A 144,179-nucleotide genomic window follows, 5' to 3' on the forward strand; every position below is an offset into this window, starting at 1 on the left:
AACAATTTTTGAAACCCACTACTGACCAGGTTACTAACTTATCAACTGCAGTGATTCACTTAGCAACTGTGGCAAGAAAATGGGGCAAAACTCACTCACCTCATCTTAACAACATAAATTTTGGGCTCAATTGTTTGTTGTCGAGGACCATCGGTAGTTGCCGGGTTGACTTTTTTGACCTCACCCAACTCAGCCCACTTACCTCACGGGGCTGATGATGTTCTGGGGAAAATAAAAACGAGGACGCTCTGTGTATGTTGCCTTAAGCTCCCAAGGGAAGATGGATACAGGTGATCCTCAACAATTGAGTCCCAAATTTATGTCGTTGAGACATTTGTTAAGTGAGTTTGCTCCATTTTACGACTTTCCTTGCCACATTTGTTAAGTGAACCACTGCAGTTCTTAAATTAGCAACACCGTTGCTAAGCGAATCTAGTCTCCCCATTTGACTTTTGCTTGTCAGAAGGTTGCAAAAGGGGATTGTATAAATCCGGGACACCACAACAGTCATAAATATGAGTCAGCTCAGGGGTGGGTTTCAACCGGTTCGCGGCGCTCCCTGCGAACCGGTTGGTCGGCGAACCCGGAAGTAAGTAACTTCCGGGAACGGCGAAGGGCCCACCCGCCCACCCTCCTTACCGGTCTTTGAAGGCTTCTGAGCTTCCACGCAGGCGCATGGCACATACAGCGCCTGCGCGATTCTCCGCGAGCAGCTGGATGGCACATACAGCGCCTGCGCGAGTCTCCACGAGCAGCTGGAGCATCGCGCAGGCGCTAAGACGCATGCGTGAACTGCGCGCGTGCAAGAGGACGCCGCTGGACGCTGCTTAGCAACCCACCCCTGAGTCAGCTGCTAATCAGGTGAATTTGAATTTTGATCAGGTGACCAACTCTGCCTGGGATAGGAATCACTCAGCACCCTTTTGATGACTATTGCTTTTGCAAAATTAAAAACAAAATTGCCCAGGTACCATTTTTCAAATAGAAACTATATAGAGCACAGTTTTTGCTATCTGGTCATGGTTATAGTTTATACTCTCATAAGGTCTATGGAGCAACGGTCGTAAGTGTGAAAAATGGTCCTCCATCATTCCCTCCCCCCCCCCAACCCGTGCCCTTGTAACTTTGAACAGGTCACGAAAAATGAACTGTTGGAAGCGGAGATCTACACGTGTTTAACTTGAGCCCCCTAACCCAGTGTTTCTCAACCTTGGCCACTTGAAGATGTCTGGACTTCAACTCCCAGAATTCCCCAGCCAGCATTCGCTGGCTGGGGAATTCTGGGAGTTGAAGTCCAGACATCTTCAAGTGGCCAAGGTTGAGAAACATTGCTCTAGAAGATGCTATATTTGAAAGATTCAACTGGCATTCGCTGGCTGGGGAATTCTGGGAGTTGAAGTCCAGACATCTTCCAAGTGGCCAAGGTTGAGAAACACTGCTCTAGAAGATGCTATATTTGAAAGATTCAACTGGCATTCGCTGGCTGGGGAATTCTGGGAGTTGAAGTCCAGACATCTTCCAAGTGGCCAAGGTTGAGAAACACTGCTCTAGAAGATGCTATATTTGAAAGATTCAACTGGCATTCGCTGGCTGGGGAATTCTGGGAGTTGAAGTCCAGACATCTTCCAAGTGGCCAAGGTTGAGAAACACTGCTCTAGAAGATGCTATATTTGAAAGATTCAACTGGCATTCGCTGGCTGGGGAATTCTGGGAGTTGAAGTCCAGACATCTTCAAGTGGCCAAGGTTGAGAAACACTGCTCTAGAAGATGCTATATTTGAAAGATTCAACTGGCATTCGCTGGCTGGGGAATTCTGGGAGTTGAAGTCCAGACATCTTCCAAGTGGCCAAGGTTGAGAAACACTGCTCTAGAAGATGCTATATTTGAAAGATTCAACTGGCATTCGCTGGCTGGGGAATTCTGGGAGTTGAAGTCCAGACATCTTCCAAGTGGCCAAGGTTGAGAAACACTGCTCTAGAAGATGCTATATTTGAAAGATTCAACTGGCATTCGCTGGCTGGGGAATTCTGGGAGTTGAAGTCCAGACATCTTCAAGTGGCCAAGGTTGAGAAACACTGCTCTAGAAGATGCTATATTTGAAAGATTCAACTGGCATTCGCTGGCTGGGGAATTCTGGGAGTTGAAGTCCAGACATCTTCCAAGTGGCCAAGGTTGAGAAACACTGCTCTAGAAGATGCTATATTTGAAAGATTCAACTGGCATTCGCTGGCTGGGGAATTCTGGGAGTTGAAGTCCAGACATCTTCCAAGTGGCCAAGGTTGAGAAACACTGCTCTAGAAGATGCTATATTTGAAAGATTCAACTGGCATTCGCTGGCTGGGGAATTCTGGGAGTTGAAGTCCAGACATCTTCAAGTTGCCAAGGTTGAGAAACACTGCTCTAGAAGATGCTATATTTGAAAGATTCAACTGGCATTCACTGGCTGGGGAATTCTGGGAGTTGAAGTCCAGACATCTTCCAAGTGGCCAAGGTTGAGAAACACTGCTCTAGAAGATGCTATATTTGAAAGATTCAACTGGCATTCGCTGGCTGGGGAATTCTGGGAGTTGAAGTCCAGACATCTTCAAGTTGCCAAGGTTGAGAAACACTGCTCTAGAAGATGCTATATTTGAAAGATTCAACTGGCATTCGCTGGCTGGGGAATTCTGGGAGTTGAAGTCCAGACATCTTCAAGTTGCCAAGGTTGAGAAACACTGCTCTAGAAGATGCTATATTTGAAAGATTCAACTGGCATTCGCTGGCTGGGGAATTCTGGGAGTTGAAGTCCAGACATCTTCAAGTGGCCAAGGTTGAGAAACACTGCGCCTAACCAATCAACCAAGACACGGAAATAGATCGATTTATTTCGCGCGCACAACCCCCCCCCCCGCCCCTCCGAATTCCCTTCACGCGAAGCCGCCCGGCGGGTAAAGCGACGTTTTCTCTTTAAAAACGACAAAAAAAAAGGAGGGGGGAGGAGGAGGAGGAGGTAAAGGGAAGGTCACGTGGCCACCGGTATGCGCGCGCCGGAACCCGTCCGGCCGGGAGCAGAACCAACAAGCTCGGCGGCGGCGGCGGCGGCGGCGGGTGTCGCGCGCGTCTCGGCGGCTCTTCCCGGAATAGCCGCCCTTTAAGAGGGGTTGGATCGCGCCCGGTTTCGTCGGCGTGGGTGGGGGAGAGTCCGGTCGGGTTTGGCTGCCGCTTCTCCGGCAGGGCTTCCCTGAGCGCGGCGGTTGCTCTCTTGCCTTGCCTTTGCTTCCTTGCCTGCCTGCCTTTCCATTGGCTGCCCCGCCATGGAGCTTTTCCAAGCCAAGGATCACTACATCTTGCAACAGGAGAACCGGGCGCTGTGGTGTAGCCGCGCCGACGGCAGCCTCCAGCTCCGACCCGGTGAGTTCGTGGGCAGACGGGTGGCCCGGATCGAGCCACCCCGCTGGGCGAAAGGAGCCGGGAGCAAGAACTCTTTAGCGGGAGGTAAACCTGGCGTCGGCGGGGTTTTGCCGGCTCCGAGGAAGGGAAGAGAGGTCGGGGTGGCTACGGGGTAGCTGGGAGGAGGAGGAAGGGCACCTACTGAGAGGCAGAAGGGAGAGGCGGCTCTCGGAGTGCCGACAGGGCAGGTGGGCGGTTTATCCACTGGGCGAGGGAGTTGCAGGTTGACTCACCTGGAGATACAAATAAACAGAGTTGGGAGGGACCTTGTAGGTCATCTAGTCCACCCCCCCCAGAAGGTGTCCCCTGTTACTGGGAGGGGGAAAGTGCAACACCTGCAAATAGAGGAGGGGACAAGTCCTCTCCGCTTCCCTTGAAGTGGAGAAATGAGCACATACGGGAATAGCAATAGCAACAGCAGTTAGGCTTATATACCGCTTCATAGGGCTTTCAGCCCTCTCTAAGCGGTTTACAGAGTCAGCATATTGCCCCCAACAATCCGGGTCCTCATTTTACCCACCTCGGAAGGATGGAAGGCTGAGTCAACCCTGAGCGGGTGAGATTTGAACAGCCGAACTGCCAAACTAGCAATCAGCTGAAGTAGCCTGCAGTACTGCACTCTAACCACTGCGCCACCTTGGCTCAGGATGTTGGGACCTCGGGATGTTGGGACCTGAGGGAAGAGGGGGGGGTGGTCTTTAAATTCCTGAAGTCCAGGTAGTCCTTGACTTACGGTCACAACTGAGCCCAAAATTTATGTTGCTGAGTGAGACCTTTGTTAGGTGAGTCCCCATTTTATGACCTTTGTTGCCACATTTGTTAAACGAATTGATCCCGTTGTTGAATTAGTAACGGTTTATTAAGTGAATCTGGGTTTCTCCATTGACTTGGCTTGTCAGAAGGTCGCAGAAGGTGATCACATGACCCCAGGGAAACTGCAACGGTCATAACTATGAGTCAGTTGTCAAGCATCCAGATGTAATTCACATGATCGTGGAGGATGTTGCAATGGTCATAAGTGTAAAAAATGGTCGTAAGTTACTTTTTCCAGTGCCGTTGTAACTTTGAACGGTCACTAAATGAACTTTTGTAAGTCGAGAGCTACCTGTACTTGGAGTAAACCAGTAAAGGGCCTTGGGATACATTGGATCTTAGGGTAGCTGTGGTGGTTTTATCTTTCCCTAATACCTTCTCTCAGGATGGTAACATTTGTCTCATCATAGCCTTCCTTTTTCTACTATTGGCTGTGGATTTCCTGTGCCAATATCTCTGGGCTTGTTGCATTTGACAATTAGAGAGTTAAAAGCATGGGGGTTCTGGGGTTTTCTGTGGATATATCCAACGACCGGTTTGAAATATTGGTATATGGCCTTTTTTGCTTCTTCCTATTTTAATGTTTGAATTGTAACAGGTTATTTGGGCATAAATCCTGTCTTTTCTCAACATTGGCCTCATGGGCGAACCACGGGAGGGAATAAAGTTGAGACCTGGTTTAATGGATGTAATGTTACATCAAATGGTCAGTTTGTCTTACCAATAATCAGTTGGATATATGCTTAAGAGATTTTGTTTGCCATTTGGAAAAGAGATCTGGGAGTGGGAGCTAGGCTTGTAGCAGTGATAACGTGCTATCCACCTGTCCTTGGGATGATAGCACTGCTGTACCATCATGGAATTAGTTCCCATTGCTAAATTGCTAATTCTGCAATCTTCCTTTTATTGCCATATGGTAGCGTGCTGCTTGTATAACTATAGTGTGTCACTGTAAGCAATGTACCCGTAAGTAAAATCCTCTTTTTCTTGATGGGAATCCATCTATCAGTCAGAGTGATGTGAAAGTGAGTTTTGAAAGATGGCTGATCCACGTCTTCTTCCTATGTGGGTCAAAGCAGGAGTGAAACCTGGGGGGGAGGCCCAGTAAAACAGAAGAACCAGTTCCCTCAAAACCCAGCAGCTCTCTCCTATGATGATCAGCTCTGCTGCTTTACTTAGAGCTGCCCAGAGTTTTGTAGGGCTGGGTTTTTTGAAAGAGTAATCGCTTTTCATTTGCTTCCCAACTTCCCCCACTGCTGATCAGCTGTTGGCAAGGCTGGTGGGTGAGGGACCCTGCTGGATTTTTAAATAGTTGTCTCTCTCTCTTTATCATACATCTTTCCTGTATAATTATATATGGAGATGACCTTGGGAGGCAGAGCCTAGGGAATGGTTAGATAAGAGACAGCATCGTCTATAGATGTATAATGGGCAGGGTGAGAGACTCAGAAGAGACCCTAATTTCTTTGGTTGTAAAGGAGACTGGGAGAATTGCATAATAAAGTAGAATTAGCTCATCTGATCATGTTTTCGTTGTGGTCTACTGGTAACCTGACATCAGTTGTGGTTGATCAGCTGTGGTTTTCACCTCCCCCACTCCCATTGGGGAATTACCCTATAAAGTGGGAGAGGGTCCCTACTGCACTTTCCCCATCGTTTCGGTCAGCTCTTTTGCAGGCTTCTTTACACAACAGATTTAGTGCTCATACATTGGTAAGCTGACACAGCCAGATGAGTTAACCTACTTACAGTCATACAGGGAATAAAATTATTAAGCGTTGGTGAAGAGTATGAAGTTCTAAAAATATGTCCATTTAGGAGAGTTATGGTGATTTTAGTATATTAATAGCAAGATCCTTTATAGAAAAAGAGGTAGGTATACTCCTGGAAAATGATGTAGCCACATCCTTTATTATTCTACTTTAGAGATGAAGTTGCTTAGAGAAGGTTGTTAAAGAAATTGGGGTACTTGACACATAGTAAAATGGCAAGATAAAGTCTTCAGCTAAGCCTTGAATGGATTATTTCATTTTTCATGTATTTTTTAAAAGGTTCTCCTCATACAAGTATGCAGTTGTGTTTTTTTAACCTTTTATCTCTGTTATAATTCAGATAAGTGAGATTTACCAGTCTCATAATTTGAAGAAGTGCCAATAACGGATTGCTGATATGTCTTACAAAGAGCTCTTGATGGTAGCTTTGCTGCTCTTTTTCTGACATTGTTCTAAACTGGTTTCTGAACATTTTAGGAAGAATCATAGCTATATTGTCTGTGACAGGAGATTTGACTAAGCACTGAATTCCTGCTGATTGAGCAGAGTCATTGAAACGTATTGAAATGACAATATGCTTGTTTTTTTAAAAAATTATCCTTGTCTGAAGATAGTTTTTGCTTCAAAGACAATCTGTTCACATTTTCTATTTTTGAGTTTAGAGTTTGTGCTGATGAAATGGTTGGTTAGCTAAAATGGTTGGTTTGTTTATTTGTGGCATTATGTAGCAAAGTTTGCTATTCTGGCTTTTTCAAACTGTGTAAGCAGTTTAACAACAATGGCCAAATTTGCCAGTTACATACAAGTAGTCCTAGGTTTTCAGCAGCATCCCCATGGTCGCGTAATCAAAATTTGGATGCTTGTCAACCGGTTCATATTTATGACAGTTGCAGTGTCCTGGGATCAGCTTTTGTGCCCTTCTGACAAGCAAAGTCAATGGTGAAGCCAGATTCACTTAATCATGTTAATAATTTAACAACTGCAACGATTTATTTGACAATTGTGGCAAGAAAGGTCGTAAAATGGGGCAAAACTCACTTAAAATTGTGTCAGCAACATAAATTTTGGGCTCACTTGTGGTCGTAAGTCAAGATTTACCTGTAATTTATCCACAACAATTTTAATTGGATGTATTTGGGGGGTCTATATTTTTTCTTCCCCCCCCCCCAATATGGCACAACAGGTTTGTGTAATTAAATTTGTGATTAAATAAAGAATCCCTGATACTGTAGATACTCAAACATTACTTGGCAATCAGTTATTACAAAAAATATTTCTTGAAGGTAAATATTGGAAAATCACTGTCAAATTAATGCATTTGCTAGAATTTTAAACATACTTTGAAGATTGAATTTTGAAATTCTGTAAATAAGAACTAATGCTAATGTATTTTGAAGAAAATACATTAGCATTAGGAAGGTTCTTTGGCATTCTCTGATGCCTGGAAGGATTTTCCTTGATACTATACTGATTTTGGAGATACTTAAAAAGCAGCACAACTTTCTGATGTATTATTTCCAGTATTTTCAATAGCACATCTAGGTTTTCTCTTGAATTTCAAATTGCATAGGGATCCTCTTTCCCCTTGGTTTCATTTTGGAATCCCTTGGATTGTCATTTGTTTGAAATTGTGGAAAGCTATTCACTTTGAAACAGATAATTTGTGCAATTATTTGCTTTTTGTTTTTCTGCTTTCAAGTCAGTCTCGACTACTGACAACTATATGGACAAATCAATATATGGACACTTTTTTCAGCAACCTTTTCAGAAGTAGTAACTGACCTTAAATTCTCCTAGGCTTAGTGCCTAGCCCTAGGTCATAGTCTTCGTCCAGTTAGCTTAGTTTCTAGGCAAGACTAGAACTTATAGTCTTACAGTTTCTAGCTCTATGTCTTTAACCTTAACTCCAAAGTAGCTTTTAATTTGCTAGTGGTTGAAATTAAATCAGATTCCATTTCCCACTACTTCTTCCTACTTTTAGAATGCCTCTCTTTGACTATTGACCAAATGTGACCCATAATTTGAAAAAAAATGTGTATTCCTGCTATAGGGTATCATGCTATGGCCAATTTATTTTACATTCATGAAGTGAAACATTTAAAACTAGATGATTTTGAGTTCTCTTGCTGTGATTCCCATTTATCACATACAACTGTAATTACTCTGTTCTTTATCAATCACTTCTTTGCCAAATATATAAGAATATATCCAATCAACAATTGATTAATTTTTGTGTTACATGTAGTTTGGTCTGAAACATATTGAAATTTGTACCTTGTTCTTCCAATGTCTATTCTTCACTTGGGTGCTGAAAAATGTAAAGAAATAAAATGCGGAAATACAAACCAGAAAAATAAAATGCAATAAAAACTGCTGCTGTACAGTTAAAATAGTTTGATGTAAACTATATTTGCGGTTAAACAAATGTTTCTTTGAATAAGATGTTTATTAACACAATACAGAACTCTTAATTAATTTCCTGTATTGTTTTAGGTTCTTCATTTTTGTTGTGGGAAGATGTTTCTGCATTTTTCTGCTTCCACTTCCCCAATACTCATATATTGAAGTTTAACTTTAATAATATTGTATAAGGGTTTGATTTAATAATACAGTAGAGCTAGATTACTGTAATTTCAGATAGTGAAGTGGACAAGGAGTCTGGTACCAGTTTATGAATGCTTCTGTATCATTGAATTATGAAACATGATAGATCTCTTTTGGTTTTACCTTAAAATAAGCTATGGTAGTTTGTTTGAACTGTGTATGGTAAAAGCTGTAAAGAAAGAAAGTACAGTGCTCTGTAACTGTGTAAGGTTACCTTTGTAATTAAGGTCTGTGTTAAGTGAATTGTTTAAATGAATTTTCAGAGCTATTTTTGTGCATTTACTTTTGTTGAAGATTCTTTTTCTGGGTTGAACAATCACACTTCTTTTATAATGCAGTTTACTTCTGGGCTTTGAATTAAGAAAAAAAATCTTTGTTAATCTTAGTCAACTTTAGACATATGTGTCAAAAGAGAAACTTGTAAAAATTTCTAATAAGGAATCTTAAAATCTGAACTTAGAGGGAATCCATTTTTATGATTTTCATTTCAAAGTAGTGAATATTAGGTTGCCCATTTTCCTCTTCCTAAAAAATTTCTTGTCTCTGTTGTATCTCCCCATGGGTTTTGTGGCCCTGCTTCAACAGAATTAAAGATCAGCAAGGAACTCAACAGAATCTTTCATCCTGTCCTCATTAGTATAATGATAAAATTTGTGTTTGATGCTACAACTGTTTGATGGCTTTATAATTGGCTGAATGACCTCAACTACAGCTGCAGTTATAAATTGCTCTGCATTAGCTGAATAAAATTGAATAGGGTGCTAAGGGTCCTTTCTTTGTTGTTCCACATTTATATTTAAGTCATTTATATGCCTTCTGACTCCCAGCAATAGACGATTTACAAATAGTTTTAAATATTTTTTTAAAAAATAAGTACAAAAATACAAGATTGCAAAGAAAATTAACCTGGATGGGAACAAGGGAAAGGATGAAAGGAAGCATAAATTATCCTTGCCAGATAGCTGGGTGAAGAGCTTTGTCTTCAAAATATCACAGGGTGGGGGACGTTTGAATCTCGAGGCGAACCTCCTTCCATAAGGCAGGTGCTGCTGCAGAGAATGTATCTTCCTGGGTCGCAAAACATGGTATTGTTTTAATTGTTGGAACCCAGAATGTGCCAGCCCTGCTGGATTGAATTTGCCAAGCAGATATATGGGAGATTGGTGGCCCCTCAAGTAACCATGTTCTCTGCCATGTTAGGCTTTAGAGGTAATGACCGGCTCCTTGAATTCACACAGAAGCAAAGTAGCAAGCAAATCAGGTGTGGCACGTAAACCATTAAAGGGAAAGGGAAGATTGGACACTGGTTAATAGATATTGAAGACTGTTGGATCTAATGGTGGCTCTTGAGAAATATTCCACCACCTCTTTTAAGACTGGTGCATTGCCCTCCTCTGTCAGAGAGGCTGCTATTATGACCCAGAAAGCAGCTGGATCCAGTGAACAGATGACAGTATGTGGAGCCATGTCTGTTTCCTCAGGAGTTACCATCATAAACCTATCCCAGATCACATCACCAGACTGTAGTTCAGGCGCTGTGGTCTGACACAATCAGAGTTCAAGGCAGAGTGAAACTGAGTGACTTCATCTTATAGCCAGCCACAATAATCTAAAAAAATAAAATAATGCCTCAGATGTTCTGGACAGAGCCCTCCTTACCCGGCAGGCCTGGGGTTGATGAGTTCCCCTCCCCTCTCGACTTGTATGGCTGTATGACTCTTGTGTATTTTAATTATGTGTATTGTGTTTGTATCCCCTTTTCCCCTTTCGAGTTGTTCGCCGCCCTGAGTCCCTCCCGGAGAAGGGCGGCATACAAATAAACTAAATCTAATCTAATCTAATCTAATCTAATCTACCCAGTAGGTTATAGGAAACAGTTCTGCTGGATGGTTATTAGCAGATGCAATAAGAGTGAAGAAACACTGACATTTTGCCACTCTCATTGCGATGAGGTGATGCCTGATATGGCTCTTTACATGTGGCTGGTCAAAATTCACTTTGAGTTTTCCTCCAATTGCAGATTTCTTCCTCCTGGCATCTCTTCTAGCACTTCATTTTCCAGAGCTGTTAATAAAGTAGTTGTACTTGAATTGGCATACAGGAAGAGGCCAAATCCAAGGCCTCACCCACCCATCTATTGCAGGCAGCGACTTTATCAGATCCTACAATGTAATGCGCTCTACATGGGGCTGCCCTTGAAGAGTGTTCGAAGACTTCAGTTAGTCCAGAACGCAGCCGCGCGAGCGATTGCGGGTGCACCCAGGTACACCCACGTCACACCTATCCTCCGTGAGCTGCAGTGGCTACCCATTAGTCTCTGAATCGGCTTCAAGGTGCTGGTCGCTACCTATAAAGCCCTACATGGCATCGGACCTGGGTACCTGAGATTACCTCCCATAGACCCATCAGATCTCACAGGTTAGGTCTCCTCCGGATTCCATCCGCCAGCCAATGTTGGCTGGCGACTCCCCGGGGAAGAGCCTTCTCTGATGCAGCTCCAGCCCTCTGGAATGATCTCCCTGTCGAGATCCGGACCCTTACGACCCTCCCGGCTTTCCGCAAAGCCACCCAGTCCTGGCTGCTCCAGCAGGCCGGGGGGCGGGGGCTGTGAAACATCCAGCCCCGCGGAAATTGTGAATGTTGCGGTTTTGTTTTTAAAGTGTTGTCTTTGTCTAGTCTTCCCCCTTCCCTTGTCTATTGTGAGCCGCCCAGAGTCCTTCGGGAGTGGGCGGCATACAAGACAAATAAATACAAATACAAATACAACAACTAAGGGATTGGACTAGGTGATTTCTGATCATATTTTCCAGCTGTAAGATTTTATGATCTCTCTGGTTGTGAGGCACTGTAAGAAAATGTTTTCTTTTTAGTTTGTAACATTTTTATTTTTTACTGTTTTCTAAAAAATATTTTGGTTTGGTTTTGGTTTTTGGTTTTTGGTTTTATTGAAATTTGTAGGCCGCCCTTTTCCCTGAGGGGACTCAGGGCGGCTCACAGAAAACCAAGGGAGGGGGAATACGACATTAAGACGACAACATATAATAAAATCAACACCATACATTCAATATTCGGGCGGGGTAACGGTCCTTATCCCCAGGCCTGACGGGCGAGCCAGTTCTTCAAGGCTATGCGGAAGGCTTGGACGGTGGAGAGGGTACGAATCTCCACGGGGAGCTCGTTCCAAAGGGTCGGGGCGACTGCTGAAAAGGCCCTCCTCCTTGTAGTTGCCAGCCGACACTGGCTGGCCGATGGAATGCGGAGGAGGCCCAGTCTATGCGATCTTATAGGTCGTAGGGAGGTAATCGGCAGAAGGCGGTCTCTCAAGTATCCAGATCCACTGCCATGTAGGGCTTTATGGGTGAGTAGAAGCACCTTGAAGCGCATCCGGAGATCGACAGGTAGCCAGCGCAGCTCGCGGAGGATAGGTGTTATGCGGGTGAACCGGGGTGCACCCGCGATCACTCGCGCGGCCGCGTTCTGCACTAACTGAAGTCGCCGGATGCTCCTCAAGGGCAGCCCCATGTAGAGCACATTGCAGTATTCCAGCCTAGAGATCACAAGGGCCCGAGTGACTGTTGTGAGTGCCTCCCGGTTCAGGTAGGGTCGCAACTGGCGCACCAGGCGTACCTGGGCGAATGCCCCCCTGGTCACAGCCGCTAAATGGTGGTCGAGTGACAGCTGTGGATCCAGGAGGACTCCCAGATTGCGAACCCTCTCTGAGGGGTGTAGAATTTGACCCCCCAGCCTGAGTGTTGGAATGTTGGCCAAATCTTTGGGAGGGAAACACAACAGCCACTCGGTCTTTTCTGGGTTGAGCACAAGCTTGTTAATCCTCATCCAGTCCATAACGGCCTCAAGACCCCGGCCCATCACGTCAACCGCTTCATTGATTTGGCACGGGGCGGACAGATACAATTGAGTATCGTCCGCATATTGATGGTATCTAATCCCGTGCCTGCGGATGATCTCTCCCAGCGGTTTCATGTAGATGTTGAATAGCAGGGGGGATAAGACCGAACCCTGCGGCACCCCATAGTTTAGGGGCCTTGGGGACGATCTCTGCCCTCCCACTAACACCGACTGCGACCTGTCCGAGAGGTAGGAGGAGAACCACCGTAGCACGGTGCCTCCCACTCCCACCTCCCGCAGTCGTCGCAGAAGGATACCATGGTCGATGGTATCGAAAGCCGCTGAGAGGTCAAGGAGGACCAGGATGGAGGGATGTCCTTCATCTCTGGCTCTCCAAAGATCATCCATCAATGCGACCAACGCGGTTTCTGTGCTGTAACCGGGTCTGAAGCCAGACTGGAAGGGGTCTAGATAGTTTGCTTCCTCCAAGGACCGTTGGAGCTGAAAGGCCACCACCTTCTCAACAACCTTCCCCAAAAAGGGGAGGTTGGAGACTGGGCGATAGCTGTTAAGAACAGCTGGATCCAAGGATGGTTTCTTCAGGAGGGGTCTCACCACCGCCTCTTTCAATGAGGCGGGGAAGTTCCCCTCCCGAAGGGAGGCGGTTACAACCGCCTGGATCCAGCCTCGTGTCACCTCACTGCAGTTAGCAACCAGCCATGAGGGACACGGATCCAGAACACAGGTGGAGGAACTTACAGCTCTCATGGCCTTGTCCACATCCCCGGGGATAACGTCCTGAAACTCAACCCAGAGCTGTTCTACTTGGTCCCCCTGTGCCTCGGCTGGAACTGCGGGTGTGGAGTCCAAGTCCGACCGAAACCGAGCAATTTTGTCCGCTAAGAATTGGGCATATTCTTCCGCTCTGCCCTGCAGGGGTTCCCCCGTCTCCCTTTTGTTTAATAGGGAGCGGGTTATCCTGAACAGGGCGGCTGGACGGGACTCAGCGGATGCAACCAGGGAGGCTATGTGTGATCTTTTAGCTGCCCTAAGAGCCCTAGTATATTCCCTGGTGCAGGTGGTTACCATTGCTCGGTTCGATTCGGACTTATCGGACCTCCAACGGTGCTCTAGGCATCTCCTCCGGCGCTTCATTTCCCGGAGCTCCTCGGTGAACCAAGGAGGCCTCCGGGATCCGCCGCCTCGGAGGAGCCGCAGTGGCGCAATCCGGTCGAGGGCCTCTGACGCTGCCGAGTGCCACGCAGCAGCCAGAGTCTCCACCGGACTGTGGGCGAAAGTGTCAGGAATAACCCCAAGCTCTGTCTGGAACCTTGATGGCTCCATAAGACGCCTGGGGCGGAACCACCTGGTCGGCTCCTCCTCCCTACAGTGGGGGTTTGGCCTCCGGAAGTCGAGCCTCAGCAGGCAATGGTCTGACCACGACAGGGGTATGATGTCACTCCCCCTCAGACCAAGATCATAAATCCACTGCTCCGAGAGAAATACAAGGTCAAGCATGTGTCCCGCTGTATGGGTTGGGCCTCGAATTACTTGGGTCAAGCCCATGGCTGTCATGGAAGCCATGAACTCCCTCGTCCCATCAGAGTTTTCACCGAGCGATGGCAAATTAAAGTCCCCCAGGACCATCAGCCTAGGGAACTCAATCGCCAGCTCGGCTACCGACTCGAGGAGCGAGGGGAGGGCTGCTGCAACGCTGTTGGGAGGCAGGTACGTTAGCAGCAAACCCACTTGACCCTTGAGGTCCAACTTTAGCAGCAAAGACTCACACCCGACAATCTCCGGAGCAGGGACCCTGCGAGGAACTAACGACTCCCGGATAACAGCGGCCACACCCCCACCCCTTCCCTGGGCTCTCGGCTGATGCAGCACCTGAAATCCCTCTGGGCACAGCTCTACAAGGGGGACTCCTCCCTCTGGGCCCAGCCAGGTTTCAGTAATACATGCCAGGTCTGCCCTCTCGTCTATAATTAAGTCCCGGACGAGAGGAGCTTTGTGAACAACAGACCTGGCATTTAGCGACAACAGCCTGAGACCAGGGTCCTGACTACTCCCGCCATCTGGTCTTGGAGTGGGACTCCCAGGGCCGGAAGGAGGGATCTCTGTAATGTAGCGAACCCTCCTTCCCCGGTAATGGCCTGCCCTGAAGTCCCCGCCATATCTGCCCCTCCCTGTTACGACCGCAATACCCCGGCCCTCTCCCGTGTCTCTGGTCCCCCCAACCACCCCTCCAGCCCCCGCAACTCCCGGCAGGTCCTCCGAATCACACATACTCATACACTCCCCCAAACAGTCCCCACGTAATCGTTAAAAACACAAAAATATACAACAATATAATCATAAAAAGTGGGACATTCATTCATCTCATACATACCTCATGCATAGCCCATACAAAGAGAGAAAAGAAGAAGATAGAAAAGAAAGAATAGAAGTTAAAATTGTCTTGTCTTACGTACCACATTCATGATACTGACATACTAACTTTCACATATGAGCTTTGAGAAATCTGGGAGAACTAGCAAAGTGCTAACACATGCTCCTATTTTTTAAAAGTAAGAAAAGGAAAATGTAGAGAGTTATATACCAGTCTGACAATGCTGTTTGGGAAGATTCTTAAGTAAATCATAAGATGGTTGATTAAAAGCACCTTGAAAACATTCTGTTAATTACTAGAAGTCAGCATGGATAGGAAAATAATAATTATTGACTTTTTTTTTTGCTTTCTGATAAGGCAATTTCCTTGGTTAGCTATGAGAATAATAGACATAGTTGATTTTAAAGCATTTGATAATGTGCATCATATGTTTTGATTAGAAAGCTAGTTAAATATGGACTGTGTGATATGAGAATTAATAGAATATATAATTGAGATGAAAATTATGCTCAAAGAAAATTTCCTTTAAATTGGAGTAAATATTGAGATGCCACAGGGTTTAGCTTGCTATCCCCAATCTTTAATATTTTTATTAATATGTTATAATGTGTTTTCAAGTTTCACAAAACTTTGGATGGAAAACAAATCCAAAATACTTTTGAGAAGTTAGAGAAATGGTATAAACAACAGAATAAAAATAACAGAGGCAACCAAAGTTCTTTATTTAGGAAATTATGCATAAGAAAGGGCTTGGAAATATTTGGTTCATTTAATACTGCCTGTGAAAAAAATGGGAATATTAATTGATTACAAACTGAATAAGTGTCAACAGGATGATGTGGCTATAAAATAATCAAGTGGAGTTTTTGGCTTTATCAACAGGAGCACTGTTTCCAAACAGCTCAATTTTATTCCAGTTTGGACAGACCTCCTCATGAGCAATTGTGTTCAGTCGTGGGGATGATACTTGAAACATTTAGAGAACTTGAAACAAGTTCAGAAAAAGACAAGGAAAGATCAGGGGATTAGTAATTAAGTCCTATAGAATGATACGGAAGAATGTTTAGCTTTGAAACAAAGGAACGAAGGAAAGATAGCACTCTTCAGGTATCTGAATAACATGGAAAAATGGATTTAAGTTATGAGAAAGCAGTGAATGTAGGTAAAAGAAGCTTGACAGTAATTACTTGGAGAGGTAGTTGGCTCCCTGTCACTGGAGGGGTTCAAGAAGAGGTTAGAGAGTTTTATAGACACCTGTCTGTGATGTTGAATTTATGCAGTGGGCAAGGTGTTAGATTTGTTGGCATCATTCATCTCTATAATTCAATAATTCTCAAGAGCTGCTTGTGTAAGCTGATAATAACTATTGATTTTATTTAGATTCTCTGTGTTAGAAGTGTTGCTTTTCTTGTTTTCCCCCCTGGTGTTTCCTTTTCCCAATAAAATGCACTTTTATTTCTAGAATTTGGGAATCAATGGTTTTAAAGAATATTTAATTAAAACTAAAAGTATATTGATAAAAATTAGGGGAAACTTTGCCAATTGAGTATTGTTTCCTTACGTATTTAGTTCCCTGAAGCCACCTGAAGAAGGAATTCAGAACTCAGAATCACCCACTTATATGTTTTCTGCTAGCAATATTAAACATGTTAGGTGGTAAGAATAGGCAATACAAACATTGGCAGAGCTTTTATACACATTCTAAAACTTGTTGGTTTTCCAGGTATCTTATTTTGTTTAATATTATGTAGAAATGGCTGAGTTCCATTTTCTTTATTTTGAAGAAGGTGGCCCAGCCAGGAAACAGTGCTATGTACATTTCTTCATAACAGAATTAGGAAAGAATGAATATATTGTCTTACGAAATTGGACTTTCCAAGGAGTTAATCCTACTTTGATTAAGAACCACTATCCTGTTGGTAAAGGGACATGGCAGGTTTTGAATTGGTCTTCCTAATGTCTTGGCTGGGGGAAAAAAATGAAACTTAATTTTAGTCAGGGCATTAGATCAAGAAATATATGTTTTCTTAAAAGGAATTGTTCTTAACTAGATGGAGTAGTATGTACCTAGTATGTTTACACTATCATCTTGCATAGTAGAAACCCAATTTTTCCAGATAAATAATAAAACAAGAAATGTGTACTTGAATTATATGGATAAAATAGTTTATATTTACGTGTCTAACTAACCTCCTCTTCCTCTGCAGCTACTGATCTTCTTTTGGCTTGGAATCCAATTTGTCTGGGTTTGATCGAAGGAATTATTGGCAAAATTCAGCTTCATACAGGTATGGACAATAAAATATTTCTACAGTCTACAGCCTACAGAAATAGTTAAAATAATACTGTTATGCCTATTGGGTTAGGAAACTCCACTCTAAAATTACCTATGACTGACAAAATATATCTGATCTTTGCCAATGCTTCTATCAATATAATGTGTCACTTTTCTGTTGAATTAATAAAGAATTGGAAAGGAAATGGCTGTTCAAAACTATGTTATAGTTCTTGATGAATTGTGTTTTTGTGATTTATCAAATGACATTAGGAAAGAAAAATATACACATATGAATGAAAATATATACACGTTCACAAATGTATTATGGAAGTTTGAAAAGGTTTAAGTTCAGTCATTAGTAATTTATGTATAATATATTAGTAATATGTGGCTGTAAAATATTAATGAGAATTCTTGTCACTGTAAATTTGGTTGGAATTATAAATAAATGCTGAATTGAAAATTCTGGAAGAAACATAGAAATTTCACCAATATTATATGAAAAAGCAGCTTTTTGAAGAGCCAATTACCGTATTAATTGATCTCTACAAAGCATTTAAAAAAGATGCCTTACAAAACATGTTGTTATGAATATAGTACTTTTTTTCAGAGCTTTGAAGGGTGTTCCTGGCTTTCTTCTCTGTGTTTATATACACATTCTTTGCTATTTAATCATATCAGAAGTGCCTGGGTATGCACATACATGCAGAGGTGCTTTGGGGACAACTTTTGAAACTCTGGTATGATACTCCAAAGGATAACAATTGCTTTTATGCTCTGAAGAAAGGTGCTTCATTTATGCTAGCATGCTTTGTGTATCACTTTTTCCCAAATGATTTGCACAATCCAAGTTACTACAAATTATTAAAGATTTACTTCTCTTAAGTGGTTTCATGTGCTTTATGTTACTGTAAAAGCTAGACAAGTTGTCTATGGTAGTAGCCCCATACCTTTTGTGCACCAGGAACCGGTTCCATGGAACAAGGTTTTTGTGTTGAACGGAGGGGTTGTGGTTTCGCATGCGGCCTGCATTTCGTGGATGGGGCTTCACTTGTTTGTACGACCTGGTTTCTGGCATTCTGCATTCCGGACCAGGACCAATCTATGGACTGAGGGATGGGGACCCCTGGTCTGAGAAGATTCTCAATCATGAAAGTCATGGTTGTCCCAAAGTTGGGACAAAAGGCAACTGAAAAGAAAGTCAGGTGAAAAATGGTCCCAAAACATTCTGAAAAATGCCCACAAAACAGGCTGTTCTTTGGACTGTTTTCCAGGCCCAAATCAGCCCCAAAATGGCCTGAAAACAGCCAAAAAAACCCAGCTTCTCTTCCCAGCAGCTTTCCCAGTCTAGCTTGGTGCATTCTCTGTCTCTCTCTGTCTCTGTCTCTCTCTCTCCCTCTCCCTCTCTCTCACACTCACACACACACACTCTCCCCCCCCCCCGGATTTCCTCCCCAACCCTGCCTGTCCCACCCACAAAAGTGACGTAGAGTTGCCCATGCCCACTCAGTGACATGACTCCCAAGCCATGCCCACTCAGCAGATAACCGGTTGTTAAAAATTTGGAACCACTGGACATACTGCTGAAAAATAGAATAGTATTGTGTGCACACCTTAAATATTTCATAAGTGTGGTCAGCCTGTTTTAGATTCTCTTGGCTTGTCCCATGACTTTATTTACCTTATTTTAAAATAATACTTAGGCAAGCAATATCTCTTGTGAATTGTTTGTGATGATTACTACAGATCGGTTAATACAATTACCTTATTTTTCAGAGTATAAGACAGAGAGTATAAAAATGAGGGTGAAAATCTGGGTGCGTCTTATACACCGAATACAGCACTTTTGGCCTACCAAACCCCGTCCCATGCATCCCTTTTTTTTTGCAAAAATTGATGCACAGAGAGTTTGGGAAGCCTGCAAATTGCTCCTGGGGGCCAGGGAGGGCAAACCCTTTTTTTTAAAAAAAAAAAATCTCTTCAAAAACCTGGTGCATCTTATAGTCTGAAAAATACGGTATTTCTCACAAACCAAATAGAAGCATAAAATTCAAGCTAATTTCAAATTAAAAAATAGTCTACACATTTTACTTTCATTTGTCTGGCTTGTTCCAGTATTTTGAAAGAAAGCTAGGTATGAGAAACTACCATATGCTGTATTTGTCATAATATGCTACTTAAAGATGCAGCAAACTAGATTTTATTCTAGAACTTGAAACCTATACATAGATTTTATAGTTTGCATTTTATGTCCATAAAGTACTGATTACTAATATTGATGCTATGAGGAAATAAGTTTCAATGAAACCTGAATGTTGGTGTCTCAGTAGCATTTTACAAAGGTATATACTTGGGAACAAGCTTTCATTGATAATTGGTTTCAGTCCCTCCTTTATCCTGTTAGAAAGCTATAAGGAAAGTAAGTATAGTGGATTGTACCTAGAGAATCAATACATGAATTTAAGTACTCCCCCCTTTTTTGGAAGTGTTTGTGTGAGGCAACCCGCCCCCCTTTCGCAATCTAGTCCAATGTTTCTACTGTATCCTGCAAAAATCTAATGGGATGGTAAACTATTTCTTAGAGATAATAGAGCCTGTTTCAGAAAATGCAACAGGGAGCTACTGTGGACTGTTTTTGTAAGTCTATTTTGCAGATATAGCTCAGTTCTCTGTGGCCTTAAACTGAGCAAGCTGTACTTTGTGAATGTTTCCTCTGACAGTTATGGGTGGAAAATCTATCCCATTGCTGTTTCTTCATCCTCTTTCTGAAAAAAAGCTAAGAGGATAGTGTTACTTCATTTAGAATTTTAGAAAAGCAAAGAATTGATGCTACTATTTTTCCGTTCTCATTCATAAGAAATTAAAGGAAGAAGGGAAACTTTATTTTTAGATATGTTTATTGTAGCAAAGAAGTTGGTTGATTAAGGGTCAGTCAGAATCCCCAGGAATTCCTGCCAATGGAAAAGTAGGACTGTAGTTGAGGGATAACATTGGGTATTTTGCAAAGGAAGAATGGTGTTACACTATTTTATAGGGAAGTAAATGAGAATTCTATGGGATAGTCCAAAATATTCCTTGATATTTTAAGGATTTATTACGAAAATGTAATTTAGAGTTTGAAGCTCATTCTAGCAGCAGAAATGGAATTTTGTAGTTGTTGTGTGTATATGGTTTAAAATAGTTCCTCAGAAATTCAGTTTTATTAATTTTTGCATATTTATGGGTTTAATTATTTTGCTGTAAAAACAAGTAATGTATTCAACTGAGAGACTGTTTTTCAAATAATTTACCTTCAAAATCAAACAAAAATTAAATACCTCACAAGTACAATAACATAGTCACATATTTTTGAATATATGAAGTTTTGAATATTTTAAATATAGTAAATTTATTTATAATGAATAAATAATAGCCTGGGTACTATCGTATTCTAAATCTGTTTGAACAAATTACTTCTGAAAATATATTCATATCCCTGTTTTTCCCTTCCTCTCTACAGGCAGATTAATAGAAGGGACTGCATTGTGATTGGATACAAAGAGTATTTAGTTGGAACATTAGAGATAAAAAGGGTTTTCATTTTTTTTTTGGCAGCAAAATTGTTTTCTAGATGCTGCAGATAAAATACAAAAACCAATTGTCAACACCGTCATTGAACCGTGTATATAAACAATTGCAGCATTAGTAACAGCTTGCTTCATCTTGCCTGGTATGGGGTTTGCTCCTGTTGTTGAAAGATGGGCATGTATTCTGGCTATTAGTCAAAATAAGAGAAATATCCACTGTGTTTTGAGGTGGGTGGAGCCGTAAATTTGCTTGTTTCTTCCTGGCTGTAAATACTGCTTTCTCCCAGACCCAGCATCATCCATGATTATGAGGAATACTTTCATTTACATTTGAATGATTGTAACAAGGTCTAAAACAGAAGAAACAGGAGACATGTTTGAAGATCATCTCATGAATGGTTCCATTGTTCTTTTAAGATCTTCAGATACTTAAGGGAAAGCCTGAACGAAGTGGTCAACTCAACTCAACGCGAGACAACAGATAGATTAGTAGACTTGTTTTAATGTAACTTGTGCCACTCAAGTTGGATCTTTCTTTTATTTGTGCAATGACCTATTTTTTTTTAAAAAAATCTTGCTTATGCTTTATAATATATTTTTAATCAGATAAGCATACTTGCCCAATAGAAAATTAGATATTTTTTTTACCCTCAAGAGAAAAAAAAACTTAATTTAACATGGTCTTCTCAAAATAGGCAAGTAAATAATAAAAAAGACAGAAAATCCTTTGAAATACCTATGTATTCAATCTGGTATGAAAACTTGGAGATCTTACCCTTCCAATTAATCTCTGCATGTATGGCCATGAGGCTGTACACACCCACATACACCCACACCTGGCCTGAAACTCTAGAAGAAAATAGGGCCACAACAACAGCAAAATGAAATGGATATTTATTCATCAAAATATATATATATATATATATATATATATATATATATATATATATATATATATATATATATATATATATATATATATATATATATATATATATATATATATATATATATATATATATATATATATATATAAATAAAAATGGCTGTATGTGTGTGTTCCAGCATAACTCAGGAACGCCTCGAGCAATTTTAACCAAACATGGTACTCAGGAACGCCTCGAGCAATTTTAACCAAACATGATGTCTTACCCTGTGGAGAAAAAAATATTGTGTAAGACACCCCTAACACTCTCCGGGGTATGTGTTTTGTTAAGATACAGCCTGTTGTTCCATTCTACTGTACAGCGCAGTGGAGTTGCCATGGTAATGGCTTCATAGTACTCCGTAATGGGGAAAATCCAAGATTAGAAATAACATTTGGTCTGGACATTTTCCCCTATAAATAAATACCTGGGCAAGTTGCCTATAAACATGAAATGATAAAAATAATTGATCTTTCTTCCTCTCGCCAAATAAAACAATCATTCTCTTTTCTCACACACAAACCACTGTCATAAAGGAAAACATGTATAGAAACACCTCATCTTTTCTTCAAGTGAAATTAGTTATGAAACAACATTACGTAAGTGGAAGTCTGTTTGCATGATTGCATTTTCTTCACCTCACAGGAACTGCAAAGAATATTCTTCTCCCAATCCTAACAACGATTTTGAGAACATATAGGCTGGTTGATAGATTGTGATGTCATAAAGCATTTGAAAAGACATAAACACCTGGGGAATTATTCCTTTTGTGGATGGAAGAGTTCTTTTCATCCGTGAAAGACCCTGAGATTAAGTTGCTTCCTTTTGAAAGATGTGATGGAACTATTTGTACCAATTCCCTCTTCAGCCCCATGCCATTTTCCAATTTGTTGTTGTTGTTTTTTGAAACAGCTTGTCACAGGCTATAAGAAGCTTAAAGGGCAAGGGGGCAAAGGGGAATTACTTTTCCTGAAGATTTTTTTTTCTTTTGCTGTTAGAGCATCTCTTAAGTGGAGTTGTACAGTTGTAACTATGGATATACGCTATTTGAGATTTTTAAGTCTTATTTAGTTCAGCAATGAAACAAACAGATGCATTAGTTCTCCTTCAGCTACAAAAATAAAGTCACTATTGATGCCGACCAATGGAAACTAATATTAGCATAAACATTATCCTTTAGGTACAGTGTATTTGGTTCCACCACAAAATCGCGGAGGACAAAATTGCGCTCGACGAAAGCGCGCATTTGACGTCATCACAGCGCGACGAAAACATCGCGCTGTGATCGAAAAATGTAAAAATAAAGCTAAAACCTTACCCTAACCCTCCCAAACCTAACCCTAAACCTAACTCTAAACCTAACCCTTAACCTAACCCTAAATCTAACCCTAAACCTAACCGTTAACGTAATGCTAAACCTAACGCTAACCCTTAACCTAACGCTAACGCTCTAACCCTAACCCTAACCCTTAACCTAATCCTAACCCTAACCCTAAACCTAACCCTTACCTTTATGTGAATCGGCTTGGTTTAATTTTAATTTTATTTCAATTTTTAATTTTTTTCGTCGCGCTGTGATGACGTCACATGCGCGCTTTCGTCGAGCGCGATTTTGTCCTCCGCGCTTTTGACGGGTCACGGTGTATTTTACTGTTCTGTAAATGAAGTTGTAATTACACGAATTACCTATTCCGATTCTGGTTTTGGGTTTTATTACAATGATAGCACGCTATTGTATCATTCCCTTTGAAAGTATTTGTAAAAAAGTAAGCTGGAAGCATTAAATTTGAATCTTCAGAACATGTTTAATGCGTGCATTCTCATTAAATGTTATATAGTCTTCATAAGGACTGAAAAACATTCTGCAAAAATCATCAAAATATAGATTTTTGTTATTGTGTCTCTGATTTAGTGGGATATTCAAGGTAAGTAACAGTGTTTAAGATGCAGACCATAAACTAAAACATAACTGGAATCAGCAATAACAGCTTGTGGCAAAAGGACTATAGATAATGTTAGTCAGATGTGGCTCTCCTGAGAGTGTATGCTGCAGGCCTAGAGATTTTGCAGTAACTCTGATTTTGCATTTCAATAAAAAATCCCCCTACTTGGTAAATACATTACTATTTATTGGATTTAAATCCCATTTGTTTTGGGGGCTCAAATCAGTGCTACTCATTTTATCATAGCCTGGGTTAAGAATGATTGGGCCAAAGCTTCCCAAAAAGTAACAATGCCCCATATGATTCATAGTCTAACATATTAACTTGATTAATAAGTTATTTAATAGCATTGTAAACCAGATTATATATGCCGTGCAGTGGTGGGTTTCAAAAATTGTTCGAACCTACTCTGTGGGTGTGGCCTCCTTTGTGGGAGTGGCTTGCCACCCATGTGACCGGATGGGAGTGGCTTGCTGCCCATGTGATTGGATATGAAATTATGAATTAGTACTTAGGTCGGTCCAAGTAGCTATTCAGAAACTGTGGCATTGAAGCATGCAGGTCTTAAAGCTGTCAAGTTACAAGATCCTTGCACCCCTAACCCTTTAGAAAAAAAAAAACTAGGGGTCTTCAAACCTGACTTCATCTCCCAGAATTCCTCCTCCAGTCATGTTGGCTCAGAAACTCTGGCATTGAAGCATGCAAGTCAGTGGTGGGTTTCAAAAAATTTTGGAACCTCTTCTGTAGGTGTGGCCTGCTTTCCGGGTCCACTGGTGGAACCTCTTCTAACCGGTTTGGTAGATTTGACGAACCGGTTCTACCGAATAGGTGCGAACTGGTAGGAACCCACCTCTGATGCCGTGTTAGCATGGTTAGGCAAGTGGCAGGGCACAGGAAGAATAATTAGGATGAACTTAAATTAAAACTGAAAAATTTAAACTGTAAAAATGTATTTTTTTTATTTTAACCACCATGTTCATTATTAGAAAAATACCAAAAATCCTCTCTGTCTTGGGAAGGGACAGATGATGGTTTGTTCTAGTGGAAGAAAAATAATATCCCCCCCCCCCCCAGTTTTTCCAGCCCTGGGGTTCTGTAACCCTAATTCCATATTGAGAAGAGGCTTTTCCACTTAAGTGTTAGACTGTAATTTTGTCAGCCTGATGGAGAGAATATATACATTTAAAGGTTGCTATTCACCCGGTAAAAATTATAATTAAAATTTTCTTTCCAAACAAATAGATTTGTATTTCTTACAGATTTGCCTTGGTGGCTGCTTTTAATTCGCCAAAAAGTAGTAGTTGGCAAGCTTCCAGGAGATCATGATGTATGTAAAATCACAAAAATTGTTGCAATACCACTTTCTGAAGCAGAACCTCAGGATCTGGACTTGGAGGTAAGAGGGAATCCCAGCAATTCATAAAATGAATGCTCTAACCAATTTAACATGATTGGAATGATATTTAAGTGGAAATGAAACTTACATGATCAAATCAGGCAGCCATGCTGAATAACAATTTTTAGGTAAACATTTATTATGTGATCATTAACATCAAGGTTGATTTCCATCCTTCTGAGGTCGGTAAAATGAGGACCCAGCTTGTTGGGGGCAATAGGCTGTTTTGTAAACCACTTAGAAAGGGCTGTAAAGTCCAGTGAAGTGGTATATAAGTCTAAGTGCTATTGCTATTATTTGACCCAAAGGATAGCTGAACAGTAAATGGATGTAAACATTTCTTATCAAACATTTGGAACCATCTTTCCATCTCTCAAATGCTGTCTTTTACCGTACAGTTTATTTACTCCATTTATATCTTGTTGCTTCTCTACAGTCATTTGCATTGTATCAGATATCTTTTTAATGAGATGTCTCTGCTGTGATTAGATATACAAATGACAATTAGTTTTGCCAAAAATCTTACTACAACTGACTTGTTAATTAAATCTTTGACAGTGGCCTTTCTCAAGGTTAGACCTTAGATGGGGTAGAAAAAGCTTTTCAAAATGTAGAACTTTCTAATTTTTAGCAGATACTAGATAATTCTTCAGTGATAGGTAGAATGAATTCTATACAACTTTTCCAGGTTTTTTAGCTGTTTATTTTCCTTGTTTTATTGTAAGTATACAGAATATGAAGGGTAGTAGTATATGTTCAATAAATAAATATATTAAAAATGTATTTGATATCATGTTAGCTTTTATTTAATGTTCTTAAAAGAATATTAATCAGTGAATTCATGTTTTATATAACTAAATTCATTAAGCGTCTTCTTAACAAAATGTATTGCTTTACAGCCCTGTAAAAAACATCATTTTGGAATATACAAAACAGAAAAAATTACACAGTCTCCAGATGATTCTAAATTTCTGCTGAGAACCTTCACTCAGATAAAAACAAATGTTTCCTCTTCTAATAAAAAGAAGGTGAGAATTATTTTTAGATTTTAAAGAATTTTGGATGGTAGACACTTTAAACACTGCTCACCTATTTATTTAATTTTGTACTTTTCCTCCAAAGAGTTGATTAACAAAGTCACAAATGTTTAAACATATTTCTAATTCACTTGTTTTGGTTAAACTTCTTGATTAAATTTCCCCTTTCACCTTGTCTTCCACTGTTTGTTCTGCTGCCTTTTTTTCCTGTTATAGTTCTGAACTTTGCTAAAATTCCCACAAGCATAATCAAGAGCACAGATCAATTGTTTATTTCCTATTTTCATTCTGCTTAGATACAGTCGACCAAACTTTACTACTTGAAGCCCTTTAGGCCTTTATATGATTTGACTGGTTCCATATTCCCATTTGTCAGATTCAGTACTAATAGTCCCTTTACTTTGTTCTTTCTCTCTTCTTGGGCCCCCAAATATATGTATTTACTGTTCTCACTTGGAATTTTGTGGGCACTGTCTTTCAGTATTTTATGTGAGTTTGAAACTCTGCTCTATTCCTGATAATTTCTAACTGGACAATTGTATAAGCTCTAATTATATATTTCAGATTACTACTTGGCTATGTTATCACCATTTCAACCAATATGTTCTATACTCCTTCTAATCTCTCTTCTAAAGTTCTTCTCCAAATATGCCCCTGTCTGCCTGCATCTGTTTTCCCCATGAAAGAATCCCTAGGAACACTTTAAACAATTTATTGTTCTTATCAGTTACAAAGCCTTGGATTCATTTGCCTTTTTGTTTCCTACATTCAGTTTGTGATTGACTCCACTATGTTACTGTTGAACTTTGCAACAATGTTTAGTTTCTCTCCCCCCCCCCCCCAACCGCCCTCTCCGTTCATAGTCAAATCTCAGAAATTTCAGCTTTCTATTTGATTTTCTACAGTTATATTTTTGTCTTCTTGTGTCTGGCTACAATTGTATGCTGATATTCATATGGTCATTCATGCTGATATCAACAGTAATCTCAGTATTGTTTTCCCCCCCCTCTGTTTTAAGATACAGATTAAATTTATTATCCTTAATTGCTAATAGGTTATTATCCCATGAATTTCCAGCTTTGCAACTGAATCATGCTTTTCTCATAAATGGCTATATTTTGTCTTTTTAAAATAGCTGTATTTGCTGTCATGCCCTGTATTTGCTGTCAGAATGCCCTGGTGATTGTCTGTTTTTTTTTTTAACTTAAAGGAGGTCAGTCCACATGAAAAAGAAATTAAAAATATAATTCCCTCCTGATTGTGTTTAGGAACTGAAATATAGTGCAGTACAGAATATGATAACATTTACTACTTTATGTTTCAAATGAAATTAGTCTGATTCTGCACTACCAACTAGTGTTTCATACATTAAACCTCCTTATTCTGAAAAAATATATATATAGAATTTCAGGATACTAGTTTCTAGATGATGAACAGCAAGGGCAATAAAGGACATCCTACAATTATCTGGAGCCTCTTGTGCAATAAAAGATGTTGATCCTTTGCTGCTGATGTGGAACCAAAAGCAATATTGAAAATGCAGTGAGGGAAAGGGTGAAAATCAAATACTAAAACTATTACTGCATAGTAGATTATTAGTAACATCAATTCCCATTCAACATATTCCCTACTAAAGCATATAACAAAAACAAAATGTCTGAGTACTAGAGAGAGAAAAAATACAACTCGTGATACAAATGCTTCGATATGCACATCAGTAAATATTAAATATGGTACCACATTAATAACCATGGTCTATAGAGCATATAAGAATGTAGACTAATATGTTATTTTGAAACACACATGGGTTTAAATCAAAGTTGCAATGCCTCCATTATTGTAATTCCTCCATAAATACATTTTTCAACAGAAATTTATACGCTGTAGTTGCTTTGAATTGTTTCCATTAATGCTGATTCAGAAAATGTTTAATGCAATATTAGCATACATCTTACATTTATGTGGGACTTCCCTTGAAATGCATTCAGCAGCTTGAAATGGTACAAAGTACGGCAGCACAATTAGTCTTTGTGGCCCAAGGAGTGACCCAAGTTACACCACTGTTTTGCGAGCTGCCAGTTTGCTTCCGGGTGCAAAGATATTGGTTATGATCTTCAAAACTCTACATAGGATAGATCCAGATTACTTGATGAACCATTTTGCCCTTCTAAGACAAGCCCATTGGTCAAGGAACTCCAACTGATGGGATCCAGGAGAATGGGATCTCTGCTGTAGCCTTCTGGAACATTCTGCCCTCCGGGATGAGGTTTGCCCTCACCCTCCTATTTTTCCTCAAGGTCCTGAAGACCTGATCCCACCTCTCCCCTGCACTTCTTGTTCTCCCCTGCTCATCTTTTTAATTTCATATTAATGTACTTCCATTATTTACCGTTTTATTCCTTTGCTATTGTTGTTTACATTTTTAATTACCCCCCCCCCCATTTTGTTGCATCCAGAAAAGTCCCATGGCAAGATGGAAATTAAACAAATAAGTAAATAATTAAATACCAACCTCACGAGTGGACTTAATGGATCATGTCTTCATTTATGAAGTCTATCAATTATTAATTGCTGTATTTTGAAGCAAATAGATTTTGTGGTTCAGGAGACGAAATTATATTTACAATTGACAACTTTTGAAGTGCTTTATTTATGAATGGCCATTTGCAGTAAGCATCTAGAAAGATTGTCTTTTGAAGTTGTGTATACAGGATTTAAAGCTTATGAGCAGTACTTTTAAAAAAATAGGAGATGTGATGCCCTCTTTCTTTCATCAAATAAAAATAGTACCTTTTACATTTTTTTTATTTAGGACATTGTTGGAATATGTTTGAGTAACATTACGTAATATATAGAACTAGTACAATCCTACCCTGTTTCCCTGAAAATAATCCCTCCCCGGATGATAAGCCCTCCCCAAAAGACCCTGTCTTTATTTTCGGGAAACACGGTATCTAATGAAGATTCTGTGCAGTCTTTCCTCCTGTGGCTCTAGATGTTTCTTCATACTATTCTTGGTCATAAATTTTGTAGGTAACTTTACTTGAAGTGCTATTTCTCAGCCTTGTAGAATATAATAAATAGCAGCATATTTTATATTGGAAACGTATCTGCGAAGTTGCAATTCTCACTGTATTTGTTTGAAAAGATATAATCTATGAAGGGTTTATAATTCTTTTATTTAAACAATAAATGGTTGATGGTACATTATGGAAAATCATGTTTAGGTTACTGACAGGTATCTAACTCACTGTACTGAAACAGAACATTCTGCCCTTTTTTAGGTTAAAGAAAGTAAAGAGAAAGAAAGACTGGAGAGGCGTCTATTGGAAGAACTGTTCAAAATGTTTATGGATGCTGATTCTTTTTATTATAGTGTGACCTATGACTTAACAAACTGTGTACAAAGGCAAAGTGCATGTGAGAAGACTAACTTGCCTCTCTGGAAAAAGGTAATAATAGGTCTCTTGAAAGATTAGCCATAGATACATATGGGCATATATTTAAAGGAAAGAAACAGGGTTTCCTTATCTTTCTCAAATGAAGTTCTTTTTCCTGGATTGTTTTGATCAATATAAATCAGTGGTTCCCAAAGTGGGCGGTACCGCCCCCTGGGGGGCGGTGGGATGACTTAGGGGGGGCACAAAAAGGGCGAGGAAAAAAAGATTGTGTATTGTGTTGGCTGCAGAGGGCGTTGCCCCTAGGTTGGTAGCTTCCCCTTAGCTAATTCTCAGATGGACAGGAGAAACTTGCCAAGCAGAAGATTGACTTTTTAAAGCCCATCGGCGTGGGCAGGATGAAATTACCCAAACAAACCTGGAAATAGCTGTGGATTTCCCTTTAAGCAACGTCACCACCCTCCCCTCCAATCACCGCCTTCCTCCCAGGAGAGGGGCATGCACTGCTTCAATTGCCCACACCCCCCCCAACACCGCCGGCGTCTTAACTGACCGGCTTGGCTTGTGAAAAGGGTTTTTTTTTAAACGGTCGTTGGGCGGAGAGATCGTGCACGGTGTTAGGGGGAAAAAGACCCCCACCAATCAAATTCTAGTTGAGCTTGCGAGAGAGCTCTTTGCCACTGGTTTAAAAAAACGTCACATATTTCGTGCCATCCTTTTCCTTTGCATGGAGACGCTGCTGGGTAAAAGTAACTGGGGGGAGAGGGTGATGAGCGGAAGTGCGGTCGCTCCCTTTTGGTGATGTGGATTTTGGTTAGGGAGGTTTGGATTACCAGCAGGAGGGAGCTCGCATTGCAATCTTCCGTTTCTAGCCTTGAAATATGGGTGTTGTTAAACTCACGGGAGCTCCCAAACTTGGCAACTTTAAGACTTGTGGACTTCAACTCCCACAATTATCCAGCCAGCATAGCTGGGAGTTGAAGTCCATAGCTGTCTGGAGAATTCTGGGAGTTGAAGTCCACAGGTCTTAAAGTTGCCAAATTTGAAGACCTCTGGTATAGCTTCTGCTTGAGCAGGGGGCTGGACCAGAAGACCTCCAACGTCCCTTCCAGCTCATTTATTCTAATCTAAAGCTTATAAAAGCTCCACTCAATGCTGGTTGCGGGTGGATTTTCTTTTAAGATGTGTTTAGTTTTTGAAATATCCCCATTCCCATCCTCTCTCCTTGTGGAATTACTGGTTTTGAATAGTTGGTTAGGCGAGCAGAAGTTTAGCCATTGAAACCATGTAAGCATTTAAAGGCAGAATGTCTGTGTCGTGCAAAATAATTGGCAATCTGAAGGAGATAAGATTATATTGTATGCTTTTGTATGTGTGGATATGTGCACACATAATTTTTGCAGCAGGGTTAACAATGACCAGAGCACCTCTTGGTTAGCATAGCCAATAAGAAACTTGGCTAATAATATTAAGGCAAGTATGAGCAATTATCTGTCCATGGTTGCTTAAAAAAAATGACACAAGGGTTTCTTGCCATTTTTGGATGGGGACTGGATGAAAATAGTAATACAAATCTTAAAATTGAGATTTTTTTAAAAAAAAGGAAAAATACATTGTACTTCAGTTTTGCTTAGATGTGTGATGTAAGTCAACCGTTTTTGATATTTAGACCACCAAATCTTAAAGACTCTGCAGATGGTTTGGAAGAGGTTAGTAGCAAAGCTAGTGTTGATACTGTTGAAATTAATAAAACTGAAAATTACAATGATGTTATTGCAGGGATGTGACTATCCAGCTAAAGTTGTTTCTCTGACATTCTAAAACTTAGATGTCTGAGTGATATCAGGATCTTCTTTTGATGGAAATTCCAGATTGGGTGATAAATCCATTTTCAGATACTGAGGAAGATGGGGTAGTGGAGGAACAACTCATAGAGCTGCAAAATGACATTGAGCTGAAGCCAAAGTTTAAGAAATCGTACCAAGAGTTCTGGTTACAGAAAGAAATTTCTGATCGCTATCCTGCACTATTGACAGTGGTTAAAAAGCTCCTTGTTGCATTTCCAACATCATATTTGGTGGAACGTGGCTTCAGTGTGGTCAGCCAACTTCTCTCCAAGCAAAGAAATCGACTCCAGATTACTGAACGTGGTGATTTAAGACTCCTGTTAAGTGACTTAAAACCAGACATTGGAAAACTGGTATCACTTCATCAAACCCATCCGTCACATTAAGAATTTACTGAACAGTGAAGTAGTTACTAAATTTTACTGAGTTTACTAAGTTACTAGTTACTAAGGTTCTTGATAAATGACTATCAGACTTTGAAAACATGGTATCACTGGATCATGGTCAACAGTTTTGTTGAATTAACATTAACTAAAAAGTTTTTTAAATTGGATTTTGAATAAATGTGCAATTAATTGTTACAGTTTTGAGTTTTACTATTACTGTCTTTCTTCCGTCATGCAAACCGCCCAGTCACATGACCCCCCCAGCCACGCCCACAGAACCAGTAGTAAAAAAAATTGAATTCCACCACTGGGTGGGGGGCACTGAGGATCAGTTTGTAGCATCAAGGGGGCGGTGGACTGAAAAAGTTTGGGAACCACTGATATAAATTGTTCTGTAGTCTTCAAGATTTCACACTTTTCTGTAATATTTGTATACAAAAGGTTTATTTTTATGTGTTTCAGGTTGATGATAGATTCTTTTGGAATAAGCACATGATTGAAGATCTGATAAACCTTGGAGTAAGTAATATTCCATATACTTATGGTTCCTTGAATTAATCAGATAATGCTCTTTTCTTGATACCATTTAGTCTAAAGAGCTCATTAATGTTTCATGTAATTTATCCTAATTTTGTGTGACATGAAAATTTAGGTTTCTAATAGAGTTTCTATTTAAGTAACAAGTGGAATTGTTACTGACTTAAAATGACTTTTCCATCTGTAATATCATACATTCCTCCATGATTCCAGCTTTCTCAGATATGTGATTTCTGATGGTCCCTGCTAGCTTCCCCACAAGGAAACTCAATGGGCAGGCTGGCAGGAAGTGGGAAGTTACTTTTGCTCCCATTGATTTTTTGCCCGCCCATGTTCATTGTTTTTTCTGTTTAAGTGAGGAAATACCTTTGAAACAATGACTCAATGGAACACAGGTTGTCTAGTGAATTACATAGGCCAAGGCCTGAGCAAAAAAGAAAATATTACAATAAAGCATAAAGTAGAGAAATTGTATAGTGTCTTAAGATGGGGATACACATACGGCAATGAAGAAAAGCTTTGGGAATATCTTCCAGATATATAAGCCGTAGAAATAAAGAATCTAACAATCACATATCAATCATGAAACACAATATATTTTTGTAAGAATTTTTTAAATTTTAAAAAATGTGAAAAGAGTATATTTTTTTCTTGGGTTTGTATTTGTATTTGTATTTATTAATGCTTATAGGCCGCCCTTTTCCCTGAGGGGACTCAGGGCGGCTTACATAAAATAAGGGGGGGGGGGTATACAGACAATAGACACAACAATACATAGAAGTAAAATAGTAAGCAACATTCATTCATCATTCGGGTGGGGACAGTTATCTTTGTCCCCAGGCCTGATGGGCTAGCCAGGTCTTAAGGGCTGTGCGGAAGGTCTGGACGGTGGTGAGGGTAAGAATCTTCACGGGGAGATCGTTCCAAAGGGTTGGAGCTACTACTGAAAAGGCTCTCCTCCGTGTAGTTGCCAGTCGGCACTGACTGGCAGATGGAATTCGGAGGAGGCCTAATCTATGTGATATAATTGGTCGCAGGGAGGTAATTGGCAGGAGGCAGTCTCTCAAGTACGCAGACCCACTACCATGAAGGGCTTTATGAGTGATAAGTAGCACCTTGAAGCGCACCTTCAAGGTTTGTCACCTTTCAACAAGTTATGCTACCTAGATTGGCAATAAGCATGTCATGAGTTTCTTGAAAGAGCTTTCCTAGCAGATAAATAATGAAGCTTGAACACACTGGCAGATATTCACCCCATTCAGATGGATTTATCTGCTGCTGGAAAAGTATTTCTTAGTTGCCTTTTGATCTAGATCAGTGTTTCTCAACCGTGGCGACTTTAAGTCCCGTGGACTTCAACTCCCAGAATCACCCAGCCAGCAGAGCTGGCTGGGGGATTCTGAGAGTTGAAGTCCACAGGACTTAAAGTCGCCAAGGTTGAGAAACACTGATCTAGATAACACTACAAAGGTGGCCTGCAACTAAGTATTTTAAAGCAAACTAAAAAAATCATCATTCAACTCAAGCTGGAAAAAGTAGATTAAAAAAACAAAGTTGATAACACTTTAAAATGACTTTGGGTAGAAATGTGCAGAACAAAAATATTTCTACAGTCCTTCTAAAATATAATTCATAAAACTATATGCAGCATGTTTTAAGTGACTCGGTTCTAGCTAACCTGTACTAGCAAAATCCTTTTGTAAAATAACAGTTTATGTGGTATCAAATGTGACTGTTGGGTGGAACAAAAGCAACAAGAGTGTCTTTACTCTCTTTCCTTGAAAGATAATCTGTTGAAAAGTATTTAGTTTCATTCTGTCTCTCTGTTGCCATCATTTGTTGTACAACCTTGGTTGGAAAAGGGATATTGAAGACTCATTATTAATCATCTAAGTTTTTCCTCTAAGTTTCTTTTAGAGGAAGATAAACTTCCAAATAACTCCTATTTATGACCCTGTAATCCTTTATAAACATTCATAATTCCCACTAAGCAGTTACTTGGTGTTTTCCATCTAATAGTCAGGTTCCGAAGGGTTAATGAAACAGCCAAACACAGAAACGGTTTGTAAATGCAGTTTGTATTCTTCCTTCGGCACGAGCTGACCAACAAAGCACTAAGGCAATGAATAAATTGTCAGAGGTGCCACCCTGTGCTTCCCACCACTTTTTATAACTACATTGATAATTAAGATAAGCTGCACCCTGTCCGTGCGCACACCCATCAACTTGTGACCCAGAGTGAAACCACCCGGGAATTAATCATGGATTCTTAGCAGGAGTTTCTTCAGCTTGTTTAGGTGGGACGGTGAGTCTTGGCAGCTGGCCCAGTCTTCTCCCCTCAGTGGCAGCTCCAGGCCTCTGAGCTGTCCGGAGCTGACACTAATTTTATTAGCTCATCTTGGTAAGGTTCAAATAGTCAGTAGTCCAAGTGTCCCTGAATTTATTTTGAATTGTCTATTGAATTTGTTTTCTTAATTTTTAATTGTTACTTTTAAGTTTAGCTATGTAGTAAAATTACTATTATTGTGTGCTAGAACTTCCTAATATATTAAATATAGTAATAAATGAAACTGTCCAGAGTCGCTGCAACAATAAGATTACATATAAATTAAATAAATAAATTAAATAACAGAGCAAAAAAAATGGCTTAGCTATTTTATTGTAATCTATAGTCAGATATTTATTAAACAAATTTAAAATTTAGAATAAGAACTTTGTATATTACTGTTGCAGCTATTTCCATTTACTTAAACTTTGGGTTCTATAAATTTCATGTACATATGTTTTAATATCCTGCAGCAACCTGAAGTGGACTTTTGGATTATCCCCATCATCCAGGGATTCGTGCAAATTGAAGAACTTGTAGTGAATTACAATGAAACAGCAGATGAGGAGAAAAGCAGCCCTGAAACGCCATCTCAGGAGCCTGTTTGCGTAGATTACATTCATCCAAGTTTCCTTGTGGCGCTTATCTCACGGAGAAGCCGTCACAGAGCGGGTAAGTTTACTCGGTATAGCCTAGAGCAGTGTTTCTCAACCTTGGCAGCTTGAAGATGTCCGGACTTCAACTCCCAGAATTCCCCAGCCAGCATTTGCTGGCTGGGGAATTCTGGGAGTTGAAGTCCGGACATCTTCAAGTTGCCAAGGTTGAGAAACACTGCTCTAGAGACCAAAAAGTTTTAGTGATCATTTTTTATGGAAACAAGTACTTAAATCCTATTTGCATTTCTATACAGAAATTAAAAGTCTCACTTAAGGCCATAAGAAGCACTTGAAAAATTAGACAAGACTTGACTTCTTTCAGACAATATCCCCTCCATTCAGAGAGCAGGACTTGTTTCCTTTCTTTGTGGGATGTGGGTAGAATGAAGGGGATGTCCATGCTAAGGATATTATATGCTTGCCTGTGTTGTAATGAATTTCACCAGTTAATTATGCAGTGTATGCATTGAAGTCATATGGAAACTGTTTGAATCTCATGATTGAGAGACCGCCTGCTGCCAATTACCTCCCACAGACCCATTAGATCTCACAGGGTTGGCCTCCTCCGGGTGCCATCTACCAGCCAATGCCACCTGGCTACTACCCGGGGGAGGGCCTTCTCTGTGGCAGCTCTGGCCCTCTGGAATGAACTCCCCGCAGGGATTCGGACCCTCACCTCTCTCCAGGCCTTCTGAAAAGCCAGCAGCTTTGCCGGCAGGCCTGGGGGTGATGAGTTCCCTCCCCTCTCGACATGTATGGCTGTGCGACTGTTGTCTACTTTTATTATTTGTATTTTGTCTTTTATGTTCCCCTTTTTCCCCCCCACAAATTGTTCGCCGCCCTGAGTCCTCCCGGAGAAGGGCGGCATACAAATAATAAAATACAAATACAAATACAAATGATCATATTGGGTGTGGAGTTCCTTGAGCTGTATCATCTCATAAATGCTAATATTTTTGAGAGACTTTGACGAGGAATTTTATGAAAGACTTTTGGAAATGCAATATTAAGTAGCTAGAGTGCTAAATGAACAAATGTTATATGAGAAATTAACATGCGTGTTCAATCTTTTTTCTGAAATTCTTTGCTTTTCTCCCTAGGGATGCGTTACAAACGAAGAGGAGTGGATAAAAATGGGAATGTAGCAAATTATGTAGAGACGGAACAGTTGATCCATGTTCATAATCACACTCTATCTTTTGTTCAGACAAGAGGCTCTGTGCCTGTTTTCTGGAGTCAGGTTGGTTATAGATACAACCCACGGCCACGTCTTGATAAGTGTAAGTATTTATATATAATACAGTTACAATATTATTCAATCCTTTTTCAAATTAATGTGGTAACTTTTATCTTTGACAACTTTTCTGTTTACTGTATTTTTCGGAGTATAAGATGCTCCGAAGTATAAGACGCACCTAGCTTTTGGGGAAGAAAACAAGGGACAAATATCTGCCTATTGCCTCCTAGCAATTTGCCTCCTTGCAACAAACAGCAAACAGTACATGCAATATACACTGTTTCTATGCTTGTACAGATGCTGTTAAAATTGATGTGCTTTCTGGAAGTATAAGTTATTCTCTGCTATTTAAAAGAAGATACAATAGTACTGCGCCTCTTCAGATCAAGCATTTATTTTAAAAAGCTTCATTTTGTTAAACTCTCTAGAACAATAATAAAGCAGTATTTAAAAAATAAAGTCTAATAATTTGAACGTTCTATAGGCATTCATAGTTATTGACTTACCTCCTTGCAGCAAACAGCCTGATTAGCACAAGAAAAAAAATCTGCCTCCCAGCAATTTTCCTAGTGGGGCAAGTAGCAGGTTTCACTTTCCGTTTCTCCCGATCATCAGCTGTTTCAGGCTGCAGGATTGCTATAGCCTATTGCAGCCTCTGCAAGCCCCCCCCCCTTTGCTGTAAGGAGGTAAATTGCTGGGAGGCAGACGCCAAAGGGTTGGGGCCGATGGGTGGGGCTACATTCATTGTATAAGACACACCCAAGTTTTCACTCTCTTTTAGGGGGAAAAGGTGCGTCTTATACTCCGAAAAATACGGTATGTCTCCCTAATATATTTAGGATGTCATTGTCATCTTCATGGTTATTTTTATATCAATGTAGTACATGTTAAATAAATATTTTCTTGGTTTTTTTAATTAAAAAAGCCAACGGTATTTGATAGAAATACTATAACCTGAATTTGAATTTAGTTGAATGTTTTACAAATATTTAACTTTATTTTCTCTAGCAAATTCTTAGAATGACATGGTATTCCAAGTAAATGTGCATCTTATGTATGTTTATATGTGTATCCATAGGTGTACATATATGTAGGTTTCGTGTTTTTCTAGAGAAGTAACAACTACTTAACATAGTCATATCTTCTGGTGGTTTTCTTTCCTTTCTGACAGGATATGAATAGGGTTAAAAGGCATTATTTTGGTACTACATTGTCTTCACCCACTTTTGCCAGAAAATCCCTATTGAGCAATTTACTGGATATAACCTGTCCCTTCCTCATTCCTCAAACAAGCAGCAGTTAAAACGGAAAGGAAAAGAAAGAAAACTGGTAGTTCCTTAAGCGCTGATTTTCAGAAAACCTTACCTCTGCTCATTCTGACTTTCAGACTCTGCTGTTATCCTCTTTTCCAATACCCATCTTCTGTCCCCAAACCTTTGCAACTTTGCAACTTTAATAAGATTTGTATGCCGCCCACTCCCTAGGGACTCTTGAGTGGCTGCCCAGCATGCTATATCCATTTCTTCAATCTGATTCAACAGCCAGTTTGGTATAGTAGTAAAGGCAACAGTCTAGAAAGAGGGGAATTTTTTGAGCAGCCCAAAGTTACCAATGAGCTCACATGACTTAGGGTGGACTTGTGTTTCTCCATTCCTAGTATAAAGATACAGCTGGGATTACTGGTTACTCAGTTAATCTGAACTACAAGAAGACCTACGCTTGTTGTCTTGATTTTATTTGACATGCTATTCTTGATATGTTATAAAGAGTCACCTTAAATAGGCTATTAGTGTGAGTTCATGCAGTATATCTTAATACAGTTAAATCTGAAATTGAAATTTGATGGTTGCCTGAAAATATTGGGACACAGCAGCAGCCATGAGGTGACCACGCTCGCCGCCCCCTGCACCTCAAAAATAATAAGACCTCCCCAAAAATAAGGCCGTTTTTTGGGGGGAGGGGGTTAAAAGAAAATTTTCGGGAAAACACAGTATTGCATTATCATCCTCTTTTCCATAAATTACAACTTTTAGAATAATTACTAAATTCTTGCATGAAGGCCATTTGAAGATCTTATTTATTTGTTTTAATCTCAAGTAACTTTTGGTGGATAGAAATACAGTCAACCCCCCACAAAAATAAATTGATAATTGGCAGCCAAAATAAAAACAACAATAACAAAATCAATTATAAGTAGACATATAGTACAAATATTTCAATAAAATTAATATAATTCCAAGACTGGGAACCCAGCCATTTCTTCAGGGCCTTGTGAAAGGCCAACAGGTTTTAACAAATGTTAAAATATATAAGTCCTTGCTGAGATTAATTTTTTAAAAATGTTCTTGTGTATTACAAAGATGAAATTGCAGATTTGTCTTAGAGGATTAGATGTAGTGATTTAATAAATCTGATTTTTGCTAACCAACTGGTGGTGAAGATGGATTTTATCCATCTTTACCATCAGTTGGAGGAGCCAACGTCGCTACGAGATGGACGTGCGATCTCAATGCTCTGAGATCACTGCCGAAACTTTTATCACTGGGTGGTCCAATCCCGCAGAAATGGCGAACAGGAAGAATACATCCTGCTGATCTCAGGGACACCGTAAACTCCCTGATCGACCCAGGAGAAGTTCTTCTAGCTGGCGATAAAAGCACAGCCCCTAGGCTGATGAAGTTGGGACGGCTCTGAACGGAAGGAAACAGAAACAGAAAGTGTTTACAGCTGGTGAGGAATTTTTACCGTTTTAAAAGAGACTGCCTACAAAAACTTAAAATGAAATTAAATCTGAGAACAGAAGAAATAAGCGGCGGAATTAAGCTTTGAATGGTTTGGTCAGTGTGTTATCTTGCTCTTAAATGCTATTTTTATGGATGGAATTTATGCAAGCCTTTTAAAACGAATGGATTAAGTTTTCTTCTTGTATCTTTTTTTAATTATTATTTTTGCAACCTATGGACTAAAATTCCCCTTCCTTATTACTCTGTGTGTTTTCCCTCTTTTTCTCCTCTATTTTACTCAAGAATTTTATTTTTATTTTTTTTACTTGGAATATAAAAAAAGAAAAGAAAAGAAGAAAACAAAGAGAATTCTAACAATAGAGGGAAAGTTAGTGCTGCTGCTTGGAGGCTGGAGTCTTGTGTATTGGGAACAAAGCACTTTTACTTTCCTCACTGAACAGTCTGGCTTGTTAATTCAAAGTCTCACAGTTTGTTTATAGAGAGTGATAAGAACCAAAGGAAGAATTGTTTACACAGGTGTCCTTTTGAACTATATCTCTAACCAGAGAAAGTGAAAAGAAGATTTTACTGTGAATTTATGTTTAATCTTGTAAAAATCCTTCAAGCCAGAGCAGCAGTAGTTGTCAGCTGGAAATTATGACACAACTTCAACAGCAGAAAGAAGCTTTAGGTTTGCAAAAGATAATGTTTGAAATTCAGAAATTATTAAACACATTTGAGAGGATGGAGAAGAAGTTGGAAAACCTAGGGCATCTAACAGTAAAATTTGATGAAGAAGTTGGAGATGTTTATCAAGTGGAAAAAGTGGAAGTTAGAGTCCTAAAAACCGAAGAGAAAAATGATCACAAAGAAATCAAATCCGCTGATATCTATGGTGACTGGTTTGTGTCTGGGAATGGAAAAAGTGGAATACGGAAAGAGGAATTAAATAGAGGGGCACTCTATCCCAGATGGCAAGATACAGAAGAAGAAAAAACAAAAGAATTTATGGATTTAAAGAGAGAAATTTTATTAGCAACATCTTTGATAACACCACTGATAAAAATAAGCTGATCAAGGAAACAGAAGAAGGGCATCGAAATTACATGAAAGACTCAATTGGAGACACAACTATCGTCCTGTCTCCAACCTCCCCTTTATTGGGAAGGTTGTTGAGAAGGTGGTGGCCTTCCAGCTTCAACGGGCCTTGGAGGAAGCTAGCTATCTTGACCCCTTCCAGTCCGGCTTCAGACCTGGTTACAGCACAGAAACCGCTTTGGTCGCATTGACCGATGATCTCTGGAGGGCCAGAGATGGAGGCCATCCGTCCATCCTGGTTCTCCTTGACCTCTCAGCGGCGTTCGATACCATCGACCATGGTATCCTTCTGCGACGACTGCGGGAGGTGGGGGTGGGAGGCACTGTTTTGCAGTGGTTCTCCTCTTACCTCTCGGACAGGTCGCAGTCGGTGTTGGTCGGGGGGCAGAGATCGTCCCTGAGACCCCTAACATATGGGGTGCCGCAGGGTTCGGTCTTATCCCCCCTACTATTTAACATATACATGAAACCGCTGGGCGAGATCATTCGGAGGCACGGGATAAAATACCACCAATACGCGGACGATACACAATTGTATCTGTCCGCCCCGTGCCAACTCAATGAAGCGGTGGACGTGATGAGCCAGGGCCTTGAGGCCGTTAAGAGCTGGATGAGCGCTAACAAACTGGTACTCAACCCGGACAAGACCGAGTGGCTGTTGTGCTTCCCTCCCAATAATTTGGCTGACATTCCAACACTCAGGCTGGGGGGTCAAATTTTATACCCCTCAGACAGGGTCCGTAACTTAGGAGTCCTCCTGGATTCACAGCTGACTTTCGACCATCAGCTGTCGGCTGTGACCAGGGGGGCATTTGCCCAGGTTCGCCTGGTCCGACAGTTGCGGCCCTACCTGAACCGGGAGGCTCTCGCAACAGTCACTCGAGCCCTTGTGATCTCTAGGCTGGAATACTGCAATGGGCTCTACATGGGGTTGCCCTTGAAGAGCATCCGGAGACTGCAGTTAGTCCAGAATGCAGCCGCGCGAGTGATAGTGGGCGCACCGCGGTTCGCCCACATTACACCCATCCTCCGCAAGCTGCACTGGCTACCTGTCGGTCTCCGGGTGCGCTTCAGGGTACTGATGACCACCTTTAAAGCACTCCATGGTAGTGGATCTGGATACTTGAGAGACCGCCTTCTGCCGATTACCTCCCTCCGACCGATTAGATCACACAGGCTGGGCCTCCTCCGGATTCCATCCGCCAGTCAATGTCGACTGGCGACTACACGGAGGAGAGCCTTTTCTGTTGCAGCTCCGACCCTGTGGAACGACCTCCCCGTCGAGATTCGTACCCTCACCACCATCCAGACCTTCCGCACAGCCCTCAAGACCTGGCTCTCCCAGCAGGCCTGGGGATAGGTTCCAATTTACCCGCCCGAGTGTTGACTGTTGAATGCATGTTGTGGTTTTACCATTTTATTTTTGGTCACTTATTGTTTGTCCCTTGTTGCTGCACACCCTTCCTTTATGATGTAAGCCGCCCTGAGTCCCCTCAGGGAGAAGGGCGGCCTATAAGTCTTAATAAAATGACTCAAAAAAAAAAAATGACTCAATAAGCAATGGGTTGCAAAGAGGAGTCCATGCAAATTTGATTAAGGAGATGATTAGATGACTGATACCACAAATGGCAGAAGACGTGAGATTGTTTTGCTACTGGAAAGATACAGGTAGATAGATGAAAGTGTATAATTTAAAACTAGTTAAATTTAGTGAAATTTAGTGACAATAGATATGGTTAAATAAACAACTGATAATGATAATGTATACATATGTATTGATATGACAAGTAGTATTTGTATATGAATATTGAATGGTACCTATGAAAGGAAGATTAGAAATTATTTGGTTATATATAAAGGTTACTACAAAAGAACTAAGTTGAATTTAGCTACGTTTTGATTTTTTTGGGGGGGGAAATGCTATGATAATGGATAGAGTTAAATGAAGGAGGGATAATGATAACAATGTATATATATATGTATAGGTACAACATAAGGAAATTGGATGTAAATTGTAAACAGTGATTTGGAAAGGAGGATTAGAAATTTTTGTTACTAAATAATATTGATGTTTAGTCAGAATAGGCCATAAGGATATAGTGTTATTGGAGGATATTAGAAATAACAAATGAAATGCCAGTATGTGGTCAGGTTTTAAATCTTGGTACATTTTATGATGAAGGATGTTTAAACAATTATAGCGAAATGAAAATGGAGGTATGATGATGGTAATATGTATAAAAATATCTGATTTAAAATACTTGAGTTAATATGAATTTTGTGACGACAGTGGAAGAGACGCACGAAAGCTTTTTGTAACCAACTGATACACTTTCTACAGCATGTAAAGAAGGAGGATTCTTTGTGTTGTGTTTGTTTTGAAAATTTAAAATAAAAAAACTTTTAATAAAAAAAAAGATGGATTTTATCGAGTGTTTGAAAGGGACCAACGTAATAATGGAAGACCTTTCATGGTTCTCCAATGATGGCAGGACATTCTTTCTGGTCTCTGAAGAAAAAGACGTTTCTCCAAATATTTTCTATCTCTAACATTAATGGTATATAATCAAACACAGCCCCATCAGTGTCATTTTTGGGGTGTAAGATTGAGGGAGCAAACATTTGGAAATTTTGCTTTGGGGAGATAGGTGAAGTTAAGTGCCAAAATGGCTGCTTTAGGTTCTTCAAATGTTTAAGGCAATTCTTTCACTCCTTAAACTCTGAAACTGCTTTCCCAAATATGTCCTAGTCCTGTCCAGTTTTTAAATTGTGGTTGTTGATATACCTGTGCCATGAAAACCTCTTGAAAGGATGATATTTGTGGGACAGTATTGTAGTGGGTCAGAGGACCACATCAACTTGCCAGTCTCCTGGGCTGCTGCTGAGGTCTCTTTCTGCTACTAATTTTTTTAAAAGAAAAATTGCTTTACTATAATGTAGTTATTTTGCTGAATTTTGGCAGTATGTGAGTGTTGTAAAGTGATTTGGCAGTTGTAATTGATGTATTCAACTGGCATGCTGCCTCATAGTCTCCTAAAAACTTATACACACAGACCAACATTAAAAAAAAAACTGCAGTTAAAAATGTGTAGCTACAAAAAGATTTTCCATTATTTATTTGTGACATACATTTCTTAATAATTATTTCTAAATATTATTGCACTGAATTCTAGAATCTATAATAATTCTTTAAAATACCTTAATTACATCTCTAATTCAGTCCAGTGATATGCTGTTCCAATCTAATATTGCTGCTTTTCATGGAAACATCTCAAAGGAGCAATCAACCAATATACCTTTCTTTTGTAGGTGAGAAGGAAACCGTTACTTACTTCTGTGCACATTTTGAAGAACAATTAAACATTTATAAAAAACAGGTAGGCTTCACCATCTTATAAGATCTAATGGAAACTCCTGGTGATTTTGCAATTTTATACAGTACAGGTAGTCCTCAGCTTACAATTGTTCATTTAACAATGGTTCAAAGTTCCAGTTGTCTCAAAAAAGTGACTTACAACCTGTCTTTCAAGTTACAAATGTCGCACCACCTCGATGCTTACTTGATCATAATTTAGGTGCTTGGCAACTAGCTAGCATTTATGAAAGCTGCAGAGTCTTCCAATCTCATGATTGTGATTTGCGGCTTTCTGAGTTGGCTTCCAATAAGCACAGTCAGTTCGGGAAGATGAAGTCACTTAATGCCAGTGTGATTAGGGTAATGATAGCACTGATTTCCTTAACAACCTCAGTAAAATTGGTCATGGTTTTGGGGAGGCAGGGAATATTGCGGGTCCCATTTCCGAGCGGGATACACCTGGTGGGACCCAGAAGAAGAGCCTTCTCCATGCTGGCTCCCTCTCTCTGGAACATAATTAACCCAGAGATTAGAACGTCTCGCACTCTAATACTCTTCCGGAAGGCACCGAAGGCCTGGTTCTGCCAGCGGGCCTGGGGAACCCAGAGCGGGATGGAGCCCATTAATTAAATGGCTCGTGATCTGCTATTGCCGGGGCAGGGGGTGAGGGGTGATTTTATTATATTATACTATATTAATTAATTTGATTCTTTTTATTAGTTTTATTGTTTTAAATGTGGGTTTATATTCTGTAAGCCTCGTTGAGTCGCCATGGGCGAATAGGCAGCAATATAAATTCAGTAAATAAATAATAAATAAGTAATCAAATAAACATATAAATAATAACTCGCTTAATGACCATATCACTTAAGTCAGTGTTTCCCAACCTTGGCAACTTGAAGATGTCCGGACTTCAACTCCCAGAATTCCCCAGCCAGCATTCGCTGGCTGGGGAATTCTGGGAGTTGAAGTCCGGACATCTTCAAGTTGCCAAGGTTGGGAAACACTGACTTAAGTAACCAAAATTTCAGTCCCAAATGAGGTCATAAGTCATGGACTACCTATACTGTGCTTTAGTATTTTGGAAAAAGAGAAAAGATTTTGGCAATATCCAGTACTTTGTGAATTATAAAAAATTGCTTACCAAGTAATTCTGGGTTGTCTCTAATGGTGGTTTTGTGTTAGTGGAAAGCATTTTGACTTATATTTGGTGAGGCAGCTGGGAGTTGCTGAATATTCCCATATCTCCTGCATTTCTGTCCTATCACTAGTTATAGGAGTTTTCTGGGGCAAACATTTCTAGAAACTGAAGAGGCAAAAGCTTAATTTCTCATGTTACATAAACAAAAATGTATCCCTTTAAGGCAGTGTTTCTCAACTCTTGTCACTTTAAGATGGATGGACTTCAACTCCCAGAATTCCTCAGTCAGGGTGCATGGGTTCACCCATCTTAAAGCTGCCAAAATTGAGAAACACTAGTTTAGAGTGAAGCATTTAGTGAACATGACTGTCCATTTAGTGCATTTCTTCTGACTGAGATAAAATGTGAGATTAAATATGATTTTTAAAAAATTGGTGAAGCTTTTAATATTCATTGATTGAATGCTTCTTAGCAGTCATTTAGAAAACAAGCCCTTAAAAATTAAAATAAGAACAGCTTCTCCTGTACTTCCAAGTGGAATTAAGACATGCACATTCATATTTTAAAACATGTTTTTATATTTTCCTATCTTTAAACAGATTATCATTAACCTAGTGGACCAGGCTGGACGAGAAAAAATTATTGGCGATGCTTACCTTAAGCAAGTTTTATTGTATAATAATCCAAGCCTCACATATGTTTCATTTGATTTCCATGAACATTGGTAAGACTAGGAAACAAACGTAACCTAACAAATATTGGAATGTTCAGGCTATTGCTATAGTTGATATTATATGATACATGATAGAAGTTCTTCATAGCTAAGATATGGGGGTTTCCCACGAGAGTTTTCCTGGGTGAAAGGCTTTTGTAAACTTCTTTTTTTTTTTAAAAAAAATGTTCCTTAATAAACAATGTATTTTCTTATGTGTGTGCATATATGTATATATTAAAATTAGGGTGCAGCGGTCCATCGTTATTTGGTAGATTGTCAAAAAAGGGAAAAAAACATGGGGATTTTTTTTTTCAGATTCTGTGTAATAAGCAGAATATTCTTTTAGTACAATAAAAAATTACAGCAAACTGTGTCTTCTTTCTACTTTTTAGCCGTGGAATGAAGTTTGAAAACGTTCAGACCCTTACGGATGCCATTTCTGACATAATCACCGATGTAAAGTGGTGCTGGTAGGTATCCTTTGTGGCTTGGATCAGGAATGAGGGGAAGGCTTGGCAAGTACAAGGCAAGATGCATCTCTGAAACAATTTTCATTCAGAGCTTTCTGTTTTAAGATTTAAGATTTAGTTTATTTGTATGCCGCCCTTCTCCGGGAGGGACTCAGGGCGGCGAACAACTCAAAAGGGGAAAGTGGATACAAACACAATACATGTAATTAAAATACACAAGAGTCATACAGCCATACAAGTCGAGAGGGGAGGGCAACTCATCAACCCCAGGCCTGCCGGCACAGCCAGGTTTTGACGGCTTTCCAGAAGGCCTGGAGAGAGGTGAGGGTCCGAATCTCCGCGGGGAGTTCATTCCAAAGGGCCGGAGTTTTCCATGTAGATGAGAGATTCTGCAAACACAGATTTGTTGGGACTTGATATGATTAACACTATGAGTAACAGACTGTATGTAAGGACCAAAAGCTGTTTTATATTATACAATAAGAATATAAATATATGCTGTGGTACCTACTCATTGTTGATTGGTTCTGGGAGATATGATGAAAACCAAAAACAATGAGTACCAAAAAAATTTATCCCGTAAGAAATAATATGAGTCACAAAGTAGCTGACATCGACAAGTTCCGACTTGTGCATTGAGTGCCAAACAGAATGACAAAATGTGTTGAATACCAAACTCAATGAGTTTCCAAGCAGTTAAGTACCTGTGTGTGTGTGTATGTGCGTCCGTGTGTGTGCATGTAGAGAATAGCCATTTAAATAAAAGTTTTTCAATTATTTTATGTCGCTTTTTTGGAAGGGTGGACCAAGCTGGTGTAATTTGTAAACAGGAAGGAATTTTCCGTGTCAACTGTATGGATTGTCTGGATCGAACCAATGTTGTTCAAGCAGCAATTGCTCGCGCCGTTATGGAACAGCAGGTACAACAATGTAAACTATAGTGATTGCCCTTAAAGAAAACACTTAGTATGGGGATTTGGGAAAGTCTGCTTATCTTTAAATTGCTTCCGAATAATTCTTATAGAAGAGCTGAACTTACTGAAGAAAAATAGCTATAGTAGTGCTGGAATTTTTTTTTCTAGAAGTTGTATAGATAATGCTAAAATTCAAAATTTAAATGTACCTTTACACTGACGCTTTTCAATAAATGAATTAAAAGTCCCTTTTTTGATTTTAGCCTGGTCATGCAAATTAAGTACAAAGTCCCCTATTAAAGAGGAAAACGAAATAAGGAACTTGCAATGAATACACATTTTCAGTAACAGGATCTCATTATTTCTAGAAAATAGTATAGTAAGGATCGTTTGAGTTTGTTTGAGTTTGTTTGTTTATTATTTATAGGCCGCCCTTTTCCCTGAGGGGACTCAGGGCGGCTTACAATTTGTGGGGAGGGGAATACAAGACAAGACATGAGACAGTACATAAGTAAAAATAGAACAGAACATTCATTCATCATTCGGGTGGGGACGGATTAGAATCTTTATCCCCAGGCCTGACGGGATAGCCAGGTCTTGAGGGCTGTGCGGAAGGTCTGGACGGTGGTGAGGGTGCGAATCTCCACGGGGAGATCGTTCCAAAGGGTCGGAGCTACTACTGAAAAGGCTCTCCTCCGCGTAGTTGCCAGTCGACACTGACTGGCAGATGGAACTCGGAGGAGGCCTAATCTGTGTGATCTAATAGGTCGTAGGGAGGTAATTGGCAGGAGGCGGTCTCTCAAGTACTCAGATCCACTACCATGGAGGGCTTTATGGGTGGTAAGTAGCACCTTGAAGCGCACCCGGAGATCAACAGGTTTGGAAGATTTCATCTAAAAATTGTTATAAGAGCACAGAAAGCTTTCCTCCATTTGGTGCCCTCTGTATATATTAAACTATAACTTTTATCACGTAAAGCGAATTGTTACCTGATATATTTGGATGTAATTGGATAAGAGAAGACTGGTTGGAAGTTTTCATTTTATTTTTCATTTTATAGTTTTCAATTAAAAAATGACCATTAATAATACATACTTTTAAATTTCAGCTAAAAAAATTAGGAGTGATGCCCCCAGAACAAGCATTGCCAGTGAAATGCAATAGAATTTATCAGATCATATGGGCTAACAACGGTGATGCCATAAGCAGACAATATGCTGGAACAGCAGCTTTAAAGGTAAATATTTTTCTTTTGATAAAAAGAAAAGGAAAGAACATTCTTCATGAATAAGCATGTATCTTATATTTTGAATGTACAATGTTTTATAAATATATGGATAAAAGACTCAGCCCTGTCTGTGCTATATGGCACATTAGACAAATTGTTTTGCACAATTTCAGTTCAGCGTTTATAATTTTTGTTACTTTCTTTTGCAAAAGGTTTTTTTTCATTTTATTGCATAAAAGCAAAATGAGTCATATACCAAAGTCAATAGGAATATAGAAGGGCTGTGTTTATACATTACACAAAAGCAGAAATTATGATTTATTAATTCCATTGGCTTGGAATACTAAACCAAAATAAAACAAACCTTAAAACAATATGATTTAGCATTCTATGTGAATCTAGCAAAGATGTATTCATTTTTATATTGAATGTGCTTATTTACCAGACTTACTCTTTTTTCCTTGTTTGCATAAAATATTGAACATGTAATATGTTCTGATGACTATACATGCAAACAAATCATAGTTGTTCATTCTAGTGTTTACATTTGCAATCTCTTGTTCTTAAATTGGCTTGCTTAAATATGTTGTGTGAATATAGCCACTGTGCATTTATGTATTATATTGATTATTTGGAGAATTTATGGGCTGGTGGTGCTGTTTTCAGGGTAAATAGGGATATATTTGGGTTTGAAGAACTTTAACACATTCCTTTCCAGCACTAATTTTTGTTAACAAGGCAACCCAATTTGAGGAATGTTTTGAAGGCCCAAAAGTGAAGCTGCAGAGCTATTCAATATTGAAAGAAGAACTTTTTCTAAATGATATCTAAATTGCACATTGAATATTCAGAGATACATTTTATATAATAGGGTGACTTCACAAGGACTGGTGAAAGGAAGCTGGCAGGAGTTATGAAAGATGGTGTTAACTCTGCAAATAGATACTACTTAAACCGCTTCAGAGATGCTTATAGACAAGCAGTCATAGGTAAGACAGTTGCCTCCATTTTACACTAAATAGATAAAGTATTGTGTTATTCATGAATGAACAAAGCACTGGGTATATTCCTCATCATTCCTAATTGGCTCTTCATGACTAATTACCTCCCAAAGACCTGTCAGATCTCACAGGGTCGGCCTCCTCCGGGTTCCGTCCACCAGCCAATGCCATCTGGCTACTACCCGGGGGAGGGCCTTCTCTGTAGCAGCTCCGGCCCTTTGGAATGAACTCCCCGCGGAGATCCAGACCCTAACCTCTCTCCAGGCCTTCTGGAAAGCCGTCAAAACCTGGCTGGGCCAACAGGCCTGGGGTTGATGAGTTCCCCTCCCCTCTCGACTGGTATGGCTGTGTGATTTTCGTGCATTTTAATTATGTGTACTGTTGTTTATGTTCCCTTTCCCCTTTGAGTTGTTCGCCGCCCTGAGTCCCTCCTGGAGAAGGGCAGCATACAAATAAACCTAAACTAAACTAAACTAAACAAATCTTTTTTTCTTCATTTCACTTCCTTGTAATCCGTGATGTTGATATGCATGTATATACATGTATCATGTTATTTAAATATAGTTTTGATTGGTTCATTGTTAGCTGATTCTTCTTGAAATATTAAAACAAATCCCTTCTAATATTAGCATATTTATTTTTAAGTTGCATTGATATTATTTTTTCCAAATATGGCTGAAAGGAAGATATAACTATGCCCCAGATTTTCTCCAGCTATGTCCAAGTTCTGATTTGGAGGTTAGAAAAGCACGACAAATGGTAAGGAAGGAGCCTATCTTCCTCCATCAACAATTAAGCACTATTTTTATTATATTGAATATTTAGAAACTGAATTTTCATGGTGCAACTGTTTTCTGTGCCTTGCTCTCATTTAATCATGTATGCACTCTCTGTTTGTCTAGATTTAATGCAGGGTATTCCTGTGACAGAAGATCTCTATTCCATATTCACCAAAGAAAAAGAGCATGAAGCCTTGCACAAGGGAAATTTGAGGACTCACCAGGAATTGATTAGCCAATTATTGCAGAGTTACATGAAATTGCTTTTACCAGACGATGAAAAATTTCATGGTGGTTGGGCACTGATTGACTGCGACCCCAGGTATGCAGAGTCTAAAATATTTAATTATAAAATTCTACGTTTTTCCACAATTTGTCCCTAAGACAAATTGTGAGAATAAAACATATGAATTGTAATAATTCTCTTTTTTGCAATTTATTATGAATTCCAAGGGAGTAGAGTAAGAAAGGTGATAATATGTATACTGTTGACGAACAAAAACAGCAGATTAATGTAAGAATTTATATAAAATCAAAATCTTACCATTTTCAGCGTTAGGCAGATAGAATTTTTTATAATTATTTTTTCAGAATGGTTGGTACTTTTATGTAACTGTATCATATACAATACTGATTTCACTCATAGAAATTTTAGTAATAGCCATTACAAATTTTGAAATGTCAAGTGGATTCAAAATAGGATAATCAAAGTTTTTGACCTTTAAAGAACTTTAAAATTTGGGATCTTTATACTGATGGTCTGTTTATGCTGATGTACTGCTGAGATTTATTTATTCTCCAGTGCGCTGCTTAGAGAATCCAAAGGAATGGGTTAATTTTGGTCTGGTTGCCTAGAGACTGAATTGAAAAAACTTGGCCACGCCTCTCTTTTTCACTCGGCTTATCAGTTTTTTCAATTCAGTCTGCCTAAAGAGACGTATCCACATTTTCTCCTGTACCTTTAAGAAGGTTTTCCTTTGGATTCTTCTTAGCAGTCTCAGGTATTAAATTTCTTTATTTATTTAGATTAATCTGTAATTTGCTTGCTTGGCGGGCATGCTGGTTAGCCCGGTCTGCCGGCAAGAATCACTGGCGAGGTTTTTCCCCTCCAGGGGAGGGCGTATGTGCTCGGATGCTTCTGCCTGATCATTCAGGCTAGTCCGTTCTCGATTGCTGCCTGGTTCCGAGGGCCGTGAGTTTGGTGTGCCATTCTCGAGCCCTTCTGTCTGCTCTTGGAGGCTTGGTGCACCATCCTCCCATCACTGCTGCCTTTACCGCTTCGGACTTGCAGAGCCACCATTTTGGTCTGGATTTCAAATTGCGCGCGTGGGGGCTGTGCCTGAAAATACGGATCGTTGATTGGCTGTATTTGATTGGCTGGCCATTGTTCCTCAGCGCCAATTAGGTTCCTGAGCAGAGTCGGCCATTTTAAAGTGCCGAGAGCCACATTGCGAGCCGGCTTCCAAAGAGAACAAGATAAAAATAAAATGCTTCCCTCTGTTCAGAGATGGGCGGACTGCAGAGCTCAACCATACTCCCGCCGGCAGCCCTTTTGGGGGGACTCGGGGTTCACTGGACCCCAATATCAGAGATCCTATTACCAGGGATCAGATAGACACCAGGACAGGTCCGGATTTCAGGACGGGCAGGCAACAGCAGCAGCCCCAGCAGCATCAGCAGTCCCAGACCAGACATGGAGGCCGAGGCTCCGGCTACTGACCCTTCCGTCGGTACCACTGACTCCCAGGTTGGTATTCCCATTGGTGGTTGACTCACTCACTTTGTCGACCAATGGGATCAGTCAACCTCGGACGCTTGGGTTCTCCAGACCATACGGATCAGCCTCACTCTAGACTTTCTGTCCACCACCCCCCCAAGACGGTTTGTTCATTGCTCCATTCCAAGGTGTTGGGTCATGAGGGCTCTCATGAACACCGAAATCCATCACCTTCTGAATATTTGCACCATCGAACTGGTCCCTTCAGGTCAAGAGCGGACGGGATTTTACTCTATTCTGTTCTTAACACCCAAGAACTCCGGGGGGTGGTGGTGGAGAGCAATCCTGGATCTCAAGAGGCTGAACGTATACCTGGCATACAAGCGTTTCAAAATGCAGTCATTGTAAACCATCTTGGGCTGCATTCACCAGGAAGATTACATAACATCGGTAGAGGCATACCTTCATGTGCCTCTTCGTCACTCACACTGGAAGTTTCTATGATTCACTTATGCAGGACGCCATTTCCAATACTGGGCCCTGCCATTTGGCCTCTTGTCGGTCCCAAGGACATTCACAAAGCTGCTTCCCATCAGACTTCAAGGCTATCTTGACGATATCTTGATACAGTCATCATCTCCAAGGCAGGCCCACCAAGACCTTCGAGCGACAATTCGGTCACTGCAGCTTCACGGATTTATGGTAAATATGGACAAAAGCCAATTACTACCAGCCACATCACTGTTACATCTAGGGGCTGTAATAGACACTGTTCAATGTCAGGTGTCTCTGTCTCACGACCGTTACTCCAGCATCCGGACCCTGGAAAACCAGGTTCTGACCCAGAGATCAGTGCATCTTTCCGTTCTTTACACACTACTCAGGAAACTGATCTCTTGCATAGGGATCATTCCCTGGGCCAGACTTCACGCACAGCAGCTCCAGTGATTCCTCCTACTCCACCAAAGAAGACACAAGGGAGTTCTAGATATCATGGTGCGGCTGTCTTCCAAGGTGATCTGCTCTCTCTACTGGTGAACCACCTCAGCCTTGCTGAAAAGTTGTCTCTTCAGAGAGCCAGATTGGGTCACAATTACGACCGATGCCAGCTTGTACAGTTGGGGAGCTCACACCCACTCCTGCGTAGCCCAGATACGTTGGAGTCCCCAGGACTTAACAAACGACATCAATTGGCTAGAACTTTGGGCTGACCACCTGGCCCTTCAGGAGTTCAGAGACCTAGTGGTGGAGTCACACATGTTGATCCTCACGGATGTGGCCGCCAAAGCACACATCCACCACCAGGGAGGCACGCACTCCAAGACACTGATGTTGGAGGCACAGGCACACTGTTTGTGGGTGGAGTCTCACCTTTCCATCAGGGTGGACCACATCTCCGGCTCCACGAACGTGCAAGCGGATTGGCTGAGTCGGACGACTGGACCAGGCAGAGTGGCATCTCCATCCGGACCTCTTCCACGACCTGTCCTGCAGGTTTGGGCCCCCGATAGTAGACCTGTTTACATCTCCAGCCAATGCACATCTACCTCGGTTCTTCAGCAGAGCCAAGGTGGCGCAATGGTTAAATGCAGCACTGCAGGCTACTGCTAGATCAGCAGGTCAGCGGTTCAAATCTCACCGGCTCAGGGTTGACTCAGCCTTCCATCCTTCCGAGGTGGGTAAAATGAGGACCCAGATTGTTGGGGGCAATATGCTGACTCTCTGTAAACCGCTTAGAGAGGCCTGAAAGGCCTATGAAGCGGTATATAAGTCTACTGCTATTGCTATTCAGCAGGTTTCAGACACCCGGGGCAGAGGGGGTTGACGCTCTCTGCTGCCTCTGGCCCCGGGGACTGTTGTATGCGTTCCCGCCTCTACCACTCATCCTGAGGGTGATTCGCAAGATTCTGCCGGAGTAAGTGGAGGTGTTGCTAGTCGCCCCTCCACTGGCCCCGCAGGTCCTGGTTCGCCGACCTAACCAGCCTGTCCATCGCCCCTCCTTGGAGGATCCTGGACAATAGGATAATCCTCACCCAAGGGGCCCTTCTCCATCCAGACCCTCAGTGGCTCTAGTTGGCCTTTTGGCCATTGAGGGGAATAAGCTGAGATGTGACAATTTTTCCACACATGTCATCCGTACCATCCAAATGGCTAGATGTCCATCTACTACGCGAGTGTACAACATGACCTGGTCAGCTTTCTGCAGGTGCCGTCCCCTGGGAATCACCCCAAGATTGGCTTCCCTTCCTCAAGTCCTGGAATTCATTCAGGACGGCCTGGATAGGGGACTGGCCCCTAACACCTTATGAAGACAGATAGCGGCTCTTTCCACGGTTCTTCATGGTGGTATGGGCCGCTCCCTGGCATACCATCCCAGGGTTCGTGCCTTTCTGAGGGGAGCTGCCAACCTATGACCTACAACGGTCCATCAATTTCCGTCGTGGGAGCTGCCCATCATGTTAGAAGCCTTGACATTAGCTCCCTTTGAGCCCATCCGTTCTATCAGTCTTCGGTTACTGACCTTGAAGGTGGCCTTTCTCGTGGCCATAACTTCGGCTCAGCGGGTATCGGATTTGGGGTCCCTGTCAGTCCGCAGCGACCTCTGCATTTTCCACCCCAATAGAGTGATCATCCATCTGGACTCGTCCTTCCTCCCGAAGATCAACTCCTGGTTTCATAGGGCCCAGGAGTTGGTGTTACCTGACCTTTGTCCTCATCCAGCGCATCCCGTGAGCAGAAATGGCACCACCTCGACATGTGTCAAGCTCTTCAATGTTACATCAAGCACACAGCATCCTTTCAACGATCAGAGGCCCTTTTGCCTTCCTTCCCGGTTCTATGGGACAAAGTCTCATCCACCACTATTGGAAGATATCGCCAAGGTGTATGAGGCGCATGGCTGGCCATCGGCCCGGAACGTCATAGCCCACTCAACGCACAGTGCAGCCACGACCATGGCCTGGGCAATGCAAACCTCTGTCGAGATTTGTAGGGCAGCAACATGGTCATCTCTGTCGTCCTTCATTAAATATTACAAGTTGGATGTCTATGCTTCAGCCAAGGCGGCCTTTGGCTGTTGGGTACTGCAGGCAGTTCACCCAGACTCTGGCTCCCTGGACCAGTTATCTACCCGCCCTTAGGTCAGTATGCTTAGGCATATCCCATTCCTTTGGATTTTCTAATAAGCGCACTGGAGAAAGACCGTTGTACTTACCTGAACGGTCGTTCTCAGTGCGCTGCGTGAAAATCCAACCCCGCCCATTCACATTTCGGCCCAGGGTCGCAGGTGGCAAGTGAGTATCGCAGTTAGCAGGACATCTAATGTGTCATCTCTTGAAACGCCCATGTCTTCCATTGAAAAAACTGATGAGCCGAGTGAAAAAGAGAGGCATGGCCAAGTTTATTCAATTCAGTCTCTAGGCAACCAGACCGAAATTAACCCATTCCTTTGGATTCTCACGCAGCACATCGAGAACGACCGTTCAGGTAGGTACAATGGTCTTTTGTTGCTTATTCTGGTTGCTTAGCATAAAATATTCAAAGGATTTATTCTTTGTAGAGGGGATACTCAATATCTTTAGACTTAGTAAAAAGGTATTAGGGAAAGTATATTTTACATAACACAATTATAGAATATTCTTGCTAGAAAGTTTTTCTTGTGTTTACTTTATGGTGCTAGAGAAAGTACTTTTCCCTTCATATTTTCTAAGCTTCAGGTTTTAGTCTGTTTTTTATTCTGCTGTTAGTGGTTTCTAAGCAGTACTTTAATCACTTTGTTTTTCATTGTATGATTTAGCATCCATGAATGTTTGTTTCAAGGAAGGAAATAAAATCATTATAATGTTGCAGCCCTTCTAACTCTTTACATGAGACTGTGCTATATCATGATTGCAACTCCTTGGGTTTAGCTGATGCTAGAATAACAATAATTTGTATTGCATGTTAATGAAGGATAATATAATTCAGGACATTTACTCTCTAGAGGACATCAATATTAGGAAAGTAGTTCTTCAGCAGTTAAAGGTGAAGTTGAACTGTGGGAGGTGAATCCAGTGGGATGAATGTGCTTAGAACGGGAATCTTAGAATGTGGGGCAGGAGGTGAAGCTTCCTTCTGCTTGGCTCAGGAATCAGGAACTGGGTTTATGATTTATTAATAAATGTTTCCATCCTAACAACAAAATAGAAAAAATCTTCAAGAAGTGTTTTATGAGATTTATGCTTCAACATTTTTGTTACTACTGTCCTTTTATTTTTAGCCTTATTGATGCTACTCATAGAGATGTGGATGTTCTTCTTCTACTTTCTAACTCTGCATACTACGTAGCCTAGTAAGTAATAATTTTTTATTTCACATTGTAGACAAAGTTGTCAGAACTGCATTATCCAGGGTTTGTCTATCAGTGAAGATTTAATTCTCGGCACTTTTTCCCCCTTTATAGCTATGATGATGAAATAGATAAAGTCAATCAGTATCAAAGGCTGAGCCTTGAAAATTTGGAGAAGATAGAAATAGGTATGTATTTTGCTTTCTATATCCCTATTTCTTGCCAGGGCAATTGTAGCATATCGGCAATTGGGGAAAAAAACAATTTGAAAAAAACTTTTGTATAATTATTGTAATCCTTTATCATGAAACAAATGAACACATATTTTGTTTCCAATTTGAGAAAACAAACTCATGAATAGTGGCTCTGAAATTAGCCAAACTGTTCTGAGCAGGTTGCAATTAGCTGAAGTGAATCCAGCAACATCTTAATTGTTCCAGGTTGTGGCCTAGGTAAATTCTGGAGGATCTTACCAGGTGACTAAGCAAAGCTGCTGCATTTTTCTCTCAGCTCCCCTTCCGTGTCGTCTGTGAACTAATTTGTCCACTGTTGTCCCAGTGCCTTCTCTTCCCCCTTTCCCTTTAGTTGATGCTTTGGTCTTGGAACTCAATTCCTTATGAGCAACATAAGCCAACTGCCTGCCTTTTCATGGGGAAGGGATGGGAGGTGAAATATACTAATTCATAATTCGTAATTAATTAATTCGTAATTTAATGAGCTTATATGCCACCCAATGCTGGAGGACTCCGGGCAGCTTACAAATACGAAATAAAATAAAAGTAACAAATAGGGGAGAGAAACAAAAACAGTTTAAAAAAAAAACCACAACATACATTCGGCTTAGCTGGGGGTTGGATCCGATTTATAGAACTGCTGGAACACCCAGGTTTTGGTGGCTTTTTGGAAGGCCGCGAGAGTGGGAAGGGTCCGGATCTCTGCGGGCAGATCGTTCCACAGAGCCGGAGCAGCTACAGAAAAGACTCTTCCCCCGAGTGGTCGCCAGCCGGCATTGTCCGGTCGACGGCACCCGGAGGAATACTGCTCTTAAGGATGGCAGAGGCTAAAGGAAGCCGAGTAAGGAGCAAACGGGGGAAAAAAAAACAGGGGAGAGGTGTATTGGGTTTAATAAAACGGTGGCTGTGGCATGGAACAGCCATATAGCATGTAACAACTGTTCTAGATATTTCTTTTCTTTACCTATTTCGCTACTGCCAGTGGCTGTTTCCATGCATGTAATGCTATGGAGGAATCCCTGTGTTTAAAATTTTAAAGCAATTCTCTAGAAAAGGTGGTGAGCTTTTATGAAAATGTTTTCTTGATATTCTGCCTTTTGCCAGGGAACTCAAAGTACAAAAAAAATTCTTGCTCCTCTTAATTTGAGAGATTGACTAATTGGTGAGCTTCATTGCTAAACCAGATATAAACCAAATTTTCCTGAGCCTCAATGTTCACTTATTACCACTCACTGGTATAAGGAAGAAAAACACAACAAAATCCATGGGATTAAATCTTTTAATAGTGTATAACTGAAGCTATAGAACAGAATCACAGCATACAGTTCAGAGATAAGTGGAACCCAGTAGTACTTCATCCCAGTTGAACTAGGAAAGTCCTTGTTCCTGGTGGATATAACGAAGTGTGTTGTTTAAAAAGTAGACTCGGCATTCCTGAATTGTTAACTGCTTTTTTAAAATAAGGTCCTGAACCAACATTCTTCGGAAAACCCAAGTTCTCATGCATGAGGCTTCATCATAAATACAAAGATACAAGTGGGTACTTTCATACGCTTAGAACTGTGGTGCGCAGCCCTGAAGAGGATGGAAAAGGTAAGTATCTACTTTTTTTTTGAACGAATAGAATCAACTTAGATGTTTCTGAGCAATTACAATTTAGCTATGAAAATGAAATGGGGCATTTAAATAGTTGAATGAGAGAATAACTTGCTTGAAAATAAACTATATTTTAAATTAATTAGCCAATTTAATTACTGAATTACTGACACCAGAACTGTGTCCACTCCTGATTTTTGAGCAGAGAGGTTTCTGAAAGGGCAGCATACACATTTAAGAGAAGTTGCATCCTTTCAATTATACTTCACTTTCAATTATACTTTCACTACCATGCATTTTGAAGTATATCTCGGACAATAGATGTACCACTCCAATGAGTACTACAACATGTGTCTAGTACAAATCTTGATTTTTTATTTTATGTCAAGGATAAAAATGAATCTTTGCAATTAAAAAAAGCTTAATTCTTTTGCTTTATGCTTAAGTACCTATCTTTCTTAATAAGAGTCATTTGATGTAAAATGAAGATGAACCTTTTATGTTTAGTACGTAGTACATAGTGCATACATTATTTTTGGAAGGCAAATCTCGTGACCCGACAAATGCGCGAACGCCAAAAGCGCACCGACAAAACCGCGGCGCTAAAACCGCAATGTCATCAACGCGCCGACAACAGCGCGCTGACAGAAGCGCAATTTAAGTTAAGGTAAGGTTTAGGTTTACAGCGCGCTTCTGTTGGCGCGCTTCAGCGCTCATTCGTCGGCGCGCTTTAGAACTTGCGGTTTTGTCACCGCGGTTTAGTCAGGCGCGCTTTTGTCGTTTGCGCATTTGTGGGTGAACCGGCAAATCTATCCAAATAAACTGTCATAGCATGTAGTGAAAAATATGATCTTTTCAGGAATTCTTGATTCTTTGTATTTCAGACACTCTTCAGTGCATTGCAGAAATGCTGCGAATCACCAAGCAGGCCATGGGATTAGATGTCCCCATTATTGAGAAAAAACTGGAGAGGTGAACTTTAATTTTTTCATGTTCATAAATTCCCTGACATCTAATTCACTTTAAGCTACAACTCTTGTAGTATGCATTACAGATAGTCCTCAACTTACAGCTACAATCAAGGCCAGAATTTCAACGGCTAAGCAGGGCAGTTGTTAATGCGCCTGATTTTACTACCTTTTTTGACACATTGGTTGAGCAAATTACTGCAGTTGTTAAGTGAACCACATGATTGTTAAACAAATCCAGCTTTCTTCTTTAACTTCACTTGTCAGAAGCCGGCTGGGGAAGTTGTATTGTAAATATTGTAATACAATATTGTATTATAAATAGACGCCAGTTGCCAAGGACCTGAATTTTCACATGATTGTGGGGCTGCTGCGATGGTTGTAAATGTGAGGACTGGTTGTAAGTCACTTTTTTCAGTGTTATTGTAACTTCTAATGGTTGCTAAAGGAATAGTTGTGAGTTGAGGACTACCTATACACCAGCCATCTTTTAGTATTAATGCATCATTACTTACCTGCTTTTATGTAAATAAAATAAAATAAATTTGGGTCCTTTGCTTTTGGGGTTGAGTAGCACTGAGTGTTACTTAACTGGATACTGAAACACTTACAAGAAAACATTCCAAGTTCAGAGGGGGCTAAGGACTCCAAAAAGTTCTTAAATATTTATATTACCTGAAGATTCTGTCTTGCAATACTGAGGATGCTGAGTGCCTCGGTACTAATAAACCCCAATAAAAAAAGGAATTATATATCCAAGATGCACCAATCAGGCCCTTTAAGCCAATCAGAATGCTCTATTGATATTTTTTTTGGGGCAGAGAAAATATGACTGTACCTTGGAATGCTTAAAGGTCACATGCATCAAATGAGTAAGGTGTATTTAAAAGAAAATGGTAACCCTAACTCTAATCAATTCAAACATTTAATATAACTTGTGTAATAAATTGTCTGTGAAGCCCGATTTTTGGTACACTCTGTGTAATAAAAGAAGGGATCAAAAGCAGCTGTTTTTATTGTACAAGTAACAAAGGAACTTAATGGTTTTTTCATTTTTTTCAGGAAGAGCAGCAAACCACATGAGGAGATCATTGGGATCAGATCCCAGAACAGAGGTTCTTTGGCCCTGGGGAAGAATTACTTAATGAACAAGTTTTCATCTCTTAATCAAAAAGTGAAACAAACCAAATCCAACGTGAATATCAGCAATCTTAGAAAACTGGGAAACTTTACAAAGCCTGAAATGAAAGTCAATTTCTTAAAGCCCAATCTGAAAGTCAATCTTTGGAAATCCGACAGTAGTCTTGAAACCATGGAAAATGCCATGACTGATACTAATGCCAACATAGAATCGGACATTGAGATTTCGTCTGATAACGACTCGTTCCATTCAGATGATTTCCTGACAAATTCCAGATCTGACGACGACCAGCAATTCATGGACTCTTTAGAGAGCGGGCAGATAGATTATGTCTTACCTAGTTGTGGTATCATTGCATCTGCTCCTCGGTTAAGTAGTCGGTCCCAATCTGTGAGCAGCACCGATATCAATATTAGCATCCCTGTTCCTTCAGACATCCACGCTGCACAATCTGGACACCGAATGAACAAGGAACGTGAAGGCAAAACTTTTCAAGAAGCTCTTTCTGCTGAAGATACAACACTAGATACCACTAAACAGATTGATGTTTACTGTCACAGATTTGTCCAGGATGCTAAAATCAAGATGAACAACAGTGTTTCAGAATATGAGAGAAGTCCTCAAGAACTCCCAGAAGTGGCGCATAATACTAGCAATAATGCTCCAAGGGCAGCTGATTGTTTGGGAACTAATAAGGCTCCTTCTAGACCATCTAAACTGGATGTATCGTTTTCCGAGACAGGACCACAGTATTTAGTGGTTGAACAGATGAATTTATTTAAGTCTCCTAAAAGCCCAGGCTCCTCATCCATTGTTCTTGAAGCTGAGCCAGGGTTTCCTGCGACTCCTTCACCGGCAGAGAATAATGGTAGCAGGGCCGTCTCTCCCTTTGCGAAGATACGCAATTCAATGGCACAGGTAGCTAACATTACACAAGCTGGCTTAACCCAAGGAATCAACTTTGCTGTGGCTAAAGTCCAGAAGAGCCCAGCTGAACCAGAAACTATTAATGAAAGTCAGCAAAATGAATTGAAAGAAATGTTTACCCAGTGTCAAACACGAATAATTCAGATTTAGAGCTCAAGATTCCATTGTATATACTGTTGGAAGAAATATTGTGTAACATAAAATTCTAGGGAAGAAGGGCAAACTGAGTATTGTTATTAAGAATACCAGTAACAATGTTTACAGAAACCGATGAGAAAAATTAGTTAGGTTTTGAACAGGTTTCAGAACTGTTTTGTAGCAAGTGAGCGACAGTAAATTATACTAAAGAAGTAACTTGCACAGCAATTGTTGATGTGCATGCTGTTTGTTTAGGTGATCGGATACACAATTATATCTTTTGGGGCAAGTTTTTTATAAGTCTTCAGATTTGTGTAGAATATTTATATTAAGGATCTGGTACTAAACACCTGTTACCTTATTAATCTTGCACTGTACCAGTGAATATTTTACTCATAGATGGCATTCTATTTATTTTTTCTTCAGATTTTTTTTATTTAATTTTTTAAACATTTGTGTTCCTTGAACAGGTTTCATTCCTAAGGAAATGGTCACTGCGGAGGGAGTATTTAAAAAAATATATGCCTAGGCATTTATTCTACCTTTCCTTCACCAGTTCCTTGCTTCTTTCTACCTCTGTTGGTTTAGTAGTTATGGTGTCTGAAAGTATGTTTGTTAAAGCTTTCAGGGCAACTGCTGAAAGGGCTTTTCTAGCTGAAAATAATAATAATCCTCTTTTAAAAATAAAATCAATATGTCTGGTAACCATAATGCATTATTTTACAAGACACTAGTTGCATATTCTTAAAGTGTAGTCTTTTGTGGAATAAAGCAAAATTCTTAAGCTTGATATCAAATTCTGATTAAAAATATATCCATATGAGGAGATATTACCTAAACATATCCAAGGGATCATCTTCAGTAATAACTGACAACATATTCCTCCATAATACTTTACCTTATTCTCCTGTCTAAAATGTGGTCAGTGCAATGTGTTTCAGAAGTTACTGTAGCTAATCTTAATCTTAACATCAGTTTTAGCAGAGAAATGAATGTTTAAATACTAGCTCATTTTTTAGAAGCATTCTGTTGCCCAAGAGTCTTGTGATAGATGAACAATAGAATGTAGCAGCAGAAACAACACTGAATGCAATCTTGTTCCTTCATCCTTATTATCCTTATTCTGGAAGTTGGGTTTCTGTTAGTACACGTGTACTATAGCTAGGTTGCATGTAGTATTCTGAACAGCTAATGAGTCAATTATAATATGTCTGAATGTGTCTACTATATCAGAAGTGATAACTTACTTAAGCTGTCTTTTGTGTGATACTTTTGTACTGTTTGTATTTTGTTATTTATTTATTAATACTTTGTGTGTGTTCTTTTGAGAGTATCTATACATTTAAGTATATTTAGAATAAAACTATTGTTTTAATGTGGGAAACAAGAGCTATTTTAATAAAAAAATAAAATACTATGCATTTTGGCGTATATGGTTCAAGATACTAAGGATCTTTGTCAATTCATTTAGATGACTAAAACTGCTTCTATGCTTGTTTTTCCCCCCTTAAGACATCTTTACTATATTCTTTGGATAACAACGTAATTACTAAAAAATAATCCGAGGATGCTGTTTTGATTATGTCAGAGGAGTAACTGCACAGATCTCTCTGGGGCCATGAGAAATAGGATCTTAATGTACTTGGTAACAGATTGAAGGAATGTCTAAATAATTACCATGAACACTTTCTATCGCTTTTCTTCAAGGTAGAAGGAATTGGAAATATCAGACTGCTAGCTGATCAGTCATAAAAGCTGATATAAGTCATATTTAAAATTTTGCTTCTCGGGTAACATTAGACTGTTATTTTTTACAGAAAACAGTTTACTCTTTTTTTCCCTGCTTAATGTTCCTGAGTTACATATTCTGAAAATACCGTTTGATCAAATTCATCTTTATGAGGATTCAAAGTAACGGGATACACATTTCTTCAAAATCTTACTTTATAGTGTCTTTCCTTGCTGTATGTTATTTGTGCTTATTCTAAAGTTCAGAAAGTACAACCTATGAATATTCATTAAATGCTACTCAATATATATATTCCCTTGCTGGGAATCGAACCTATGGCTAGCTGATGAGAGCTAAATAGCTTGAAATAGATCTATACTAGTCTCCCTTTATTTATTTATCAGCACAAATACAACAAAATGTAACAAAAAGGCAACAGTAAAAATATTGGGTTTCTGTCGTGATGGTCTCTTGTGATGAGCCGAAGGACAGAGAATGGAAGTAGTGATCTTCCTCCCATATTTGGCCATACCGGGGGTTGTAAAAATCTAATATAAATAAAACAATTCAAAATAACCACTGAAACAAGTTGAGGAACTTAGGTTATCCTGGCACATTAAAGAGTTAACTAGCAATGCTAACATCAGTAGGTATGACACATAAAGAATAATCTCCATTTTGATGGCTTAAATAAAGATGTCAAAGATATAGATAACTCTATACTGATTTACCTTTTTACATTCTGAGTAAATAGTAAATTTATGACTATTTAGGATATATTCACACAGCTAAACTTGGTGAAAAGTAATCGTTTATGGAACCAATTGTAAGTGGAGGGCTACTTTCAACAAATTATACTTTTTATTATGCCTTTCAGACCAATCCCATTAAAATCTGGTGTGTTCTAATGCCATAAAGTGTTTATATGTTACTGATTCTTAATAAAAGTGTGACATCATTTTTATAGTAACTCTTTAATATCAAACAGATTTTCCATAGTTGCTAATTTGGTTACAAAACGAGCACCAAAATTTATCAGTGTTAATCTGCTGAACACCATAAATCTGGTTCATTTGAGAAAAGAGCCATAACTTTGATATAAATTATCTACAAAACCCGGTATAAACATATGCTCTGTTCATATCAGCTCTACAAATGTTAGGCATGTTTACAGTCTTATAAACATGGTACTGTTGTCCTAAAGTTCATTTCCATTTACAGATTTTTGTGGCTGTAATCTGGCTTTACGTAGTGCCTCCAATTGTTTTGCTCTTAGCCACCTCTCTCTTGATAGTGTTGTCTGCCCAGCACTGAGAGAAAGGAACCTGTGGACAAGAAACAGAGATAAACCTCTTTATAAACTTTATAAAGTACTAAAACTGATTCTTGTAACCTTTCACTGGGGCAAAACGGTGCACCATTGGACCAAACCTTTTGAACCAAGGTACTTCTAATGAGTTAATGTACTGAATGCATTCAAAATTTAGGAGCTAGATTCTTGTGGAATTGAAATTTGGCAAAATTTATAAAAGGCTTCTTGGGCTATTGGTTGACTATGCTGTGTAGTTCAACATGAGCTATTTTCAAGGCAGATACATCTCTGAATGTATTTCATCTTTTCTGCTGAAGACAGTCTATTAGAAGGTCTGTGATATGGAGGAATCTGGTAAGGAAGTATCACTGAAATGATGACCAATAACGACCGTGTGTGTGGTGCAAACGAAATCAAAATGAGCCAAATATAGAAAGCTTATACATAAGGTGTCAAACTTACAGCCTTTGGGCCAGATTTGTCACGTGCTGGCCATGCTCACCCCTGTTTTAATGAAGGGGGAAAAAGTTGTGTGATACATGATGTGGCAATGTGTCGTGGGGAGTTTAACACACCTGATAGAAATAATGAAACCTGTGTACAGAGAAAGTTATACCCTGAAGCTCATTTAAGAATTCCCCTCAAGTCCAGCTCAGCTGTTGGTGATTACAGAAACACTGCTCTGCCCTTGTCTTGGCAGCAGCAGCAAGGGGCTTGTTTATTTCTGGAATTGGGTCATGATTTCCTGCCTAGCCAACACCCTGGAATTCCCTGGCAATTCCTTCCAAGTACTAACCAGGCCTGAAAATGTTTTAGCTAAAATAACATTTGATAGATGCTGCCGTTGGTTGAGAAAAAAAAACTCCTTTGGGCTTTGCAAATAACTCATTTTGCGGAATCAAATACATAATGGAGCCCTGAAAACAGAGATCTCAACCACAGCATCTAAAAGATTGCAACACGGATTGTTACAGGGATATATGGTAAGTATAAAATAACGGAACAAAAAATAATATAGCCATTCCTTGTTTAGTGGCTACCATGTTTAGCAATAGTTTGCAAATGTGACAAAGTTCATTTTCTTGCTAATAGACACATTTAGACCAATGTTTTTTGCACCCCACAAAAGCCTTCAAGGTGAAACTCATTAAAGTCTTAATGAGTTTCAGGCAGCCCTGCAAGCAGATGGGAAGAGTTCTAATCTAATCAAGGTCACAGAGCTGAGCTTGTTAACTTGCAGTTAGCACTTTTTAGGGAAGTGCTCTGTTGCAGAGAAAAAAGAGCTCATTTAAGCAATTGTTCCACCCTTCCAAAGGGGCAAAAAACAAAAACAAACAGGTATAGAACACTCGTGAGACCTTTATCTAAACGAGACAGCAGATCTTATTGAAAGGGAAAGGAAGAAGAAAAGACTTGCTCTTAAAATCGCTGATTTCCAGGAAAACAACTGGAGGAGGTGGAAAAGAATGTGGATTCTGTTTTTTTACTCTTCCTGTGACATGGAAGAAAAATTCATGGTCTTAGCTACAAAAGCCTGCTGGGTAATTTTGGGGCAGTTACTCACTCTCAGTCCAACCTACCTCACATGATTGTAGGAAGAGCAAAGTGTGTTGGATATGTTCGTCATCTTGAGTTAACAACAGAGTTGAGATACAATGAAAGGAAAAAAATGCACCCAAACCTTGCAGTCTTTTCTATGCAATCATTCTATGCATAAGGTATCTCTTACTTAAAGAATATTAAAGCACTGTTGGAGGAGGATTATTCTCCTGCTGTTCTAGCCTGTTTTATTTTCGTGATTCCTGGGATGCATTTTCATTAGCCAGACATAGCTTAGTTTCTGAATTTGGGATGATGCTCCCACATGCAAGACCTGACTGATCCAGACAACAACTGGGACAAATCCTATTACTATTTTCCCACTATTTCATCCACACTTTGCTTGTACGGCTGCAGCCATTTTCTATGTGGGCCCCATAGCTTGGTTCATAAGTCCTGACTTCTTATGTATTATTATGCATTTTCTTTCTTTCACGGAAAACCAAAGCCTGAGCTGACATCAGCATCGACACATGTTCTTGTTTTTGTTTGCTTTAGTAAGTGATAACTTCAGTAAACTACTTAACATTTGTGCCCTCACCTTGCTACCAGTAGAGTTCTGTGAAGATCGTCTGCTGTTATACTCTCAGGATCGTTTTTACGCATTTCTACAAAATCATCTTCTACTGCCTGTTGAAGAGATTGATTAAAGCTTTATCATTTAACTTAAGATTTACCTCCCAAAGTCCAGAAGAAGATTGAACTATAATTTTCTCCCTTCAAATGCTAATTTTTAGCCAGTGCTTTTGCATGTGATAGTGCTATGTTAAAAGAAATTTTCTACCATATGAACATACACTCTTCAGGCATAAAATATTTTCACATCCTACATTTCCATTAAGAGAGGTAAAGTTTACTAATTTATATAGTGCCAATAGCAATAGCAATAGCAGTTAGACTTATATACCGCTTCATAGGGCTTTCAGCCCTCTCTAAGCGGTTTACAGAGTCAGCGTATTGCCCCCAACAACAATCCGGGTCCAAGATCCAGCTGTGATTTTACAATGGCCAGGGAAAAGAACCATACAATAAATTTTCATTACAATGCAAGATTATACAAGAAAGCTTCCTTGATAACTATTAAAATGCTGAATTTAGTACCAGGTTTTTAAAAAAAATTTCATTGCCAATGACAAGAACTAGTTTTTTTCAGATAGCGTGCCTTTATTTTCTATCCCAAACTGGGACTTTTTAAACCTTTCAACATTTCAAATTGGCACTTTTTAAATATTCCAATGGAAGAAAGCTTCTAATGTTTTCAATGTTCCACCCTACAGGTAGTACTAGAAATTCAAAACAAGCCTCTTCCTCCTAGAAGTTTCATTTTAGGTGAGAAAGGGGGTTGAGTGCTTCCTCAGCATACCTCCTAATACTAATAGAATTTTGTCCCAATCTGAACACTTAATGATAAATGATGATTTCTATACCTTTGTGACTTCATCCGATATGCTATAATCCAGCAGTCTCAACAAGCTTAGATAGATGCGGAACTTGTTGAGGATTGATGGCAGCACAGCTGTGAGAAGGCTGTGCATGTGCTCCTCCATATTAGGGGGAAGGAGCTCTGGCTGTAAATGGACTTGGCAATCTGACTGTGGGGAAAAAGTTTAAATCATTAGTTTACATTTCAATTATTAATACAAAGAAAGTTATCAATCTTCACTCTGACTAAACCCCCAAACCATTAAGCGGTTTTTAAAAATATTGGCTCTAAAAGCATCTACATGCTATATATATAGAGTTCTGTCTGACAAATTAGATAACAAGAATTAGTTGAAAAGTCTTTTTAATCCAATTGGTTTAGTTATCTATAAATGCAATAGTACCCTAATAATTGCGGATTTTAAAAATATCATCCAAAATCATACACTTAAAAGGTTTAATTGATCTATATGTATGAATGTTGTTTACAGACACTATTTTTGTTTCTTCCAAGGTTTATAATGCCAAATTTTTCACAGAAAAGCAATCAACTGTGTTGTACATCCATGATTCATACTGGATACTGTACAACACAGTTAATTATCTTTGTATTCTTTCCTTCTTCTTTACAAAGAAAGAAGGTCATGGAAGCTTTGCTATACCGGTAGGAGTGATCTGCCCTCTGAAGTGATAAGGACATTAATGTTGCATGGAAATTCCATCTGATGGTAACTGAAGTCATAATCCACCTTCTGCCAAGTTATCAAGTGGCCCAGTGCTTTCACATTGTGCACACCTACAAAATAATGAAAAAAGAAAAAAAATGACGATTTATTATCAAAGATTCAGATATAAAATAAAATATAGTATTTTAATTTTTATTCTTTAAGAATTCTGTCCTATGAATTAATACGTAAAGCTAGTTCCTAGGTAAAATTCCTTTAGGAGTTAAGAAGTTGAGCAAATGATCATTGGAATTTGGGAGAAATTCTGCAAAAATATATTTTCTTGCACAATCAATTATGTAAATCTAATATAAATCAAAGAGGAAATTATAAATTATCACAATGCAATACCCTTCATATGTTTTAGAAGTTAAAAAGAGCTTCCCTCCCCCTAAAAAGTAAACCTCATTGTTAGTCCCAGGATAGCTGTTCTGAAAGGGAAACAGCTACCTGGGTTAACTGTAATTTAAAGAATACAGTATCTTTGCAACAACCTTAGTAAATTGATGTTTGATTTTCTTAACTAGCTTCCAGAGTAATTTGATTTCTAAGTGACCAATATACAGTCATTCCTCTAACCAGGCTAGATAAGTGATGGCGAACCTTTTTCTTACGATGTGCCAAAATTGCATGTGTGCGTGCTATTGTGTGCACATGCCCACTCAATCCTCCCCGCCTACACGACCCCCCCTCTGCATACACGCACGACCCCTCTGTGCATATGGACCCCTCCCCAGGATCCGGAGGCTTTTCTGAAGCCTGGGGAAGATGAAAATGGCTTCCCCAGGCCCTCCGGAAGGACGGAAAATCAGCTGGCCAGCGCACACATGCGCACTGGAGTTGACAGATGGCGTACCACCAAATATGGCTCCATGTGCCTTAGGTTCGCCATCACGGGGCTAGGTGGTTTGCATCCACCAGAAATCCTGTTTTACTTACTTCCTTTCCCACCATGATATGTCAGGAATCATGGATTGCTGAGAAACTGATATTAAATGGATTTTGCTCATTTTTAATTGAGATAGAAGCAGGTGTAAAACATGGAAGAGTGGAAGGAGGCCTGGGGGGGTTCTATCAATACTACACTCTATGTGCCATATCAATAGCTTTTGCTCTAGCTTTATCTCACCATTACGTGGGTCACACACAAGAGTCTATACATTCCAGCTGCTGACGGACACTTCTACAACATATATTGCTAGTTTCTGCGCTAGTTTCTACCACAGTTGGACTCTGATAGATTTAATTAGCTATATATTAGCTTTTATACCACCCTGCATTTATTTAAAGTACTTACGTATCTACCTTGGCAATTTTTGTTTTTATATCTTTTACTTTTTAAAAATGGCTTGTATCCCATTCACTTTTATGCTGTTCTAGTTAGATCACAAGAACATCATGAATTGTTACACTATTATTTTCTAAGATTTAGTATTTTTATCTATCAAGGATAGTAAAATCAAACCAAAACATTAATCACGGCTTGTAATGCATCAGAAATAACGTTAGTTTTTCTTAAAATAAATTCTTCCCTTAGTATCTATACTAGATAGTTGTATTTTAGAGAAAAGTCACATGATGTACATAACTGTTCACACTTGGAATTCCTTACTTGCTAATGGCTGAACATTAGATTTTAAAATACACATATGTCCCTTTAGAAATCATTTTTCTTATTCTTTTATTATTCTAAAAATAAGAAATAAGAAAAGAATATACCATTCAGTGTACTTTTTGGTACACCGAATTTAACAAATTAATTGTTTCAAGAACATGTCTGGATGCTTGCCAAAATGTAATAATTAATAAGCTAGGGAAAGCATGCCAAAACTAGTTTCTGGCATTTTTTCTATTATCTTTAGTGTAGTATAGCCGAAGATAGCGAAATTTCTATGCAGTCAGGTGGATATGACTAGGAATTAGAGCTTAGAATGGAACAATTGCCAATATTCCTAGCAGCTACCCAATTATCTCTTCACAGAGCTGTAATAGGGATTTTTTCTTCTGGAATATTTTTCTCTGCCATGATGTAATATAGTCCATTTTTGAATTTTTGTCAATTTTCTTTCCTACATCACGTTCTATCTTGCTCTGCCCTATTTTCATAGATCCTGTTGAATGACAGAGAAAGATATACAGTGTTACAAGACTACTTACATAACTTCTGTCCAACAGTCCATTGGAATGGAAATATAAAAAAATAAGTAAAAAACCTATTTAAATATAGAACTTTTAATTCCTATGAACATGAATAGGGATTAGAATGTCCTGACTGATGCGTGGCTCATGCTACGATCACCACTCAGTTGGATAATTCCCGTGCACATTTCATGGTTTTAGGATGTTGGATTTTCTCTTATATTAATTGTTTATGATGATTTCTATGTAATCAAAATTTTATTTATTTGTGAATTATAAATATGGTGAACCATCAGAATTAAGACATAGGTGGAAAAGCAGAAAAACAGCCTAAGGAAGATTTAGGTCCATTGATAGCAGAAGACAACTGGGAAGCAGCATGACAGATGTAACATCCTTCAACAATAGATGGATGAAAATCCCACTTTTTTTAAAAATAAAAAGGAGTAACTTCTGGTGAGGCAATTGAACTAAATGCAGTTAAAAAGAGGGACAGGATTTATATGGCTATACTACTATTCCTGTGAAGAAGGTAATCCAAATCAAAAATTGTATAGTTTCTGCCTGTCTCTGGTTGTTAAAATAACTGGATTTCAGAAGATGAATTTGAGAGCCGAGGTGGCGCAGTGGTTAGGGTGCAGTACTGCAGGCCACTTCAGCTGACTGTTATCTGCAATTCAGCGGTTCTAATCTCACCAGGCTCAAGGTTAACTCAGCCTTCCATCCTTCCGAGGTGGGTGAAATGAGGACCCAGACTGTGGGGGCGATATGCTGACTCTGTAAACCGCTTAGAGAGGGCTGAAAGCCCTATGAAGCGGTATATAAGTCTAACTGCTATTGCTATTGCTATGTTAAATCTGCAAAGTTGAAGGAAGTTTTATCTGCATTTTAAATTGGGATTATCTTATTTCCAGTTAGATTAATTTCTTTTCCCCAAACTCACACAATACATGTTACAGTAACTAAGCAAACATACTAAACCTCCTTTTGATCTTATTTCTTGCTTTACTTAGCTGCTTGCATTTACAATTTTAACATTTATAACGGATGATCTCAGGTGACAAGATGGGCATGTATATGCTTATATAATGTAAAATAAAAGAATCAGAGAGGCAACTCTATTTTTGCTTCAACCATGTTTTTTTTAAACATTTATTCATGCAAGATATTTGAACAGAAACTGTATCCATGAATACTAACCTTTTGTGTCAAGCTGTCCTTGCTCTAGCAGGGTTTCATCTATGACAAGAGAGGTACTGTTGGCCAACTGTAATATTCCACTGACTAAGCGGTTAGCTGTGTAGTCCTTGTGTGGGTTAAATTTTAAGCTGTTCATATTCTCTATAGTCATCTCTAGGCGATACGACTGCCAAAAAAAATCACTATAATGAATTGTCGTATGGAACATGTACTTAATAACTGACGTAAAAGATTAACGATTTAATAAAAATCAAGGAATCATGTAATTGCAGAAATTCTGGCTAAAGACACCCAATTCTTCCAGAGTAAAAGAAATACACTCTTTCTTTCATAAGTCAGTAAATATTTTTTTAAAAATCAGAGGTGTAATAAAATTTATGCAAATTGGTTTTAAAAGACAGAATCTTAAAAATATTCCCTTATCTTTGAAAGCATCAAACTTACATAACATTGCTTGAAAAAATGCATTATGTACATATGCAGAAATGTTTAATTACACTTTATTTTTTTCTTTTGTCATTATAACTAAGCATACTGTCAGGCATAAGCAAGGGCAGAAACCATATTGTTAAAATTATGGCACCTGCATTTCCTTGAGCCATAGAGGAATTAAGAGATAAACTGTCTTATTGGGTACAGATCCATCATTCTGTATATGTCATAAAAGCAGTCATGCATTGGTGACATACAGGACAGCAATTGGGAACAGAATTTCCATCAGACTGCACTACACGGTGATGGCAATCCCTACAGTCTTGGTTACCACTCGAATTAATCCCAAGCAGCTTTCTGTTGGCTTCCCTTATGTCAGTGGGGAAGTCGGCAGGAAGGTGAAAGCACCAGGAGCTTCCCAGGCAGGACAGCAGGTAATAAGTGACTGCTGCCAGATGGGGAAGGGCATGAGGAGCCAGATGGGGAAGGGAAAGAGAGGCAAGGCATGGTGTGCAACAGTGTAGTGAGAGTTGGGAGGGTGTCAGAAAGGTGTGATGAGGATGCAAGAGATGGAACAGTGAAGCTTGGGGAGGATACACGAGCAGTAAAGGAAGCTTGGGAGGATATGCGGGGATGTGTGAGTCATTGGTGCAGTGCCAGCACTGGGAGAGGATATGTACGTGGGGAAGACTCACCCCAGAAACTTGAGACCCTGCTGTCTTCCCAATAACTTTCTGGGGAAGCTGACAGGAAAGGTCACAAAAGGCGATTGTGTGATTGTGGGGTACTGCAACCACTTTTAACTGTGACACAGTTGCTAGCACCCAAATCACAATCATCTGAGGGCAAGGGCACTAGGATGGGCAGAACAAACGGTTGTAAGTTGTGGACTATCAACCCTATAGAGGATTATCAGTATACAAAGAACTCACTCTGTCTGTCTGTCTGTCTGTCTCTCACACACACACTTCTCAATTGTCCATTTAAGTACTCAATCTGAAGCACAGTAAATTGATTAAGCAATTTTACACATTGCATTAAAACATAAACTGTGATTTACAAATGGCTATGTTCATAGTATTAAAATCCACGTTCATTACAATTTAATGTGGCAGGTGAACCCAGATACTGACATGAAGGAGCAGTTAAGGTAAACAGCTTATAAATGTAATTCTTACTGCAGGAACAAGCTGCTGAATAATACGGTATACATGCTCTGTGAAGACACTGTTTCTTGGACAGCCACTTAAATTCAGGGTGAATTTTCCTAGAGGAAGGACATCTCTTCTTGCATAGCTAGATAACACAAAGGACAGAAATATAGGCTATGAGCAAAAACTTCTATTGGTGATCTTTGTAAACAATTTTATGTTAGGAATGTTTTGGCTAAAGAGCAATATTGACTTTGAAAGCATATATATTGTGAAATTAGAAGAACAATTATGAACAAGACCCATTAGATCCCACAGATTAGGCCTCCTCCGAATTCCATCTGCCGGCCAATGCCAGCTTGTCGACCACCCGGAGGAGAGCCTTCTCTGTGGCTGCTCCGGCCCTTTAGAATGATCTCCCCGTGGAGATTCGGACCCTCGCCACCCTTCAGGCTTTCCGTAAAGCCGTTAAGACCTGGCTGTTCCAGCAGGCCTGGGGCTGTTGAGTTCCACCCCTACTCGAATTGGTTGTGCTTGTTGTGACTTTTTAAATTGTTTTGTATTGTTGTTTTGTTTCTGTTTTACTCTTTGTATTTGTATCCCCTTCCCCCTTGATTGTCAGCCGCCCTGAGTCCCTTCGGGAATAGGGCGGCATACAAGTCGAATAAACCACTAAACCAACCACTAAACCACAAGCACCAGCAAGGATATAGAATAGAATATTTTTTTCCTTCCTCTCCTCCTCCCTTTTAATTTAGGAAAGACTAGGAATAGGAAACTGAACATAAAGGAAAGCTACCTAGAAGGAGTTAAACATTTTTATATTAACAATTGTTACTTTACTCCTTCTAGACAGCTTTTTTTTTTAACTGTCAGCCTAGTGACTTAAGTTTAGCAATTATATGGTAAGAGAAATTCAAACTGTTAAAGATCATCAAGGAAGCTTCCTAAATAAATATGCAAGCAATTGAGATTACAAGGACAAATTATTTTACTTTATTTTCAGGATAAAAATTAGAACAATTTTAGGTTGCAGAATATTACTGTATTTTTGTCTTAATTAAATACCTTCTGCCTTTTACCTCCTGTCCCACAGGAATAGATACATTAAACAGGTGAATTGGTTACTTACACTGTGGAAATGAGGTGTAATATAACGTATTCAGCAGCCAAGCTGTCTCCCAAAAAGGCATGACTGAGGAAGCCAAGAAGCTCTGCTCTAACTGGTGATAGTTCAGACATAAAACTAGAGACAACTAAAACAGACAGCATAGGCAAGAATCAGAAATAACACATGCATTTTTCTATACAGGTAGCCTTCAACTTATAGCCATTTGTTTAATAATTGTTCAAAGTTACAGCAGCACTGAAAAGAGTGTCTTATGATTAGTTTCCACACTTGCAGAATCCCCATGGTCACATGATCAAAATTCAGGTGCTTGGCAACTGGCGTGTATTTATGACAGTTGCACTGCCCTGGGGGCATGTGATCGTCATTTGTACCCTTTTCAGCTGGAATTCAACAAAGTCACAAGATTCACCTAACCACCATGACTCACTTAACAACGGCAGTGATTCATTCAACAAATGTGGCAAAATAGGTCATAAAATGGGACACAACTCACTTAACAGCTGTCTTGCTTAGCAACAGAAATTTGAGGCTCCATTGTGGTTGTAGGTCTACCTGTACTGTGCAGGTAGTCCTCAATTTATGACTGGTCGCTTAATTACCATTCCAAGTAACAATGGACCTCCCCAAAACTACTTACAATCTATTTTGTTGGTTGCCCCCTCTGCAATCATGAGATCACATTTGTATGGCACTTGACAATTGGTTCACCTTTATGGCCATTTGTTGTATTTGGCAACACATGACTGTGATTTACAATGGTTTGTTTTGTTGGTTTCTGTGGTTTACTTCTGGTGTCCCAACAAAAAATGCCCACTGAGGAAAATGCATTTGCTTAACAATTTTTGTAAAAAAACGGTCGTAACTTTGCATGAGGTCACAAAATGCCTCAACTTATAAATGCAATGATTTATGATGTAATTGAGCTCCATTATGGTCATAAGTTGAGGATTACCTGTACACTTAATTATCATTTGCAGAAGAAAGTTAATGATATACAATTCTGCATCAACCATACATATATTTTAACTTTTTTAGCTAAGCGTCGTATTGACAACAGATTTTAATGCTGTATTTAAAAATGACAAGTGACAAACAAAATAATTTAAATAGCTAAGGAATGTACCCCACACTAGTTATTGACTATGCTATTAATTCATTAAATTTTGTCTTTAAATCAAAGGAACTCTTTATTTCCTTTAACTGAGGAAATTCTTTTTTTAGTGGACTAAGGGCCTGGACAATTTCTGAAGGAATGTAGACGATGCAGAATATGATGGGGTATAACTCTAATAAAGTTTGATTTGATTTTATGGTGTGGAGGAAATGTAACTTGCTTGCATGATTAACTTAAATCTCAGATATTTTATTTTATTCATAGTATCATGATTGTTTTGGCAATTTATTATCTTAAAAAAGAATTGTTTCCCTAAAATATGAGAGTTCTGGAAGTAGTACTTTATTGTAGCTTCAAATGCTACCTAATTTTAGGGGTCAGTATAGCTGTCAATTTGAAAGAAGCCAATTTTGTTAAAGATTAGCTCAATATTTCTATCAAATAAGAAAAGCTAATCAGCAGCAAGACTGAAAATTTCTGAAAATTGGCTTGAAGTCACACCAACTCTGTTAGTAGACAGTTAAAAAGTGGAAGCCATATTTAATCTATGATAGGTGCATATAATTTACTTTTTTATCTCTTCTCTTTAAAAAATATTATTAGAGCAATTGTTAAAATATTCAGAATTTTTCCATAAATCACTTTATAGATAACCTGGGCTTCAAAAGTAGAAATAATTTTACAAGCTAAAATGGAACACTATTGTTGTCACATACATGTAGTCTACAGGATTTTCAGAAATATATTTGTATATACAGTACACAGAGATGTATTTGGCAAGAGCATTACTACTATGAGGAAAGGAAGGGTGGTGCCTTATATTGAACAATTTCCTGTGCTCTTTAGGATCACTATCAAGCAAGCTGGACACTTTTTGATTATTACATGGATGGGTATCAAACTTGCCATGCCACATTGCCGTCTCGTGACGTATTATGATGATTTTTCCCTTCGAGAAGCATAGTACATAACTCAAAGGGGAAGCAAAATGGCTTATACAACGTTTACAAATGTCCTTTATGCTTTAAATGTTAATGACGTAGGAACAAACTGACATGTTTGTGTACAAAGAAGTAGAAACAATAAAATCCAATTCAGGCGTCTGATAGTAACAAGGTAATCTTCCGTAAATAGTTGAAATACTTACAGCTCTTGCTTTCTTCTTCATTAAGGCAAGCAGGCAACAATGGATTTATGTGCTGAAGTTTCTGTGCCAGAATTACATGGATTCTGGGAACTAATGATGCTGGAGGACTATGAACTCTCTGTTCTTCCACAGTATCCATACAATCCATAGACTCCACTGGAGAGGAGGAATTCTCCCTAAAACATAAAAATAGATGTATTTAGGCACATTTCATTTCAAAATTACATGCAACATTCTTTCCTGCCAGAGAAAAAGGTATTTTATCGAAACACGAAATGTCAGCAGATAGTCCTCAACTTACAACCACAATTCAGCCCAAAATTTCTTGTTGTGAAACATTTGTTAAGTGAGTTTTGCCCCATTTTATGATTTTTCTTGCCATAGTTGTTAACTGAATCACTGTAGTTTATAAGTTAGTAACATGGTTAAATGAATCTTGCCTCCCTGTTGATTTTGCTTGTCAAAAGTTTGCAAAAAATGATCACATGACCTTGGGACACAGCAATGATCATAAGTATGAACAAGTTGCCAAGCATCTGAATTTTGATCACATAATCATGAGGATAAGGTTGTAAGTGTAAAAAAACGGTAATAAGTCACTTATGTGCCGTTGTAACTTTGATTGGTTACTAAATGAACTATTGTAAATTAAGAACTATCTGTATCATAAATAGAATAAATTAAGTTATTGAATTTATTTCATACTTTTGCAACATCAAAGTAACATCCTCAGTTATATCTTTTAAAAATGCTCCTGAATATAAAGAACTGACATCACCTTTTTATTTTTTACAGGGGTGCAATGAACTATGTATTATTTAGAATTGGGACAAATTCAGATGTCTAAAATTTAGTTATAAATTCAAAACTGTAAACTAGCAATTTGTGGGTTAGGACTAATCTTCCAAAAATTTTTGCAATTATTGTTCAGCTTTTCTGAAACACAGACGAAGAAGAAAATTCAATGTTGCTGCTAATTTTTTATAGAAACTTTACAAATTACCTATTATTTGTGGACCAAACATATGTATCTCTTCAGTCACACTGATGGCAAACTTGCATTTTATCATCACTAAAATGTTACCTTTCTTCATTGTTCAGCATGTTCAGGACCGGATCGACAGACAAAATCCCATACACTTCAAGAATATCATTGACTTTGAAACTGTCCCCATTTTCATATATCTGCCACAAACAGAACATGTTAAGAGGATAAATTGCAGTAAAACCATATGAAGTAGTATAAAAGCAATAGCTACTTGAACATATTAATAAATTATGGCTTGGTATTATGGGAGAATGTTTGCATCATAACTGTCCTTCGTAACTTTTTGCTTCAATTAAAAAATTGTAGTTGTACAGAATTACAGTGTTCTAAATTCTAACAATATACAGTCAGGCTATATTTACATGAAGCAGTGTGATATATAAACACAGGTAGTCCTCGACTTATGACTACAATTGAGCCCAGAATTTCCATAGCTGTGTGAAAGAGTTAAGTGAATTTAGCCCCACTTTACAACCTTTCTTGCCACAGTAGCTATTCAGTTAGTAACACGGTTGTTAGATGAATCTAGCTTCCCTTGACTTAGCTTGTCAAAATATCACAAAAGGTGATCACATGACATCAGGATACTGCAATTGTCATAAATATGAATCAGATGCTGCAATGGTTGTAAGTGTGAAAAATGATCATAAGTCACTTTCCCCTCCCCAGTGTCATTGTAACTTTGAATGGTCACTAAATGAACTGTTGTAAATCGAAGACTACCTATATATGGTACACGGCCTTGATTTATGTACCAGTTCTAAATGTAAATTACAACAACTCTCCACACTTCTAACACGTGCAAAAGTGATCCTGTTCCAGACACTGCTTAAGATATTATTACCTTCACAAGACATGCCGGGCCCTTTTCCCCTGGGAGTGGAAAATTCAGATCTAGTGGAGACGAACAGTTTAAGGAAATCATCTGATGCCTTGCAGAAGCTTCTGTTTCTAATCGCTTTGGCTCTCCACTCCCCTGGATATCGAGCACATTTCCTAGAATTAAAACATCAACAACAACAGTTTCCACTACCTTAAAACTCACCGTTTGAGATTAATATTTATTGCTGCTTTTTGGAAAAAAAAATTACATCATGCTGAGTCACAAGTGCATGTTGCAAACACTGGAGCTTAGATTCTCTTCAGAACAGCAATTCCCCAAAAGTATTTTAATTTACAAAAGGAGTACTAAGTCCTAGATGAAACCAAGGAAAGGAGTACTCTCTTCAGAATACTATGAAGGGTAGGAAAAGAAATGGAAATGTGTAGAAACAAAACAAGGGGAAAGTTGTTATTTTATTTGTTTTGTACACTTTTTTTCTCCCTGACCTTAACATCTGTATTAGTTGACTGGAATAAGGTGCTTATTTGTGGACTCTCTATATATGGTGGCGCAGTGGTTAGGGTGCAGTACTGCAGGCCACTTCAGCTGACTGTTATCTGCAGTTCAGCGGTTCAAATCTCACCGGCTCAAGGTTGACTCAGCCTTCCATCCTTCCGAGGTGGGTGAAATGAGGACCCAGACTGTGGGGGCAATTTGCTGACTCAATTTGCTAAAAATCTGTAAACCGCTTAGAGGGGGCTGAAAGCCCTTTGAAGCGGTATATAAGTCTAATAAATAAATAAATAAATAAATAAATAAATAAATGGTGTTTTAAAAACTATGTTAGAAGTACAAAAATATAGATGACTCTGCAAATGGCCCACCTCTGATTTAACCCAGCACATATTTTTTTCAATAACTGAGCCAAATAAAGAGAATCATGAGGTTCATAACCCCCTTCATTATTTTTCTGCCGCATCTGGCATTCAGTTATATATTGTCCTATTTATTTTCATGGCTAACAATTAAATGTATCATCTCTCCATGAGTTTGCTCTTGCTCTTTCTATAAATCAGAAACATCCTTGATTTTCAAGAATATAGTATTTGCAAATACTGGTCTGTAAATAATATATCTGTAGCTACAAACTGACCCATGGATAACACATCAGACCAGTGGTACATTCAGAAACTTGCTCTCTTTGCAACTATACCTGAACTCATCTAATTATTTCAAAAACCAGATAATGGTATATAAAATCATATTCTAAATCTATTCTGAGTCTATTCTAAGTCAACAAGAATTCACTTCAATTAAATCACTTCAATACAAATGGATACACCATAACAGTAATTCTGAAAAATAAGTAACTTTCAGGAGAAAGACAACATTATCTCAGCTGATACCAATGTGCTGTTCTCTTTGTTTCGATGGATGCAACTCCATGTCTTCATCATCCTCATAACTTCTCTTATGGCGACTTGGTGTGTATGATGTTGATGGACAAACTCGAGCTTGACTTGCACTATTATAAGCGTATGTTTTAAGTTAAGGACAGAATCAATCTGATGGCATGAATAAACTTATCTGGAAATGTAATTAAGCATTTATTTTAAAATTAAGGCAATGCTATCGTTTCCAAAGATGAAGAAAAAGATAATAGCATTTTGTAAGTTTAACATAAGTACATCATATAACATTTCATTGTTGTTGTTAGTTGTGAAGTCGTGTCTGACCCACCACAACCCCATGGACAAAGTTCCCCCAGGCCTTTCTGTCCTAATATTTCATATTCTTATAGAAGTTCCTTTATTAATTGCCAAGGATTCAGAAAATCTTGATTCTATTATTATAGTTAAGAAAAGCTCTTTAAAAAGTTATTTTTATTAATGCTTCTTCAAATAGACGTTTTGTTCAGCATCTTTAGCTTTTGTTGGTGGAGTCATAAGATAAATTCTGAAGTTCAAACTCTGATCTATCTATATCTACAAAGATCAGAGTTCTGCAAGCAATGATTTTCCCTGTAATACTTTGCGGAAGCAAACACTGGACTTTGAAGAAACAGGATAGAAAGAGTACTCTGCTTGCTGTATACCATATGGTATGCAGCAATTATATATAGTAAGTATACCATATATAACCAAGTTATCTACAGTGTGGACAGCCCTGTTAGATGTCAAGGTCCTCTTCGAACATGATGGATGAACATCATTATCAAGATAACCAAGGAATAAACGAATGGATAATAGAACAAATCAATCTAGAATTTTCAATGGAGATGACACTAATGCTCAAATTATATTTTGGATATATGATGCAAAGACTTAGCTGCCCTAAGACTTCTTATGCTGGTAAATCTGGAGAAGAGTCTAATCAGAAGCAAGGTGGGTGGATTTAATTACAGCAGCAATAGTTGCATCACTGGATAGAGGAAGTCCATCTCAGTGGTCATTAAGAGTTGACACAACTTGATGGCATAGAATCAAGCAATCAATCAATACTTTTCTATCAAATGTTAAATAGCTTGCATTATCAGTATTACCACTACTATTTCAGTATTTAGTATACCAGTCCACAATATAATAAGCTACAAAGGATATTTCTTTCGCCCACGCTGATTCTCCTGGCACTGGAACACAGTAAAAAGTCTGTCTATCTGCAGTTACAATTTGTTTAGGATTTAAATCTATTTCTTGATGAGGCTAGAAGAAGAGATATTACACATCACTAGCATACTATAAAAAGAAACAAAATATTGTAAAGTTGTTATAAAAAACAAATACTTTTATTTTTTTTTAAAGGGAAGTAATCTTAAAATAAATTTATAGTTAGTGTGCTAGAAAGTAATATTTATCCTAAGGAATTGTAAGGGATGAACTCTAATCTCTGTGGATCAAAAGTTCTAATAACAACTTTTTTGACATATCTAAAATAAAGAAATGCTGGTTCTGGTTTTTTATATTAATAATACCACAGTGCTAGTTTTAACTATATCATTTGAAGCATGACATTTCCTTGTCAGCAATATAGTATTCAAGTAGAAGCGCTAGTGAAATGTATGGAGCCAAATTTAAATTATATCCATGTCTACACAACACATATTAATGTATGCTATTGATCAATCCATTTTCTAAGTGTTTTAATGTCATCAATGTAGCACCAAATATCTGTATGTAAGTGACATAAGCATTTAAATTAGCAGGTGTGACCCCAAAACAAGCCTTATAAGAAAAGAGATCCCAGAACACTCCTAGCAACAGAAGTAGAATGTATGTTTGGAAAGTAGAGGAACAGAATATCCCACAAAAAGGGTAATGATTAGCATAAAGATCTCCTGCACGGGAATATCATACACTGTAAAAATCTATTTTTTTAACTACAACCTCTATGCTTCCCTCTGTTTTAGACTTACAGTATTTTCCAATCTCAAGTTTTTGAAGTAATGTCAAGTGTTAAAATGACAATGCTAAAAATACACATTCATATAGCATTCTGTGTTTGTCTTAGTGTAAATCTACTCCAAGTATCTGATAAGGGTGAGTTTTTCTTCCCCTTATAAAATATTAGAATGTGTGAAGGACTAAAACCCACTGATACTGGCATTACTGCCTTCTACATTCAAAATAGAGACACAGATTCTGCAGAGATATATTTAAGGAGGGCTAGTTTTTGTCACTGATTCCATACACTAAATAAGGATACATCAGTGCAAATGAATGCTCAATTATATCTTTATTTTTTAAAAAGCACAGGAGAAGGGTATGAGAGGTACATTATACTCTATTCTAGTCTATCCTTTATTAAAAAACTAATATTTATGCTGTGTGATTATTTCAAAAACTTGTGTTCATCTCCATTTCTTGATTGTACAAGTTGCTTATAGTATTACTTTCAGAAGCTTTAAAATCAACACATTTAACACAAGTATAACAAAAAAAATTCAATGTACCACCATTTGGGCTTGCAAGGAAACAAATTCATCCCCAAATGCCTTTTTGACAAGCCATGTTTTTTAAGTTCTCCAAAAAGGTATCTACAGAATCAGTGAAAAATAAAATAGGGAAAAAAGATAAATATTATACTAACTTAAATGTGTTGCCATAATTTCAGTAGCTGGACTTACCCCACATTCTGCTACATCTCTGTATTTTCCAAAATGCATAACCTGTTAAAAAACATAAAATTACTATTGTATTTTATACAACCTCTTACCATGTTCTTTTTGGGGAGATTTGTGGAGATTTTGTAAATATTTACTGTTACTTCTTCACCATTATCTTTTCTATGAACATAGTGGTTCTATTCTCTGCTAAGCTCAATATATTCTTTTTTTAATGTTTCATTCGGAAAAAGCCAAGGGTTAATTTATAATATTTTATTTGTTCCAGGCAAAGCATCTGTTCCATTCCAATATATGTATACATGAGCAGAATTGCTAAGGAACTATTATCGGATGTGGATTGTTGATATTTCACTTCAGAATACACATAGAAAAACCTTAATATTTCCTTTATTTCATGTGATACTCTTACAAAAGAGGCATTGGCGGTTCTTACAAAAGTTCTATGTCACATGGAATAAAAAGGAAATGATGGACCTAGCAAAGATGGATAACCTTGTAGTGGGTAAGATCACACTTAACTCAGGAAGGAAGACAAGCTCACAAAGTGGGTAAGGCCAAAGCACAAATGGTAGTCCTGGAAGGTGGCGCAGTGGTTAGGGTGCAGTACTGCAGCCATTTCAGCTAACTGCTAGTTCTGCAGCTCGGCGGTTCAAATCTCACTGGCTCAGGGTTGACTCAGCCTTCCATCCTTCCGAGGTGGATAAAATGAGGACCCAGACTGTGGGGGAAATATGCTGACTCTGTAAACCGCTTAGAGAGGGCTGAAAGCCCTATGAAGCAGTATATAAGTCTATAACTGCTATTGCTATTGTTTTGATAAAAGTTTGATGATTTGGTTTTGATGTTATTCCTATTTAATACTGCAGGTTTTTTTTTTAATCACTTTAAGCAACAATTTATGAAAAACTGCTCTAAATTTTCAACAATCATAGCAAGAGGAACAAGGACCACAAAAGGAACAACATGGCTGGGTATGAATATAGGTAATCAGAACTATAGTAAAGAAACTAACTTACACGTGATTTAGTAACTGTATCAACAGTTTCATAAACATTCATATAAAATTCAGGATCAAACATATCTTGAACCATACAGCGAAATTTTATTAAGCTATTTGGCTTCAGATAATGTAAAGGAACATCATTCAATGATGGTACCTGTAAAACAAAATTCAATAATTATCAGCTTCATGAGGCAAGCAGAATTTTATGCCTTCATTTTCAATTATTATTAATCTAATTATAATTTAATTTAGGTAAGTTTGAAGATCTAATACCTACACAGAAAGACTGATAGAATTTACATTGATTTTATCAGAAAAAATTCTTAGTAATCACTGAACTAAACATGATTTAATTTGGTTATGCATATTTGAGATTTAGTCAATTAACTAAATGAACTCTATAGATATGGATCTATAAAATGTTTAACAAAAAAAATAAAAAATGGACCAATCAGTAAAACTCTATTTTTCAAACAACTGGTCAGTTACTGAAATAAAATGACTGACTAAATGTATAAACATGTCATACAATTTCTAATGAGCCAGAATTCAATTTTATGAACGTGTAGGTTTAATTTGTTCATCTCTTGGGATCAGAACTGAATTACTAAAAATGTATTGTAAATATTTGTGTATTTCTTGCATTTTTGGTATTGCATCTTTTTCCTTATTCAAACAAAAATATTATTTTATTATAAAATGACAATGTATTCTACAATAAAATATGTATTATCTTTGGGTTATGGAAATTATAGAAAAAACCCTAATGAAATTATCATACTATCACATATTCTTGAATGTGCAGAAAATTTACTCAGAATCCAAAATTTAAAGACTATACATTTAAAGATTTTATATCCAGTTCCAATAGCAATATCCTGTTTTATTTCTGTAATACTTAATTAGAAACTCAATTTATTTTATAATCCCTTTTAGCTCTACAGTATGCTTAAAGTTATTCAATGCCATCCTATCCAAGTTGCCTAAAGATTTTGAAATCCATCCTTAAATAATTTAAAATTTGATAAGTACGTATAGCCTTACCCAGTTAGTTGCATTATTTTCTTTTAATTTCTCTTTGAAGTACTCTGTTACTTTTCTTTCCCATTCAGGATTTAGACTATTCTGAGCTAAACAAGACAAAAAAAAAATCAAATCACATTATTTTAGTTTGTAAAAAGCATAGGCTGTAAATGTAAAATGTAGTATAGTACATTTACATTTTTACTTTGCTAATACAGTATTTATTATTCAGTAATTAATCAACAAATAGCATTTTAGGTTTTAAATACACACACACGCACATTATGGTAATTAAGTTTATCGAACCTCAAAGAAACAACAGTAATTTAGAATTGGAAGTCAAAACCAAATCTCTGACAGACGCTTGCTGGAATGGTTTGCTTTTAACAGTAGCATCCAAATCTAGTTCTGGGTTCCAATAGCCAATCATAGTTGTCAGACAGTTCAAAGGTCAGGAGTGCACAGACAGGAGCTGGATAACAGACAGGTGCTTGCAAGGAGGGATCATGGGTCAGGGCGCTCCTTAAATCAAACCGCAGTCAGCTGTAACTAATTAAGAGATTTACTCCCTTGCTTGGCAAGGAGCCTCAAAGAACCTCTCTGTTCTGTTCCCTTTTCTATTCGCCTATGCCAGGGGTTGGGTGGCCTTTTCATCTCTAGTTGCTTTCGTTGTCCATGTAATCCTTGTTTTTTGATCAGCCTCATGTGATACTTAGCTTGGGGACTCCTGAGGCTGACATTCCACAGGTTCAGCTGAAACAGTTTCTTCAGAATCAGATTCAGATCCTGAACCTGGGCTCTAACAGTGAGGAACTTTTCCTTAAAGCATTAAAGCAGACATATTTTTAGAAGCCTAAAAGTGGAGCCAAAGACTGCAGCAGAATGAAAAGCTTGTGAATAGACTTTTCATAATCCTCCAGATAAGAAGACGACTGGAGCTTGCCCACAAGTGCTCTATACAATTTCTCCTTACATGACAATGGTTTGTGGCAGGTTCTGGGAGATGATGGAATAGCCATTTTTCTCAAATCATCAAAGACTAAAAGAGTTATTTAATGCTTAGTGAAAGAGATTTGAAGTAGAGTTTAAGGACACAGGTTTTATTTTAAAATAAAATTTATTAAAAGATGTTATAAAGGTGTAATGTTATTGGAGGATTTTCTGAAATAACTAACGAACACCATTATGTGGCTGTGTCTTTAAGTATGAATGATTTGAGGTAAAAGCATGTTCAAATAATTGTAATCAAATGAGAATTGTGGTACATTGATAGTAAGATATTCAAAGATTTTTGATTTAAAGTGTATAATCTAATATGAACTATAAATAATGACTGTGGAAGAAATGCATGAAAGTCACCTATAACCAATCGACATGCTTTCTACAAGATGTAATGAAGGATGACTCTTTCTTTGTGTGTTTTTGTTCAATTAAAATAAAAAAAAATTCAAAAAAAAGTATCAAGCAGCTGAGTTTACTGGTCAGCAAATCAATCTATTTCATTTATTGCTTAATAAAATAAAAATCCTTAACAGTACATGGCTATTAGCATGTAAATTATTATCCATTATTAATATCTAGTATGTATACAGAAATTCTATTTCACATATTTTTTATGAAATGTGATTTTTAAAATCACAATTCTCCAACTTATTGGGCACAGAAGACACCATTTTCCTGTATAAACTGCTGCTGGGTATTATTAATCCACCTTTTTTGTTATAATATTGATAGGGCTACTTAATTATTCCACTACTACATTTTTAATCACAGCTCAGCCACATAATATTTCAGATATACTATTGTGACCACAAATAATAATATAAAAAGCTACCGTAACTTTATTAGCTCATGGGGGAAAAAAAACTAAATTACATAATTGGGAAGTAGCTTTATTAGAATTACTCAAAGGGACAAATTTATCGCTCTACGTTACTCAGATTCTTCTGCAAACGGTAATGTTATATATTACAATAGCAAATGACATGGCAACCAAGCTTAAAACACATTTACTCCCAATCTTAGTGATTTTTTTCTAGTATTTTATCCTTAGAATTACAATTGAGTTGAGAGAAGGTAATAAGCGCCCAAGAGTCACTTGCAAAAGTTATTATGAACCTGATTCCTAGTCAATCTCATTCCAATATTTTCTTTTCCAATATCTAAATGTTTTATATTATACACACAATTTAATTACATTCCCTTTAAAGTAATGTAAGATTACAATTCTTACAATGGAATTTATTTCTTATATGGACAGTCAAATTCCTTGAAAAGAAAAGTGAATTCATTTCCCATTGATCCCATCTAGATTTCTCAGTATTTATTGGGCGTATTATGGGCCTATTAAACATTCCCATTCCCCAAGTTTTTCCTTGTGAGGTAGATTACATTGAGAGTGGCCCACTGCACCCAGTAAGTTTCTATGGTTGAAAGTAGACTTCCTAATTCAACATCTTTACCTTCAATGTTCACTTACATTGATTACACTGTCTCTTCCATGTCACGAAGTATCACTTCTTCTGTCCAATAATTGATCTTTGTTGTAGCAATTTTCAAGGGGCTGGTTTTCAATTAAAGAATATCATCTGGTGGGACTCAGGCGAAACACCTACTCTAACAATTCCTGTTCTTTGGAATGAGTTCCACCAGAGATTCATATGGTTCCCACCCCTCTGTTGTTTAGGAAATTCCTAAACATTGGATGAGTACCCAGATTGCTGGTGTGTGTGTGTGTGTATGGGGAGAGATGCAGTAGCAGTTAGACTTATATACCGCTTCATAGGGCTTTCAGCCCTCTCTAAGTGGTTTACAGAGTCAGCATATCGCCCCCACAGTCTGGGTCCTCATTTCACCCACCTCGGAAGGATGGAAGGCTGAGTCAACCTTGAGCCGGTGAGATTAGAACCGCTGACCTGCAGATAGCAGTCAGCTGAAGTGGCCTGCAGTACTGCACCCTAACCACTGCGCCACCTCGGCTCTTATAGATGCTGACTCTATAAACCACAGAGAGGGACTGTAAAGCACTATGAAGTGGTATATAAGTCTAAGTACTATTGCTATTGTTCTAATTAGCTTCTAAGACAGAGTGATTGTGTCCCTATTTTGTTTCCTGGTTTGATTTATTCTGGTTTGTTATGGCATTTTGCACTTCCTGCTAGCTGCATTTTGCCAAATGTTGGTTTTTCAGTTATATGAGCTAAGCACAGTCTCTTGGGAGCCTGCCAATTAATTAATATTTTGCTTGTAAGGTTAATAAAAACAATTAAGACAATTATTCAGATGCGCTCGGAGATTTTAGGATTCACTTTGGGTCACATTTAACCGAGAATTGGTTCAATTGCAAAATAATTGTGTTAAAAATGACATAGCAAACCGTTTTGCTAAAAAAACAAAATAGGCAAAAACACAACAATGTTAAACCCGGAACATTCGGGTTTAGAAAGCCGCTCATAAGATACCCACACACCAATTAGATCAGCGTTTCTCAATCTTGGCAACTTGAAGATGTCCAGACTTCAACTCCCAGAATTCCCCAGCCAGCATTTGCTGGCTGGGGAATTCTGGGAGTTGAAGTCCGGACATCTTCAAGTTGCCAAGATTGAGAAACACTGAATTAGATACAAGAGCAATTGATAGCCACCGAAAAGAGAAGCCAGAAGATTCCAGTTCAGCTTTGACAAGCAGAAGCCTAATAATACCATGCCGTGTTCTTTTTAATTACAGCAGTAAACTAGTAATTAAGGCACTCAAAGACGCCAGGCCTCACATTGAATAGGAAAAAGCCCCCTTCAGTGTCTTTAAGAAGCGTTATTCTCCCTCTCTGCGCCCCCCTCATCGTCCCTTTCCGAGAAGCCGAAAGAAACATCACAGCGCACATGCTCAGGAACACTCTTCTTCTTCTTCCCACGAGGCTTCCAACTTTCGGCGTGCAGAACTGGCCCTTCCCGCAGCCAACTTTGCCTCACACACACACACACAACCCCGAGGCTCCGCTCGGCCCAGCGGGGGGGGGGGGGGGTCCTGACTTTGCCAGGCCAAACTCGGTTTATTAGCTTTGTCGCCGGCGGTCAGTCCCGCTAATTCCTACACTTCACCCCCCCACACTCTCCAACCCGTTCCGCAAGGAGGTGCCGCCGTTTCTCCCCTTCCCGGTCGTCGCCGGTGCCAGAGCCGTTCTCAGCAATGCCGCCGTCTTCTCTTCCCTCTCGTGCTTTTTTCTTTTCTTTTTTTGGGACTCGGCCGGCTTCCCCTCTGCGTCGTACCCGGGTATTACCTCAGGCCGCTTCCCCCGCCGCCTTATGACCTGCCTTATAACAGCTTCCTCACAGGGCTCCCGTGCCTTGCCATCCCCTCGCACCCCCCTCCCTAAGCCCGGTCTCACCGAAAATGCCTTGCACGATACTGAGGGGGCAGTTCAGCCAGTCCGCCACACACGGCATCTTTTCGGCTCTTCGACGCGTTTAAAAGGCCTCCCTTCAGAGGAGCCGCTTTCCCCCCCCGAGATGGTCGGATAGCGCTTAAGATAGCAGGCGGGTCGGGCGTTCCAGGCTGGCCTGAAAGAGGCGCAAGCCAGGCCGGGGCGGACTTCCAAGCCTCACTTCACCGCTGCTCTAAGCGCGGGCTCGGGTTGGCGGGAGAAGAGGGAAGAGAGCGGCGCCGGCGCCATCTTAGGGCCGGGCGGAAGGGGCGGGGCTTCGTTCCGGGGAGGGGCTCCAGAGAGTCGGGAGACGTGGAAGTCCCCTCCGTCATGGCTGCCCCCAAAACCTCCTCGGCCGCGGGCGGCATCTCTTCGACGAGCGCCGGCACTAACTTGCTCTTCTCCTCCTCGGCCACCGAGTTCAATTTCACCGTCCCTTTCATCCCCGTCAGCCAAGCCCCTCCTGTAGCCGGTACGGGACCTGGGCTCCTTCCCACAGGTAATGGTTGGGGGGGGGGGGGAGAGAAGAGACACACGGGAGTCGGAATCCCCGCTTGGAATCCATTTTCACTCCCCCCCCCCCAACCGCTTCGTTTTGATGGGCGACTCTGAGGCATTTATTAGGGAGGAAAATAATCCCCGCCTGCTTTAAAACTCTTCCATTTTACAGATCGGGGGGGTGGTCTTGTAACCTCCAGGACCTGCGAGGGACGGGGGGGGGATGAATGGAGGGGTTTGAGAAGGTGGGCTATTCCAGGGATGTGACATTTATTTATTTGTAACGGGAAAGGGATGTATTGTTGGCGTTGGCCTGCATTTCTTTATATCGGGGTTTGCAATTGAGTTACTTCACTGGGGAGATTCCCGAATTTCCTGGCTTGCTGCCCCCAAATCCCCTTTACAGTCTTTTTGACAGTTTAGGGGGCAGCATTCCATGCCCCTGAAGGCTTTTTAGTGCACAAAAAGTGTGTGCTTTCACAGCCTTAGTTCTGCAATCTTATTACTGACGATGCAGGGAAAGTTCTTCCCACCAAGAGACTTGCACAGTCAGTGGGTATTATTTCCTGGCTCATGTGACCTGTTGCATTTCTTTTTCTTGCAATTAAGCTTCCCAAAGTTTGGGAGATATTTATTTGGAGATATTTATTTGGAGATAACTACAGGTAGTCCTCGATTAACAACAGTTTACCTAGTGACTGTTCAAAGTTACAATGGCACTTGAAAAAAGTGACTTATGACCATTTTTTATTACTTACGACGGTTGCAGCATCCAAAGGGTCACGTGATTTACATTCGGATGCTTGGCAACTGACTCACGTTTAGCAATAGCAATAGCTGTTAGACTTATATACCACTTTATAGGGCTTTCAGCCCTCTCTAAGCGGTTTACAGAGTCAGCATATTGCCCCCAACAACAATCCGGGTCCTCATTTTACCCACCTCGGAAGGATGGAAGCTGAGTCAACCTTGAGCCGCTGAGATTAGAACCGCTGAACTGCAGATAACAGTCAGCTGAAGTGGCCTGCAGTACTGCACCCTAACCACTGCGCCATCCCGCTCTACATTTATGATGGTTGCGGTATCCTGGAGTCGTGTGATCCACCTTTTACAATCTTCCGACAGGCAAAGTCCACGGGGAAACCAGATTCACTTAACAATGGTGTTAACTAATTTAACAAATGAAGCAATTCACTTCACAAATGTGGCAAAAAAAGTTGTAAAATGAGGCAAAGCTCATTTAACAAATTTCTCACGGTACCACAAATTTTGAGTTCAGTTGTGGTCATAAGTTGAGGACTACCTGTTGTAATGTGGAAAAACATAATGTTGGTGTCTTTCTCGGTTAGAAGCATAGCAGACAAGATTTGGAGGGATCAATTTATTAGGATGTTGATTGGAGACAGGTGTAAGGCATCAGCTGATAGTAGTGAAAATCAGTGACATAAGATGGGAGAGAGGAAAATGTGTCATTCAAAAGAGGCTTTGTAGCATTAACCTAACTCAGTGGTCTCCAACCTTGGCAACTTTAAGACCTGTGGACTTCAACTCCCAGAGTTCTGTGATCTCTGTGAGTTGAAGTCCACAAGTCTTAAAGTTGCCAAGGTTGGAGACCACTGACCTAACTGACACATTCGTATTTCTCCTATATTCCCCAAATTTATTTATTTGGTCACATACTTGACTCTAGGCAGTGTGTACAAAGTTAAAAAACACAAAAATGATGCAACAAACTAACCAAAAGAATCATAGCAAAAATTATAAAAAGTTAAAACATTAAAAATAATTTGCAGAAGGGTACAGCCAATTTCCCTGGTAATAAAACCCCTTGTATGCTCCATACCCATGCTACTGGGTCCCAGGCCAGATGGCAAAGACATGTTTTTAGATCTTTCTGGAAGGTCAGCAAAATCAGTTTGAGCTTTGCTGACTGTTTATATGCCGTAACTTAGTTCTCATTCTGGCATTGAAGAACAGCCTCAAAAATTAGGCAGAGTTAAGGAAAGAAATGGTCCTGTCACTAGGAGAAAATGAGCAGAGCCACAGTAAAAATGGTGGTGTTAATTTTATCAAATGCAGAACAGATTAATCAATAAACTGATTAGATAATATTCTTACCCAAACTAAGCTCTAAAATAGGATTCATACTATCAAAAACTAACTTTCTCAATCTCTTCCAAATCTGAAAGATTCTGCCCCCATCCATGTCTATATTGTACACAGTTTATTTGCATTTTGTCCCATTTTTGAGAAATAATGATCCCCCATTCCTTTGTTAAATGTGGTGTATAGCCATCAAAGGAAAGTTCTCCTTCTAGATTAATTGATGGTGTCTTGATAGTTTAAAAATCTGGCTGATATATTAGCATTAATATTCCAAGTTGGCTACTGTATTGAGTGAACATCCTTATTGGAATAATGAAAGCTTGCCAAAAGAAGAAATTACTATCTTATTGAGGTAATACAAATACTGCAGCTGAACAGCAAGACTTGAAAATGGTAGAGATGTTTGTGGCTGAAATGCAATAAACTATAGCACTGTTGATTTTTAGTTGATGTTATGGAGGAGATGCCATTCTTTCATATTTTTTGTTGATCCTTACTATATTCTTTAATGCAGATGATAACACAGATGTTGGTGAAGAAGACAGCTTCCTAGGCCAGACATCAACAAATGTGAACCCCCCATCTACATTCAGTTATTTCTCTCAAATTCCTAGCAGTAGTGATCCCTTTGGAAGCATTGGACAACCACCTTTAGGAGTGGCAACCTCAACCCAAGCTGGAACATTTGTTTTCTCTAAACCTCCAGTTTCTTTCCCTCTTCTTCCTTCATCACAAGATGGGCCAAATGTATTTTCAGCCTCCACTCCAAAATCACAATCTTTTAATACTCCGTCTACTTCAGTGCAAGGAATTGGAACTTATCAAACACCTCAGCAAAGTGGTCCTCCACCAGCTGTCTTTTCAACACCACCTCAGGGAGCATCACAACAAGGTTATAACCCCTATCGTCATACTAACTTAAGTAGTAGAGCCAATCCTTATATCACTCCCCCACAGCTTCAACAGACACAAGCACCTGCCCAGAGTCTGCAGCCTTCACCTTTGGTACCACCTATGCAGAAGTATCCAACTCCTGCAGGACCAATCCCACCGGTAGGAAGATTATCTTTCAGTATATTGCAATTCCTATAAAAAAGTTAAGGACTCAATATTGTAGTTTGTTGCTCCTCTTAACAATTATAGTTTCACTCTCTCACATCTTCCAGAAGCTCAATAACAATAATTTATGATTGGCTGAATATGGTTTGTAACTTGATTTAACTGAGAAAGGAGAATCTAGACATATATGAACAAAAGCATTTGATACGAATGTTGCCCTTAAAATAAAGTTATATGCATTTGCTATCTTAACCCTTGATTATTATTTTGCATGAAAACAAAAATGAAATGTTTTTGATTTTAGGAATTTTTGACACTGTTTAATTATATCAAGTAAAGAGTTAATACTTGCTTAGTTTATTGGTCATATCTGAATGTAAAATATTTGCAAAATTATGAAACTGATTAATTCTTGTTTTTAATTCGATAACTTTTGAAAGTTACATTGAATAGAGTTTTGATTAGGATTCAATTGTGAAACCTAATGTCTTCCACCTAGATCAAATTTGAAAATAACTGGCAATCAGATATACAAAATTAAGACACAATTCCCTTATTGCTTTTTCTTGCTATGCTAATTCAAAATCTATAAGACTAATGTATACCTGTAATTCAGAAAGGAATTAATTGTACATAATGAAGACCTGTATCAATATATCAAGTAAAACTTTGAAATATTAATGAAACTTTCCCCGCTTCTCTCTTTTTCATTCCAGTCAGTCCTATCACCTCAGACATCAATGTTAGCAGGCCCACTTGTGAAGGCACCACCAGTCTTATTACAAAACCAGTATGAACCAGTTCAGCCACATTGGTTTTACTGCAAGGAAGTGGAAAACAAAGAACTATGGATGCCTTTCAGTGATCTAGATTCTACAACTCTAGACAAGGTTTATAATTCTGGTAAGACTTAAGGATGTTCTTTGTTAATAATTTATACTTTTGGACATGAAGAGAACAGACAAGCATATTATATAATATGCAGATCATTTTTACAATGACATATTGTTTGCATATATTTAAAAGCTTTTTTCCCAGTGAAAATATGAGACCTGGTAGATTCTTGTTTGGAGGCAATGTTTCCTCAGAAACACTAGGTGCTGTTTTCTTTTCCTGATATTTTCTGAGAATTGTCCTGGAAATGATCAAACTGAGCATTTCTTACAGATGCTATAGCTCAAAGAGTGATCAGTAATTATATACATTTTTTACCTGTCATAGTACAGTATTTGATTTATATAAAACATTTAATGATATTGATGACAGTTATTCGTGTAGTCAAGATTAAATGGCCAATTCTATCAGAGAGATTTTTGTTCACTCTGGGCTTCCTTTAAGCAAGTTTACTACGGAAGGTTCCATGTATTTGAGTAATGAAGAGCAATTCTGTCAAAATTCTTCAGAGAAAACTCTAGACATTTCAAAATAACAAGATTGAATATCTCATTACTCAAAGAGTGTGTCCCCCTAGTTTTCAGATTATTTCTCCTGTTTCTTGTTTTTCTCTATTGGATCTACTGAACTTTTCTATTCTATCCATACTGGTGTATTTTGTATATTGTCTGATTCTGACATCTCCAATGTGCAAAGTGGAACAACTTTTGAAAGAGATAAGCATTAAATCTAGAACACTTTCCATCTTGCCCTCATTTTCCAATAGAAGCTTTCGTTTAGGAAAAAAATATCACTGTTCAGCGTAAAACTTGAAGCTTTCTCATTTCCAGTATTCACAGGTTAGATGAGAAATGGAGAAAGTAATAATTTTCTTGTTAATATTTAGTGCAACCTGATCCAGAGAGTGTGGTCTTGAGTACTGATGGAGGACGTTATGATGTTTATCTATATGACCGTGTGAGAAAAGCTGTATATTGGGAAGAACAACAATCTGAAGTAAGACGATGTACTTGGTTTTATAAGGGAGATAAGGACAGCAGATTTATTCCTTATACGGAGGATTTCAGTGAAAAACTAGAGGTGAGTATTTTTAAAAAGGAAGGCAACAATGTTAGCTGTAGATTTTTTAAAAAAATCACAAATTCAAAAGTAAAATTTCTTTTGAATAATAAAATAATAATGTGCTACCACATCCATATCATTATCATCAGTTCCTTTTGCGTGTAGCGCATAGGACAGCAAGCTTTTCCCAATGAATCTATTTTAAAAATCATTTTATTATTTTATGGCCTTTCAGTTATAGAAATGTTGCTGTAATATTAATTTTAAACCAAAATTTTAGTGTAAAGTAAAAATGTTGAAAATTAGGTTATTTTTTTAAAAATACAAAATTATACTGAATAAATTATATGTGGAAAATATGTATATATGTTATTTATTCTTACTAGATGATTTCATTTTACTGCTAATATGTTTTGAAACTAGAGCCTGTGCCACAGGTGGCATGCGGAGCCATTTGTTAGGAGACATGAGGCGCTGCCCTGTCAGCTGGCTAGCACACATACGCACACTGGCCAGCACACATACGCGCATTGGCCAGCTGACTTCGGCCTTCTTTTGAGGCCATTTTTCGCCCTCCGGAGGCTTCCAGAACGCGAAAAACCAGCCCTACGGGCAAACCGGAATGAACTTCCAGTTTGGCCATAGGGCTATTTTTCACCCTCCGGGCCTTCAGGAGGCTTCCCTTAAAAAGAGCGTCGGGGAGGGGCTGTTTTCACCCTCCAGTGGCTCCTAGAAAGTCTCTGGAGCCTGGGGAGAGCGAAAAAATCACACCAAAAGTGGAGTGGTGGTATTGCTGGTCAGTTGCGCATGGGGGGATGTAGCACGTATAGGATTATGGTTATAGCACGCCTGGGCACAACCCCCCCCCCCGCACTCCCCCCACTTTTGGCATGGGAGCCAAAAAAGGTTCGCCATCACTGAACTAGAGCATTCTATGCTGCATTAGCAGAAAATAGAATTTCATATTGTTGGTATCTGACTTTCATTGTGGCTTCAAATCTTGGGGGCAAGTGCCATTTAGAACATGCTAGGCATGAAACACTATGGGAAAAACATCTTTGTCTTCCTAGTTTTAATTATATTTAAATAGTGGCTGCCTTTAGAAATTTGATTAATTGGTAAGAAATGCATAGTCTTTATCCATAAGTTGTGGGAACAATTTAATATAATATTACAAATGAAATTAAATTGCATTCTTGTCATATTGTCTTTTGATGTGGTTTCTTGATATTCAAGTTGTATCATTTATGTTTGTTGTAGGCAGAGTATAAGAAAGCTGTTACCACAAATCAATGGCATCGGCGATTGGAATTTCCAGGTGGAGAAACTTTCGTTATGCATAATCCTAAGGTAATGAGAATGTTGCTTAATTAGATACTCTGGAGACCACCAGTAATGTACTGGTATTATCACTTTGGAGGATGATCATAATTGGATATAGAAGCAGGAGCCTGTTTGGGCAAAAGGGGAAGGTTCAAATGTATTCAGGTGGTTTGGGGTAGTTTTAAGGGTAGATTATGAAGATTTAAGGAAGAGAATTGGAATGGTTTGACTGCCAGGGGCCTCCTATTACAATTTCCATTCTTAAAACCCTGAAAAGTACTAACATTGGAAAAAAATATCCAACACCCAATTGGTTTAAAGTGGTTGGAAAGCATGCTGCTAAAATTCCACTAGTTTTTAATAATTTGGGGATATGGGAGGATGGTCCTATTTGGCGCCTAAAATGATACCATTTTGCTTTTAAAAGAGCAGTTAATCATATCTGACTATCAATCACCCTACTTTAAGGAATTGCTGATCCATCTTAGAGCCCACCTCATCTACATTTTCTGGTGAAATACATGGGAAAATCCCAAAGGGAAGTAAATTGACTCAGGGTTATGGTTAGGTCTCCATGAATTCGGTCAGCAAAATGATATTGCTAACAGATTTATAGTGCTTTGATATCCTAAGGAAGGTGCTGATCTTTGCAGTCCATCTTATCTGTATAGGTTTCCTGGTAAAATAAATGGGAAAACCCCATTGGTGAGTAAATACATTTAGGGTTAGAGTTAGGTCTACACGAATTTGGACAGCAAAAGGGACATCTTCAATGGATTTGTAGTTCGTTGGTATGCTTAGGGTTGTGTTAACTTTTCAGGCCAGCATTATCTACCTCAGTGTTTCTCAACCTTGGCCACTTGAAGATGTCCGGACTTCAACTCCCAGAATTCCCCAGCCAGCATTCGCTGGCTGGGGAATTCTGGGAGTTGAAGTCCAGACATCTTCAAGTGGCCAAGGTTGAGAAACACTGATCTACCTTTCCCGGTAAAATACATGGGGAAATCCCTTTGAGAGGCCAAATATTCCTAGGGTTAGGGTTAAGTGTCCATGATTTGAATATCAAAATGGACATCTCCAATGGATTTGAAGTGCATTGGTATGCTTAGGAGGGTGCTGAATTCTGAAATCGGTGTTATCAACATTTCCTGGGAAAATACCATCGGGGGGGGGGATCCACTTGGGATTAGGTCTCCATGAATGTGGGCAGGGTTCTCCGTGAATTTGGACATTGCCAATAAATTTGTAGTGCGTCAGTATGATTAGTATGGCACTTTTGAGGCAGCATTATCTACTTTCCTTGTAAAATATATGGAAATATCCTGTTGAGGGACCAATCCACTTAGGATTACGTTGCCACGGATTCAGGCAGCAAAATGGACATCACCAATGAATTTGCAGCATGTCCAACACAATATTATATTAGGAGGCATGTTGGATGTTTCTTTCCAACAGTGAAGTTTAACTATTTGAATAGTGTGCTGTCATAAGTCATTATTTCAGGTGTTGAGAATCTTTTAAATCAATTTGGAAATTGAAATAAATATAAACATAATTTTTGTCTAGTATATGCTAAACAGTCTTATGCCATTTTTTTCTTCAAAAAAATCTGTAGTACCTATGAACTTAATCCACCTAAGCTATAGCGTACATTTATTGCATAATATCGCAGTATGTTAAATTGGGTATAAATGTGATACACTGATTTTATCTCAGGTTATAGTTCAGTTCCAGCCTTCTTCAATACCAGATGAATGGGGCACCACACAAGATGATCAGACCAGACCAAGAGTAGTTAAACGTGGAATTGATGATGATCATGAGGATATTCCAGATGGTAAGTTGTATAGGATTTCATACACAATGTTCCCTTAAAAATCTCTTGTTTTCTCCTCACATGCCGGCATGATACATATGTTTTGGCTGAAGAATATATTGGCTCCCAGCAAGCTTCTGAATATTGACTGTATAGATGCAGGTAATGAGTAAGGCTGCTTTCCAGAATAGATATAAACACTTGTCCTCTGAATATCTGGTATTTACCTTGAGATGTCTGAGAGGCTATTTCCTCATTTTGAGATCACAATGGATGACTTAAAATGCCTTCAAAGTTGAATAGAAAATCATTGCAAATATAGAGAAATATTTAAATTGGAAAATATGTCTTGTAGTATTTATGAATGTAACAGATGGCATTTATTTTTTATTTTTATAGGTGAGATGTCTCAAATTGATCATTTGGTATTTATGGTCCATGGAATTGGCCCAGTCTGCGATCTGCGCTTCAGAAGCATTGTTGAATGTGGTAAGATTATTTGAGTATGGATACAGGAATGCATATGAAGCATATTTCTTTGTTCCTTTTTTCAGCTAGTACCTTACTATGTAGTGGTTCTTAGACCTTTATTTAGAGTTGTTTGTAAAATCACTTAGTCTAATACACTAAAGCAGTGTTTCTCAACCTTGTCAACTTGTCTTCAAGTTGACAAGGTTGGAAAACACTGCACTAAAGCATTTAGGCTGGTCTTTAAATTGGATTTCAAATTGCAACAATTCTTGCATCAGAAATATAAACATACAAATTAAATGTGGTTAAGAAGATAAGGGAATGAATAAACTGCTCTAAAGGTATAATCCTCTTAAAAGATATTCAAATAAATGATATATTAGTTTTAAAAGCTATTAGTGAAAGAAAACAGAATTATAAACTATAATATTTAGAAGTCAAGCTTTCCCATCAGGAGAGATGAAATGGTAAATTGCTTCTATGCTTTATCCAAATCAACTGCATTCATATTTTCTAATGGCTTAGAAGGTAAACACTCTAGAACTTGCTGGGATTTTAAAAATCAAAATAAGTGGAGTATATACAAAATTTTAGCTATACTTTTTACAAGTCCACCTGCAGAGTTTGGTCTATAAAATATTTATTTTCAGAAATTGGAAATTCTGTTAGCGTCACTATGTACACAATTACTATAAACTTCTACAGTTAATATTAATTGTATGAAACCATTATTATTTTTCTCCCTTTTTAAAAAGTTGATGACTTTCGGACAGTATCCCTGAAATTGCTGCAAACACATTTTAAGAAATCAATAGAAGAACATAAAGTGAGTAGAGTTGAATTCCTGCCAGTTCATTGGCACAATGCTTTGCATGGAGATGCAACAGGGGTGGATAGGTAGGTCTACTGTACTCATATATTTTAAGAAAGTAGAATTGTTCTTTGATCATTGATTACTCTCTCAAAGTTGATCAAGTGTATAATTTTGGTGACTTTTTAGTTTAGAATTACTAAGTGTTGTTACATATAAACAAGCATTATATACCAATAATGTATATCATACTAACTTTTTCATTAGTTAAGTGATTTTTTCCTAGCTTTTTATTCCGTTTTTCATAATTGTATTTTATTGTACTATAACTGATTTGTCTGAAATAGTTGAAAGTTACACCATAGTTTTGAAGTTAGTCTGATCCAACCATGTTTAAGGCTGATCACACTTTAGAGCTTGTATGAGGATGGGGAAAATAGGAAATAGATTTAATAACTCTTGTTCTTGCCATATTAAATATTTGCTAATTGTAATATTTGAATACAACCAGTGTCATTCCTTGAATATTTGAGCCAGTCATTCTAGGATAATAGAACTAAATGAATGTTGGACTAGTTAAGCATTTTTAAATAATTCATCTGAGATCATGGAAATGCAAATTGTGATATGACAAAGTGATATATACTGTGGCATACTTCATATCACTATGTTTAACCTAACTTGCAGGCTCTTTAATAATCTATTTATGATGTATGAAGGGAACAGATTTGTCTCTGTCTGGTACATTGATTAAATTCATTCATTCATTAATTCATTCTCCACTTTTATTATTTTTATACATGACTGAAGATGAAATAATACTCCTTTGTCCTATTTCCCTCATAATAACCCTGTGAAGGTAGGTAGTAGGTAGGTAGAAAGAGAGAGAGAGAGAGAGAGAGAGAGAGAGAGAGAGACAGAGACAGACAGACAGACTGACTGACTGACTGACTGGCTCAAAGTCACCCTGCTTGCTTTCTCATCTAAAGCAGGACTAGAATTCACAGTATTTCAGTTTCTAGCTTGGAGTCTTATCAACTAGACCAGTGTTTCTCAACCTTGGCAACTTGAAGATGTCCGGACTTCAACTCCTAGAATTCCCCAGCCAGGGAATGATGGCTGGGGAATTCTGGGAGTTGAAGTCCGGACATCTTCAAGTTGCTAAGGTTGAGAAACACTGCGCTAAACCAAACTAGGGCATCACATATTGCATTCATAGTTTGCCTAACTATGGGTTATTGAATACATAACTACTAATTAGGTTTCGCACAAAGTGAAACTTCAGTTTATTGAACCTTGATACAACATAACCAAATTTGTGACAATTTAAATGATGATATCATCAAAGTTAATCTCTACGGTGGTGTAACTTTCAACGGAGGATCATGACTAACAGACTTCTTTTTCCTAAATGGTCTGTTTAATTGGGGCAAGACTGTTAAAATTGAGTAAGGAAGCTACAAGGAAGATAATATAGTGACCACGATTGCTTTATAGACTTGAAAAATGATTTGTGAAAATTTGGCAATTTTTTACTCTCAAATTTCTTAATTTTAGCAAAGTTTATTTGAAATAACTTTTTAATAACCTGTGTAATTGTGTTTTTCAAGGAATATTAAAAAAATAACATTGCCAAGTATTGGACGCCTCCGCCACTTCACCAATGAGACTCTACTTGATATCCTGTTTTACAATAGCCCCACTTACTGCCAAACAGTTGTGGAGAAAGTAACAGTAGAGATGAACCATCTTTATGCACTATTTATGAGCAGAAACCCTGACTTTAAAGGAGGAATCTCTGTTGCTGGCCACAGTTTAGGTAATGCAATGTTTGAATATAATTATTAGTTCAATATACGTTTAGTGGGAAACATACCTAAGGTAATTACTGTTTAAACTCAGTCTGTTTAGATATCTCAAACTCCTATTTCTAACAATAGAGTTTGTATCTCCTAGGAGCCTTGGTTCTATTTGACATACTGTCCAATCAGAAGGATTGGACGTCTGCAGTTAATTCTGCTCCTGTTGCTTCCAACGGTGCTGTGAAAGATGTGACAGATGACCAGCAGGTATTTGTATTACCAAACAATTTTCCTTAATATTTGTTTGATTCCTAGAAAAAACTTTAAATGATCACTGCAGTATTCAGAACATTAGAAATATGTAACCTAATCAAATTACGCAGTACTGCTGTCATAATTTACTGAATGTCTTCTTCCAAGTACCGAATTTTTCGGAGTATAAGATGTGCCGGAGTATAAGACGCACCAAGATTTGGAAGAGGTAAATTAAAAAAAAAGTTTTTGCACTCTACAGGCCTCCCAAACCCTCTGCATTCTTCATTTTTTGTGAGAAACGGGGCATGCAGAATGTTTGAGAGGCCTGCAAAGTGCTCCTGGGGGTTGGGGGTTGGGCAAAAACGAGCAAAAAACCGACCTGTTTTTTGCCAAAAAAGGGGCATGCATAGCCTTTAGGAAGCTTGTAAAGTGCTCCGGGGGGGGAGGGGGATGAGCAAAAAAGGCTTGTTTTTCACAAAAACAGGTCTGTTTTTTGCCAAACAAAAGGGCATGCATAGTTTTTAGGAGGCTTGTAGAGTGCTCCTGGGAGCTGCCACCCCCCCAAAAAAACGAGCAAAAAAATGCCCATTTGTCCCTCATTTTTGTCCTCTCACATCCCCCAGGAGCACTTTGCAGGCCTCCCAAGCCCTCTGCACGTCCATTATGTAAGGGAGTGGGGTTTCGGGAGGCCAACAATGCTGTAGTCAGTGGATAAGACGCATCTAGATTTTCACTCTCTTTTTTGGGGAGAAAAGGTGCGTCTTATACTCCGAAAAATACAGTATATGTAATTTATTTTAACAAATAGGATCGCTTTCTCTCATAAATGATCAGTTCATAAGGATGGTTACACTGCATTAATCAAAGAAAAACATTTTATATATTCAACATGCATATAGTGTATTCTAATTAACCAGGTTTCTAAAAGGTCCTCTGTATTTTTCTTTAGCATATTAGCTTGTTGAAAAGAATTCAGTCATAAATAGTTGTCTATTGCAGAATATATTTTTTCTATATGAGTTTTTACAATCCTTTAATGCCTTTGAGAGTTAACTCTAATTAGTACTTAATCCCAGTGTTTTTTAGATACAAATTAGATGTTCTGCAATCTAGGTTGGGCTTCTCTTTGTGACATGGTGGATTGAAGTGAGCAGCAAACATACATATACTCACTCTATGAGATTTATTTTTTAGCTATCCACATTCATTAGTAAATGATTTATTTTGACTTTCCTTTGGTTTTAAATTTTATAACCTAATGCAGATTTTCCCCCCCTTTTCAAGGGATCATTGAATTCTAATTCTGCTGGTGGCCTACTGTCTCATTTAAATGATGAAAATGGGGATCATGAGGATGAGGATGATACTGCAACCTTGCAAAGAACTTTGGAAGTGCTTAGTTTGTCAGAATATATCAGTACTTTTGAAAAGGAGAAGATTGACATGGAATCTCTGGTATAGTAAAAATTAAAATAATATCATGGCTTGTTTGAATTCAAAACAACATTCCCATTTTATGCACATCCTGAAGTATCTATTGAGCCAGGAATTACTGTTATCCAGAGAAATTTATACCGTGTTTCCCCGAAAATAAGATAGGGTCTTATTTCCTTTTTGCACACAAAATATGGATTGGGCCTTATTATGAGGGGAGGGTTTAATGTTTTGGGGTTGCCGGATGGCTGCTTTCTTGCGAGCATGCTCCCAAAGAGCCGGGCACAGCCTCATGGGTGAATGACTGTGTTGCGTTGTCACAGCAGTGCAACACAGCAGCCATGAAGCAACCACACTCATGAGCAGCCACCTGACAAACCCCCTTTCCAGCCGGGCATAGCGCCATTCATTGACCTATGGGGTATCGCCAAGCCGTGTGAGTGCCTGTTTGCTGCCCGGCTCCCGCGGCTTGGCGCCTTCGAAATGCCAGTGAATGACACACTGCATGGCTGGGGGGTTGCACAAGCCAGGGGACCTCCTCTGCAGCTTCCAAATCGAGTCTTCCGGCAGTGGCCACTCTGGGCATATGCTCTATGGTTGTGGGCCAGCTTCTGGCAGAGTGTACAACCATAGAGCGTACACCCAGAGCAGCCACTGCCAGAAGACTCGGTTTTGGAAGCTGTTGAAAAAGCCATACAGTGGCGGAAGCAGCAGAGGTCTGTGGAGGGAGCTGGGCCAGGGCATCGTGAGGCTGGGAGGAGTGCAAGCGAGAGCGGAACAGCCGCTCGCGCAATCCCCCTCTTCAGCTGGGCACAGAGCCGCTCACCAACCTAGCGGTATCCTGAAGGCGTTAAGCAACGCAATCACCTTTGCCTCCGCCCTGGTTCCCGCGGCTTGACACCTTTGGGATACTGCTAGGTTGGTGAGGGGTGCTCTACCTGGCCAGAGGTGGGAAGTTATCCAGGGGGCTTATTTGCGGGGGAGGGCTTATATTTTTGCCCACCAGAAAAATGTGGCATGGCCTTATTATCAGGACATGTAATTTTGGGGAAACACTGTAAGCATACAGTAATATAAAGTTAGTGAACATGAGATCATTAGTACCCCACTTCCTCTTGATCATTCAATGCCTGAAATATTTGCACCCTCTAAAATAATTTTAGGGTAGCATAGAAATAATAAATCCTTGAGAAGAATAACTATTATTTTAGTATTTGCACAGAATTTGTCTTATGTTAATTAATGACAAATTAGCATAAGTATTTTCAGTTCAATAGCCAGTTCTAGTGAATAAAAAAAGACAAGAGAAGAAACACTTATACAAAATATAGAAGTATACAAATTTCTCAGTGGGCATCATCACGCTTCAGAGTATGCGTTATTAATAGGAAGCAGCTGCATATTTTTTTACTTTTACAATTTCATGTGGTTTTTTTGGGGGGTGGGGGGAGTTTGGCTTCCTGTGAAAAAGGATTTCATATTGGCCCAAAGCACTAATGAAAGCAGGATCCTCATATTTAGCATTTAACCATCAGTACTCCATGAGAGCAACATATGGCATCATATGTATGTTGCCAAATGTCATTTTGCTGGAGTTGGCATTGGTGTTGACCTAGTGAAGGCGTTAAGGTCTTTGACTGAAGGACAAGCCAAGGTATGAAGTTGAACTGATCCCAGGAGACTATACAGGACCCAGATTGTTGGGGGCAATATGCTGACTCTGTAAACCGCTTAGAGAGGGCTGAAAGCCCTATGAAGCGGTATATAAGTCTAACTGCTATTGCTATTGCTATATGCTTGAATTAGAAAACTTGGAGTACATTCTTTGGCGTATAAAGGAGTTATTGGAACAAGTATTGTTTAGGTCAACCGAATCTGTAGCATTTACCTTTGGTGAGAGTTGAGCAGGAAGTAGGAGAGATCCTTTAAATATACTTGTTGAAGTTTCATGATCAGCAGCCCGGGATTTGAGAAAAAGTTGAACTGCAATTGGCATGAGATGTTTACTGGTACATTAGGGGCCAGTATCCTGGCAAGTTGAAACTGAGAAATGAATTGCCTATGCCTTTGACACTGCCACTTCTGGAGTTAAATTATCCAAATTAAACTTTTGAGATTGGAAAGAGCTTGTTTCAAATCATTGTCTTTTCAAAATAATAACCTGATCTTTCAGAGTTGAGAGGATGTAGAAAAATAAAAGCTTAGTTTCTGGAGATAAATTAAAATGCATTAAAAACTAAAATTAAAACACAAAACAACAGTGCTGCAGCTACGTTGCTATTACCGTGGTAAGCTGAATGGGTATGATTTATTGGTCATGATAACCTATTTTACTTAGGATTTCTCTGTGATGACATTTGGGGAATAATGGATTAGGTTTATAGTATTGGTTTTTAACATGTATTTTGATCTATTTTTATAAGCTCTGGCTCCTACTGCTTTCAATCTACAAAGCAAGGATAAATGTGGGGAAATAGCTGTTCTTTCAATTACACAGACTTGGTTATACTGGAGTATCTTGACTTACCCCCCAGGATTCATGGTAATTGTCACCAATGTATATGTGAGTCCTCGATTAACAACTACAGTGTCCAACATTTCTGTTATTAAGTGAGACATGTGTTAAGTATGTTTTGCCTCATTTTGCAACCTTTCTTGACATAGTTGTTAAGTGAATCACTGCAGTTAAGTTAGTAACGTGGTTGTTAAGTGGCTTTGACATTGACTCTGAAGGATGCAAAAGGAGATCACATGACCCCAGGCCACTGCAACCATCATAAATACAAGACAATTGCCAAGCATTTGAATTTTGATCATGTGACCAAGGGGATGCTATAACAGTCATAGGCATGAAAAACAGTCATAAGCTGTTGTAATTTCGAATGGTGACTAAATGAACTGTTGTAAATCAAGGACTATCTGTAGTACTAAAATGTTTATACTTCTTTTTTGTAACTAACCAGCTATAGGGAAATATATTTGTATTTGCATTTTTTAATGGAAAAATACCAAATTTGATTTCCTTCATTTTATTTTGAAAGTTGCTGTGTACAATTGATGACCTGAAGGAAATGGGAATACCTCTTGGGCCTCGGAAGAAGATAGCAAACTTTGTAAAAGACAGAGCAGCCAAACAGGTGGGAAGCAATCTCACTGAGTCTCCCTTTGTCTCTTTGGATATTAACATTGCACCACAGAAATGTGATGAAATATAAAATAAGCAGGGTGATAACATATTTTATATATGTGGAAGAAACACCTTTTGTCAAAGTATTGTGAACAAATATTTAACATTCAGCTCCTAGTTAGAATTTTGTATTTGAAACCCTGAGAGCCAGTTTGGGGTAAGGGTTAAGTGGAAAGCTGTGAAAAACCAAGAAAACTTCCGGGATTTAAACCCTTAAAGTTTTAGAGAGAATGACAGTGGGGAAAAAAGAGAAACTTATTTACCTTCATCTTTGTAGTTGTCTTATTTTTATCTTTGGATTATAAATAATCCATCAGAAAAGCTGCAAAGCAAAATGAGGCAAGGAGAGGCTCATTAGATCAACTGATAGAAAAAGAAATTAGCCAGAAATATTATAGAAAACATTTGAATAAATGGAAAAAGATTAAGATTCTACAGGGCATCTTAGGAGAGAAATTGTGAATTTTTAATGTGAAAATTTTATCAAGTAAAGCAGAAATAATAAACAGTTGAAAAAGGACATAGACAATTTGGTTTTCCTGGAATTGAAAGAAAAAAATTTAAAAAGAATTCTGTCTGATATTTTGAGCTTTTCCAGAGGATCCTGAAGAAAAGATAATTGAACCTCTAACAAAATTTGTGTGTGTATGTGTGCGCGCGTGCCCAAATACAAATGCACATATTTATTAAAGAGTCATTCTTTGATTCTTCAGTTTTTAAAAATCTTTGTTTCAATAGGAACAAAAAAAGGCATTACTAGAGAAAAAGGCTGCAATGGAAGAAGTTGCTCAGAAAGATAAGTTGTCTTCAGCTACTGCATCTTCAGAACCTGGCATTCCTCAGGAGGCATCCAAACGAAAACGCCCATTTGGAACATCTGTTTCATCTGCACACATAGACTATGAATTTTTTGAAATGGGAACAGGCCAGGTACAAGATATATATATACATATATATATATGTAAATGAATACATTTTGTTTGCAACTGATACAATTGTCTCCTTTTGGAACATAGTTTTTTCTGCTTAGCCTATGCATTTACAGATAAGGGATTGTGTATTAGAGAATAAAATGAAAACATAAAATATTCCTGGAGTACAGATGATATAATGTGCACATGGTTTGTTATGAACCTACTCATAGAGCATCAGTTTCACATAAAACTCTTAACAGTGAAAGGCATTTTGCAATTTGCTGTTTCCAAAATCAACTTTGTTATGTCCAGTCTGGGGATACATGTAATAGGCTGAAAGTGAAGTAGCTGACATACAAACAGAATTATTCCTTTTCTTTTTAAAAATAAAATACTTTCTGTCTTGTAGGTGTCCGTGGTATACAACACGCTTGATTTTGAACCAAATATTTTCTTTGCTTTGGGTTCTCCAATTGGTGTATTTCTCACTGTAAGAGGAGTGGAAAAAATTGATGAAAGCTACAGGCTGCCAACCTGCAAGGGATTTTTTAATATATATCATCCGGTTAGTGAGAAGAACAGGTTTTCAATTACATTTCGTGAAAGTAATTGTATCTTACATATCTATATTCTAAGTTTAACTTTTTTGGAAACTAAGAAAATGTATTTGTGTAGCATTAATTTCTGATACATTTTTATCGTATTTTATATTTTCAAAAGATTGCATTGTTTATTTAGAGTTAGAGAGAAAATTGAATATTTGAAATCCTAAGTTATTATGCAAATCAGAGGAACTTTACACTTTTACATGGGTAGTTGTAACTAAACAAATATAACCATTTGTTTAGTTACTATTCAGAATTACAGTGGTACTGAAGAAAATTACTTATGACTGTTTCTTATGACTACAACCTTTATAGTATCCCCATAGTCACTTGATAAAAACTTGTGTGCTTGGCAACTGATATGTATTTATGATGGTTGCAGTGTCCCAGGGTCATGTGACCGGCATTTGCGACCTTCCTTCCATCTTCCAGCAAGGGAAAATCAATGGCGGAAACTAAATTTACTGAACAGCCATTTGTATCATTTAACAGTGACAGTGATTTGCTTAACCATCACCGCAAAAAAGGTTGTAGAACTGGATGTGACTTATTTAACAGCCAATTTGCTTAACAACAGAAATTCAGATCCCAATTGTGGTCACAAGTCAACCCGATGTTTCATTGTTTGTTTATCAATATACTAATTATATATGACCTCATGCATGATAATGTATTTGCAGATAAATATAGAAATATAGAAATAAATAGCATGTGAGCAAATAGAAATAGAAAAGCTTTGTTAAGGATAATACCTGACTTTAGATACATGTTTTCCCAAAAATAAGACCTCCCTGGATAATAAGCCTAATTGGGCTTTTGAGCGCATACGTCAAAATAAGCCCGCCCTGAAAATAAGCACTTATTTCGGGGGTGGGGTGGGGGTGTCAAAAGAAAATAAGACCCTGTCTTGTTTTCGGGGAAACACGTATTTCATCTGCAACTTTTTTCATGTACTTTTTTCCCAACTATGATTCTGTGTTGGACCTTTGGCTGCTATTGGGAAGTCAGTCCAATATTTTTGTGTGAATCTAGCTGTGCAGTTCTGTGTTTAGACTTGAAATCTTATGTGTTTTTTTATTATTTAGCTTGATCCAGTGGCATACAGGCTAGAACCTATGATTATTTCTGATTTTGATGTGAAACCAGTCCTCATTCCACACCACAAAGGCAGAAAAAGACTCCACCTTGGTAAATAAAGCGAATTGAAATATTTTCTAATATCTGACTTGAAGATACACCTAGTATGTACGTTATAAAGCATAAACAGAAGAAGCTTGCAAAGAGAGAAAGCAGCAACATACCAACATATAAAGTATTCAGTATCAATCGATTGCACATTGTATGACAAAAATATTTTATAAAGCTTTCCCTCCAAACTGCTGTTTTCTCCACATTGGTAATTTTGGAATGATTAATGATAAGGAATGATACTATTTTTAAAAGTGGCTGCCATTTAGTCTGTGTCTTTAACCTGACATCACAATGTGTGTAGGCAGGAAAAGGGTTGTTGAAGTAGAGAATGAACAAGTAAATTAAAAAGGCAGAATTAAAGTGGTCATATAAATAGTTTATTGCAACAGTAGTAAAATACACATCTTTCTATGCAGCATTAGTAGGTGCCTAATAAGCATAAAATGAAATAGGCTCAGTTGAAATACAATGATGATTAACAATTTGTAAATCTTTTTGAACTAAACTGTGATCTACTCTCTATACAAGTCTTAAAACTAAAGAAAAGTAATTAAACAATGAATCAAAAACTTTATAGTTTTTCATTAATTAGAGAAAACGATCCATATCCACGTATAATAGATTTTAAGGATCACCTTAGGACATCTAGAGAACTAGTTGGACCTCATCTGAAATTAAAGAATCCTATAAAAATATTGTTAGTTACTTTTTCCTGACCACTACTCGCAGCAAAATAACAGTGGTCACTACTTATGGTTACAATTATATGTTTGGTATAGTGCTGCTTCAGGTAATTTTTGGTTAATAATAATAATAATTGGATATGGAGTTTTGGTTGCTAAGTAATATGGACAGCCACTTAAGTTTGACTGATAAATAAATATGATGATTTTAAAGATTCATACGCCAATCTTTAAGGAGCCTGTTTAGATTAATTACGGCTGTGCAGTACTTCAAATCCCTGTATTCATTTAATTTATTTTGCACATGAAGCATCCAAAGGATTCCACAACCCTACTATTAATGTAAATGAGAAATGAAACAAGGAAGATCCATCAGTATACAAGGTTAATAAATTTAAACATTTTTAAAACCAGGACAGTGAACCAGATAATCACTTCAGACTGAACAGAGCTACGGTAAATGATTGTCTATGGATGGCAGAACAGATTTTGTTGTTGTTATTTAATTGAAGCTGTATTCTGTATTTACTTCTAGGTAACTATTTAACATTTGTATTTAACGAAGTGATTGCTTTATGAACTTACAGTGGTTGGATCTAATTTATATTTTTTCTATCTTTCTTTTTTATTAGAATTGAAAGATTCTCTCTCTCGTATGGGATCAGACTTGAAACAAGGCTTTCTCAGCTCTTTGAAAAGTGCTTGGCAAACCCTTAACGAATTTGCACGTGCCCATACGTCTTCTTCTCTACTCCAAGCAGAATTGGAGAAAGTGGCCCACCAGATTAAAGCAGAAGAGGAAAAAGATGAGGCAGAAGGTTAGTTGATACACGCATATCCTTTTCAGTAACTGCTCAACTTGATAAAACTGAACTGTGTTTCTATCTCTTTACTTGCAGGATTGAAGTCTAGAATCTCATGTTAGGAACTCACATCTCGTACCCTGAAACTTGATAAAAGTTTTATATAGTTTCCTCCAATACGCAAACTCTAATTTTTATCCTGGAAAGGATAAAAGTTTTCCTAGAAGGGAAATAGTTACAGGTAGTCCTCAACTAACAGCCATTTGTTTAATGACAGTTTATGTTACGATGGGCTCGGAAAAAGTGACTTATGACCCATGTTTGAAGTTGTGACTGTCACAATATCTCTGCAAGCACATGACTGCAATTTTGGTGCTTGGCAAGTGATTCACATTTATGACAGTTGCAGCATCTTTTGGTCAATGAACACAAATTGTGACCTTCCAAACCTGTTTCTGATAAACAAAGTCAATTGCGGAAGCCAGCTTTGCTTAATGACTGTGTGATTGATTTAACAATCACAGTAATGCATTTAATGACCACAGTAGAAATGGTTGTAAACCAAGTCCCAAATCAAGGGCTTACCTGGTACTTGTAAAAACTGTACTTTGCACATGATAAATGCATTGGTTTAATCAAACACCAAGACAAACCAAGTTATCTAAATAAAAACACTAATTGCCTGGAGATAATCAAATACTGACTTTCTAGACAGAAAAAGTTTGTTTTATTCTATCTCTGTTGAATTTTTTTACTTAACTTTTCTTAAATGATTAAAGCTAAAGTACTTTTATTGAAAAAAGAATCTGAAGTTATTGTTGCAATGAAATATAATTTGAGATCCTCTTTGAAGTGCTCATCTCTTTATCTGCCTGCTCATTACCTGCTGTTAGTTTGAAATTCCAGTGAATTTCAAGATAGAATGAGTATTCCTATTGTGTTATGGACTAACTAAAACATATTCATATTCGCAGAAGTGTAAATATATCGGGAGAAAAAATGTAACTGTGTTATAAATAGGCCTAATACTCAAATATTGCAGTAAAGAAAAAGAGAGTGGCAAAAGGAGGATTCAACTTGTATTGTATTTTTCATACTCAATTTCTTTTCCCTGGAACAGAAAAGATAGTGGAAAGTCCAGAACTTTCAAAGGATGAAGACTTGAGTATAAAAATTGGTTTGCTAAATGGAGGCCGTCGTATTGATTATGTTCTTCAAGAAAAACCTATAGAAAGTTTTAATGAGTATCTTTTTGCTCTACAGAGTCACTTGTGCTATTGGTAAGAATTTATTTATTTTTATAACAAACTGGTGCGAAATTTTGTTCCTTTAGATAGTCTTCTTTTTTCAGCTGGTATGTGAGGTGTAGTTATCATCCCTCAAAAAGTAATAAACAGAAAAATTATCAGTGTGATCCCCCAAATTTGGGGATGATTAGGCAGATCAGTGTACATTTGGGGCATCATAAAAAAGATACTGAGGACATAAAGAGTTTCTACCTCCCTGGACCGACAAGGGCAAAGTCTCTATAAATGAGGAATCCCATAAACGTTTTCCACCGATAGTCCTGGTGGGAAATATTAGTAAAACAATCAAGCCTAAACAAAACAAAAACAACTACTTAGGTGAAAACCAATCCCTTACCTGTGGTGGTAGGGCAAATTACTGTATATAAAGAGATATGAGATACTCTGCTGCATCAGTTTAAGAACAAAGGACCTGTTTACTGAAGTAATGTTACACAAAACCAAGAGCTTGGTTTCAGTCTCCAGGAGTGGGCAAATTCTTATACATACAACTAAAGTAAAATGAGGGCTTGTAAATGTAGTCTATTACTTTGCTAAAAACTTTGATGTGGGAGTATTGCATCTGGCATCTAAATATGGAAATGTTTTGTGTTTGATGTACTTTAGTAAAATATACCATCCTGCTATTTCTTATCAAATATTCTGCCACAGCTAGTCTGAGATCTACTGGGAGAAAACTTGAAATCAGTGGTGTTCTTTCTTTTACTTTCCCAACAATTTTATTATCTATGAATTGGGTTTCCCACACTTTAAACATTTCCAAGTTGATTACCATCACTATATTCGGAGATTGTAAATAACAGTAATTTATTCATCTTACATGCCTTAAAAAAATAGGGAGGCTTAGAATTTATGTCCCAGTTTGCCTGCTTCTATTTTGCTTCAGCAATGTTCCAATTTCCTTTGCTTGATCTATGCTGCAAGGCTGTTAGATAGTATTTCCATAAGGTGGCACTCTTGCGTTAAAGAAAATTCTGTTGACTAATAAGTGATAAAATTGTTAGGTTCTTATATAGTAGGGTGAAATCAAATACATCATACATCACTGATTAATAAAATAAACCTTGACGAAGTAGACAAATAATATTTTTTCTATTAATAAGAAATAGTCTTTCTCTCTCCCTGCCCTTTGAGTATACGGCTGAAGAGATTCAAGGATTCACATAATAAATGATTTTTTTGGTCTTTCTATATGCTGTTCTATTTCAGTATGACGCCTTAGTGTACTCAAATAAATTATACAAAAATTCTTCTGGGGATTAGCTCACCATTATATCCTTTCCTGAAATCTATTTGGACAACTTGAAGGTTATTTAATTATTTATAAAACAATAGAAAATTGTTGCATTAGATCCAGTAATCTACTATAGGGACTGATATTGTAGGATGCTGTACTGGATTACAAATAAAAATAGTCTTGGTTTTTGGTGGGTTTTTTTTGGTATTAATATACTCATTACATTATTTGGTATAAGAGGAAGTCCAACCACCTACAAATAATTAGAAATATCAATACATTAATACAGAACCTGAGTCCCTGAACTTGTACAAACATTAAATTAGAGTGCTGCTAACTGTATTACAAAAAAGTAAAAACATTTTGCTAGTACATTATTTTTACAATAGTGCAGCATTAATAAACAAAATAAACATAGTTCCACTCTATGAATGGAGTCAAATTTTGTTCCTTTACTAAGAAGCTTGATACTACGAGCAAAAGGATCTATTTACCATTGCTTCCAAATGCATTTTAGTCATACAAACATTTGTATGTCACATACAAAATTATGGTTAACTTACAATAAGAACAAACAGTAAGAAAAACACAATTAAAATCTCAGTAGTGCTTTCTACCACTACATTTTCATGTACCACATGCCTATGTGAAAGAGTGCCATTTTTACAATCCTCTAAATTTTAGCAAGATGGGGGCTCTCCTGATTTGGGGATTCAGAATTTTGGAGTACGGGGGTTACTACTAAGGCTATTCTGCAGGCTCATCTACTCAAGTCTCCAATCTTGAGCCTGTTGGGCAGGCAGATTCTACCTGAATATATGATCCAAGAACTAGAAAGATAGAACATACATTTTAATAGTATAACTGCAATAACAATCTGTCCCCAGTTTCATTAGCAATGTATTCTTCTTTGTAATAATGTTTAGGACAGCCTTAATACCTATTAATTAGAATTACAATCAAATTGAATCTATAAATGTCACCTGATCAAAAATGTAAAATAAGTGAAAAAGATGAATTTTATTAATAAAAGTTACAGAATACATCCCAGAAACTGTTTTTTCCCCTAATTGTAGCAGAGCTAATGTGCTGTTATGAGATTTAAAAGATATTTAATTTGCTGAGCAATAGAATGCTTGTAGACCAATTGGGTGGAAAGGAGACATGATTAGTGAAATCATGGTCAATTCAGTGGTGATTAAAACTGAGCCTGAAATCATGATAGAATAAAGTCTAAAATCAGAAGTTGTCTAAATGAGGGAAGAAAACGGGCAACGAAATGAGATACAAGAATTGGAACAAAATATAGATGTAAATCATAGAGAGTAAATTAAGGACAATTAATTATGTGTCAAAGGGACACAGTGGCTCAGTGACTAAGACACTGAGCTTGTTGATCAGAAAGGTTGGCAGTTCAGTGATTCAAATCCCTAGTGTCACGTAACAGAGTGAGCTCCCATTACTTGTCCCAGCTTTTGCCAAGCTACCAGTTCGAAAGCATATAAAATGCAAGTAGAAAAATAGGAACCACCTTTGGTGGGAAGGTAACAGCATTCCGTGCGCCTTCGGTGTTTAGTCATGCCAGCCATATGATTGGAGACGTCTTCGGACAGTGCTGGCTCTTCGGCTTTGAAAAGGAGACGAGCATCACCCCTTAGAGTTGGAAATGACTAGAACATATGTACGAGGGGAACCTTTACCTTTAGCTTAATTATGGGTCAAAATGATTGAGATGCTGTGTTTTGTATATTGTTGTTAAAAACATAGCTGAAGGGTTAAATGACGTAAGTAAACTATTCTGATGTTGCGGAGAGATATAGATTTGAGACATGTTGAAGAAATTAATTTGAAAAGCAATCAAAGTAAAGCAACAGGATAGCAATTTTTCAAGTCTCATTAGTTAGGCATTTGCCTCCTCTGCATTAAAGAATAGAATAAACTTGTTCAAATTAGGCAATTCACTGAAAATTAGCATGTTTTTTTTTTATCTGCAGGGAATCAGAAGATACTTCTCTACTTCTTCTAAAAGAAATCTATAGAACTATGAATGTTTCTCCTGAACAACCACAACATTGATATTAGAACAACCTGTAATATAAAATGTGTAAGTAATACCTAATATAAATAGAACACAATATTATTTCCTTAAAACTTCAGAACCCCTGGTATAGAAAGATTCTTCTATGCTTGAAATATATTTGTATCACTTTGTGTAGAGGTAGTTCTTGAGTCACAACTACTCCTTCAACAACCATTCAAAGGTATGATGGCACTGAATAAGGGGTTATCATTGAAGACAACTGGATTTGCTGCAGTGGTTAGAATGCAGTACTGCAGGCTACTTCTGCTGATCACCGGCTGCCAGCAATTTGGCAGTTCGATTCTCACCGGCTCAAGGTTGACTCAGCCTTCCATCCTTCCGAGGTCGGTAAAATGAGGACCCAGATTGTTGGGGGCAATATGCTGACTCTGTAAACAGCTTAGAGAGGGCTCTAAAGCACTGAAGCGGTATATAAGTCTAAGTGCTATTGCTGGGAATGCCATTGCAAAGCAATGTGATCATATGTACAACTACATTGCTTATCAATATACGTTCTGGTCCCAAATGAAGTTGTAATTCAAAGGCTAGCTGGGTGTTCCATTTTAAAACATTTGTCTGTGGAAGGAATTACTTTATGGTAATTTTTGTGAGCTTAGATGTTAGAAAAGCCCTAATGTGTATTTTTTTTCATGTCTCCTAATTAGTAAATTTGATGACCGTGATAATGTAAGTCTTTTTTACCATTTTCTCCAATTATGGCACACACAAAAATAACATCAGTTACCTGGCGGGCATAGTTACTTGTCTCTTTCCAGTCATTTTGATAACATTGAAGTTGGAATTCTTATGTCTCCTTTCTGAGGTTAGCTTCATTAAAGTTATCTGAAGTCATGTTAGAATAATTTTTAGTAGTAATGATGTAATCCCTCTTCTGCTTATAAAAATTACATTATCAAAAAAATTACATTTTTGAAATACTTTTTGCCTAATAGGCCCATAATTCTTATGATGAAACTCTGAGCAAATGAAACAATTCTGCTTAAGCATAAAATGACTAGGACTAATTTTATGTTCCTCATCTTTTGGCATTTTGCAAACATCCTTCTGTTAGCAAATATATGTACATGTTAGGAAAGAAATAAATTATATTTTTCTCTTTTTAAATAACTTTATATGCAGGAAATAAAAAAATAATAAATATGTAACTATCTTTATAGGATCAAATTACTTTATGTAATTTACTTTACAAATTCTGAAACACTGATCTGTTCAATGAATTGACAACATTTTCAGCTGATACACATTCAATTTTGATTAGAAAAATATATATTGCAGAGTTTAGTTGAGCAATTAATGTGTTTTCTTTGGCTTAAATCATTTTAACTTGTATTAAGAATTTGTTATATGCTTCTGAATTAGGTACTTCTGACCATTTAACATATTTTGGGATCAATATATGTGAAATATTTATCACTGTTAGCAATTTTTCTTATGCACACACAGACATCCTATTGCAATTATAGTAAATAATACATAACAGTAGAAATTATTTTAATTACTCCCAGAGTTTAGTAAACAATTTGCTCATATCATGCTGCTTCATGACATATTCATGCTTTGCTTGTTGAGAGAAGCTTTGTTTAAAATATACAGATAAATGACTCTAATTTTCAGCACTTAAATGTAAACTTCCCAAATGAGCCATCTGCAGAAATAACAAGTGGAGAACAATACTTCTGCAATTGCCGCTTGAACCGTTGTCCAAAAAGTTTGTAGAAACGTATTTGTGAAAATATGAAGGGAACATTCAAATTCTGCGATTTTATTGCATTATTTCGACAATAAAGATACACTCTGTATGTTTGTAATGCTGTAGCTTCTACTTGAAAAATAATATATATTAACTTCCCTTTCTAATATGGTACATTACTCTAGCAGTACATCAGAATAGAATTTATACCTGGGGCATGATGCTGTCCACTAGAATAGTCTGAATAATCCTTCTCTGTTTCCAAAGACAGTTTAGTTGGCCATTAGAAAGATGGGGTTTGTGCATATTTTCCACTTCCCAATATAGTTTTCCTTCTTTGCCTCAAAAGCACTTCTAACATTCAACGATTGCATTTATTTCATCCACTAACATTACTTTGAGGAGAAATATACCTACTTACTTATGCATGAAAAGTCCTATTTTTGAGACAAATATGCAGATTTCCTAGGAAACTTTTCTGCAGTCAGTTATTAACTGATATGCATCCCCTGGGACTTTTCACATGTAAGAAAATTGAAGTTCCAGAGGGAAAATTAGGTTGAATTTTTACTGTCTTCCATACTGAAATGGGAATAAGACTGTCATTGCCTCCAGATCTGTTTTAATACATTCTATAAATGACTTAATCCAACTTTAAATGTTTGATTTTAATAGAAGCAAAAATAAAATAGGTCTTTTCTATGGTTATTGAGCTAAACTCATTGAATTCTTGACTAAACTATGTGAAGTGTAAAATTCTGTCAGAAGAACATTTTAGAAACTTTTGATATTTTGGGGTAAGCGGGAAATGTTATTCTTTTGATGTTTGCTTTGTCATAATTTGACCATAATTAGGGATAGATTACTGGTTTTATGTTTTTAAATTTATTTGCTGCCCACAGTAGATAGACAGAAAACAGGATTATTATAAATAAATACATTTGCACAAATATCTACTGTTCTATGCTTAGTTCAAATTTGCATTGAGTTGTAAACCTGTCTGAAAATATTTTTGTGGGTGGCCATTGTGTAAATGATTTTTGTGTGTGTGCTAAAAACAAGTTATTTGATGAGATGGCTTCAGATTATATATCTTTTAGAAAATCTTATGTTAATAATATTAAAAAACAATAACAGAAAGATTACGATAATTACTGCTAAAGAAGTTGTATGACAGGATTATATCTTACACAGACCTGTTTTTTAGCCTACGGTATGGGCAGAAAATGTCCTAGTAGAAATTAAATGGATAGAGACATTCCTATGTTTTCCAGTGATATTTTTATATTTCTTGGCAATTGGCAATTGTATTGCAGTTAACAAAGTTTTCTGCAGCTTACCCTCTATTTCTCTTTTTTCTTTTTTTAGCAATTCTCATGTTTGATTTGGCTTGCTAACAGCCTTTGAAGAAAAAGACACCAATTCCCCATCCATAGATGACAGAAGTTGTTTCAGTATTCAGCACTCCGTTTCTAAGTCACCTTTTTGGGTCATTTAGAAAAGAGAACATCGGATGTAGAAAAAAAGGTTTTTTTAAAAAGAGCATATATACTGTTTTCATAGTCTTGAATCACTTGTGGCATTTTTGCCAAACTTTATCTTTAAAAAAAGATAAACGCAAATTAATAATTTCTAATCTGTCTTAGTTCCTAAGGTTATCAGGCCTGTGTTTTTGATCAGGATTCTATTTTTAAAATAATATCTTCATGGTAAATAGCAATAATGGTTTTATTTAATAAATCCATTTGATCTGATTTCTTTAAAAAATGTAAACTTAACATCAAATTTTGTTAATGTACCTTTACCTAAAACCATTATATTTTCAAAATAAATAATTAGAATCATTTCCATGCAACATCAGAGTTACCATTACATTTTTATAAAAGAGTTCTGAGCCTCTGAAAGAGATGCATTTTTATTTTTGTGACACGAAACTTTATTCTAAGTTATATAGAGAATTGTTGTAAACTTAGCATTTGTACTTCTTGTTTATTTGTCTGCTTATTGAGTAGAGACCAAGGAGCTAAATTTGGTTTGGCATTGATGAACCTGCTAGGATACATGACTTTATATGTGATTTGAGGACTAGATCTAGAAAAATATCTGCATTTATGGCCCTGGGGTTGGAGGAATGCTTTAGTTAGTCCTGACATTGCCTAGTTTTCATAGCAAAATATCTGAGAGTTTCATTAAATAAATTTATCAACACTGGACTTCGGAAGCTTATTTTCTTTCATCACTTTAATACCCCTTCCTGCATATTAAGCTATGTTTCATTAAAGTGATATTGCAATGGCTACTTGCCATGAGTTAATTTAGGTTCCCCCTCCCCCTCCCTTCCCCCACCCCTCCCAAATATGATTTTGCTGTGTGCAGGAGGTGGTAATATTTATCCTGAAACAGACATTATATTGGTTCCTGAAAAGAAGGACCAAGAGATGAGATTTGTAATTTAATCATCTACCTGTTGTATGGTCTATGCAATTAAAAAAATGTATATTTTTAAATTAACAGAAGTAAATTCATTGCAGTATATTATCACATAGCTATTTTATATATCTTTAAATACTGTAATATTAGTGCACCTTTCGGGAAGGTTTTATGGTTCTTTTGCTAATTCTGATATTATTTTCCAAAAGCAAGTATTTGCTATGATCCTTGTCATAATGAAATTTAACATGTTTCTTGTTAAATCTGAGTAAATTCCAGCATAGAAATAGTGAATGAAGCAGCTTCTTGTCATAAAGTAACTGGACTTCAATATTCAATATTACTCAGATTAAATTTATCTCTGAATCAATGTTTGTCAACCTTAGCAGCTTTGAGGTGTGTGGATTTCAACTCCCAGCATGCTGGCTAATGTCCCCAATTATGGACATTAGAATCCACTTAAAAGTTGATGACGTTGAGAAACACTGCTCTCAAAAGGTTTCCATTATAAATTTGGTATTTGGATCACATTCCCAGTCATTATGGTCATCTAAAAAAGAAAGACAGACATACAAAGGTTTTCAAAAATCAGAAACAATATTTGTATATAGAGTATACTGAAGTGAAAATGTAGTGAGGTAAAATAAATGTATTGATTGCCACTATGAAAAATGCAGAAGTGTTTATTATCAAGTTTAATTTAAAGAAGTTCATTTTGCTTTTGATGGAACATTGTTTATTGCCATGGAAATAAATAATGCAAACCAGATAAACTGTTTTTGGATGTTTGCGTAGAATTTAAGTTTGGTTTTGAATATTTTAAAGCCATCAAAATATTTCAATTTCTGAAAGTATGCCATATGCTTTATTCATTTCAACATATGGATAAAGTTTAGTTACAAATTACACATTTAGTTTGGGGATGGAGATGTAAATATCTAAAGTATAAACTTAATACTGTTGTACTTCACATTAATTAACTACCTGCTGTGCACATTATATGTTACTGCTATCCTTGCTTATATATTTTATTTGATAACTGGGTTTTAATCTGTGTCAGAAGTTTCAATAATTTATGAAACAACATGCACTCAAACTAAGATTTTTGGTTTTTAAAATTAGAACCCAGTTTGTAACTTAACCATCAGCAAAATCTCTGCTGCATTTCACTACTCAGAGAAAAATGTGGAAGTAACAGCTGTGAGCATTTTCTTTCCTCAGCCTGCTAAGATTGACAGCAGTGCTGTGACTATTGGTTTATGCTGTTTTATTGTTTTCTTGCAAAAAAGAGGAATAGATACAAAAAACAAAGAATCAGAAATGGCCAAACCAGCATCTGCCTGTTATTGGTACTGTAGCCATAACAATGGATTCTTATTTTCCACAAATCCTTGTAGCACCTTTATACTGGGAGCATTTTTGGAAATTACAATGGTTGCTGCTGTGGTTAGATAAGCCTGAAGCGAAACTATTCCCTGATTGGGCTCTCAGAGCTGGAAGTAGACCTGACATTTTCTCAAATGTATCTGCAATCAATGTTCCCTCTAATTTTTTTTCAGTGTGTGCGGAAAAGTATAGTATTTGAGCAGCACATTTTCATGCCTGAGCACCTGAATTTTTTTCACAGATGTTTCACAGAGCAATTGATTTATAGGATCCGAATTGGAATGGAGAAAAATGGTTTTGTGCGTGAGTGTGTGTGTTTGAGTGAGCGAGGGATCCAGTAAGGGAACTGCGCCTATTTAGAAAAGAAGGTAAATTATTGCAAACATGATCAATCGAAGATAAGTATGGGGACAGGTTGGGCAGTAGAGAGAAAGTGATAAAAGAGTGGGAGAGAGGAAGAAAAAAAGAGGGAAGAGAGACAGAAAGAGACAGAGAAGGACAGAGAAAGTGACAGAAGAGTGGGAAAGAAGGAGAGAGAAAGAGAGACAAAGAGAAAGAGGGTGAAAGAGACAGAAAGAGACAAAGAGGAGAGAGAAGGGAGAAGGAGAAAGTGACAGAAGAATGGAAAAGAGGGAGAGAGAAAGAGAAGAGAGACAAAGAGAAAGAGGATGAGACAGAGAGAGAAGAGAGGAAGAGGAAAGAGTAAGAGAGAACATCTCATTCAACCCTGAGGTGCAAATATTCTCTTTGATTGGTAATTTTATTTGTCCATTTACTATCCAATAATCTCATTCCTCCTTAAATTCATCAAGAATTCCCTTCTTTTTATTGAATTTATCACAATACCATGAGAACAACTTTTTCAGCATAGCTTTACAGCTATTTAAAATATATAGTAATTTAGGTCAGGTTTTCAGAACATTAATCTATTTATAAGTCACTAAGTGCAAAGAAACAGATTCAGAAAGTTGGCTTCCCTTTTTGTAATTGCCTATTGCCTGCTTAATTTTCTACCTACATTTTTGATAACTGATATTCACGTTGACCCAAAAAGCCCATCATAGAAAGAAACGCTCCCTATGAACTTTGTTGGGTTTCCATGGAATGAAGTTTGATCTTTTTCTCAACCATACAGTAGCATATTCTTTCTAAGGAGGATATAATCAAGATAGTCCATAATTGCCTATCAATCTAACAGTATGGTGATTGACAATCTCTTTATATTTCAACTCTTAACTCTTTCAGTCTTAAAGGTTTGGTGAGGAGAAATCCAAAAATTCTTTTAAAGAGGAAAAAAATGCTTGAACAATTGCACCCATTGAGACATGTATATATATATATCTTTAAGAGAGAGAGAGAGAATCCCTCCTTCCTTCAGCCCAACACTCTTGCTGGCATCCCAGACGGATGAGAGGGACTGCAGAGTGTCTCCTCGAGTCTAGGGCAGCGAGTCATTCGATGGGAAAGTTGCCTCTTGGAAAGAATGACCCGGATTGGCTCTCGCTTCATCTCTCCTGCTTTGTCTCTCCTGCCTCTTTGCTTCTCCGTTCAGTCTTTGGGCGGCAGATCGAAAGCGGAAGCTCATGCTCTCCCTCCCTCCCTCCCTCCCCTCCTCCTCCCTCCCTCTCTCTCTCTCAAATGGCAAATCTGAGCAGCCGCTGCTGGGAGCCGGTCCCATGCCTTCTCCCAACCCCCACACCCCTTCTCTCAGCTACTTCCTGCCGTGATTGCTGTCTCCAGGCTGCCTGGCTCTCCCCTCCTATTATCATGGAAAGCGTCTCACAAAAACCACCGGGCGGCAGTTGGAAACTGCTGCGCGGTGTTTTGTTGCCACGTGCGCGGCCGCTCACCCGTGCACCTTAGAGGGAACAGTGTCTGCAATGATGTTTTATTTTTGTTTTCTGTTGAATTATGTACAGTGAGGCAAAAAAGTATTTAGTCAGCCACCAATTGTGCAAGTTCTCCCACTTAAAAAGATGAGAGAGGCCTGTAATTGACATCATAGGTAGACCTCAACTATGAGAGTCAAAATGAGAAAACAAATCACATTGTCTGATTTGGGAAGAATTAATTTGCAAATTATGGTGGAAAATAAGTATTTGGTCACCAACAAACAAGATTTCTGGCTCTCACAGACCTGTAAACCTTCTTTAAGAGGCTCCTCTGTCCTCCACTCATTACCTGTATTAATGGCACCTGTTTGAACTTGTTAGCAGTATAAAAGACACCTGTCCACAACCTCAAACAGTCACACTCCAAACTCCACTATGGTGAAGACCAAAGAGCTGTCGAAGGACACCAGAAACAAAATTGTAGACCTGCACCAGGCTGGGAAGACTGAATCTGCAATAGGCAAGCAGCTTGGTGTGAAGAAATCAACTGTGGGAACAATAATTAGAAAATGGAAGACATACAAGACCACTGATAATCTCCCTCGATCTGGGGCTCCACGCAAGATCTCACCCTGTGGGGTCAAAATGATCACAAGAACGGTGAGCAAAAATCCCAGAACCACACGGGGGAACCGAGTGAATGACCTGCAGAGAGCTGGGACCAATGTAACAAAGGCTACCATAAGTAACACACTACACTGCCAGGGACTCAGATCCTGCAGTGCCAGATGTGTCCCCCTGCTTAAGCCAGTACATGTCCGGGCCATCTGAAGTTTGCTAGAGAGCATTTGGATGATGCAGAAGAGGATTGGGAGAATCTCATATGGTCAGATGAAACCAAAGTAGAACTGTTTGGTAGAAACACAACTCGTCGTGTTTGGAGGACAGAGATTGCTGAGTTGCATCCAAAGAACACCATACCTACTGTGAAGCACGGGGGTGGCAGCATCATGCTTTGGGGCTGTTTCTCTGCAAAGGGACCAGGACGACTGATCCGGTACAGGAAAGAATGAATGGGGCCATGTATCGTGAGATTTTGAGTGCAAACCTCCTTCCATCAGCAAGGTCATTGAAGATGAAACTTGGCTGGGTCTTTCAACATGACAATGATCCCAAACACACCGCCCGGGCAACGAAGGAGTGTCTTCGTAAGAACCATTTCAAGGTCCTGGAGTGGCCTAGCCAGTCTCCAGATCTCAACCCCATAGAAAACCTTTGGAGGGAGTTGAAAGTCCGTGTTGCCCAGTGACAGCCCCAAAACATCACTGCTCTAGAGGAGATCTGCATGAAGGAATGGGCCAACATACCAGCAACAGTGTGTGCCAACCTTGTGAAGACTTACAGAAAACATTTGACCTCTGTCATTTCCAACAAAGGATATATAACAAAGTATTGAGATGAACTTTTGATATTGACCAAATACTTATTTTCCACCATAATTTGCAAAAAAATTCTTTCCAAATCAGACAATGTGATTGTCTGGATTTGTTTTCTCATTTTGTCTCTCATAGTTGAGGTCTACCTATGATGTCAATTATAGGACTCTCTCATCTTTTTAAGTGGGAGAACTTGCACAATTGGTGGCTGACTAAATACTTTTTTGCCCCACTGTACAATTTTACTTTTGTGGAGTCTGTTAACCATACTGTCAACAAACTTCAATTCTTCACATTCTGTTTTGTATTTATATTTCTAGTTAATTTAAACATAAGACGTAATGAAACCACACGTCGGGTTCTTGAGGTTATGAAGAATCTGACTTACAATTTCATTCCCTCTTTACGTATTTTTTAAACTTAACTTTGCTTTCACTGTCTGTGCTATTTTTATGTGCTTTGTAAAACAGCCAGATGATTTACATTTTGGCAAGGGCTTCTATCATTGTAGCAAATTAATTCTTTAATGACTATATCAGTGGCTTATGATGAGTGTTTTTTTTTTTTTGAAATTTTAATATTGATATTTAAATTTCTGGCCTGTTCATTTAAGCTTTTTTTCTTCATCTTCTCTTTTTCTGAAATTGGCACAATTTACCAGGGGTCCTACATAACCATTTTGTATAGGTCAGTAGGGTGTAGTTACATGAGAACTTAGTGCTGCTCTCTCATCCCTGTCCTTCTCCCCCCATATTTTATTTTATATAAGGTGATAAACATACCTAATGTTCCTGTTTCCTACTTTCTCCACAACTACAACCTCATGAGTTGGGTTTGACTTAGGGCAGTGGTTCCCAAACTTGGCAACTTTAAGACTTGTGGTCTTCAACTCCCAGAATTCTCCAGCCAGCTCTGCTCTGGCAGTTGGAAGTTGAAGTCCACAAGTCTTAAAGTTGCCAAATTTGGGAACCACTGGCTTAGGGGTTACCTAGCCATATATATATATATATATATATTTGTTATTTTACTGAGAAAAGTAAATTCAAATATTTTATTGTTACAATCCAAGACCAGAATACCTACAAAAATAAGCAAAAACTTCAAAAAGGGAACACTATGCAGAGCATGCTAGAAACATCAACCTATTACTAAAATTATTATCATGACCTTTACCTGAGTAAAATGGTGCTTTGAACCCAGGTATCTCAGATGGGTTAACTTACAGAATGTACCCAAAATCTGGGACCCATGACTCCCAAGGAAATGAATTACTTCATGGATCCTTAAGACTGCATATAATTGAGAATGAGTATGCTCCACAATGATGAAATTCATCATGAGATAGTTGAATCGTTGCAGAAACTGCTATAATAATGAAGCTTGTGCAATGCATCCCTTCAACTTGCAAAAGTACAGATTCAAGACATGCCAGAAACGTCTGTAATCATTGATCCTGACTGGAGATCAGCCTTTGAAGATGAAAGAAGATTTAATGCACAAATTGTCAACAAAATTGTCATTATTATACCAACACAGAAACTGAACCAACACCATAACACATTGAAAGAACAAGAACATGGTTTGTAGGTTTCCTTTCAACCTCGTTAATTGGAAGAATCTGAGCTGGCATTTTTGAAGATTTAAAAATGGAAAAGATTTTTTTTTAAAATTGTGCCTTCATTTGCTTAATTACCAACTTGGAGAAGAATGTGCAAAATTCGTGTTTTGCTTATTGCTTTAACATTTAGTTGCAGCATGTCTACTGCTGCTTTTAGGATATTTTTGTAGTGAGCCAATATAGCTATTTAGTTTTGAAGATTTTATTGGATTCTGAACGTTCCCCCAACCTGCATTAAGGTATCTTTCAGATTCCTAGAAAATAAATATTTTAAAAATGCAGCAAAAAACCTGCTGTGTGTTGAGGTTTTAAACATTTATTGACTAGTATTTTTTTAAAAAAAATTCTTCAGCACAGTGCTAATTACCTTCTTCTATTTACCCTCTGAAATAGGAACAGGCTTTTTTTTTTCATTTTATTTTTTAGCTTTATATGCTAAAATTAAAATTAAATTAAAATTGACCATGAAATTACCAGTTTGACAAGGAACCTTTAAAAAAAATCCAAATGATAAACAAGATGGGATTTGAAAGAAATTGAACTTTCCTAAAATACAAATAATAGGGTTGCAACATTTTTAACTACAGCCTTTTACAATAATATCCATTTAGCAGATGAGACATTGCTGAGACTTAAGAAGAAATATAACAAAACAAAACAACTCAATATAAGGCAGAGGGGATATAAAATGCTAAAATGTATATTTGATGTTACACTTCTTGTAAGAAGAAGATTGAAGAGTTCAAAATAGCAGGAAAAAGTAGCCATATCATCTTAAGGTTCAAGTTGCTACAGAAAGAGAAATTGGTAGCTTCATCTTACATGTCCCTCAAAAGACCCAATTTCAAAGATATTGGAAAAGAATTAGATAGAAACTAATGGACTGAAATCCTCTGGTGAAAGTGAGCACAGGAGGGTGAGAATAATAATAACAACTGCAGTTCTATTCCATTTTGATGAGAAGAAAAAAAATGAGCACTTTGGGAAATGTTATGGATAAATAGGGAAATTTTGATTGCGCTAAGATTTAAAAGTGACAGGCATAGGAAATAGAAAATGGGTGTAACCATGAAGTATATGTTCTAGCAAGTACATAATACCTGCAAAAAAGTAGATAATACTTGCAGAAAGAAATGCCCAAATTTGTGCAAAAATTGAAATAGCAAAGGGTAAGTATAGATATTCCTCAATTTATGACCACAATTGAGTTCAGAATTTTGGTTGCTAAGTGAAACATTTAAGTGAGCTTTGCCCTATTTTACATCTTTTTCTGCCACAGTTGTTAAGTGAATCACATGTGAATCACGTAAATGAATAACACTGTTAAGTGAATCTGGCTTTGCTTGTCAGAAGGTCGCAAAAGGTGATCACATGACCCTACAACACTGCAACCGTCATAAATAAAAGTCAGTTGCCAAGCATCTGAATTTAGACCATGGGGATACTGCGACGGTTGTAAGTGTGAAAAACAGTCATAACACTTTTTTCAGTGACCTAACTGAATGGTCACTAAATGAACTGTTATAAGTCCTGTAGTTTTGCTGAAATGGACAGAAATCAGGGCTGGGGGAAAATGTGAATTTAACAGCTACAAGTTTGTTTTAGCCATTCACATTTAAGTGTAACACACTTCATGTTTCAGATACTTAAAGATGGTTAATTGAACATGGAAGAAGGAGCCTCTATCTCATAGTCCTGTTAGAGAGAGGGAACACATAAGGCCAAAGCTTACACAGGCACAATTTTATAAAATTATGTTCTGTTTTAGTATTAGGTTGCTGATTGCCACTTCTGTAGTACTTTAGGGAAATTGTATAGGAAGGGAAGGGTTAAAATGTTGGTATTCGTGGTTGCATGGAACATGTATCCTTGCATGTACAGTATCTGAAAAATCACAAATCTAGAAAAGGAGATTGTAAAGTTTAGTTAGACAATTGAACAGCCATTATACTCAAAGGACTTATTCAATACAAATTGTGATCATTATTTTGAATTGAGTAAGTCTTCTCATCCAATTACTTTCCAGTTGTTGACCAATCTACTCAATACAGTAATGTGGAATCCATAGAAAACCTAACCACATGGCCCAAATAAAACTTGTATTCCAGATGGCAGAAGTGAGACAACGATGCGCTTATAAATTTAATCTTGTGGTCAAGTATTTATAGTACGTCATTTATTTGCTTGTTTTTAATTGGGACATATAGTTTAGGAACATTTAATAGTATGTATAGTATGTATGTTCAGTTGTTTAGATCTTGTTTTATAAGCCATAATTAGATCGGATTCCTCTGAAGTTTTTTTTGGAAAGGTTTATTAAAAATATAGTAAGATGAGCCTGAATTTGGTCTGAATCAGACCAAAGATCTGAATACTATCTATACCTTAGCAACTACTAGAGACAACGTGTTTCTAATTTCAAAGCATGTTTTTCTTATCCAATGGACAATTTGGTAGTTCTGAAGGAATGATAGGCAACCTGTACTATCATATATTTCAGATTATAAATCCAGAGACCTCTAAATACAGCAACTTAGTTGAGTTGTAGGGTAAAACCTCTGGAGAACATAAAGCTATGAATTGAGGTTCTACACCAGCAAAGCAAACTTCCACGAGGTCCAGAATTACATTAGTTTTGGACGCATGCTGAAGGCTTTTTGAGTTTTTCAACTTTAGTTTCAGAAAAGCTTTACGCATACATTTAACTCCAAACTTCTTTGAAGATCAAAAATAAAACAGGATGCATTTTTGGCCCCATTCTCTCTGGGTGAACTTCAAAAGGACTATGTTTTTAAAACATCCAGGCTCTACACCAGCCTTATACTGATTTTGTAGGATTGCTTAATCCTACAAATTTTTGAATAGATAAACATAACTAGCCCTGTAAAGACAGCAGCTTATCTGATACCCATTTCTTGTTTACATTTTAGAGAGCTATTGTAATTCTGACAATTTATTAAGGCATCAATTTGAAAGTCATGGTTTTAAATGTACTAATCTCTGCAGTAAATTTTATAAGATAATCAATAGAATATCTAAGAGACAAAAAGAAGCCAGCTGAAAATAGCAGTGATGGACACTTAGTTGGCACTAAACTTATTTTTATTAGGCCTTCCAAGATGGTTTTGATAATTCATTTCTGGAGTATGTAAAACAATATATGACCAAATTTCTCAGAGCACCATATAACAACAACAAGTCATTGTTCATGATGGAGTTGGATATGCAAACAAACAAATAAAAAATAAATCTGCCTATCTTTCCCCCATTCCGTTGTGATGTTTCTAAAAATGTATATTGTAATGTCATTACTGGCAATCTAATTTGCCGAACAGGAAAAAAATCCAACTTACATTATTCCACTTTTATGGAAATGAAATGAAAAAGTGGGATAACGTACGTAAGGGGAGAACGGGGAGACTCTGTAGGCCAGTGATGGCGAACCTATGGTACGCGTGCCACAGGTGGCATGTGGAGCCGTTTGTCAGGGCACACGAGGCGCTGCCTTGTCAGCTGGCCAGCGTGCATGTGCGTGCTGGCCAGCTGAGTTCACCCTTTTTTAAAGCCATTTTTCGCCCTTCCCAGGCTCCAGATGCTTTATAGGAGCCTGGGGAGGGCGAAAAGAGCCTCCCCCGCCTCCCGGAGGCCCTCCGGAGGCTTCATGAGCTTCCCTGAAGCCTCCTGAACGCAAAAAATCGGCCTTACAGGCAAACCGGAACTTCCGGAATGGACTTCCGGTTTGCTCGGAGGATCATTTTGACTGCTCTGGAGGCTTCAGGTCCCTGAATCCTTCGGAGCACTCAAAAAGACCCTCCGAGCAAACCGGAAGTGACTTCTGGTTTGCTCACAGGGTTGTTTTGACTGCTCCGGAGGCTTCAGGGAAGCCTCCTGAAGATCCCTGAAGCCTCCAGAGGGCTTCCAGGGGAGCGGCGGGAGGCTGTTTTTGCCCACCATAGGCTCCTATGGGGCAGTGGTGGGTTTCAAAATTTTTTAGAACCTCTTCTGTAAGTGTGGCCTGCTTTGTGGGAGTGGCTTGCCAGGCATGTGACCATATGGGAGTGGCTTGCCAGCCATGTGAATGAATGGGAGTGGCTTGGCAGTCATGTGACTGGATGAGCATGGCCAACTTGTAAAATGTGGTGAAACTCACTTAACAATGCTCTTGCTTAGCAACCAAAATGTTGGCTCAGAAACTCTGGCATTTGAAGGACACAAGTCTTAAAGCTGTCAAGTTACAAGACCCTTGCAGCCCTAACCCTTTAGAAAAAAACCCCAGGGGTGTTCAAACTCGGCAGCTTTAAGACTTGTGGACTTCAGCTCTCAGAATTCCTCCTCCAGTCATGTTGGCTCAGGAACTCTGGCATTAAAGCATGCAAGTCTTAAAGCTGTCAAGTTACAAGATCCTTGCACCCCTAACCCTTTAGAAAACCCCCCCAGGGATGTTCAACCATGACAGCTTTAAGACTTGTGGACTTCAACTCCCAGAATTCCTCCTCTCGCTCTTCATCTTGATAATGTGCAGATGGGCGGGGGGAGGGAGCTGGAACCGGTTCTAAACGGCACTGTAGATTTGTGGAACCTCTTCTATAGAAGAGGTTAGAACTGGTGGGAACCCACCCCTGGTCTGGAGCCTGGGGAGGGCGAAAAAAGCATGCAAAAAATGGGGAGCGACTATAGTGCGCGCATGCGCACTGAGGGGTTGTGCATTGCATTATGGGTATGGCACGCCCGCACATGACCCCCTGCCCCTGCGCTCCCACCACTTATGGCACGCGAGCCAAAAAAGGTTCGCCATTGCTGCTCTAGACCATCCTGAGACATTATGGATGCCCAAGGAAATTCATGAAATTGATTCAGTTGTTAAATAATGGAATTTTAGGACAGATCCTTTACAATGGTGATACCTTACGCCACTATGACATCCACCAAGGGAACTAGAAGTTTCAGCTGTAGACAGAACCCTCTGATAAGCCCTGTGCTATGAAGATTACACCAGTTCTGAAGACTGGTGCTGTCAAAAATTGATAGAAAACCATGAGTGGCATCAAAATGATGCCCACAATTATTTCAATTATGGTGTTCCACTGCCCCCATTATGTTATTTCCACATTGGACTATAGAGACTCTTCTGGGTCCACAGATGAACTTCACAACAGTATGTCTTCTTTGAATCCAAAGGAATGCCTATATCCTAAGTAAAAGTGATGGAGAGAAGCCTAGGAATTCATTTCAATTATAATTCCAGCAGCCCAGCCAATATGTCTGCAGTGAGCATTGCTGGCAGTTGTCATTCAGCAAGATTTGAATGGCCATATATTTTAAATCCTCAGAATATAAGATAACATCCCTAAAACAGATAATGTCTAAATCTGAATAATATTTCAAAGCCAATCTAGAAGTCTTTTTGATGAAGATGTATGGCTGTGGGAAGGTAGCAACTGAATAATGGAATATTCTGTATATCTCATGTGTGGATCAGTTTATATATTTCACGTATTATATGCTCAGGATTAAGTCTTAACATGTTTGTCTATTTTACAGATATTAGTTAACATACATGGATGCAAGAGTATCTGTTTATCTTACAGATACTAGTCAACAAAAAGGAGTGCAAGAACATGAGGGTGTGTATGTGTCAAAATATGTAAGATGTTAGGTGTGACATCACAATCCAAACTCTACTGCTTTTCAGTGTAAATAAAGAGAAAGTGAAGATTTTCATGATTTCTTACTAGATAACATACTATATCTTTAATTATGCAAAGCTATTGACAAGACCTACAGCCATCAACATGTGCCTCTTAAAATAAATGGAATAACTTATTGAATTCAGCCTAAAAGAACCTTTGCTACTCAATAATTTAAATCATTTCAGGTTACATGGCATCAGATAATTTTTGTGCTCATAAATTGATAAGAAAGTTGTATTAATAATTGAATCTTGACTGCATACAGTACAAAACAGAGCAAAACCAAATGAGATATTTTTTCACTGTTACCAATAAGAGTTGTAAGAATACTGTTTTTGAAACAAACAAATACTTTCATGCAATTCTGTGCAGAGAAGATTTTTCTATTGATTATTTATGAGGAAGCAGAATTTCAAGTGTAAAAAGCACTGTTTCAAAGAGAAGAGTATCATCAGATAAAACCTTGCTTATTTATTGGCTCCTGTTCCATTTGTTTAGCCACACTGAGCATTAATTTATAGAAAGGCAGGATATATATTCAATAACAGTGACTATGAGTTCCTGGACCACCAATTTCAGTGACTTCCTAACTTTGGTTTTGAATGTGCTACACTTCCCAGTTTGGGACTGTTAAGCAATCCGGTGTGTGTGTGTGTGTGTGTGTGTGTGCATGTGTTCCTGAACTTCACCTGTCCAAGGAACAAATGGAAGATTGCCAGAAAGGATTTTAGCCAAATACATCTTATGTGATAGGTGTTTCAAGTTTCAAGTTTATTAGAATTTGTATACCGCCCACTCCCATAGGGACTCTGGGTGGCTCACAACAGACAAGAAACATTTAATTTTAAAAAATAGAGATAAAAAAATAAAAATACAGTATTAACATTCATGTCACCCATTCCATCTAAGCGGGGCTGGATATCAATCAACAGCCCCAGGCCTGCCGGAACAGCCAGGTCTTGATGGCTTTACGGAAGGCCGGGAGAGTAGTAAGCGTCCGGATCTCTGCAGGTAGATCGTTCCACAGGGCCGGCGCAGCAACAGAGAAGGCCCTCCCCTGGGGAGTCGCCAGGCGGCATTGTCCGGCTGACGGCACCCGGAGGAGGCCCAACCTGTGCGATCTTGTTGGTGTATCCATTTCTAGAATGGATCTCCTTATTACAATCATTGGTCATCTTGTGTCTGGACTATTCAATGAGCTATACATGATATTGTCGTCCTAGATCACTCAGAAGCTACAATTAATGCAAAACACATTATTCAGATCATGAATAGCTGTAGATAAATCTCATGCTCATGTAACATTTCCGCTGTGTCCTACATGCTGATTACCAATACCCTCCAATCTATGATTTCTGAATGTCCTATATGATCAGATACAGTTGGCACATTCCAGATTCCATCTCTGAAGCCATGTCTTCTAGTAGGACCCGTCTCTGTCCCAATACCTGTTTTTCTGCACGGGTCCCTCCCCAGTAGAAACTGGGCAAGTGTTGTTCTTTGATAATTTTTATTTATTTATTATTTATTTGAAAACTACCCAAAATGGCTCTAGAATTGGGCAACCCTAGAAATGTGTTTTAATCATGCATAATAAAACAATGTATCTTTCAACAATTTTTGATGTCCTCCTTTGTCTTTTTCAAACACGAGGTAGGGCTAATAGTCAAATCAAGCATGGAAGGAATGGAAAGGAATGGAAAACATAATATTTAGTTCATCTAACAAGATCAGCTAATTGCCTAATGCCTGTGAGCTTCCCAAAGAAATTTAAGTGTTTTCCACTGTGGAAAAAATGTTGGGTAGACAGTCATTTATATTTGCATACTCATTTATTGTATGTTTTCCTAGTTCGGCGCTCTGGTTTCAAACTCCGTGACTGAAAATGAACTCCCTTATTGTGAAACATAAATCTATTGCAATCCATGGCTGAACTGCAATAAAGCCTCCCTCATTTATGATTTAATTGTTGATGAGAGGGCTGATGTGCCATGTATTAGCGAGACTTGGCTGGGCTCAAAAGGGGAAGTTGCACTTTTGAAAATGTGACCAGTTGGGTTTTGAGCACAGCATCAGCTAAGATTTCAGGGCAGAGGTTGGTCAATTGTCATCTGAGAGTCCCTTACAGCCTTCAGTGATGCTATACCACATGTTTCTGGATATGATACACCACTGTTCATTAAGTTGGATTATAGGGATCAGTTGTGATTATCACTGGATAGCAACTTCCCTGACTCAGCACCTTGAAGCCACATCTGGGTTGGCAGTGGAGATTCCCAGACTTTTGGTTCTGAGAGACTTCAATCTGCCTTTCCTGGGAATCAGATCGGAGGTATCCCTTTGCTATAGAGTTCATGGCCACCATGATAGCCATGGACCTGTCTCACATTACTCAGAGCCTGGCTCAGGATAATGGTCACACTCTGGATCCAGTATTCATGTCGGAGCAGTGGCTATGTGGTGTGAAGTTGGGGGAACTTTTGATGTCTCCCTTGTCATGGTCAGATCATACCTTGATTTCTATGAGATTCTCTAGTGTCACTATCCACTATAGGGAAAGCTGACCTATTAAATTAGTCTGGTCTATGGACTTGGATGTGTTTCAGAAGGAGCTGGGAGTTGTTACCGCTAGTCTGCTACACTATCAATCTGAAGCTTTGGTTGTCACTGGGACTAAAGGGCAGCTGAGGTTTTGGATAACATTTTTCCCATGCAACTTTTTCCCTCTTAGGGATCCTCTCTATGATTTATGGAGAAACTGACAGAGATAAAGTGGGAGATGAGATATCTAAAGTGTTGCCAGCACTCAACCAGAGATGAACTCAACTGAACACAGATTTATAGACACTATTAAGGCCTACCTTGTGATAGTAAGGGTGGTGTCATCTTTCCCACGTGAACCAGACAGGAAACAACTAGATGAACGAATTCTACGGTATTTTTCAAAAGGCAGCTAGTCTTTCTTTGTTTTTCCTTTTAACAGGTTTTGCTTCTCACCCAAGAAGCTTTTTCAGTTCACCTGAATAGGGTCACCTGAATAATGCAAATGGGTATGGCATGGGTCAATGTTGGCATATGGCCTTCAAAAATCTGGATCCCCATTTTACCAATCTCAGAAAGATGGAAGGCTGAGTCAACCTTGAGTGGGTGAGAACTGAACTCCTGGCTATGGGCAAAGTCAGCCTGCACTACTGTATTTTAACCTCAGTACTACCACAACTCTTACATTTGTAAAGTATATATAATTGATGTATCCAATTAAAGCTTATTTAGACAATTGATTTTTTTCAAAAAAGTATAATTGTTTTTAAGTACAATATGAAAATGTAAAGACTGTTTATTTTATAGAATATTTGTGGTTGAGGGGGGCAGAAGAAAACATACCCTCGAAAGTACAAATTCAGAATTCAGGACCAAACCTTAATTTGCTGGTGACAAGTTAATCTTATTGTATTTTCTCCTCTCATCCCTGAGTTGTTCATTTTATGCAAATATGATAAAGATAGCAATTTCATATGAAACTACTATTACTGGCTACCAAATATCAAATCTGTTCATAATATTTAATTTCTTACCTGTTTATATAGCTTGAGGGTGAAGATGAGGGTGGAAAAAGTATAAAAGCTCTTTTAAAATTATGCCATGAATAGCAGTAATAACAAATCTTTTTTGATAATCTAATCATACAGGATTATATTTCAGTGATATAATCATGCTGATGATATAATTATTCCCTCCCTAGGGATGTTTGCTGGCACGTACGTTGATGTCATTTTGCAGCAAGCAAAGAATTTTACTGTCTAAACTTTATATTATAAATTGTTTTTCCCCTGTGAGATTCTTATGCTTTTTGTGAGGGGTAGCGTAGGGTTGGATCCTTTTTGCATTTTAGGCATAGTAGAATCATGGAGTTGCAATATTGGAAGGGTCCATACGGATCATCTGCTCCCACTGCCTGCAATGTGTAAGACAGAGGTTCCTACCAGTTCGCACCAGTTCGGCAGAACCGGTTCGTCAAATCTACTGAACTGGTTAGAAGAGGTTCCACCAGAAAGCAGGCCACACCTACAGAAGAGGTTCCAAAAATTTTTAACCCCCCCCACACACAAACACACACACACACACAGACTCACACAGAGAGAGAAAGAGAAAGAGAAAGAAAGGAAGAAAGAAAGAAAGAAAAAAAGAAAAAAAGAAAGAAAAAGTGAGATGAAAGAAAAAAAGGAAAAAGGGACAGAGAGACAAAAGAGAGAGAGAGAGAGAGAGAGAGAGAGAGAGAGAGAGAGAGAGAGAGAGAGAGAGAGAGAGAGAGAACATATGGCCAGCAAGCCACTCCCAGCAGGTCACATGGCTGGCAAGCCACTCCCACAAAGGAGGCCACACCCACAGAGTAGGTTCGAAATTTTTTTGAAACCCACCACTGGTGTAAAAAAACAAATTACAACACCCAGAAAAATTAGCTGTTCAATCCTTTGTTAAAAACCTCCCTAGTTAGAAAACTCACAACTTCCACTGATAGATTAATTCACTAGTGTACAGAACTTGCTATCAGGAAGTGATTCCTTCTTCTGAAATAAAATCTTGCAGTGACACTATTACTGGTCTTCATCAGTGACTATGTAAAATAGTTACTGACCATTATAACTGTAAATAATTAAAATGTCAACTTTTTCTCCAGACCGAGAATTGCAATTTGGCCTATGGCTTAAGTGTCAGGTCAAAATTCACAATAAAATGCTAGGGAGAAAATAAAACCCAAAGTAATTGCCTGCACAAAAAAGAAAGTTTGCTTTAATTTGTTTTAGTTGTGTATAATTTGATGTAGTCCTTACTTAACAGTGGACCTGGAATTATTATTGCTAAAGTGATGGTCATAAAATTTGATGTGACATGACTGTCACTTAACAATGCAAATTCTGGCACTTTCAAATGTAGCATAGTCTTTATTGTCATTATACAAAATAAATACAACGAAATTGGTTTTAGTCTTGCTGGTGCAAAATTATAACGGAAACGAAAAAAGAAAGAAAAAGAAAAACCTAGTCATATGTTTTTGCGTGTGCATGGAGTGATTGTGTTTGTATTTAAAAGTCTGACGGCCCAAGGATAGAAACAAATGCCAGTGTTAAGCAAATTCTACAACATAGATGAAAGTGACGGTTCCACCACAAAACCGCGGTAGACTAAAGCGCGCTCGACGAAAGCCCGTACGTGACATCATCACAGCGCGACAAAAACATCGCGCTGCGAGCGGTAAATTTAAAATTAAAGCGAAAACCTTACCCTAACCCCCCCCAAACCTAACCCTAAACCTAACCCTAAACCTAACCCTTAACCTAACCCTAAACCTAACCCTTAACCTAACGCTAAACCTAACGCTAACCCTTAACCTTACCCTAAACCTAACCCTAACGCTTAACGTAACCCTAAACCTAACCCTAACCCTTAACCTAACCCTAACCCTAACCCTAAACCTAACCCTTACCTTTATGTGAATCGGCTTGCTTTAATTTTATTTTAATTTTAATTTAATTTATTTTTAATTTTTTTCGTCGCGCTGCTGATGACGTCAGGTATGCGCTTTAATCGGGCGCGCTTTAGTGGACCACGGTTTTGACGGGTCACGGAAAGTGACATGACCTGATCATCAGTTGCAAATTCCTTCTGGCTTCCCCATTGACTTTCCTTGTAGGAAGCCAGCACAGAAGGTCACAAATGGCAATCCTGTGATCACAGGGTGGTGTAATTGTTGTAAGTATGAAGATTGTACCACTTAATCAGCAATATCATGAGTTTGAATGGTCCTTAAGAAAGGATCACCCTTATTTCCTTTCTAAGTTACACATTGGGGGAGACAGCCTGGGATACAAAACCAAAGGTTTCTAAGAGCCATAGGTAACCTGGGGCTTCCAGATGTGTGCCTTTATTTTTAATTAAGCTTTAAATAAGTGTGAAACAGTGGTGGGTTTCAAAAAATTTTTGAACCTACTCTGTGAGTGTGGCCTCCTTTGTGGGAGTGACTTGCCGGCCATGTGACCTGGTGGGAGTGGCTTGCCGGCCATGTGTTTTCTTTCTTTCTTTCTTTCTTTCTTTCTTTCTTTCTTTCTTTCTTTCTTTCTTTCTTTCTTTCTTTCTTTCTTTCTTTCTTTCCTTCCTTCCTTCCTTCCTTTCTTTCTCTCTCTCTCTCTCTCTTTCCTTCCTTTTGTCTCTGTCCCTTTTTCCTTTTTTTCTTTCATCTCTCACTTTTTCTTTCTTTTTTCTTTTTTTCTTTTTTTCTTTTTTTCTTTCTTCCTCTCTCTCTCTCTCTCTCTCTCTCTCTGTGTGTGTGTGTGTGTGTGTGTGTGTGTGTGTGTGTGTGTGTGAGAGAGAGAGAGAGAGAGAGAGTGGTGGGTTTCAAAAAATTTTGGAACCCCTTCTGTAGATGTGGCCTGCTTTCTGGTGGAACCTCTTCTAACTGGTTCGGTAGATTTGACGAACCGGTTCTACCGAACTGGTGCAAACTGGTAGGAACCCACCTCTGGTGTGAAACCACCTCAGTTCATTAATATATTATTTTGCTATAATTGACCACAGTGCAGCATACAAAATATGATAAATTTAGATGGAGACTGAATATTAACAGGTCCTCCATGATTATTGACGGGCTCCAAATTTCTATAAATGTGGGAAATATTTACAAATTTCTTTTTTTAAGTTATTGTAAACGCTGCCCTCAGTGCAAGGACCCAGCTGTAGGATTTTCTTCTACAACTTCCTATCACCTATTTTCTTTGTTATTCAAGCATTACAATTATTCCGTGTAGCTTTTTAATTTTTAAAAATACCCCCCCCCCCATCCCATACTGGTTCAGCTTGCGATTTCTGAAGTAGCAATAGCAATAGCAATAGCAGTTAGACTTATATACCGCTTCATAGGGCTTTCAGCCCACTTTAAACAGTTTACAGAGTCAGCATATTGCCCCCACAGTCTGGGTCCTCATTTCACCCACCTCGGAAGGATGGAAGGCTGAGTCAACCTTGAGCCGGTGAGATTAGAACCACTGAACTGCAGATAACAGTCAGCTGAAGTGGCCTGCAGTAGTGCACCCTAACCACTGCGCCACCTCGGCTCATTGGTCGTGAACAAGTGAACAAGACCATAAGATTTCATGACACATAGTATTAAGATTGCTTCTAATGTGAATTTCAAACAAATTGCTGTGTTAAGAAAAACTGTTGAGACAGATGGACTTCATAGGAAAAAAACTGAGGCAGTGTGGTCATTATTTGAACATTTCAGCTTATACATTTAAAAAAGATCTGACCTCAGCTTTTCTCCATCTGTTTAGCATTCAACTGATAAGGAAAATTATACTGAAAATCTATGTTACTATACCATGTAACAAATAGTTATATCAGTTTGAGGGTTAAGAATGGTGAAATCCAAATGAAATACAATAGAAGGGGAAATAATATAAGGTGAGGTTTTATCAGTTTAATAAGACTACACCCATACTTAGAGAATATATAGAATTATTATCATTTTATTCCCAGTGAGAGTTGGTCTTTAGAAGTACAGGTGAAACTCGAAAAATTAGAATATTGTGCAAAAGTTCATTTATTTCAGCAATGCAACTTAAAAGGTGAAACTAATATATGAGATAAGACTCATTACATGCAAAGCAAGATAGTTCAAGCTGTGATTTGTCATAATTGTGAGGATTATGGCTTACAGTTCATGAAAACCCCAAATCCACCATCTCAGAATATTACATGCAATCAATAAAACAAGGATTGTACATAGAACAATATCGGACTTCTGAAAAGTATAAGCATGCATATGTACTCAGTACTTGGTTTGGGCCCCTTTTGCAGCAATTGCTGCCTCAATGTGGCGGGGCATGGAAGCTATCAGCCTGTGGCATTGCTGAGGTGTTATGAAAGACCAGGATGCTTCAATAGCGGCCTTCAGCTCTTCTGCATTGTTTGGTCTCATGTCTCTCATCTTTCTCTTGGCAATGCCCCAGAGATTCTCTATGGGGTTCAGGTTAGGTGAGTTTGCTGGCCAATCAAGCACAGTAATCCCATGGCCATTGAACCAGGTTTTGGTGCTTTTGGCAGCGTGGGCAGGTGCCAGGTCCTGCTGGAAAATGAAGTCAGCATCCCCATAAAGCTCATCTGCAGAAGGAAGCATGAAGTGCTCCAAAATCTCCTGGTAGACGGCTGCGTTGATCCTGGACTTAATGAAGCACAGTGGACCAAGACCAAGAGATGACATGGCTCCCCAAATCAACACAGACTGTGGAAACTTCACACTGGACTTCAAGCATTTTGCAATGTGTGCCTCTCCATTCTTCCTCCATACACTGAGTCCCTGGTTTCCAAATGAGATGCAAAAGTTGCTCTCATCAGAAAAGAGGACTTTGGACCACTGAGTAACAGACCAGATCTGTTTTTCTTTAGCCCAGCTAAGACGCTTCTGACGTTGTTTGTTGTTCAGGAGCGGCTTGACAAGAGGAATACAACATTTGAAGCCCATGTCCAGGATCCGTCTGTGTGGTGGCTCTTAATGCACTGACTCCAGCCTCAGTCCACTCCTTGTCCTCAACACTTTTGAATGGCCTTTTCCTGACAATCCTCTCCAGGCTGTGGTCATCCCTGCTGCTTGTGCACCTTTTTCTTCCACACTTTGCCTTCCACATAACTTTCTATTAATGTGCTTTGATACAGCACTTTGGGAACATCCAACTTCTTTTGCAATTACCTTTTAAGGCTTTCCCGTCTTATGGAGGGTGTCAATGATGGTTTTCTGCACAACTGTCAGGTCAGCAGTCTTTCCCATGATTGTGATTCCTACTTAACCAGACTGAGAGACCATTTAAAGCAGTGAGTCTCAACCTTCCTAATGCTGTGACCCTTTAATACAGTTCATGTTGTGATGACCCCCAACCATCAAATTATTTTATGTTTTCCGTATTTTTCCAAAAATATGTGTTTTCTGATGGTCTTAGACGACCCCTGTGAAAGGGCCATTTGACCCCCCCAAAGGGGTGGCGACCCACAGGTTGAGAACCGCTGATTTAAAGGCTCAGGAACCCTTTGCAGTTGTTATGGCTTAATTAGCAGATTAGAGTGGGACACTTTGAGCCTAGAATATTGCACCTTTTCACAATATTCTAATTTTCTGAGATTGTGGATTTTGGGGTTTTCATGAGCTGTAAGCCATAATCATCACAATTATGAGAAATCATGGCTTGAGCTATCTTGCTTTGCATGTAATGAGTCTATCTTATATATTAGTTTCACCTTTTAAGTTGCATTACTGAAATAAATAAACTTTTGCACGATATTCTAATTTTTTGAGTTTCATCTCAGAGGTGGGATCCTACCAGTTCACACCTATTTTGTAGAACCGGTTCATCAAATCTACCGAAACAGTTAGAAGAGGTTCTACTAGTGGACCCGGAAAGCAGGCCACACCTACAGAAGAGGTTCCAAAATGTTTTGAAACCCAGCACTGGCAAGGATCTTGTAACTTGACAGCTTTAAGACTTGCATGCTTCAATGCCAGAGTTTCTGAATAGCTACTTGGACCGACCTAAGTACTAATTCATAATTTCATATCTGGTCACATTGGCGGCAAGCCACTCCCATCCAGTCACATGCATGGCAAGCCACTCCCATAAAGGAGGCCACACCCACAGAGTAGGTTCCAACAGTTTTTGAAACCCACCACTGTTTCATCTGTAGTAGCCTAGTTTTCAAAGTTGAGAGAAATCAAAGAAATAAAATATTAGTTTTGTCACAGAATAGTGTTTTCCTCCTTAGGGAACAAAATCAACTTGCTAGAGCATCTTAAATAAGACTAGTATGACTTATCAGTCTTACTAGTATGGGACCAGTCTTTCCATGGTAATGGTTTATCATGTAAAGTACAGCTATGTCTATGTATCTGTTGGTTTGGCTGCCAAATGGCAATTGCATAAATTGTCATAATCTTACATTGCTACTGAAACTGTTTGCCCATTGGCTGTTTTCCACTTTTCTGCCAATGGAACTAGATAAAAATTGAAATCACTTTGCTGTAATACAAGGCTGATATAACAGCTCAAGAATACCAAACTGAGTCAATGATATAAAATCGATAGGTACTTTAGAGTCCTTTGAGAAGAAATTTAAAGAAGAAATGTATCTTTTGAAAGAAAACAGTTTATTAACTATTAACATTTATGGTGAAGGGACCTTTCAGTAAAAAAAGGTTTTAATAATCAGGTTGACTGAAGACATAAAATTTGAGGTTCCAAAGCTATGTACACTGTACATACAATTGTACGAATTACAATTGTAATTTTTGTTGATGATAAGAGGAAAATGATTAAATATAACCATTATGTAGTTATTCAATCACAATGATTACAGAATTACAATTAAACTGAACTGAACGGGAATGATAATTTATTTTTGTGATTGCTAGACACACTGCTTCTGGGAAAGTGGCCCTTGATAGAGAATTGAAGCAAATGCATCTTTAGGCCCATGAAAAATACACCTCTGAGCTGCACTTTTCCTAGACATTAAAGCAAGCACTTCTGGTTCTTTGGCTACCATCCTAAATCCGTTTACCTAAGGTTCACTGTCTTAAAGTGAATTCATAAATAAAAGGCTGGGTTTTGTAAATGAATGTAACTGACAAGTAATTTCCCTTCTCATTATGATTTAATTTCATGAAAAGCATTTTAGAATTTTGATGAATTGCTGGCTTTAATTCAGAAGATTTATTTTATCTGAAAATAAATATACAACAGCAATAGCAATAGCAGTTAGACGTATATACTGCTTCATAGGGCTTTCAGCCCTCTCTAAGCGGTTTACAGAGTCAGCATATCGCCCCCACAGTCTGGGTCCTCATTTCACCCACCTCGGAAGGATGGAAGGCTGAGTCAACCTTGAGCCGGTGAGATTAGAACCGCTGAACTGCAGATAACAGTCAGCTGAAGTGGCCTGCTGTACTGCACCCTAACCACTTGGATAAAGAAGTGGACAAAATGTTTGAAACTTTGTTACTATATATATATGTCAACTGTAGTGAGAATTTATACTGTATACACAAAGATGGAAAGAAGCATCAACTCCCATAATAGAAAAGTGGATTGAAAAAGTGATGGAATTGGCAGGGATGGTAAATTTAACAGTTTTAATTAGGGAAAAGAATGTAAAAAGCTTTGTTTCCATGTGGAAAGCACTTCTGGAGTTTCTGCTCCAAAGAGATAAAAATAAAAATTTGATTTTGTGTTTGATGATTAAATAGGTTGTGACAGAAATGGCTAATATTCTTATATATGTAAAAAATTGATATTATTTCATTATGAAATTTAAAAAAATTGAAATCACTGCTTTCTTTTCCTTTTCCTTCCCCTCTTTCTTTTCCCTTCTTCTTTTCCCTTTACCTATTTTTCCCATGGTCTTTATTTTACTTTGTATTTTATATTAATATTTTTTTAAAATAAAACTTATAATTTGTTTGACAAATTAATAGTAATGATGACATAGTTGGTAGATTTGAAATAACTAAAAACCACTCAATTGCTTCATTTGTGTACATGCATAAATATTCATGTACTCTTAGCATGCTTGGTTTGAAAATAATTGCAATTTTTAATATCATTTGTTAGTTTAAAAAGCATTAATGGGCTTTTAAAAACAGCAATTACCATTATATGGAGCAAAATGTTATAATATAAAATAATGGTGGATAAAGAAATCAAGCTCAACTCCTGATAATTCTTAGTACATAAAGTTTGCATGAATTCCCTAATTTCCCGTCTAGGTTACAAATCATTGGAATTTTCTGGTGTCATTTTCTGGCATCTTTCTGATCATCTTTCTGAGTTCATTCTGAACTGCATCTCTAGCCTCTCACCCTAAATATAAAGCACATTGCACTAAACACAGAGAAACAAATATTCGTTTATTTATTATATTTATATAGCACAGTATGTAAAGAATGCATTGTAGGCAATAAGTATGGGATTCCAAAGGAGAATTGCAAATATTTTGTTTTAATCAGTTAAAAGTAACATTGACCAAACATCACAAAGTATTTTTTTCAAATGCCTCACTAATATCTGACATTTTAAATCTAACTGGATTTCCAGACAGTTTTTCAGCTGATGTTTAGATCGATAACTACATTCTTATCTATGTTGCAAAAACTGAGTTTAAAACATTTAAAGCAACAGCAGTGTTACATTCTTCTTATTTTATGTCAGTTATAAATGAAAGTCTCCTGCTATATTTTGTAATAAATAAGAATAGTGAACAGGAAAATAAATAAAGAATGACTGATAGAACTGAGTTTATAAAACAGAATTTTCACCCTCTGTTAGAACTATGACATGAGATTTCAAAGCAACTACTTTGAGTAAGACTTATAATGATGACCAAATCTTGTATTTTTTTTCCTGTCCACTAATGCTTCCACTTTGTTAAGGGAGCATCTCAGAAAAAGTAAATATAACCGATATTCTCCATAGCATTTGAGTACTGTATTTAGCCATGCCTTTGCATTTTCACAATAACTTACTCCTACCATTTCATTTAACCACATATAGGGTGGGAGCTACATCAAATAATTGTTGACAATCCCAGTGCCTTCCTTTTTATGGTGCATGTACTACCAGCACAGCTGCTGCTTTTTCTGATAGCTTGACCCGAAGAGACTTTTAAATAATCTAAGAAATCCTCAGAGGAAAATTTCAAAAGATAACATGGCAACCTGATACTTCTCTCTGAGTACTAGAGTTGGCAAACTCTCTAGAACAGGGATCTCACAACCCCTAGGCCAGGGACTGGTACTGTTCCATGGCCTGTTAGGAACTGGGTGGCACAGCTGGAGGTGAGCGGCGGGCAAATGAGCAAAACTGAAACCACCATCCCCTTCTGGGTCCATGGGAAAATTGTTTTCCATGAAAGCAGTTCCTGATTGGGGACCGCTGCTGTGGAGCCCATGTCAGACCTAGGAGTGTTCCTGGGGGAACTGGCCGCAGGCAGAGTGTGGTTTGGAATTCAGCTGCAGGAAATGCATAAAGAGCTGAGGTGGTGCAGTGGTTAGGGTGCAGTACTGCAGGCCACTTCAGCTGACTGTTATCTGCAATTCAGCGGTTCTAATCTCACCAGCTCAAGGTTGACTCAGCCTTCCATCCTTCCGAGGTGGGTGAAATGAGGACCCAGACTGTGGGGGCGATATGCTGACTCTGTAAACCGCTTAGAGAGGGCTGAAAGCCCTATGAAGCGGTATATAAGTCTAATTGCTATTGCTATTGCTATAACAGTTAGCTGAATTGATCAAGCTTCTTGGTTTGTAGGCATCCTCCTTTCCATCACTCTTTTTTTTAAATAGTTGGGTCAGATTCACCATCACCACCACCACATTATGCTCTATGAACAAGAAAAGGCATTAGACAATCTTTCTTTTACTTGGAGGTGATTTTGTGAATGCATTTTCCAGCAGATGAAGAGCACATTTATAGGATGTGGTAACAAATCTAATATAGACAGTTTGTACTGACATAGACAAGAGAAAGATCAAAACCAGGGAAGGAGGTATTATTGATGATCTATTGCAGCACCACTCATAATTTGCCTTTTATTGCATTTGTCTCCAGTCTTCAAACTGAGGCTCTGTTGTGTCTTGATCAATTATGTCTCCATGAGAGTCAGATTTTAAGGTCTTGCGCAGTGGTGGGTTTCAAAATTTTTTGGAACCTTATCTGTGGGTGTGGCCTCCTTTGTGGGAGTGGCTTGCCACCCATGTGACTGGATGGGAGTGGCTTGCCGCCCATGTGACCGGATATGAAGATGCCGACGACACTTGTCAGAACCACCTTAAATTACCTCACACACAGCACTGGCATGCATAAGAATCTTATGTAGACTTGTTTTTTAAAAGGCATCTTTGGTTTGCGTTAAAACAACTTCAACACACGCAATGTTCTGATTGCAGCACAAACGCAGTAGTCATCCTTACCTTTCACAGAGGCACTGAGTTTTATAAATAGGAGCATGATAGTGTAGAATAATCATATCCAAGGACCAGTGGTGGGTTTCAAAAAATGTTTGGAACCTCTTCTGTAGGTGTGGCCTGCTTTCTGGGTC

The 144,179-nt window shown here is 38.4% G+C and overlaps 3 protein-coding genes across 4 annotated transcripts; 2 read left to right on the top strand and 1 right to left on the bottom strand.

Annotated features, from left to right (window-relative positions):
- Positions 1 to 3,174: 3,174 nt before the first annotated feature.
- INPP5F (inositol polyphosphate-5-phosphatase F) lies at positions 3,175 to 62,308 on the top strand. The gene is made up of 20 exons (XM_087725902.1): positions 3,175 to 3,390; positions 17,067 to 17,147; positions 24,832 to 24,968; positions 25,868 to 25,996; positions 29,290 to 29,457; positions 32,099 to 32,155; positions 34,973 to 35,171; positions 36,256 to 36,435; positions 43,523 to 43,590; positions 45,309 to 45,433; positions 45,817 to 45,894; positions 46,694 to 46,814; positions 47,917 to 48,045; positions 48,908 to 49,025; positions 49,940 to 50,138; positions 55,792 to 55,863; positions 55,975 to 56,048; positions 57,558 to 57,686; positions 58,574 to 58,661; positions 59,720 to 62,308. Exons 1-20 carry the CDS (start codon positions 3,294 to 3,296, stop codon positions 60,873 to 60,875), a joined length of 3,405 nt encoding a protein of 1,134 aa, XP_087582028.1. The 5' UTR covers positions 3,175 to 3,293; the 3' UTR covers positions 60,876 to 62,308.
- Positions 62,309 to 63,434: 1,126 nt separating this feature from the next.
- MCMBP (minichromosome maintenance complex binding protein) lies at positions 63,435 to 88,569 on the bottom strand. Its single transcript, XM_087725904.1, has 16 exons — positions 88,370 to 88,569; positions 84,007 to 84,092; positions 82,976 to 83,116; positions 81,960 to 82,001; positions 80,437 to 80,538; positions 79,243 to 79,372; positions 77,858 to 78,009; positions 77,050 to 77,150; positions 75,966 to 76,141; positions 73,705 to 73,828; positions 72,600 to 72,717; positions 70,990 to 71,155; positions 67,588 to 67,721; positions 66,931 to 67,095; positions 66,045 to 66,133; positions 63,435 to 63,917 (listed from the first exon to the last, which is right to left on the bottom strand). The coding sequence occupies exons 1-16, from the start codon at positions 88,425 to 88,427 to the stop codon at positions 63,791 to 63,793; spliced, it is 1,911 nt and encodes a 636-aa protein (XP_087582030.1). The 5' UTR covers positions 88,428 to 88,569; the 3' UTR covers positions 63,435 to 63,790.
- A 124-nt stretch (positions 88,570 to 88,693) lies between these two features.
- Positions 88,694 to 117,867, top strand: SEC23IP (SEC23 interacting protein). Of its 2 annotated transcripts, XR_015698084.1 has the most exons (20): positions 88,694 to 88,904; positions 91,524 to 92,062; positions 92,785 to 92,971; positions 93,849 to 94,042; positions 95,285 to 95,374; positions 97,064 to 97,184; positions 97,563 to 97,652; positions 98,390 to 98,531; positions 100,056 to 100,264; positions 100,402 to 100,514; positions 101,787 to 101,957; positions 104,978 to 105,073; positions 105,862 to 106,053; positions 106,447 to 106,602; positions 107,728 to 107,830; positions 109,149 to 109,334; positions 110,440 to 110,599; positions 113,858 to 113,967; positions 114,609 to 114,630; positions 117,023 to 117,867. XR_015698084.1 is itself a non-coding variant. In XM_087725903.1 (19 exons), the coding sequence occupies exons 1-18, from the start codon at positions 88,736 to 88,738 to the stop codon at positions 113,937 to 113,939; spliced, it is 3,000 nt and encodes a 999-aa protein (XP_087582029.1). In that variant the 5' UTR covers positions 88,694 to 88,735; the 3' UTR covers positions 113,940 to 113,967; positions 117,023 to 117,867. The 2 variants fall into 2 exon arrangements, 1 of the variants encoding a protein (XP_087582029.1); XM_087725903.1 differs by lacking the exon at positions 114,609 to 114,630.
- The last annotated feature ends 26,312 nt before the right edge of the window (positions 117,868 to 144,179 follow it).

This window comes from Thamnophis sirtalis, unplaced genomic scaffold (assembly GCF_051295495.1).
Source record: "Thamnophis sirtalis isolate CommonGarterSnake01/CBP01778 unplaced genomic scaffold, rThaSir2_p1.2 scaffold_11, whole genome shotgun sequence".
Lineage (NCBI taxonomy): Eukaryota > Metazoa > Chordata > Lepidosauria > Squamata > Natricidae > Thamnophis > Thamnophis sirtalis.

Coding starts and splice junctions, on each gene's coding strand:
- INPP5F (XM_087725902.1), top strand. CDS start 3,294: ATGGAGCTTTTCCAAGCCAAGGATCACTACATCTTGCAACAGGAGAAC. Junction 3,391..17,066: donor CAGCCTCCAGCTCCGACCCG/GTGAGTTCGTGG, acceptor CTTCCTCTGCAG/CTACTGATCTTCTTTTGGCT. Junction 36,436..43,522: donor ACGGCCACGTCTTGATAAGT/GTAAGTATTTAT, acceptor TTTCTTTTGTAG/GTGAGAAGGAAACCGTTACT.
- MCMBP (XM_087725904.1), bottom strand. CDS start 88,427: ATGCCGTGTGTGGCGGACTGGCTGAACTGCCCCCTCAGTATCGTGCAA. Junction 83,117..84,006: donor AAAATAATGCAACTAACTGG/GTAAGGCTATAC, acceptor TTTGTTTTACAG/GTACCATCATTGAATGATGT. Junction 73,829..75,965: donor TGAAGAAGAAAGCAAGAGCT/GTAAGTATTTCA, acceptor TGTCTGTTTTAG/TTGTCTCTAGTTTTATGTCT.
- SEC23IP (XM_087725903.1), top strand. CDS start 88,736: ATGGCTGCCCCCAAAACCTCCTCGGCCGCGGGCGGCATCTCTTCGACG. Junction 106,603..107,727: donor TTTTTAATATATATCATCCG/GTTAGTGAGAAG, acceptor TTTATTATTTAG/CTTGATCCAGTGGCATACAG. Junction 110,600..113,857: donor CAGAGTCACTTGTGCTATTG/GTAAGAATTTAT, acceptor TTTTATCTGCAG/GGAATCAGAAGATACTTCTC.